At 37.9% G+C, this 144,179-nt stretch overlaps 5 protein-coding genes and 1 long non-coding RNA gene across 11 annotated transcripts in view; 3 read left to right on the top strand and 3 right to left on the bottom strand.

Moving 5' to 3' along the window:
* The window catches only part of RAD4 (DNA repair protein Rad4 family), a 46,901-nt gene extending 497 nt beyond the window's left edge, over nucleotides 1–46,404 (top strand). Inside the window, exons 2-14 of one of the 4 annotated variants that reach the window (XM_088977541.1) lie at nucleotides 977–1,131; nucleotides 1,615–1,938; nucleotides 2,057–2,149; nucleotides 7,633–7,725; nucleotides 7,833–7,940; nucleotides 9,645–9,694; nucleotides 12,363–12,580; nucleotides 12,731–13,142; nucleotides 17,148–17,478; nucleotides 17,593–17,787; nucleotides 17,890–18,042; nucleotides 45,395–45,604; nucleotides 45,719–46,404. In XM_088977541.1, coding sequence (XP_088833667.1) covers nucleotides 977–1,131; nucleotides 1,615–1,938; nucleotides 2,057–2,149; nucleotides 7,633–7,725; nucleotides 7,833–7,940; nucleotides 9,645–9,694; nucleotides 12,363–12,580; nucleotides 12,731–13,142; nucleotides 17,148–17,478; nucleotides 17,593–17,787; nucleotides 17,890–18,042; nucleotides 45,395–45,604; nucleotides 45,719–46,111 — 2,735 coding nt within the window. In that variant the 3' untranslated portion in view covers nucleotides 46,112–46,404. Of the gene's footprint in view, nucleotides 1–976; nucleotides 1,132–1,614; nucleotides 1,939–2,056; nucleotides 2,150–7,632; nucleotides 7,726–7,832; nucleotides 7,941–9,644; nucleotides 9,695–12,362; nucleotides 12,581–12,679; nucleotides 13,143–17,147; nucleotides 17,479–17,592; nucleotides 17,788–17,868; nucleotides 18,043–45,394; nucleotides 45,605–45,718 lie in introns of all 4 variants that reach the window. The other 3 variants (XM_088977540.1, XM_088977539.1, XM_088977538.1) reach the window with 3 other exon arrangements.
* A 7,440-nt stretch (nucleotides 46,405–53,844) lies between these two features.
* Nucleotides 53,845–56,699, top strand: LOC148863896 (pectinesterase-like). The gene is made up of 2 exons (XM_088977542.1): nucleotides 53,845–54,919; nucleotides 55,747–56,699. The coding sequence occupies exons 1-2, from the start codon at nucleotides 54,019–54,021 to the stop codon at nucleotides 56,433–56,435; spliced, it is 1,590 nt and encodes a 529-aa protein (XP_088833668.1). The 5' UTR covers nucleotides 53,845–54,018; the 3' UTR covers nucleotides 56,436–56,699.
* Nucleotides 56,700–63,254: 6,555 nt separating this feature from the next.
* LOC148863895 (uncharacterized) lies at nucleotides 63,255–66,002 on the top strand. Of its 2 annotated transcripts, none has more exons than XR_016110406.1 (2): nucleotides 63,255–64,182; nucleotides 64,492–64,773. It is a non-coding gene; the product is annotated as an uncharacterized LOC148863895 (long non-coding RNA). The 2 variants fall into 2 exon arrangements; XR_016110407.1 differs by lacking the exon at nucleotides 64,492–64,773 and adding an exon at nucleotides 65,585–66,002 and having other exon boundaries at nucleotides 63,597–64,182.
* A 5,191-nt stretch (nucleotides 66,003–71,193) lies between these two features.
* Nucleotides 71,194–91,424, bottom strand: LOC148863894 (phosphoglucomutase, cytoplasmic). Its single transcript, XM_088977537.1, has 19 exons — nucleotides 90,979–91,424; nucleotides 90,764–90,856; nucleotides 89,087–89,168; nucleotides 86,361–86,416; nucleotides 83,021–83,134; nucleotides 82,826–82,888; nucleotides 79,009–79,128; nucleotides 78,812–78,912; nucleotides 75,694–75,753; nucleotides 75,484–75,583; nucleotides 75,209–75,366; nucleotides 75,044–75,139; nucleotides 74,709–74,772; nucleotides 74,518–74,599; nucleotides 74,241–74,416; nucleotides 74,075–74,151; nucleotides 72,220–72,352; nucleotides 71,541–71,657; nucleotides 71,194–71,449 (listed from the first exon to the last, which is right to left on the bottom strand). The coding sequence occupies exons 2-19, from the start codon at nucleotides 90,839–90,841 to the stop codon at nucleotides 71,378–71,380; spliced, it is 1,749 nt and encodes a 582-aa protein (XP_088833663.1). The 5' UTR covers nucleotides 90,842–90,856; nucleotides 90,979–91,424; the 3' UTR covers nucleotides 71,194–71,377.
* A 24,885-nt stretch (nucleotides 91,425–116,309) lies between these two features.
* On the bottom strand, nucleotides 116,310–117,378 carry LOC148863893 (HMG-Y-related protein A-like). Its single transcript, XM_088980097.1, has 2 exons — nucleotides 117,175–117,378; nucleotides 116,310–117,022 (listed from the first exon to the last, which is right to left on the bottom strand). Exons 1-2 carry the CDS (start codon nucleotides 117,223–117,225, stop codon nucleotides 116,549–116,551), a joined length of 525 nt encoding a protein of 174 aa, XP_088836223.1. The 5' UTR covers nucleotides 117,226–117,378; the 3' UTR covers nucleotides 116,310–116,548.
* A 13,874-nt stretch (nucleotides 117,379–131,252) lies between these two features.
* Nucleotides 131,253–138,343, bottom strand: LOC148863892 (cysteine-rich receptor-like protein kinase 43). 2 transcript variants are annotated; one of them, XM_088975321.1, is made up of 6 exons: nucleotides 137,999–138,343; nucleotides 137,770–137,915; nucleotides 137,440–137,650; nucleotides 133,545–133,779; nucleotides 133,290–133,440; nucleotides 131,253–132,209 (listed from the first exon to the last, which is right to left on the bottom strand). In XM_088975321.1, exons 1-6 carry the CDS (start codon nucleotides 138,069–138,071, stop codon nucleotides 131,796–131,798), a joined length of 1,230 nt encoding a protein of 409 aa, XP_088831447.1. In that variant the 5' UTR covers nucleotides 138,072–138,343; the 3' UTR covers nucleotides 131,253–131,795. The 2 variants fall into 2 exon arrangements, with proteins under 2 accessions (XP_088831447.1, XP_088831448.1); XM_088975322.1 differs by having other exon boundaries at nucleotides 138,005–138,343.
* Between the last annotated feature and the right edge of the window lie 5,836 nt (nucleotides 138,344–144,179).

Raw genomic sequence — 144,179 nt, 5'->3', positions numbered from 1 at the left:
GCTTTTGTTATGCTTTATATCAGTGGTAGGTAAATTTAGGGAGTGGGGACGTGAACTTGTTTACGAAAAGAAGATGATAGTGGCACGTTCTCTGCTAGGGTTTAGATTCTTATGAACTCGGAAGTAACTCTGTTATTGCACTTGCTTCCATCGTATCGTCTAGTTCTGTTTAGGCAAGAAACAAGATGGTGGCTATTGAAATTTGTTTTCGTTTTAGGTTCATTGCGCTAGGGGTGGGCTGTGGGTCGATTAGCTCAATATGGTTGTGGTGGCAACTCGGTTGAGTTGGCACTGAATTGTTCCACTTGTGGAGTTGGTGTAATTGATTATGAGAGCTGGGATTTAATTATTTTCAATTACATTAATATCTCAACGTGTAGAATGGTAAGTGTCATTCATACATAGGAGAAGAGAATGAGAAATGAGTTAATATTGACACTTTTTGTTTCTGCTTCGTGGGCTATACTCTGTTAACTTTAACTAGAAAAAAACTAAAGTGGGGCTGAGTGTCAAGAAGATCGTACTTACTCTTCTGCTTGGCCTGCTTTGGATTAGGACCCATCTTGAACAATGGTGAACTCGTAGAATCAGAAGAGAGGACACAATAGAGATAGAGGGAGAGAGAAACAAATGAAAGAGATTCGTTCTTCAAGGAGATGGGTCTCTAATGGATTGATATTTCATAGATAAGATAATTTAACTTGCATGTTTTCTCTCATTTATAGAGAGACTTAAGAGAGACTAGGAGATTAACAATAGATTTCTCACTAGTGGGCTGTTAAGCCAAAGAAAATTCTTTTTTATTCTCAAGTATCTAAACCAAAAAGACATTTAAACATAAGTTGAAATTGAAATTTAAATATTAAATAATTCCCCTCCATGAAGATAACCGAACTCTGAACCATTGCATGCAAGTACATGGACATGTTTATTGATGTAGCATCAAGCACGTAACGGCCAGTTTTCCTTTTGGCAGGAAAGAAGGATGCAACGAAGGCTAAAGATGTTATGGAATGCAACAGTTTGTCGAGAGGGGATGAAGGCAGCCTTCTGAAACAAGCAAGTTTTTGCAACTCACTAGGGAAGAAGAAAAAAGGGAGCTCCATTAGTAATTCTGAGTCTGATGCAATGGTTAGTCTCAGTGGTTCCCCTTTTCCACTTTTTTGTACAGACAATGTAAGGATATTTGTAGTTTAGAAGGTGAAGCATCATACTACTTCTTTCAATTGAATTTCTTTTTCTGAAAGTCAACAGAATTAAATTCTATTCATTATCAGAAAAAACCTTGCTTTCCAACTGATAGATATCGAGGACAATTACAAGCAGCTTACAGTTTTTAACTATGTTTGTGCATATATATATATGTATGTATATATAGATATAGATATATATATTCAATTTCTCTCTAGAATAAATGTATCCTAGTGGCACTTTTATTCATGTGTTATTACTGAGGTCCACCCATTTTACTTGATTTCAAGTTCCATGTGCTAGCTGGTATTTGTTCTATTCTCTGTGAAGTATTAAGAAAAGGTCTGACTACAGCAACAGTCAATTATGCTTTCATTTCCCACTTCCTACCTATTGATGACTTTTAATTGTTTACGTATCCAGCCAGAAGATGGACAGAATGGGAGTGATAAACAAGATATAAACATGAAAGCTACATTTGGTGCAAAGGTAGTTGGAGCTAGAGGTCAAGATCCAAATAAAAGCTCTCAGCTGGAAAGAAAAGTTGAGGAGCCAATTATTTCCTGTACTTATCCTGATCAGGAAGAAGATATGGATGAGTCAGACTGGGAGGATGGTTCTATACCCGTCTCAAATTCTAGATCCTATCATCTTAATAATCTCACAGGGGAGGTGACTGTTGAATTCAGTGAGTCACTGTCTCCTGCTAAGCGGAAGTCTATTCGAAGAGCTTCTGTTGAAGACAAGGTAACTCAAAAAGCATTATGTAACATTTTTGAAAGTTTTGTTGGGGATTTTATTCTTCTGATTGCGACTTTTCTTTTATGAACAGTTTTAAGATTTTTCCCCTTTGCCATCCTTCCAGGAATTGGCTGAGCTTGTGCATAAGGTGCATTTGCTATGCTTAATAGCACGAGGAAGATTAGTTGACAAAGCTTGCAATGATCCTCTTATTCAGGTACTTCCTTGCATTGTGCAATATAGAGGCATGGAATGCTTGTGTACACTTTCAATTCCTTGTTATTTTGTTTTCTCTTGTTTAGTCTATTGTTACTGTTAGGTAACTGCCTAACTCGGGAATTTTTTGAGGAAGCCTGCCAACTGAACGAGAGAGAGAGAGAGAGAGAGAGAGAGAGAGAGAGAGAGAGAGAGAGAGAGAGAGAGAGAGAGAGAGAGATTGTATTCCCAAAATCAATAATTCCTCTTCTGGCTTCCTTTTGTTATTTATAACACTTCCGATACAATTTTGTTATATCAGCCTCTCCACTTGTCCAATTTGTTGTTTAGTTTGTTCTAGTGGTTGGCTGTTAGTTACATTACTTAAAGGCTGACGTGGCATTTTCTTGTACACTTGTTTCTCTATTCCCTTTATTTGTGTCTCAACAGTCCCTCCTCCCTTGAAAGCGACCTTGCCCTCAAGATCAAGATGTGGAAATCTATTCTGTAAGTCCAAGTAAGGTTCCCAAGTTGCATCTTTAAGTGGGAGACCTGACCATACCACCAATGCCTCTGGTTCGATGTGATTCCCTTTGTGTATCCACTTGAAATCCGTTATCTAGGTGGGCTCAGTTTGGACTTGGCCATCTTCTGAGAATGGTGGGAGGGTGGTTGTTGTTATTGCTCCTGTTTTTGGCCATTTTTTTAATAGAGATACATGAAATACAGGGTGCAATTTTGATGTTGCTGGAAGGTCAAGCTTGTATGCCACAGACCCAATGCGTTCTACAATTCGAAATGGGCCGAAGTACCTTGGGCTCAGTTTGTTCCACCTGTGGCCTGCTATTGAAACTTGCATGTATGGTTGTAGTTTAAGGAAGACTTGCTCCCCAATCTGGTGTTGGACAGGCCTATGCTTTCTGTTGTAAGAGTCTGCCATCCATTGTTGGGCTCGACGGAGGTGGGATTTGAGATCTCGTAACACCCTATCCCGCTAGAGGAGTTGGTCTTCCATTGCTGCTACTGCTGTGGACCCTTTCTCATATGGGAGTAGGGGAGGTGGGTCCCGTCCATATAGAGCCCAGAAGGGAGTCATTCTTGCTGCAGTGTGATACGTGGTATTGTACCACCATTCTGCCCAATGAAGCCACTTGAGCCACTGACATGGCCTATCCCCTACATAGCACCTTAGATAGGTTTCCAAACTCCGGTTGACCACCCCAGCTTGCCCATCTGTTTGAGGATGGTAGCTGGTAGATTTGAAGAGTTTCACTCCCTGTAGTCGAAAAAGTTCTGCCCAGAAACGATTCATAAAAATTGGGTCGTTGTCTGAGACAATAGAGTTAGGGGTACCATGTAGTCGTGCCACCTCCTTAGTAAAAATCTCAGCCACCATTGAAGTTATAAAGGGGTGGGAAAGAGGGAGAAAATGACAGTATTTGGTGAATCTATCAACAACTATGAGAATGACGGACTTGCCATAGGAAATGGGAAGCCCCGTTATGAAGTCCATGGATATATCTGCCTACACTTGTGTAGGAATTGGGAGTGGTTGTAGTAGACCTGCTGGAGACTGGGTATCAGCCTTATTTTTCTGGCAAATGACGCATTCGACTATGAATTTTTGGATCAAATTTTGTATGCCTTTTCAGTGGAATTGGGTGGCTAGTCTCTTGTAAGTGCGCAAAATCCCTGGGTGTCCTCTTGCTGGTGATGAGTGAAACACTTCAAGAAGTTGTTGAATATGGGCTGAATCTTGTGGTATCACCATTCAACGTTTATACAATAGCAAGTTATTCTCCACTGTGTACCCTGGGTGGCTAGTAGGGTTCTCTTGGACCTGTGAACGCAGCTTGTTCAGTTGTGGGTGTCTTTCAGCTTCTTCCCTTAACTGATTCATGATGGAACCCGTTGGACCCGTGAGAAGTAATGGAAATAGTTGTGGTTGGCGCGACAACGCATCCGCCACCTTGTTACTATGCCTTGCCTTGTATTTAATGGCATAATCGTAGCCGAGTAATTTGGCTATCCATCGCTGTTGTTCCAGGGATAGTACGGATTGCTCCAACAGAAATTTCAGGCTATGGTGGTCAGTTCGTATGATGAACCTCCTCCCTAGAAGGTAGGGTCGCCACCTCTGAACTACGAGAACAATTGCTATCAGTTCACGTTCGTATACTGACTTGGCCCATTTTTGTGCTGTCATTGCTTTGCTGAAAAATGCTAGTGGCCTTTCTTCTTGCATGAGGACCACACCTACTCCTTGGCTTGATGCATCGCATTCAATGATGAAGTCCTTTGAGAAGTCTGGAAGTGCGAGTGTCGGTGGGGACAAGACAGTTGTTTTGAGCATCTCGAAGGCCTGTTGGGCCTCCCTAGTCCAGTAGAAACCATTCTTCTTAAGTAAACTTGTCAAGGGGGCAGCAATCATTCCATACCCTCTGATGAATCGCCGGTAGTACCCTGTTAGACCCAAGAAGCCCCGTAACTCCTTAACATTTTGAGGTTGGGGCCAATTTATCATACTTGAGATCTTTTCCGGGTTTGTTGCTACAATGCCGTTTTCAACTACGTCTTTTAAGTAGTGTACTTGAGTCTGTCCCAATGCGCACTTTGACTCCTTTGCAAAGAGTTTATGAGTCCTTAGTAGTTCCGAGGTGATTTGTAGATGTATTAGGTGTTCGTCCCATGTAGCGCTATATACAAGTATATCATAAAAAAATGAGTATAAATTTGCGCAAATGAAGTCGAAATATGTCATTCATAAGTGCTTGGAACGTAGTTGGCGCATTGGTCAACCCAAACGGCATGACCAAAAACTCATAATGCCCCTCGTGTGTACGAAAGGCGGTCTTGTGGATGTCACCCTCATGGACCCGAATTAGATGATATCCCAATCTCAGGTCTAGTTTAGAGAATATTGTGGCTCGGACGAGTTCATCTAGTAGTTCATCGATTACCGGTATGGGAAATCGATTCTTCACAGTAATGTTTGTTCAGGGCCCTATAGTCTATACAAAACCGCCATGTCCCATCCTTCTTTTTTACAAGTTATACCGGCGAGGAGAATGGGCTTTGGCTGGGTTGTATAATTTTTCCATCAAGCATATCTTGCACTTGTCTCTCAATCTCTTGTTTTTGAAAATTGGGGTAACGATAGGGCCTTACATTTGTGGGTGCCGTTCTGGGCAGCAATGGAATGCAATGATCATGGGCATGTCTCGGTGGTAGTTCCTTAGGCTCTTGGAAGATCATTGAAAACTTTTGAAGTAGCTGCTGTAGTTGTATGTGGGCTTCTTCGGATCTGCTGGAGTTACTTCCTTGGGCTAGAATTGGACCGTCCCTGTGGGAGTCTATCTGCATTAAAATGATGTGGGCTGGGTCTGCTGCCTGTTTTTTCAGGGTGGCGAAACTAATGGGTCTTGGATCCTTGGACAACTGTCCTTGAATATGCACCTATGAGCTGCTCACTTGAAAGTCCATTGTGAGACGGGCCCATTCACATATCACCGGCCCTAGTTGCCTTAACCATTGGACTCCGAGAACTACATATGCTCCACTGATTTCCAGGGGATGTAGATCTACCTTGAACTCGTGTCCTTGTATCTTCACTTTTAATCCTGTGCACGTACTGTCGCACACCAGGTTGCTCCCATTAGCTATGTGCACCCGGAATGCTGTACATGGTTGGACCGGAATCCCTAGTTGTTTGACCAATGTTTGGGTAATGAAGTTGAGAGTGCTGCCACTGTCTATAAGAACCGACACATGGCGCCCTTGTACTAGTCTGGTTACTCTCATAGTTTGAGAGGAGGCAAGACTGGTCAAGGCTTGTAGGGATACTTCCGGGTATTCCTTTGTCCATTGCCCCCATTCTTGGTTGTCCACTGGCTCATCAATGTCTGTTGATTGCTCGACGTTTTCGGTTTCGGGTTGAAGGAAGAATACTTGCGGGATCTTACAGCGATGGCCCGGTCCAAATTTGTCTCCACATGCATAACAAAGGCCCTTTTCTCGTTGGGCTTGCATCTTAGCTCATGTTAACCTCTTGGCTAAGTTGGGGCCTGAACTAGAGTTGGCTTCCTTGCTTGTGATTCCTACTCCTGGTCTGGACTCCGGTACACCCAAGATACCCGGTTATGGATTCGGTATACCTGATCTAACCGCAGCTCCCAAAGGTCGATTAATCCTTCTTGCCCGATTCAGTTTGTCTTCATGGAGTCGAGCTAAGGCTGTGCGTCAAGAACGGTGGTGGGTTGCATGGCTTTAACCTCCAGCCATAATTCTTCCCCGAGTCCACCAACAAAACTGCCGACAAGTGCGTTTTTTGGCCACCCTTGCACGCACACAACTAACCTTTCGAATGCCATATGATAATCTTGGACGGAGCCGGTCTGTCGTAGCTTAGCGAGGATTTCATCATAGTTTTCAAAAGCCGAGGCTCCAAATCTCATGGTTAAGGCATCAGTGAAGTCCACCCATGTGGCTCTTGGGTGCTGTCGCCGGTACCACTAATACCAGGCGATTGCCTCCCCTTCCAGGTGTGCGGAAGCTAATGGAACACGATCAGGTCCCTGCGTATCATGGTAATCGAAGTACCTTTCAGTTTGCAGAAGCCAGGACGTGGGATCTCCCCCTGCGAAGACGGGAAACTCGATTCTTGCCGTTCTTGATCCGCTTCGATGACTGATGTGACTGCGTTCTTCCTGCCCTTCCCGATTTGGCACTGCGAGAGAGAGAGAGAGAGAGAGAGAGAGAGAGAGAGAGAGAGAGAGAGAGAGAGAGATTGTATTCCCAAAATCAATAATTCCTCTTCTGGCTTTCTTTCCTTATTTAAATTCTGTTATATCAGCCTCTCCACTTGTCCAGTTTGTTATTTAGTTTGTTCTAGTGGTTGGTTGTCAATTACATTACTTAAAGGCTGACGTGGCCTTTTCTTGTACACTTGTCTCTCTACTCCCTTTATTTGTGTCTCAACAGTTACTTCTTTTGTTAATATTGATGCGACTTAGGCGTTTTCTTCTTCTAATCTACTATTGTCAGTCATATCTAGTTCACATGAACTCAGTCACATCTGTTTTTTTTCTTGTACATGTGCATGTCTTTTACTTTTTGGAAGTCGATCATGTTTTTTCATTTCAACCAAGGAGACATCATCTGCAACTCCTCATGCAAGATTCTTCATAATTCCATTAATCTCTTTTAAGGATTTTGCAGCTTTATGGATACTTTGTTTTTACAGTTCGCAATCTACATTAAGCACTTTTGTATATAGTTTACCAAATGAGGAAAAATGTCTTTAGTTGGCAATCCATATCTGACTGGTTGACTTTGTCCTTTGGTGGCAGTGGCACAAACTCTTTTTGGGTTCATAAACAATGACTATTCCTCTGAAAATTTTATTATAATTTGTTTTCTTTTTTAAATTTTATCTCTTGTATCCACCAAGTAATACAGGGTTTGCATGATATGTTAGTTCTAAGGAGATTCACTTTCTTATGTCAGGCTTCATTACTTTCACTTCTTCCAAAACACCTAATGAGGATAGCAGAAGTCCCAAAACTGACTGTTAATGTATTGGCACCTCTTGTCAGTTGGGTATGTGCTATTTCCATTTGAAAATCTAGTTAATTTCACTTTCAGTTTGTTGATGTTATTCCTATAGATTATTTTGATTCCTTATGGATGCTTATGTATATCTGCAGTTCCATGATAATTTCCATCTTAAAGGCCCAAGCAGTTCAGATTCAGATAGATCCTTTAAGGCTGCCCTTGCCCATGCTCTTGAAACACGTGCAGGGACAGCAGAGGAGGTATGTTGATCTTGTTTCTAATATCATGCAACTGAAAGTACATATTAAATTACTGAATTTTATAGTTTATCTACTTCTGAAGAATATCGGCCTGGCAAACACTCGACATTGTCTCCTGAAGCAATGATGGTCTTGTTAGGGCATAATTCATGTGATGTGTGTGCTGATTTTACTAGCATTCTTGTCCATTCTCTACTTTCTTTTATACAATAATTGTATGGAACATTTGAAGTGTGTTATTGATAAAAAAAAATTGTGTGGAACATTGAAGATGACCAATGATCAATTGGGAATAAAGGTCAATAAACTATTTCAAATTAGAAATGAATGTATTCAGAGAACTTAGGGTGAGCTGCAAAAGGTGATAAATTTTGAGAAAGTTGGTTAAGATGGTTGGGTCAACTGGTCAAGTGTCATTATGTGCAAATTGACATTAGAAACAATGAACTGTGAAACATAACAACCTAATGGATCAAATGCAGGTCACCTGAATAGAGCACCATGCAGCCTAATGTAACGAATAATTAATCATAATCATGTAATTCTACACAAACTATGTATTGATGAGCTATGAAACTTTGATTTTGTTTAAAACAAATAAGGTCAATTTAAGCTGGAGTTGACTAATTACATTATTACATTTTCTCAAGAAGGCCCATTTTTACTACAAACTGGAGCTGCTTGTGTTACTCATTTACTCATGATAACCATTGATGATATCTTATTTTCAAATTATGTTTCATAATGATTGTCACATTAGTCTTTGATATTAAGCACCTTTTAGACTTAGCCAGATGCCTTGCTTAGTCTCAAATACACATTTAATAAATTTACATTAATCTCATTGAGTTGAAGGTTCCTTAGCCAGAATGTGCATTTCTGTTCTATTGTATTTCTTAAACTGGCCAAGAATCCACATGCTGCTTTACTTGGACGTTTTTACTCATTATTCACCCCAAGTAGGATTGGAATACCTAATCATAGGGCTGTCAATGGGTTGGATCTACCTGACAGATCCGAATTGACTGAACCAGTTATGTTTGTTCTGGTTCTGTGATTTTGTACCGATTAGTCATTGGATCAGGACCGGTTCTTGCTGTTCCGAACTGATTCAGACCTGAATTGGTTATATAGTTAATAATATATAAAGGTCTCTTGTTTTTTTTGTAGTTTTTGTTATATTTTATATCTAAAAGAGTAAATTTCATAAACATAACAACACATTTTATCAACATATAAACAGTTTACTATTTTAGTTTCAGTTTTATTAAGGTTATGTTATCAAGATGAAGTTCTAAATTGTTATTATCATTGGTAATTATAGGTGCAATGTATAATTGGGTCTAATCAGGCCAGACCTGATTGTCCCAATTAATAATTGGTTCGGTTTTGCATCTTTCATATTTGTCCGATTAGTAATTGGAATGGGACTGATGCATCATGTCCCGAACCAGATTCCGACCTATTGACATCGATACCTTATACTAATAAGGTTCTGATGACAATGGTGTTTCCACATACACACACACACGCACGTGCATATGTTTTGATCAGGGATGGTATTTCTGTGCATATATCTCTGCTAGGGGTGACTGCTATGTCTCTGTAGGAAGGTTAGAGATTGAGAATGTTTTATTGTGGAAGAAGTTAAAAAATTTGTTTTTTTTCATTTTTTGGGAAGTTACAGGTTTATCCATTTTGCAGGTTGCTGCATTGTCTGTGGCACTATTCAGAGCTCTTGATCTTACAACCCGGTATGACACTGTTGCTTTTTTGGCAATGAACACAGCATGGGACCCTTGCAAATAGTGATTTTTATGACCATTTCTTTTGATGTGAATCTGAAAAATTATAGAATATGGTTGTTGATTATGTAGGCAATCTTCCACAGGATAAATATGCAAAACCTGTTACAATGAATGGAGCATGAATGAGCTTACTATGGTTTTTTTGGTAGGTATTTTAGGTGTGAGCTAGGGTATAAGGAATTAAGGATTATGGAATAGGGGAAAAGATTCAAAAAAAAGTTGAAAAATGTTTTAGTTCTATACAATTAGGAATAATTTTAGGATAGATTTCTTGATAGAATTAGGGTCTAGTTTAAAGTTGATTGTTTTGTACGAGGGATGTTCACTGATGAAATTAGGATGTTGGATGGACTCCTGATGGAGTGCTCCATTAACTAGAGTTTGTGAAGAAAACTAGGGCTATCATCTATCAATTATGGTGTAGGAATGTCAATTCATACTCTTCGTAATTCTCATATAATCATAATAATTGAAACATGCCCCCATTGTCTGGGGTAGGGGTAGGTAGATAGCCTGCTTTTTTCTGTTGAGATGCTTGGCACTATGTTTCTGATGTACTAGTATTTTTCTTTATGTCACTAACAGACTTGCTTGATTAGTTATCTATATATTATTTATCAAAAAAAGAGTTATATTTTTTTGATGAATAACTGAAGCATTTCATTAAAACTGAAATACCTAACTGCTCACCAAGATGGGCAGCAGGCCCAATTGTACGGGGCTAGCCCCTAAAATGAAGGAGCCAAAACTACCATAAAAAATACAGATTACAACCTGGCCCTGGGTAACCTCATTAAAGCTGTTTTCTTACCTCCTCTGCCCTAGCTAAAGAATCTGCCAATGTATTAGCACTTCTAGGAACCGAATTGAATGAGCTATACAAAAGCTAGAGGATGTGCCAATCTCACCATCAACCTGAAATTTCAAGGGGTCATGCTTGACTTCTCATCCAGCTGATTATTGTTTCACAGTCTTCCTCTATTTGCACATCCTTCATTCCTTTTTTTTTTTTTTTATCAGTAACCAACCATTTTATTAACTAACTAAAAGAGAACTGTGCAACAATACATTCACCCACTAGGTGATGAAAGAAAGAGTTTATCCTTCATTCCTTTCAACGTCATCGGTTTTAACCTTGAACCAAGGCCTGCAATTCAGCTCTTAAAGAGTTACCAATGTAAATTGGCCCATAGCAATTCAGTAAAATATTACCATTGTTGTCCGTAATTGCACATTTGCACCCCCAACTTCTGACTCACCAAAGCAATTCAGCCCTAGTTGCTTGATCAGTTATTGATAAGAAAAGAAAAAAAGGAATCACTTTCTTTCAGCACTGGGTATTAGCTGGGTCATGCCAAGCACTGTGAAGGAGCTGCTGAATAGCTGGGAGCTGCAGGGACTGTTAAAGCTCGCAAGAAACATCTGGGAGACCATTCTGGCTACTGTTATTAGCTTTATATGGACAGAGACAAACAAAAGGATTTTCTGTAACACACGCAAAGATTCAGAAGATCTTATTGCTTTTGTCTTTGGAAAACTCCTGTCTTGGGTCTCGGCTGTCAAGGGGTTTCAGACCACCCAACTGGGGGCTAGGTTGGGTTCTGGGAATTTCTGGAATTTGTAATGGCTTGAAATCCATGCTGTCTTGACCTAAAAGATAATTTCGAGGGGACCCTCTTGTATTATTATCTCTGATTTAACAAATTTTTACCTTACCTTTAGTCAAAAAAAGAAAATCAGAAGACTTGTTTAAAATGAATCTTACTTGTTTTTAACACCTTATAAACAAAATTTTTCACCATAAAGATAAAGAAGAAGTTAATAAAGACTGAAACTACTAAAAATATAGAAATGAGGCAAGTGGTGAAGTTCTGGAATTGTACAACCAAACTGTGGGCAACCCAATTTCAGATTTTTAATCTTTTTGATGAAGGTAAACTGTGTGTGTTTGTCTACATATACACACTGGTTTTATCTCTTTTTGGTTTTCATGTACATAGAGGTTCTGTATTGTCAGGCTTTACAAAAAGAACAAGTACCGGGACATTCCTTGAAAAGCTGCTACATTGAAAGCCATGATATAAGTACTGCTTTACTTATAAACAAACACAAGAGTACCTACTGCTTTTCTAAGGATCAGATCTTCAGAGGAAATGTTGTGTTCAAAAAATGTCAGTTCCACCCCAACCATATTGTCCATATAATCACAAAAGGCAGCATAGACCATAAGATGCTACTGCATTTGCTGAGCCCCTTTAATGCTGGACCAAAAAGAGAAGATGTAGTTTTCTGGGAAGCACCGATTCAACCTAAAAATCAGAAGTGATACCAAAGAGTCTCCCTAACTCTGCAAATCTGTATTATTATAGTTTCCTGAATAATCCATGTATTCTTTCTGTGTTTTTAAAAAAGTTCAAAATTTGGTTTGCTTTGTTAAAGATGTCAATATGTGTATGATACCTGAATACTATGCTTAGTAGTAATAAGAACTTGGGAATCTAGAATATTGTCTGCTGATTTTCTTTTTAACTTATAAATAAATAAAGGTAATCTGAAGTACATATTGCAATTTAGCAAAAGCAGTACAACAATCGCAATTGTGAATATATTTCAGGTTCGTGTCTGTGCTGGATGTGGCCTCTCTTAAACCAGAAGTTGACATGCCTGGCTGTTCAAACCAAGATGCAACTAGGAAGGAGATGGGGATTTTTAATTCTTCCACATTGATGGTTTCCAGGCTGAATCAGGCTGCATTGTCTCCCTCTCCCATTCAGTTATCATTAGACAAAACAACGCCCAAAGGAGACATTGCCTATGAATCTTCTCATAAAGGTAAATGTGAAATCACAGAAAGAAACTAAACATTCAAGACCAATGGATATAGTGATATTGCACTTCCTGATTAGTTGAATGACATAACTGGGTTTTTAGATTCGAAGGCAAGCAATGATAATACTGAATCATGTCTTACCAAAAAAGCAGAAGGTTCAAAGAGGAAAGGCGATCTAGAGTTTGAGCTACAATTGGAAATGGCTCTTTCTGCCACTGCAGCAGGTATTTGTGAGAGTGATGCAGGCCCAGATTTAAAAGAGCTGCATACTACATCAGGTTTTCCTTCATTGAGAAGGTTGAAAAGAATTAAAACTGAAGATTCCATAGTTTCTTCCCAAGGAGTCTCTACTGCACTTGGATCAAGAAAAGTAGGACCTCCACTGCATTGGGCAGAAGTCTATTGTAATGGAGAAAACTTGACAGGGAAGTGGGTGCATATTGATGCTGCCAATGCATTTCTTGATGGTGAGCACAAAGTAGAAGCTGCAGTAACCGCCTGCAGAACGTCTCTGAGATATGCAGTTGCTTTTGCTGGGCATGGGGCCAAAGATGTGACTCGCAGGTTTTGCCTCCTAATTTTCTATGTAAATTTCATTCATTTTTATAACTTTATGGTAAATTAAATGACAATATCAATTCCAATAGATTTTTGAGATGAAAGATCGTACAGGTGTTATTTTATTTTCAATGTTGTGTTATGAACCTCTGAGATTGGGCAAGTATCTCATCTGTTGACAAGTGCTACTTAATTGGAAAATTTGTCTTTTTCTACTTTATACAAATGGAGGGCTTATTTGTAATTTACTTTTATTAGTATAAAGATCGATGAGAGGCTATGCTCAATGACTTAGGCTCTCTAACTGTGCAAAATCTGTATATGGTACACAGATAATAAAGAAAGAAAGAATAGAGCAGAAGAGAGAAGAGAAAGAACATTGCAAGAATGTGAAGAGAGTACCTTCCGACTGAGAGAAAACTCAAATCTCCCAGTTGGCCAGGTAATAACTGAAAGCAAATATGTATATATATACTGTTTAAGAACTTATTGTGTTTCCTAAACTACCCCATTTAAGTAATAATGAAAATACATGTATATCCCTGATCTAAATGAGAATAGAACACCATAAATAACATATTAGCTATTCTCTCAATACTCCCCATCAAGTTGGTTTGTATATATGTTATATAGGCTCAGTAAAGAATTTCAAGGTTAGCAATAAACTCCAATCCTTCATTTATCAAAAAAAAAAAAAAAACTCGAACCATTCCATCATTGAGACTAAGTCTTGACCATCCCAGCCTGACTCTATATCATTAGTTTGGGTTGGTTGAGAGCATTTCTGGGCTTGGGTTAGAAAATTTAAATCTGATGTATGCTTGAGTTGGACTTGGATTAGGGTGGGTTGACCTGATCCCAGCCCAACATCGTACTATGGGATTATATTTTTGTATGCTTTCATAAAGATGTTTAATGGCCTGGAGAGTTTGTTTTAGGCTGGTTGGTTTTGAGTCTTTCCAAACTTTAATTAATGTGTTCTTTTAGGATAAAGCACTACAACCTGAGCAAATATGCCCCCACTTAACCTGATTTATGCTTGGATTTAACAGTTTATAGCTTGGGTTAGGGCGAAACCTTAAGGTAGCTGTTTAACTCTTGGGGCTGTGCTTGAATTCACCCTTGGTCCAACTAATCAGATAGGAGCCTTAAGACAAAGAAATTAAGGAAAATGAGAGGATAGAGATAACTTCTGATTGTTACTATCATGGCAATCCTGGAACTGGAAGGCTGGTTGTAGCACATTCCTATGGGACTCTAATGTGGTGGAGGTTGAAGTTGCCCTTGAAGAATTATAAAAGTTCTCCTTTAGTCCTCCTTCACCTTGGACCGGTAATTGTTGGAGAAGATTTAACAAATTTTATAGCACGGGGATTTAGGAGATAAAGAGGCCTTTGGTAAATGGTGAATTTCATTAAACATAGGTAGATTTATAAAGGTGGTTACTATTTTGTATAGACACAAACAAAGAAGTTTTAGACATTACCATTTTCTAATCACATTTCTGAACTTGCATGAGTGCGTAATGTCCCAGGTCTGAATTTGAGCCTGTTAATCGACCAATTTTTTAAATCTTTTCCTTTTTCGTAAATTACAAAGACCCCCCTGTACTATGGGGTCTGTGACAAAGACCCCCCTGTACTTTGTTTTGTGACAAAGACCCTCCTGTACTATGACCGTGAGACAAAACCCCCTTCCATTAGCTTTCCGTTGAAATCCGCCGTTACAATATTTTTTAATTCCCATACTACCCTTGTAATAAAAAAAACACTGCTCAACTTCCCTGACCTCACGATACACGAACAGCAGTGTGATAAGGGGAGAGAGGGAGATTGGGGATTACCGCCACTGCTGTTCTCTACCTCTGCAAATGGGGTTCCACCAGGGTGTCGTACAAGACAATCCTCTGCAAATCCTTGGGCCGCTTCCATTTTCCTTTCTTCAACACATCCTGGAAGAAGCTCTTCTTCATCATCTCCTGGAAGAGAATTTTACTAAATGAATCAGAAGAGAGACTCACCAATGCTTTGTAATTTTCCATGGGTTTCTGGTTTACTGTTTACTTCTGAAGCTTCATCCATGAAAGGCCAACAAATTTGAAGAAGTGAGATACAAAACCAAAAGAAAAATAGTACCTGAAACCAGGAACTAATATCAGCAAACTTTAATTGGAGATGACTTACTTGGAGGTGATTTTCTAAGATCTTGATCAATCACAGGACGAACAAAAACAGAGTGTCGCTGCTTATTCACATTTGACGAGATGGGTGCCGGTTTATCATGGCCCCGTTGAAGCTTGCTTTCCTCATCCATGGCTCTTTTCAGTTTTGCAAATTTATGGGCAATTAGGGAGTGGTCTGCAATAGGTGATGGCTTTTTATTCAGAATTGGGGAGATGGGTTTCGGTGTTTGATTGACCTGTGCAATCTTCTTCTCTTCGTTCACAACCTTTTGGGGTTGTACGGGACTTGGGGAAATTACAGGCTGATTTGGAACAGAGGGTGGCTGTTTATTCACAATTGGAGAGAGGGGCTTTCGTGCTTCATCAGTCAGTCGAATCTTCTTCTCTTCATCCAAAACCTTCTGAGGTTTTACGGGACTGTCAACAATTGCAGGTCGGTCTGCTACTGGGGTGGGTTGTTCATTGAAGTTGGAAGAGGTGGAAATTGAGGTTTCATGGACCTGATCAACCTTCTTCTCTTCATTAATGGCATTTTGGGGTTTCCGTTCTTCCATGTTAATTTCCTTAACATCAAAGCTCTTCTTCTCTATCTCAATCTCTGCAACATCGTCCTCATTATCCCAATCACTTTCTTCAACACCATCAACCCCATCACTGTCCAAACCTTGTTTTTCAGGAGATCCAATCTCACCCACATTACTATAACTGGTTGAAATTGTCTTCTCCTTGCAAACGCCGAACTCATTGCAATTCTCTTCAGGAACCTTGGGGGACTCAGATCTAATCTTCTTCATCTGAATTGGGCTTCTTTCAATCCCATCAGTCAGCATTCCAAGCTCCTAACAAGACTCGTCAGAAGATCGAACCGACTTGGATCTCGTCTTCCTTAACTGAATTGGGCTCTTCTCTCCTCCCCAATAGCAGCCGGAAGAGCAACCCCTCCTCCTCCACTTCCACTGCCGCCTCCGCCTTTGAACCCGTCACCGACTTCCACCACTGCAACTGATTGCAGTGGCGGCGAATCCACCACCGGCCTCTCTCTCTCTCTCTCCATCTTTTATTATTCATGTTCTTTTTCTATTTCTGATCCTTCCCACAGTTGTTGCGCCCTCTGTCACTGCCGAATCAGTCGCTACCCCCAGCCCAGTTTGTCTCCATCATCTTCTCCCATTCTTCCATCAGTCCAATGGACAATAAGAAGCCTCCAGGGAGGGATTTGAAGGAATAATTGTTAAAACTTGGGGAAAGGAAGAGAACAGGACTCTGTAGAATCTGCTGCATTTGGGTTTTGGAGCACTCCCTATATGGGAGGAAGAGAGATCTGGGGAGAGAGAGAGAAATGTGGGTTACCGCCACTGCTGTTTGTGTATCGTGAGGTCGGGGAAGATGAAGTGTTTTTCTCCCAATTGTCTACAAGGGTAGTATGGGGATTAAAAAATATTGCAACGGCAGATTTCAACAGAAAGATAACGGAAGGGGTTTTTGTCTCACGGTCATAGTACAGGGGGGGTCTTTGTTGCAAAACAAAGTACAGGGGGGTCTTTATCACAGACCCCATAGTACAGGGGGGTGGTTGTAATTTACCTTTTTTTTGGATAATGAGAGAAATGGTGGCTTGTCTCTAGGTGGGGTGTTGTGATGAACTTTATACCACAGATGATTGGATTTTTCTGAAAAGATTGTAAATCCTTGTTTACTGTGGTTTTCTTTTGATATTTGCTGCAAATAATTGTAAATAGGCTGGTATAGCTTGCGCTAGACATTCATAACTTATATGTTGTGTTTCTGATTATAATGAGAATCAATAAAATGTTCTTCGTACATTTCAGGTATTGTATGAAGTGGTACAAGATTGCATCACAACGTATAAATTCACATTGGTGGGATACAGTTTTGGCACCATTGAGGGAGCTGGAGTCACATGCAACTGATGGTGTAGTCCAGTTGGAAGTGCACCAGGAGAGTGCTTCAACTCAAAAAGATCTTCAAAGCAATGAAAGCATGGCTGAAATGTCCAGTAGGGAAGTGTCTAAAGAGCATGGTGCAAATATCAATGTGGAAATTTCCACACAGAATTCTACAATTGCTACCAGGAACGTTCTTGAGGATATGGAGCTGGAAACTAGGGCATTAACAGAGCCTCTTCCAACTAACCAACAGGTATGAACTAATAAAGTTGGATTTATGGTGTACAACTAGATCATAATCACATTATGGGTTTTGCATCCTGGCCCTGGTTGGTTGTTTCAGTACTTTTCTTTTTGTTAAATTCAGGCATATAAAAATCATCACCTTTATGCCATTGAAAGATGGCTTACCAAGTATCAGATACTTCATCCAAAGGGCCCTATACTTGGTTTTTGTTCTGGTCATCCAGTCTATCCTCGATCATCTGTCCAGATGCTACAAACAAAACAGAGGTGGCTGCGAGAGGGGTTGCAAGTTAAAGAAAATGAGCTTCCTGCAAAGGTCTGGGACATGGGACTACTTTTGTGGTAATTAATATGTGGATTCATATGGTATTTCACTGTTACAGTTCATGAATGCCAGTTTGTTGGTGCTTTTCTTCAGGTGGTTAGACGTTCTCTAAAACTTGTCAAAACTCAAGATTTGGAGTTTGGTAATTGTAATGAAGATAATAGTGAAGGAACTCTTGAACTTTATGGAAAATGGCAAATGGAACCATTATGCCTTCCTCAGGCTGTTAATGGGGTTGTACCAAAGGTGCAAGCTTTTCTATTTCTCATAGATGTTATTAACTTTTAGTAAAATGACCTTATCACATAAATGATCAGTAAGTGTTGTCTTTTTTTTTGCAATGAATATTGTAGTCTTTTGTTTACTATTTTACGGCTGTTATCTCTCTATGGTAGGAACTTAAATGCAAGTGGAAAGTTGGAAAATTTGTCCAGTTACGTAGGACAGATGGAGGGAACTAAATGGATGCTTGAAAGGGGGGGGGGTAGAGAATAATGGATGATCGATATGGGAAGGACATGAATTACAAGAAGAAAATAAGATAGAGTTGTTGATCCAAACACACTTCAGTCATGATTATTTTAGCTTTCTATGTATTTGAATCAGAAAAGAAACAGTTGCAGCACCAAAAACTAAGTAGAAAGAAGAGGAGAAGAGAGATAGGGAAGAAGAGATGGTGGGCTTGATAGAGACCCCTATTAGTCTATATTATACTTTATGTAATAAAAAAATAGAACTACATGTCTGCCCCTTCTTAGGCGGTAGCAGTTACAATGTCTTAAAAGTAACAGGCCCATTAGGGCCAATAAAGAAACGTAACAGCCCACTAATGCCCAACAAATATAAACATAAAAGCTCACTCCTTTCTACAGATAGGAAGCGATCCTTGAGTTTGCCATGCCAAACAATCTTTGTATATCAAATACACACTTGAAAAGAGGGAAAGAAGACCTAATGAATTTAAAAGATAAATCAACTAGGAGCCAGCAGATAGACTTTTCCCCAGCCTAGGGAGGAAGGAGCGGGTGTGCTTTTTTTTTTTTTTTATCAATGATGGGATATACACATTTTTTTGAGAAGAGGTAAAGTATTAATTCATTAAGAAAAAGCAACATGATCCATGTGCAACCAAAGGCTATACAGTGGGAGATACAACAAACATTAGATCACTATCCCATTTGTCATTACAAAAAGGTTTTCAAATTGAAAGAGAGAACTAAGGGGAATACTATTCCTTGATAGATGTGCAGATGGCAAGGATAGAAGCATAGTTTTCAAGGCGTCTAGGTGACACTGGGGTGCCTAGTCGCCTAGGCGTCGCCTTGGCGATAAAAATATGACTTTTGGCTAGTTTCCTAGTTTTATATACCATTCAGCATGTATGTTAATTGAAAAAATAGCAATTTTCTTTATTAAGAACATTAAATTTCCTCTAAAAATGTGCAAATCATCACATCAAAAAGATAAAAATATTTTACATATATTAATTTCATTATTTTAAAAAATAATACTACTATAATAAGTATTTAATAGAGAAAATTCATATTAATTAGCAGCTAAAGATGGTTATCAACTTTATATGATAAATATTCAAGATGGAAAGTAAAATAGAAAAAAAAACAAGGATGGAGTTTCTGTTTTATTTAATTAGAGAGAGAGAGAGTAGAAAAAATAACTTTATTATTCTATTCTGTCTTTCCTCTTTCTTTTCTTTCTTTCTTTCTTTCTTTTTCTCTTCTCAAAACCCTTTGATCTTTTAAATATCAATAGTAAAACATTAAAACAAAGTATAATTGATATATATATATATATATAGCATATAATAAAATGTATTAACACATACATTAATAAGATATAGCAATATAAATGATATTATAAAAGGTGCCCGCCTTGTCATTTTTGTTGCCTAGGCGGGCGCCTAGTTGCTAAAAGTCAAGGTGTTTGGGCGAGGCGCCCATTAGTCGCCTAGGTGACGCCTTGACATAGAAGTTTCCCAACTATTTTCTGCCACACTTCCTCTTCTTGACAGCCTTTACTTTGAAAGGGCCTTGAGTTTCTTTCCTGCCAAATTGACCAGAAAACAGATCCTGTGACCATTTTCCATAGACTTTTCCCTCTCTTACTCAGACCTTGTATCCACCAGCCTTTTACAAAAACTTCTACTGTTGCATGGCAGCAACTTTTAATGGCAAATATGCCAAAGATTTTCACCCATATGTTGTATGTAAAACTGCAATATAGCAACAGGTGGTCAGCTTATTCTTCTACTCCATTACATAACATGTAAACAGGTGAGTCAATTGCCATTATCCTCCTGATCAGGTTATCTTTTGTAAGAATCTTGTTGAGATAGGCAGACCAAACAAAGAAAGGCACCTTTGAAGGGATATGCTTGCTCCAGATTATATGCCAAGGGAAATCCTGCATGTCCTCTTGAGTCAATTTATTATAAAAAGACTTTACTGTGAACTGACCCCTTTTATCTGCTGACCACAATCTTCTGTCCTCTGAGTTGAAATCAATTTGCATGCTATACAAGTTCTGAAGTAGCTGCCCAAAAGGTTCAATCTCCCAATCATTCAGAACTCTTCTAAACTGCAGGCTCCAAACCTGATCACCATTTTAAAAATGCACATAATCAGCCACTTTTGTCTCCTTGTCCACTGCAATTGCAAACAGATCTGGAAAATCCTCCTTTCACAAGCTGTTTCCACACCAGCAATCCATCCAGAACCGAACCCTGCATCCTCTTCCTACTTTAAACTTGTTTTCCTTGCTAAAAGAACTGTAGCTCTTTTCAACCCCTTTTCAAATCGAGCAACCAAACAACTGATTTGCCCCTCCTGGATCCTACCCCTCATTTCTTGTCCTGTACTTTGCTTGAATTACTCTTTTCCATAGACAGCTCCCTTGTTGTCCGAACCTCCAAAACCACTTGCCATGTAATGCTAGGTTTAGTTCTTGAAATCTTCTAATACCCAATCCCCCATTCTTCTTTGATTTGCACACCTTTCCCCAATTGACTGTATGAACTTTTTTTACCATCCTTCCAGCCTCTCCATAAGAATTCTCTCATTTGTCTCTCAATCTAAGAGGCTATCCTTGCTGGAATTGAGTATAGCGATAATAGATGAACAGGTAAAGAAGACGGAACACTCTTTGTTAGAGTAATCTTACCCCCTTTTGATAGGTACCTCACTTTCCATCCAGCCAGATTTTTCTCAATCCTTTCCACAATTGGTTCCCAAATAGATTTAGCATTGCATTTGGCACCCAAGAGCACTCCCAGATATTTTAAAGGGAACTTGTCCACTTTGAAACCCTAGGAATCAGCCCAGAGTTGCAAATCTTGTACCTCACCTACTGCTACCAGCTTACTTTTGTGCACATTCAAACGTAGTCCCGAGACTACTTCAAACCACCATAGCATTGCCATCAAAAAATTAAGTTGCTCCTGAGAAGCATTGTACAGGAAAACCAAGTCATCTGCAAACTGTAGCAAGGGAATGTATAAATTGTTCTCTCCCACCGTAAAACCCTCAAAAGACCACTCGATACTGCTCCCAGAGCCAATTTTCCCAAAACTCCCATCACATAAAGAAATAGTAGGGGAGACAAGGGGTCACCTTGTCTTAGACTCCTTGAACTCCTGAAATGACCAAAACTGAGGATGAAGGAGTTGTAACAAACGCCTTCTTCCAATTCTTCCACTTGGAGGTGAAATTCTTCCTCAGTATATTATCCAAGAAACCCCAATTTATGTGATCGTAGGTGTTGAGCAGGAAGGAAGAGGAAGAAGAAGAAGAAGAAGAGGCAACTGAGTTGAGGCCTCAAAAGTTCTACTTTAGTTGAGTGAAGCATTGTATTTATACTATACTGGCCGTACAACACAATAGGACTGCAAAATTACAAGAATACCCCTGTGGGCACTAAACTTGTGTACAGTACATATAATACACCTGTCAACACTCCCCCTCAAGTTGGGGCATAGATATCAATCATGCCCAACTTGTCACAGAGACCTTAGTGTCTGGAATGGTTTAGCCCTTTTGTAAAGATGTCTGCTAGTTGGTCTTCAGAGCTGATGTATGGAGTGCATACTTCGCCTGTGATGATTTTCTCTCTGATAAAGTGCTTGTCAACTTCAATGTGCTTTGTTCTATCATGTAGTACCGAGTTGGCAGCAATACTTATAGCTGCCTTGTTGTCACAGAGTAGAGTCATGGGTTTACCAACTGGAAAACCCAACTCTCCCAATAAATTCTTTATCCACATACCTTCGGCTACTCCGTGTGCCATTGCACGATACTCAGCTTTAGCACTGGATCTAGCTACCATGGTTTGCTTCTTACTCCTCCAAGTAACAAGGTTCCCTCCTACAAAGGTGCAGTAACCACTAGTAGACCTTCTGTCACTTTGAGATCCAGCCCAATCCGCATCTGTGTAAATTTCAACTCTCAAATGTCCATGTTTCTGGAATAATAAGCCAGCACCCGAGAACTTCTTAAGATACCGTAGTATTCTCTCCGCTGCTTCAAGATGAGTGGACCTAGGTGCATGCATGAACTGGCTGAGGACACCAACAACATATGCTATGTCTGGACGAGTCATAGAGAGATACCATAGTCTCCCTACAAGCCTCTGAAATTGCTTCACATCCTTAAGAGGTTCACCTTGGCTGTCACTTAACTTGTGGTTGGGGTCAATGGGAGAGTCAGCTAGTTTAGCCCCAATCTTTCCAGTGTCCTTAAGCAAATCTAGGACATATTTCCTTTGGGAGATGAAGATACCATTTTTTGATCGGGTAACCTCAAGTCCAAGGAAGTATTTTGCGGGTCCTGGATCTTTCACTTCGAACTGAGTGGCAAGGAAGTCCTTCAAACTTTGAATTTCATCCTTCTAGTCACCAGTAACAATTATGTCATCCACGTATACTATTAGGGCAACCATTTTACCTTCTACTCTTTTTACAAACAGTGTGTGATCTGACTGACATTGCTTGTATCCCCTTTGCTGAACTGCAGTATGAAATCTGCTAAACCAAGCTCTTGGAGATTGCTTCAGCCCATATAAAAACTTCTTCAACTTGCACACCTTTTGTTCACTTCCTTGAGCCAAAAAACCGGGGGGTTGAACCATATAAACTTCCTCTTCAAGGTCACCATTCAAGAAGGCATTCTTGATGTCAAGCTGATGTAGCCAATTCAGATTGGCAGCAAGAGAAAAATGGACTCTAATAGAGTTCATTTTGGCAACAGGGGCAAAGGTTTCAGCATAATCAACCCCATACACTTGAGTAAAACCCTTTGCCTCTAAACGATCTTTATACCTCTCCACGGTTCCATCAGCCCCATGCTTAACAGTGAACACCCATTTACATCCAATTGGATCCTTTCCCTTAGGGAGATCAACTAGTTCCCACGTGCCATTCTTATGAAGAGCATCAATTTCTTCCTTCATGGCCTTCGTCCATTCTGGTACTGAGAGAGCTTCTGCCATATTCTTGGGAATAGGGATACTGTCAATGGAGGTAAGAAAAACACGAAATGAAGGTGAGATTTTCTCATAGGAAACAGAATTGGAAATTGGGTGTTTAGTGGTGCACGACCTAACACCTTTCCTGTGGGCAATGGGAAGGTCAAGATCATTAGCAACAGGGAGGTTGGGAATTAAGTTACCTGAGTGAGTATGATCTTCCCCCAAGGAATTTGATGGCATTTGAGGTATGACTTCTAGATTCTCCACAACACTTGAACTTTCAAGGACTCAAAAGACAAATGACCCAGACGACAATGCCACAAATACATTTTACTCTTTCTGAACTGACTCATAGACTCTGTAACATGAAGGCCAGCCGTATTCTCCAGCATATAGAGTCCATCAACCATACATCCCCTACCAATCGTCCTCCCCGAGGCCAGATCCTGAACCACACAATAGGAAGAGAAAAAGGTCACAGAACAGTTTAAGGAATTTGTAACACTACTGACTGAAAACAAATTCATAGGGAATTTTGGAACATGAAGAACATTAGAAAGAGTAAGGCCGAGGGGAAGAGAGAGAGTTCCTTGACTAGCTATGGAAGTGTATGATTCATCAGCTAGTCTCACTTTATCTCTTCCAGAAAGAGGGTGATAAGTTTGAAAGTAAGAAGACATACTAGTCATGTGTCTTGACGCTCTAGAATCAATGATCCATGGAGAGTCAAGGTCGTGAGAAGCAACATGGAAAGCTGTGGCAGGATTACTTGATGTGGATGCAAAAGAGGTGGTGGGAGGAGCATCCATTTGGCGAATAGCTCTACCATAAAGATCCAAATGGTCACGGAAGGAGTTACAATATTCTCCCTTGGGTCAGATCCAGAGTAGCTATGTTGGCCATGTGGTGTTTGAGTCACAGTAGAAGTGGAGGGCTGATTCTCCCGAGTAACCATATTGGCCATGTGGTGTTTCTTTGTACCTTGTTGCCCGGGTCTTCTAATTACATCTGAGCCTAGCTTCTTAGGTAGATCTTGAGCCCACTTTGGTTTTCCATGGAGATCCCAACAAGTATCCTTGGTGTGCCGGGGCTTCTAACAATTAGTGCACCACAAATTTTCCTTATCTTCTGCTTTCTTCTGGAGATCCCCTCTCTTGGAAGAAGGGCCACCACTAGTAGATGAACCCCCCTTTGCCGCCAACACAATTGCATCTCCTCCGGTGCTGTTCATCAAGTTTCTTCTGCTCTCTTTAGACTGGACAAGAGCATAGACCTCCTGAATTGAAGGAAGATCCTTAGAACCTAGAATTTGTACTCTAATGGATTCATAGATAGGATTGAGACCATGTAAAAAGGCAAACACCCTTTGCTGTGAGACAAGTTTCTTGTACAGTTTTGCATCTTCATCACACTTCCAATCAATATTCTGGTAATGGTCCAATTCCTTCCAAACAGTTGTCAAGTCAGAGTAATAAACTAATAAACTCCTCTCCCTCTGTTTACAAGTAGATGAAGCTGCTTGCAGTTGATAAATCTTGGCATAGTGTCGAAGTTCAGAATATGTGGATTTTGCCTGTTCCCAAATCTCATTTGCAGTTTCAGCCCACATGAAGTTCCTCCTTATTTGCGGTTGCATGGAGGTCAAAAGCCAAGACATAACCATGCTGTTCTCCTGATCCCATCTATCATGTTCTGCCTTTCCAGAAGTTGGTTCTTTGATTCTTCCATTTATGTAGCCTATTTTTCCCCTTGCAGTTATGTATAGCTTGATCCCCCTTGACCACTCTAGGTAGTTTAACCCATCAAGAGGAACAACAGCCATAGGGAAGGATAGGTCACTGTTCCCACTCATTCTATTCAGCATTGTGGAGATTCCGGATGTAGCTGAATCTTCACTATTCATGATTCTAGGTTTCGAAGTACACAAAACCAAAGGCACACTGCCTTACAGAGCTGCTACAGTCCACAACTAGGCACTTGCAGATTTTCGGTTTCACAGGGAACCAAGCACAAACACTGCAGCAGCAGTACTAGGTTGTACGACCTACACTGTGTAGGAGTCCACAGAACAATATACGAATTGCACTTGCAGTGTAACCAGGTCTGAATGACCTACAGTTTTACAACTTTAATACAGCTTCTCAGCTGAAAAAAAAAACAGTAGGAACAACAATATGAGTGGTGGTTCACTACACCTAATCGGCTGATATCCACTGGCAGCTGTACAATCACTTAGGGTCTAGGGTTCATCAACAGTCCCTTAGAGAGCAGAATAGAGCAGCACACAATCGGAGGAAGGGGGACAGTCCCTACTCAGATTTTGGGACATTAACAGTCGTACAAGAAGAGAACCATAAACAGAAAAAAAATCAGTTCAGTACCTAGGTCACTCGAACTGTGAATAGGCAGTACAGTCATGGACTTAAACTTCTCTTCAAATCAGAACCTTCCTTCGTACATCTGGGATGGTTTTCTACAGTCTTCTTAGCCGAGCAACTCCAATTACCAGCACCTAAGGCTGAAGGATGAAGGAAGAAGAAGAAAAAACTTGTAGCATAACCCTTTTTTTGCGCTAGGAAGTTGAACAATCAGCTTTCTTGTAGCAGAACCCTACTCGGCAGTGGAGACTAGCAGCAGTACTAGAGAATGCTTCCTCTTCCTTGCCTTCGAGCATCAGGACTAAGCTTCTACGCAGTAGTGGAGAGAGACCTCGGCTGGTTGTTTTCCAGGCCTGGACAGTTCTGCTCTAATACCATGCTGAGCAGGAGAAGAAGAAAGGAGGAAGGAAGAGGAAGAAGAAGAAGAAGAAGAAGAAGCGGCAATTGAGTTGAGGCCTCAAAAGTTTTACTTCAGTTGAGTGAAGCATTGTATTTATACTATACTGGCCGTACAACACAATAGGACTGCAAAATTATAAGAATACCCCTGCGGGTACTAAACCTATGCACAGTACATATAATACACCTGTCAACAGTAGGCTTTTTCAAGATCCATTTTACACAACGGTCCAGCTCTTTCACTCCTAATTCAGGAGTCAATTAGTTCGTTTGCTATTAGAACCCCATCTACCAGCTGCCTTCCCTCAATAAAATCCCCCTGGAACTCCGGAATAACATAATCCATGAAGGTGTGTGTCACAACTCCAAATAAATAGTGCAGAAGGGGAATGAATAAGGAGATCCATGAATAATACAAAAGGGCAAGAAAAAACTCCAAACAAAAAGTTAACAAACAAACCATAAAAGGAGAACCATAAACTGGGGAAAGAGTTGTATTGCAGGTGTTAACATGCAGGAGGTTATTGGTGGATTAGCTGAGGTGCTTGGTTGTGAAGTTAAAAACTGGCCCATAAAGTACTTGGGTCTCCCGGTGGGTGGGAATCCAAGGACTAAGGGGTTTTAGAAAAAAATGGCCTCTTGGAAAAAGGAATTATATCTCATTGGAAGGAAACCTTGTTCAGAGCCACTCTAGCAAATCTCCTGGTATACTTTCTCTCTATTTTTCGGGTCCCTATTAAGATTTCTAGGCAGCTAAAAAGATTATGAGAGATTTTTATGGGAACCAAGGGTTGAAAAGAAGGATCATTTGGTTAACTGGGTACAGGTTAGTAGGCTGAAGGAAAAGGGGGGACTTGGGATAGGTAACTTGGTTCAGAAGGATCTAGCTCTTTTAGGGAAATGGTTGTGGAGATTCCCACTTGAAAGCAAAAGGCTCTGACATAGGGTTATTAAAAGTATACATGGGCAATCGGACAATGGCTGGGAGGCAAAGGTAGCCTTTAATGCAACTTCAACCTCTCCTTGGAAAGCAATCTATGAGGTATATCCCATCTTTCTCAATCTTATTCGGTATGATGTGGGTAATGGTCTAAAAGCCTTGTTTTGGAAGGATATTTGGCTGGGGGACAATCCTCTGAGAATCCAATTCCCTTTGCTCTATGCACTCTCCACTTACAAACTTGAACCTATATCAAAATTTGTGTTTTCTCTGAATTGGGTTTAAGTTGGGAATTTGGCTTTAGAAGAGGGCTTAGGGATTTAGAGTGTGACTCTTTTATGCTTTTATTAGCTAAACATGGGTCAGTTTATTTGGATCAAACTTTGGAGGACAATAGGGTGCGGTTAATTTCATCGAATGAATTCTTCACTTGTGCCTCTTTTTTCAATTTCTTAACACAATCGAATGATTTGGGGGTGAACTTCTCGGTGAAAGAAATTTGGAGCAAGCCTATCCCTCCTAATACTCAGGCCCTTTGTTGGGAGATCTTTCTTGGAAAATCAGCACCTGTGATGTGCTACAGAAAAGAAGGCCAAATAGATGCCTATCCCCTCACATGTGTTCTCTCTGCTTGAATAGTGGTGAAGCTATTTCCTATATCTTTACTTCCTGTTCCTTTGTGCGTTATGTTTGGGAGCAACTATGTTACTAGTTGGGTTCAGATGAATTCCTCCTTAGGATGCGGCAGGCCTTTTTGATTGTCATTTCTTGAGACAGCCAACAAAATGACGAAGATTACTTTGGAAAGCAACAAGAGCAGTGATGGTTTGGACCATTTGGGAAGAAAAAAATGGGAGGATTTTCAATGATAAGAGTAGGACCTAGGCAGAAATCCTTGAGTTAGTTAAGCTGAAAGCTGCACATTTGGGTGAAAACTTTGGATGATTTCAAAGTCTTTTTACTGAATAATATCTTGAGAACCTTGAAAGAGGTGGCACTATCAACTATAGACAAGGCAAGAGCAGTGATGGTTTGGACCATTTGGGAAGAAAGAAATTGGAGAATTTTCAATGACAAGAGTAGGACCCAGACAGAAATCCTTGAGTTAGTTAAGCTTAAAGCTGCACATTGGGTGAAAACTTTGGATGATTTCAAAATCTTTTTACTGAATGATATCTTGATAACCTTGAAAGAGGTGGCACTATCAGCTATAGACAAGGCAAGGACAGTGATGGAATGGAAGCCCCCTGTCTCCAGTTTTATAATGATGGGAGCTTCACTGGTAATAGGGGATTGGCAGGGGTAGGGGGTGTCTTCGGAGATGAAGAGGGTACAGTGGTGGCTCTATAGTCAGGACCCTTGGAGCATAGCGATTCATTGACAGCTGAACTGGTTAGTCTACTGCAGGGGTTAAGGCTTGTGTAAAAACTGGGCCTCCACAATCTAGAGGTGGAAGGGGATTCCCAAGTAGTAATCTCATGGACCAGAAATGGTTCCCAGCTTCCTTGGGTATTCAAGTATAAATTCAGGGAAATTGTAAACTAACAAGGGAACTGATTACTGAGTGTTTCCTTGAAGTGGGTAAGAACAGAAAATGGAATGGCAGATTCTCTGGCCAAACAAGGGGCTGTGAGACAGCAAATATTTTGGGCAAATCTGTAATCTTTGTTGATTTGGGTGGAACTTACACCCCAGATCTTGTAATTCCTGATCTTTCATTAATAAAATTCCTTTTCTGCTGATAAAAAAAAACCAGGCATAAGCAATGGAACAAAAACTCCTACATCATTCAAATCTTCTGCTAGTCTTCAGCATTATCACCCCTTAACATAACCTACAACTCCTTTCCTAGCATTAGGGTGTGTTATGAAGCGAATGGGATCTAATATCTGATCTGCTTCATACTCTTATTTAGCAATTTTGGTCACTACTAGGGGTCCACACAAAAATGAAGAGAACATGGATTCATTGTCCCAACAAGTCATCCTTCTTGGGGGTCTGCAGGGGGCATAATAACATTATGGAAGAATGAGGTTTGCATAGCAAGGGAGGAGTTGATAGGCCAATTTTCAGTTTCATTGAAGTTTGGGCAGGTGGAGGATGGTTTCGAGTGGGTGTTAACAAATGTTTACGGGCCTAATGATTATAGAGAGGAGGAATCTATGGGAAGAGTTGGGGGATATAAGGGGATTGTGGGATGGACCTTGGTGTTTAGGAGGTGATTTTAATGTAATTAGGTTTACAGAAGAAACAAATAATCCTAAACAGAGAGTGACTACATGCATGAGAAAATTTAATCAATTTGTGGAGGTTCTTGAGCTCAAAGAGATTTTGTTAGCGCATAGTAATTATACATGGTCCAACCTACAAGTGAATCCCATCTGTTCTAAGCTGGATAGATTTCTTTTCTGAGTAGATTGGGAGGAACATTGGGGTAGTTTGACTTCTAGGGCACTTCCAAGGGTACTTCAGACCATTGGCCTATTATGATTGGTGAGGAAGAGTTGGGAAATGCAGGGCCTGCCCCGTTCAGATTTGAAAATATGTGGCTACATCACCCGGGTTTTATTAATAAAGTCAAGGATTGGTGGATGGAGAGTGATCCTATTGTAGATTGGAATGGGATGAGGTTCCATAAGAAGCTACAATTCTTGAAGGGTAAAATTAAGGAATGGGATAATTTAGAATTTGAGAGATAGAAGAAAGGAAGCAAGCTGTGATTGCATAACTGGAAGATTTGGATGTGAGGGAGGGGAGGGGTTGTATTACACATGAGGACAAAGAACAAAGGTGGAAATTGCGAAAACATTTGGAGGATGGCTTGTTCAAGGAGGAAATTAGTTGGAAACAAAAGTCAAGGTGTAAATGGTTGAAGGAGGGGGATAGGAATCCTAAATTCTTTCATGTTTTGGCAAGTGGGAGAAGAAGGAAAAACTTTATCTCAAGTTTGGAAGTGGAGGGGATCACTTTATCTAATCAGGGTGAGATTGCTAGGGCGTTTGCAAACCATTTCAGATCTATCTATAGAAAACCTTTAAGTAATAGGGTGTGGATTGAGGGGATGGAACGGCCAAACCTAAGTTTAGAAGATAGGGAATGGTTGGAGAGAAAGTTTGAGGTGGAGGAAGTAAAGGAGGCAGTATTTTATGGATGGGTCAAAGGCTCCAAGCCCAGATGGTTTTGCGATGGCATTTAATCAGGACTGCTGGGAGATTTTGAAAGAAGATTAAATGCTAGTCTTTGATGAGTTCCATAGAAGAGGAGTGATTAATTCGGGGTTGAATTCCACATTCATTGCTTTGGTTCCCAAGAAGAGAGAAGCAACACATCCAAGGGATTATAGACCAATCAGTCTAGTAAATAGTCTGTATAAGATCATTACGAAGGTTTTGCCCCTTAGGATTAGATAGGTGCTTGTAGAGAACATTGATGTGGACCCCACGGCTGTGGTCCCCACTGTGTTTGTATGGCAGCACAACATGTATTCTTTGTTAGTTATGTCAGTGTTAGTTGGTAGTTATTTCAGTTTTGTTGTTATTTCAGCTTTATTATTAGTTTATTTGCCATGTAAGCAATAAGGGTGATTCAGCCTTTTTTTTACAATTAGTAAACATATAAATACTAAGAGTGGGTCGGCAGATCAACTCATTCGACCCTCTCTCTCCTTTTCTAAAACCCTTCGTGTGCTTCTGCTTTTCTCCCTCTTTTCTTCTTCTTTTCTCCTTCTGAAATCTTGTCTTTTACTTTCGGATTCAAGACTGATTGTAGTCTTGATCGACTACTTGGTATCAGAGCAAGGATTAGGGTTTCTCATGTGAGTCTGATCCAGCCAACCACATGAGAGTTGTCTAGGGCTGGGAGATGGGAGAGTGCAAGTAGTCAGGAAGAACTAGAAAAGGCTTCGGATCCCCAAGATTAGGGTTTTGCATCAGACAGTAGGAGGCGGCCAGAGTTCTTCTTTCACAAAGTAAGTTTTTTGCTTGAGAACAACCTTGAAAGAACCATCTTGGTCTATTCTGAGAGGTGCGGCTGAAACTTTTTTCTCTTTAGGGTTTTGAGAGAAAACCCTAAAATTCAGACCTGTTGATTGGTTTCAGATCAGATCTGAACTGGGTTCACCCTAAACATTCAGAACTGTCGATTGGTTTCAGATCAGTTCTGCACTGAGTTCATACAGAATTCTGTTTTCCTTTGTTTGTGGAAGACCTAGGCCGGCTGTTACCTGTTGCTTAGGTGCTGTTTCCTATTACAATAGCTTTAAAAGGTTTTGATTGCTAATTCTTAACCAAGAATGGAGTTCAAGAATCAAGGGGAAAGTGCTTTTGGGACTAGCAATTCTGGTAATATGTCTGAGAATGCATTTGAGATTACAATTGTGAGGTTTGATGGATCCAATTACTTAGAATGGACTCAATTGGCCATGATGGCTATTGGGGGTAGAGGAAAACTTAGCTACCTATTGGGAGATGTGAAAGAACCATCTAAAGAGGACCAAATGTATACCAAATGGGTTTAGGAGAACTACTTGGTTATGACTTGGCTGTGCAAATCTATGCAGCCAAATATCAGCCGAAACTATTTGTGGGCAAAAACAGCTAAGGAAATCTGGGATGTCATGAAAGAAACCCACTTCTAATACCATTATTTCAAATAACCAAGGAGCTTTTGTGAGGGGAAGACAAATAAACAATCAAATACTTATAGCAAATGAGAGTGTGGAGGACTTCAAGAAATCAAGGAAAAATGGTGTGGTTTGTAAGCTAGATTTGGGAAAAGCTTATGATTTGGTAGATTTGTCCTTTTTGCTAGAGGTAATGATCAACTTTGGGTTCAGAGATAGATGGTGCAGGTGGGTTTTGGGGTGTATTAGGACTTTCCACTACTCTATTTTGGTGAATGGAACGGTGGTGGACTTCTTCCCAGCTTTGAGGGGAATAAGACAGGGAGACCCCCTTTCTCCTTTCTTGTTCGCTTTGGTTGCTGAAGTCTTAGGGAGATTGATCTGTAGGGCAGATTCTATAAGTCTAATCAAAGGGTGGAGAGTTGGCAGGGAGTACATACAACTCACACATTTGCAGTTTGCAGATGATACGATTCTCTTCCGTGAGGGAGGGGACATGAATTGGATTAGGAATTTGAAACTTACAATACAACTCTTTGAGCAAATGCGGAATCTGAAAGTAAACTTTGATAAAAGTTGTGTTGTAGGTGTGAATATGGGGGGAAGTGAGATCCTTGCGTGTGCAAACATTTTGGATTGTGAAGTGTCGAATTGGCCTCTAATTTACCTTGGTCTTCCTCTAGGAGATAATCCTCAAAAAGGACGTTTTAGGACTAGTTGTGGAGGGGCTTGAAAAGAGACTTGCATCTTGGAAGAAAAACTATCCACCTCTTGGAGGAAGAATCACCTTAATTAGGTCTACTTTAGCTAACTTGCCCATTTATTACCTTTCAGTTTTTAAGGTGCCTGCAGGAGTGGCTAGCAAGTTGGAAAAGCTAATGAGAGATTTCCTGTGGGAGCCAGGGGAGGGGAAAAAGGACCATAGGGTTAGATGGGAGATGGTGTGTAGGAGTAAGCAAGATGGAGGGCTAGGCATTGGGAACATAAGGAATAGGAACTTGGCTTTACTAGGGAAATGGCTATGGAGATTTTCATTGGAGGAGTAGAAGATCAAGATTGTAATCAGTCTTGAATCCTAAAAGGTTTTAGATTTGCAAAACAGAAGAGAAAGTGAGAGAAATGAGAGAAGCAAGAGTACACAAGTTGTTGAAAGGAGGGACAGATTCTAATAGATCTGCCGCCGCCACTCTCTTAATATTTATAGGTTATGTTTAGTACATAATGGAAAGGACACATTTGCCCTTGGTACTTACATAATAAATAAAGTAAATAAAAACTGAATTGACAAACTGACTCAAACTGACACTACTATAACTGAAACAAATAACTACACTGCTGTCCTACGAACACAGTGGGGGCCACTGCAGTGGGGCCCACATCAGTGTTCTCTACACCCCCTGAAGTTGGGAGTAGATATCTATCATGCCCAACTTGGATAGGTCTGTCTCTAACTTCTTCCTTGGTACAACCTTGGTGAGGATATCCGTGAGCTGCATATTAGATGTGATGTACGGAAGACACACTTCTTGTGATGTGACCCTTTCTCGCACAAAATGTCAATCAACTTCGATATGTTTAGTTCTGTCATGCTGCACTGGGTTGTGGGCTATATTAATAGCTGCCTGATTATCACAATACAACATTAAGGGCTTTTCATAGTCAATACCCGATTCTTCAAGTAGTGACCTCAGCCATAAGATTTCAGCCACTCCATTAGCCATTGACTTGTATTCCGCTTCAGCACTGGAGCGGGAAACAACACTCTGCTTCTTACTCCTCCAAGAGACAAGGTTACCTCCCACCAGGGCACAATATCCAGAGGTAGACTTTTTGTCATCAACACTTCCAGCCCAATCGGCATCTGTATAGACTTCCACCCTCATGTGATTATTGTTCTTGAGCAATATACCTCTACCCGGGCATCTCTTCAAGTATGCTAATATTCTCTCTGCCGCAAGAAGATGAGAAGTTCTAGGGGAGTGCATGTACTGGCTAACAACATTAACTGTATAGCTGATATCCGTCCGAGTGAGGCAGAGATATAGAAGCTTTCCAACCAACCGTTTGAACATAACTTTGTCTTCAAGAGGCTCCCCACCCTCTGCACTAATCTTGTGATTTTGTTTGATGGGTGTATCGGCCGACTTAACACCCAACTTTCCAATTTCTGCCAATAGATCTAGAACATATTTTCTCTGAGAGATAAAAATCCCCTGCTTGGATTTAGCAACCTCAATACCTAAAAAGTACCGTAGTGCACCAAGATCTTTCACCTCAAACTCTTGATGAAGGAGCTGTTTGAGGGACTCAATCTCATGACTGTCATTTCCTGTCACCACAATATCATCAACATATACTGCTAGTAGTGTTAGAGAGGACTCCACCCTCTTGATGAATAGTGTATGATCTGACTGGGCCTGTACATAACCAAACCTTCCAAGGGCTAATCTGAACCTATCAAACCGGGCTCTAGGTGACTGCTTTAAACCATACAATGCTTTGTTCAGTCGGCAAATCTTCTTACCTGTTTTTGTATCATAGAATCCAGGAGGCAACTGCATGTAAACCTCTTCTTGTAAGTTTCCATTCAGAAAGGCATTTTTAACATCCATCTGAAACAGGGGCCAAGAATGATTTGCTGCAAGGGATAACAAAACTCGAATGGTGGTCATCTTGGCTACTGGGGCAAAGGTCTCCAAGTAGTCTATACCATAAGTTTGAGTGAACCCCTTTGCAACCAGCCAGGCTTTGTACCTTTCAATAGAGCCATCAGCATTATGCTTCACAGTGAACACCCATCTGCATCCCACCAGTTTCTTTCCTTTTGGTGGGTCAACCAGTGCCTAAGTATTATTCTTCAACAGGGCATCCATTTCGACTTGCATTGCATCTTTCCATTCTGGAACTGATAAGGCTTCTTGCACTGTTCTTGGAATAGGGACATCGGCAATGGAAGTGAGATAGGACCGGTAATATGGTGATAGACGATCATAGGATAAGAATTGTGAGATGCTGTGAGCTGTAGAAGTGGTGCAATGTCGTTTCCCTTTGTGAATGGCAATAGGGAGATCAAGGTCATCCACAGGAGGGGAAGTGGCAACAGTGAGAGGTATCTCAGTAGACTCTGGATCTAGAGGCACAGAAGGAACTGGAGCTGGCCGGGACTGCCGAAGACTAGGATCAACCTGCCTGCATCGCCTATGATAGACTCTCAACTCCGGCTCCCTCTGACCACCCTCACCACTACAACCTTCATTACCCAGTGGAATAGTTTAAGGAACAGCCCCACTTCTACCAGTCCCACTTCCACTCTCACTGCTCTCCCCTTGAGGAAAGAAACTCAAAATAGCCCCACTCTCACTGCTCTCCCCTTGAGGAAAGAAACTCAAAACAGCCCCACTCTCACTGCTCTCCCCCTGAGGAGAAACCCTAGGATAATAGGGTGTCTCCTCAAAGAAGGTGACATCCATGGAGACAAACCGTTTCTCTGAAACCGGATCATAGCAGCAATAATCCTTTTGAGTTTGTGCATAACCAAGGAAAATGCATTTGGAGGCCTTAGGTTCAAATTTGGAATGATGAGGCCCGAGAAGCTGAACGAAACAGGTACAACCAAAGGTTCTAAGGGGAACAATGAACAACTCTTCGTCTGGGTATAGAAGGGAAAAGGGGGTTCTCATATCAAGGACCCGGGAAGGAACTCGATTAATGAGATAAACTGCCATGAGGATAGCATCACCTAGAAGCGAATAGGTACATTGGAGGTAAACATAATGCTTCTAGCCACCTCCAAGATATGCCTATTCTTCCTTTCGACAACGCCGTTCTGCTGTGGTGTATAAGGGCAAGTGCTCTGGTGAATAACTCCATGGCTAAGAAGGTAGGAGGTCAATGGCTGAGCAAAGTATTCCTTTGCATTATCAAATCTAAGGACTTTGATTTTGGTCCCAGACTGAGTGAGAACCATCTGATGGAAGTTTTGGGTCAGAGCAGGAACCTCATCCCGAGAACGCATAAGATAGACCCAAGAAAACCGGGTATGGTCATCAATAAACAGTAGAAAATATCTGTACCCACCCATAGAAGAGATATGATATGGCCCCCAAACATCAGTATGCACATTATCAAAGGAGGAATTACTCCTTTTATTACTTAAAGAATAAGAGGTTCTACAATGTTTGGCAAACTCACAACTCTCACACCTCAACTTTGATAACTCAACAGACTCAAATAAAGCAGGAAACAGACTCTTCAAAGACTTAAAAGACAAATGACCTAATCGGTTATGCCAAACCATAACCAAACTCACAGACTGGGAAACAAAAGACTTCTTATCCACTGACTCCTCCTGACGAGAACTCTCTCCAAGCAGATAGATCCCGTTTGTCTCATGGCCAGTCCCAATCACCTTCCTCGTCTCCAAATCCTGAAAAACACATCGGTCAGGGAAAAAGGTTACTGAACAGTTCATGTGTTTTGTAATACTACTAACTGAAAGCAGGTTAGTATCAAGCTTAGGAACATGTAAGACAGAAGATAAAGAGATAGTTTCCGATAGCTTGATGTCCCCCTTGCCCGAAATGGGAACAAGAGAGCCATCAGCAATGGATACTCTATCTTGGCCAGAGGACAAGTGATAAGAAGTGAACAAAGATGGCAAGCTAGTCATATGGTCAGATGCACCTGAATCTATTACCCAACAGTGATCAGTATTACCTGGAGCTGAAGCATGGTAAGCTGAGGCTCGAGTACCTGAATGTGCAAATGCAGATGTGGCAGGAGCTGATGGTGACTGAGATGGCTGAGCTGAACTCCCAACTTCCTTTTCCAACTGTATGAGGGCAGCCCGAACAACAGCTAAAGTCTCCAGGGATGTGCCTAATGAGGATGTTGAATCAGTGTTCACTGCGATATGAGCATTACCCTTCTTATTTCTTAGTTTTGTTGGGACCAAGTGAGGATGTAGCCTCCAACAAGTATCTTTTGTGTGCTTGGGTTTCTTGCAATGTTCACATACCAGATCCCGTTTATCTTCCTTCTTCCGGTCCCTTTTTGAGTCACCCCCTGGCTTGGGTTTAATAGCTGTCAAGGCTGGGAAAGAGGGCTGAGGCTGCATCATAACTTTCCTCATGGTCTCTTCACTGTGCACCAGGGAGTATGCTTGAGAAAGGGTCACACTATCTCTTGTCAATATCTGTTGTCGCACAATGTCATATTTTGAATTCAAACCAGCCAGAAATTCAAATACCCTATTCGTCTCGACTTGCTTTCTGTGAGTCTGTGCATCTTTGGGACTCTCCCACTCAAGGGTCTCTAGATGGTCAATCTCATTCCACAAGGATTTCAAGGTAGAGAAGTAGACTGAAACTGGCTTCTCTCCTTGTTTAAGGCTGTTCACCTCACACTTCAGTTCATAGGCTCTGGCAACATTAAGGGGTTGGGAATAGGTTTCTTTCACAACATCCCATATCTCTTTAGCTATCTTTGCCCACAAGTAATTTCGGCTAATATGTGGCTGCATAGAATTACACAGCCATGCCATAACTAAATAGTTCTCTTGAACCCACTTGGTGTATGTTGGGTCCTCCTTGGAAGGTTCTTTCACATCTCCCAAGAGGTAACCCTGTTTTCCCCTTCCTCCAATAGCCATCATGGCTGATTGCGCCCACTCCAAATTATTTGACCCATCAAATCTCATAATTGTAATCTGAAACCCGGTTTCAGATACATTACCATAACTGTGGTTTCCAAAACTGCTTTCTCCCTGACCCTTAAACTCCATCTTTGATCAAGATTCAGTGGCTACAAACTGCTAGAGCAATTATACCAGAAAACAGAGTCAAGCGAGTAAGTCTGAAATCTGATCTGAAACCAACACAAATCTGATCTGATCCGATCTGAAACCAACCCAAATCTGATCTGAAATCAATCGCCTATCACAGTATATGCAAGAAATCAACTCAAATCTGATCTGAAATCAATTGGCATGCACATTACCGGGCAGCCTATCAATCTGAGATGCTATTCTCTGAAATCACTTATGTGGGGCCCACTGCTGTGAGAGCAAAAATAGGGTTTCAACTGTAGGTTTGAAGTAAGTGCTCAGTTGCACTCTCCAAGCAGTCCGCACAAGTGGGACTTGTCGTAGGGCAATATGAAACCCTAAAAACTAATCACCTTTGAAGAGGAGGGTTCGGCCCAACAGTCAAACCCTAGAAACAAACTTAACCACAGTTCGGCAAGCCAAACCCTAGAACAAACTTGAACACAGTTCAACCTATCTCGGCTGGTTGCAGTCTCTGAAACTCAGTAAAAAAAAAACTTACTAATTACCTGTCTTCGGTTTACTGTCTTCTAGGGTTACCTGAACCCTAACCTTCGCTGCCTTTTCCTGATTACCAACTCTTTGCAAGTCGTGGCAAGTCTTCAACTGCTGCGAACCTCTCCTGGTAATCTCTGAGATTCAGCCACCGAAAAACTTTTTCAAAGCTTCCAGCCCTAGCTAGTCCTCATGTGGTCGGCTGGACTAGACACACATGAGAAGCCCTAGATAGGCTCTGATACCAAGTAGAAGATCAAGACTGTAATCAGTCTTGAATCCTAAAAGGTTTTAGGTTTGCAAAACAGAAGAGAAAGTGAGAGAAAGGAGAGAGAATAGAAGAGAAGCAAGAGAACACAAGTTATTGAAAGGAGGGACAGATTCTAACAGATTTGCCGCCGCCACTCTCTTAATATTTATAGGTTATGTTTAGTACATAATGGAAAGGACACATCTGCCCTTGGTACTTACATAATAAATAAAGTAAATAAAAACTGAAATAAGTAACAACTGAATTAACAAACTGACTCAAACTGACACTACTATAACTGAAACAAATAACTACACTGCTGTCCTACGAACACAGTGGGGCCCACATCAGTGTTCTCTACAGAAGGAAAATTGTGGGCTAAGATAATTTGTAGTATTCACGGGCTTGGAGAGAATGGTTGGGACTCTGGGATTCTGGCTATGTCTACAAGAGCATCACCTTGGAAATCAATCCAAGCTATTTTGCCTCTATTTTCTCCTTGGATCAGGTATGACTTGCACTCAGGTAACCTCATAAAGTTTTGGGAACATGTTTGGGTTGGGGAGTCTCCTTTGAAAGACCAATTTTCGTCTCTTTTTGCAATCTCCACTTTCAAAAATGAACCAATTGCCACATTCCTTGTTTCCTCAATTTCAAATTCTGGGTTTGGTTGGAACTTGGGCTTGAGAAGAGCACTCAGAGATATCGAATTGGATAGTACCTCAACTCTCTTGTCCATTCTTAATGGGATTTTCTTGGAGCCTACAAAAACATATAGTAGGATTTGGACTTTGTCTCCTTCCGGATCCTTTACTTGTGCCTCCTTCTTTAAAGCCCTAATACAATCGGAAATTCCTATTGGTTTGTCATTCCCTGTCAAGGAAGTGTGGTGTCAACCTATACCTCCGAGGATTGGGAGTTTCTATTGGGAAACTTTCCTAGAAAGTGTTAGCACAGGTGATTTACTTCAAAGAAAAAGACCCAATGGCTGTTTATCTCCACACTGGTGTGTTCTTTGCAAAGCCGCTGGTGAGTCTGGTTACCACTTACTAATATCCTATATTTTGGAAAAAAATATTTGGGAATGGTTTGCTTCTTTGTTTGGGTGCAGGTGGATCTCCCCAACAAACGTGCAAAGCTTGTTTTCCTCTTCCTCTCTTGACTGCTCAACAAAAAGATCAAGAATCATGTGGAGATGTGTGAGAGCTGCTGTTTGTTGGACAATATGGAAAGAAAGAAATTCAAGGATCTTTTCAGAAAAGGAGAGAGGTTTGGAAACTATGCTAGAAGTGATTCATATAAGGGTAATACACTGGCTGAAAACAATGGATGAATTCACAGATTTTTCAACAGATGATATGTTAAGAAAATGGAAAGAAATTGCTAGTTCAGTCTCAAGTAAGAAGACATCGAATCTCATATGGAACCCTCCACCTCCTGGTTTTGTCAAACTAAATTTTGATGGCAGTAGCATGGGGAATCCAGGGCCCTCGGGTATTGGGGGGGTGTTAAGAGAGAAAGGTAATGTAATAGTTATCTGGCCCAATTGGAGTGGGAGACTCTTTGAGGGCTGAGGTGTTAGCAGCTTTGGAAGGGGCACAAAGGGCCAATGACCTTAATGTCAAGAAATTGACTATAGAGGGAGATTCTGTGATTGTAGTGGTCTGGCTAAAAGAAGACACCTCTAAGATGTGGAGCTACAGTAATGAAAGAGAGTTCAAATGGATGATTAAGAATATGGAAGTTCAGTGTACTTGGGTAAAGAGAAATGCCAACTCCTTTGCTGATGGATTAGCTAGGCAAGGGGTTAATAGGGTTTCTGGGTTCTGGGCTCAGTTGTAATTGTTGTTTTTATCAGTTTGGGTGCATTCCCAACTTCTGGAGAGTTAAGATACCTTAGCTCCTATTCTTTGCAAGTTTACTACCATTTAATGAAATCTGTGGTTATTGATCAAAAAAAAAAGTTGCAATAAAAAAAAGATATATTCTGCTAGATCTAAGCTGGTCAACTTAACTCAGCTTGACAAAGCCTTGTCTCAACTATATGGGGTTGGCTACATGAATCATGTTTTTCTGTTCCACAGTTCTGCTCTGCTTATTGCTATGTCCATTGGCAAGTATGGGCCTTCAAATTATTTCTCACTATTATAATCCAATCTGCCTTTGAATTCTGTTAGAATGTGACTGTAGAAGTAAGAGAAAGATGAGAAGAAGAAGAAGAAGAAGAAGAAGAAGAAGAAGCGAAGAAAATAGAGAGGGAAAGAAATCTGGTTCGAACAAGAGAGAAATCTGTCTCTCTCTAGTCGGCCAGATCAATTTATATGTTTCTATTAAATCATAAAAAGACTCCTTTGCCCCTACTTAAGTGAGGGACACAACTACTAATAGAACATTACACATCAGCAACTTAAACATAAACATAAAGACTAAAATGCCTCTACACAGTCGACATTAACATTCACTACTTCAACACATGTTTGTTTTGGCCTGCTCCTGGTTCTTCTAGACCTTTCAACTTGCAATAGGTTAGTTATCCTTGCTACTGCTGTAGATGGTCTTCTCTGTACATAAACAAGCATCTTAATCTACTTTACCTGATTTTATCACTTGTCAAGGCTACAACATTCTAATAAATCTGCTTATTTCTGGTTCTATCGTTTCTAATTTTCTCACTCATTCATCTCAAAATTTGTATCTCTATTGCGTTCATCTTTTGGACATGTTTCTTGAATGCCCAACACTTTGCTTTATATAACATTGCTAGCCTTATAGCCACTTTAAAAAACTTTTGTTTTAGTTCAAGTGGTATTCCCCTATCTTATAGGACTCTGGATACACACCCCTTCTGCACATCCTGCTCTAATTCTATTGGATGATATCCTCTTCGATCTCTCTCTCTCTCTCTCTCTCTCATTATCAAATCAAGGTAATATTAAATTCTACTGAATTGTGCTCCTATATTATTAAATTTACATAGCATTTGTTTCATTTTAGTCCTACTTATCTTAATACTTTGTTTTTAATTTTTTGAAGCATCTCTTGCCAAATCTAATTTTGTATGATCCCTCTTTAGTTTCGTGAATTAATAACATTGTTTTCAAGGCACTAAGAAAAAGCTAGGTGACATGGAGACACCTTGACGCGTAGGCACCTAGGTGCTGGGTTTTTTAAAATAAACAATATAAATCTGTAGAGAAGATGGGCCGAATGGCCCATAGACAGTCATTTCATGTTATGTTATGTTTCTCTCTATTGTGGGCCCTATTCTAGACCCATACTCTGTAATATTTTGTTTTTTGTATTTTCCTGCCCACTCAAGGGCCTCTCTGTAATTTGTCAAAGATTAACTTATTAATAAGATGTTTAGAGTGTTAGAGAGTGAAATGTTCGAACCTCTTACTCTCTAACACTCATTGCCGCCAGCTCTCTCTTCTCTTCCTTTCTTGTTTGTTTATTTTCTGGTTTGCATCTAATCTCAAACAGTTCCATACATCAAGTGGGCTGTTTTTCAACTTGGTATCAAAGCGGGCCATTGCTTGGCGTGTCCCTCATGTGGTTCTAGTTCAGCCAACTACATGAGGAGGTTCTAGGGCTGAAAGTTTACAGTCATCCGCCTGGTTCTTGGAGGTCATTGGAGGGTGCCCAAGTTTCTATACACTTGGAGAAGGGTTCGGTGACCAGGAAGAATCAGATAGCAAATTGTTTAGCCTGATTTGAAATCAGAGAAAAGGAATTTCGAAGTTATCTCAGAGAACAAGTGTTCGGCCTGGTTTATAGTTCAAACCAGAGACTCTCTTACTGTAAGTCTTTTCTCAGTCCTTTGCTGGGTTATTTTTTGTTGTTTGGGAGGACTGCTAAAGCATTCAAAGCCCACCTCCATTCGGCCCACTGTTGCTGGACTGATTCTACTCAGAAATTTATGGGTTGTTTTGGAAGTGCTATTCGACTGATTATTGGACTGCCAAGCTGCTGAAACTGATCTAAAACTAAGTGGTACTAGTCTCATCTTCATCCCAGTCTCTTCTTGGACCTATACTGAACACTTTGAAGTGGTTTCTTCTAGTTAACAGTAGGTTGTTAACTACTACACATTGAGTGTTCGACAAAAGGTCTCTTAAGGGCTGTGGCCCTTTTTTCTTCTCTTTGGGACAACGACTGTTGGGAACCTGAAATACCTTGTGATTGGAGGTTTGCTGGGTGTCCTTTGAAGGCTGAAACAGTAAAGAAAGAACTACCACCGAACTGGTCTGTCACAGTTATCAAGATTGAACTAATTCTGTGAGCTAGTTGTTGTTGCCTATTCAAATCAAATTAAACTCATCAAGACCCCAGTACCTTGGGAAACCTATTGAAAATCCTAATTGGAGCCTTTACATGATGGATTTTTCAAGCCTTGAAAACAAGAATGCTGCTGAATATGGACAGATTTTGGGAACCCCAACCGATTCTATGCTGGCTGTAAATACAGTTAAGCTTGATGGGACCAACTACTTGGCTTGGTCACAATCAATGAAAATCCATATTTGTAGCAAAGGAAAATGGGGTTTTATTTCTGGGAGCAAGAAAGCTCCTCCAGAGGATGATCCATCTTATGAGAGATGGGTGCAAGAAAACTACACAGTGATTGGGTGGCTTGTGAACTCGATGCAGCCACAGATTAGTCAGCATTATCTGTGGATGAACTCGGCTAAAGAAATCTGGGATAGTGTTGCAGAAACTTACTCCCAAAAGTTGAATGCTGCCAGAGCTTACAAACTGAGAAGTGATGTGAAGAATCTAAGACAGAGGGAGAAGTCACTTGCAGCATACTTCTCAACCCTAAAATCTATATGGCAAGAGATTGATTTGATAGAGGCTGTGACATGGGATACCACTAAGGATGCTGAAACATACAGGAAAATACAAAAAACAGAACATTACAGAGTATGGGCCTAGAATAAGGCCCACAACAGAGAGAAACATAACATAACATGAAATGACAGTCTATGGGCCATTCGGCCCATCTTCTCTACAAAATCCTAGGGTACTCTAATGTCTCCGCTCTGGGTGTTTTGACATTAGTCATTGCACCATCAAATATGTTCTTAATTAGGTTCACATACCAGAAAGGGCATGCCTCAAAGTAGTAATAAATGATTAAAATGCTAATAACTTAACAATGGATACGGCACCATCAAATGGAATGGTGAAACAAAGTGAAGATCTCTTTTATCATGGAACTTTTCCATCTTGTGAGCCTCTCCCATTTATACATTGTTTACACAATTATACTTTGCCATTTCTCAAGATCCTTTATTATGGAACTTCTCCATCTTGGAAGTCTCTCATTTATACATCATTAATACAATAATACTTTTCCATTCTCCAAAAAAAAAAAAAAAAGAACTCAATAAAAAGATAGCTTCTATGTCTCCCTAGCTTAAAACCAAATTGGTTTTCTAATGTATATGTTCCATGTAATGATCTTTTATCAATGACTCAATCACTTTCTCCCAAAATTTGATAGTGTAGCTCACAAGTCTAATCCTGCAATAATTATTATAACATTGTACATTGCCTTTGTTTTTAATAATAGGCACCATGATGTTCTTTCTCCATTCATCTAACATTTATTTTATTTTCATTATCTTATTAAATTGTTTGGTTAACCTTTTTGCTTTGTGAGACTACACAATGGGGGGTAGTCCATCCCCTTGTGATGATGGACTTTGATCCCAAGTCTCCACTTCAACCAGCCAGACACTGTTAACCATGATAACCCTACCTCTCCCATACCTTTCGAGATTGTTATTTGAGATACTTCTAATTCCTTCCCCTTGTTCATCTTATTTAAATCGTCTCTTGCCTCTAAAGATCTAATTTTATGAAAGTACTATAGCTTCTAGTTATTATTGGGGCTATGAACCCTTTCCTAGCTCGCAGTCTCTATATTTTCTTTATTTAGTAATTAAAAAAAAACTATTCCATTTTCCAAGATTTCCTTACCCTACCCTTCGATAAGGCTCTTTGATTTTTTTCTTTGATGTTACTAACTTGATTGAAAATTTTTGTTTCTTTTTTCTCATCTTTCCAAGTTTATAAATTTCATTTTTTCTCTCTTTGGTGCCTACCTCATAGTAAAGTTAATCATATGCCTTAAACTTTGGTATTCTCTTTAGCTAACTTGACCAACTTGACCAAAATCATCTTATACATGGTATGGTTGTGTTCCAGTTTCAGGTCCATTTTCAGTTGGCATGATATTATGATGAGCTATGGTTATCTGAATACTTGTACATGCCTAGCATAATGGTGTCTGATGTGATCCACACTCAATATGATGGCAGACACAGCATGGGCACTTATATATATACTCTATTAACACTTTTAAAATATGTAAATTGGTGTATTTGAACTAATCATACTATAAATAATTTTAAAGGGTATTGCCCTATGTTGGTCCCATCTATCTAGGGTCTTGGGAGGGGAGGTCTGGATAAGGATCTGACCTTTGACCTTTTTTTCTTTTGCACAAAGTGGTCATTCTCATACTCAAACCTGCCTCTTCATGCTTCTCACCTTGGGAATTGACTATTACACCAAGTAATAGTAAAAAATTATATATGTTGGCAATTAATTAAGTTTGGCAAGACATAAGCCTTGAGAAATAGCATTTAACTTCAAAAGTGGATATAGAAGCATGAATAAACAAATGATATGGGGTGCTGTACCCGTATATGTGTGTGCAGTTTTAGGAAATGGGGAGTCGTATCTGTCTGTGTCAGTCAGGGTATAATAGATGATGAGTGTTTTGGAGGATCCCATTATGTTATGAGAAGTGATAAATAAGACCAAGGGTTCTGTTAGTAAATGCCAGTAACAACTAATCGATTCAAGTTGTTGGAATACATCTTGATCTTCTAACTCAAGCTGGATGAGAAGATTATCTCTTCCCGATTTTCCAAATTTCTAGACAGTATGGTAAAATAACAACCGACACTGGTGAATGAGCTACTAATCATGTAGTGCCTGACTTGCAATCCATTCTTGGGGGGATATACTCCTATTTTAGCGCTTAACATTACCCCAAGGGCACCACTCTGGTATGATATATCTTGAGGCATTGCTACCATGATGTCATGCTCTATACTACTTGAGGATATTGAAATGGAAAAATCTGTATTCTGTTATATGGATGTCCTCAAGTTAATTCTTGATTTGAATTTTCTTATAGAACGTGCGTGGTCAAGTGGATGTGTGGTCCGAGAAGTGTCTCCCACCTGGCACTGTGCACCTGAGGTTACCTAGGGTGGTCCCTGTTGTAAAGAGGCTGGAGATTGATTTTGCCCCTGCAATGGTTGGGTTTGAATTTCGGAATGGCCGATCCATTCCCATCTTTGAAGGGATTGTAGTGTGCAAAGAATTTAAAGGTGCAATATTGGAGGTAAAGTCCTTGACCATTTTTTGTTTATCCTTTAGGTTAATGAGAGATCTTTGGAACTGCAAGTTTCTAGAGGTAATGAATACTGTTTTTTATGTGATCTTTTCTGTTCTTCAGGCATATGCAGAAGAAGAAGATAGAAGAGATGCTGAAGAGAAGAGACGGATTGAAGCCCAATCTATTTCTAGATGGTATCAGCTTCTTTCATCAATTATAACACGACAACGGTTGAATAACTGCTATGGGGGTGATTCATTTTCACAGGCATCTGAACGCATCCTCCCAAAGGATGAAAAATATGGACCTAAGACTTCTACTAGCAAGGATGATGTGCAATCTCTTGGATGCCATGGCCATGTACGAGGTGCCAATTCTGATACTCAATCAGCTGTGCTTGGTGATGACCATGAACATGTATTTCCAGTAGAAGACCAGAGTTTTGATGAAGAAATTTCAGTGCGAACCAAACGCTGCCCTTGTGGGTTTTCAGTTCAAGTGGAGGAACTTTAGCACCTTAATCAGATACAACCTTCCTGTGACTCAACGGAGAGAGCTGTCATGAGCAACTGAAGTGCTGCGACGCAAGAGTACAATTTGTTTTGTCATTGTAGAAAACACGTGCATACTTAGCAGCTTGGAGATTTTGTTTCTCACTTTCTCGTTGTAGATCTCGGTTAGAAATGGAGCAAAGGGAATGTACATAGCTTGGTGGCAATATGTAAAATATGGTCCTGAGTCAAATCTGAAGAAAATTTTAAGGATGTTCTTGTTTCCCTTAAAAGCAAGAAAAAGAATTAAAGCCATTCATCTTTGTGACATATTTGTATGATGAAGCCTCGTTTATCTCAAGCACGTATGCTCAGCTGAGGCATCCAGGAGTTATACGTATTCTTTTTTCATTTTATCTTGCAGTATAAATGATAATACACTGGTCCGGGTCCAGTACATATTGAATAATCCTGCAGCCACCTGTCTCATCGTCTCAATGCTAATGCTAGAGGTGAGACTTAAAAAGAGGTCTAAGATCAAGTTGAAATGCATTACAGGTAACATGTATTCATTGTGCACATTCAGCTCCAGAGATTTAAAAAAGCCATTATCCAATGTTGTGTTGTGTTGGTTCCAATGATAAAAGTCTGGCTATCCGCGTTTGACAGCCTGGGCTCTACCTGCAGGACATGGTAGTTCATGCAGCCATTCATCTGGAAACATTACTGTTACACTGAGTCTGTGAACTAACATGTCATGCATGGACCGTCCTGTCTATAGCCCAGGCTGTCGAGCATAGACAACCAAACCTTTTCTAGTCCCAACTATCTGGGGTCTTTGGATTGAAGGGTGGATTGGTCCGATTGGATATAGGCCTATACTTTTTTTTTTTTAAATGGACTGCTCTGAGACTCTAATACCCGATCTCACAATTTTATCATTAAACCAAACAATGGTCCCTACATTCAGTTCCACAGATCTAATTTTAAACAAGTGTTTTGCGGTATCACTCTTTGAAGGAACCAACGAGGGAGAAAAAAATGTGTAATAGCCCTACCCAAGGTTCAAAATACTGATACGTTGGTAGGGGCGTATTGGGCAAATACATTTTTATTGTTTTTTTATTTTTATTTATTTTTACATCCGGTTTAAGGGGTCGGTTTAGGTCTCTTCAACCCCTCTGAACCGATCAGACCTCAGATACATCCACTGTATAACCATAGGGTTTAGTGGCTCCCGTCACTTATAGACACGTCGTTCTATTTTAAACATAATTGTGTTTATAGCTCTTCAATGGTACTTACATGCTCAATCTCCTCAATAATCTTTTATTGTTTCTTTTGATGAATTATCTGCTCAGATAATCTAAACTAGTCATTCCTGAGCTGAGAGAAAACTAGCTTAATTTTATTATTTTAATGGGCAACTTGGGCCGTTTGGGAATATTGAAAACAGTCAAAGTTTTTCCTATATTTATAGCCCATTTATTCTGCATATATATATATATATATATATCTCATCCATAAAAGAAGATTATTTTCTCATTTTCACTAAAAGACAAGTTTTTCTCGTTGACTACCAAACCAACTTGTTGCTTGTTTATTGGTCTTTATTTATGCAACGCCAGCTTTGGTTCCAATGTTCTTTATTTGACACAAACAGCTGCAAGATACAAAGTCCTTGGCGGCTCTTTGTTTGCAATGTGGACTCTACGTTCTGATGACTTAATTAATCTTAATTGAGTTGTATTATAAAGCCCCTGGTAGGGCCATGTTTTTTGGTCTAATATTAACAATCTTGGGCTGGGAAGAGTAACTTTAAATTGTATTGAGGCCTTGTTCGAGTTTTATGAAATCATTTACCTTCGTAAATGCATTTACCCAGATAAGTGTATTTGTCATTTATCAATGTTCTTTTATTTTCTGAGTTCTACAATAATTGTTTTATCCAAAAAATAAAAATTGACATTATTATTTTCCCATCATATATTAGCAATTCTCGATGTGAATGGATAAATGATTCACTCAAGCCTTAAGAGGATAAAAATTGGCCAGGTAAATAAGCCACTAGGGAATTATTGTTTTCCATCCTACTAAAACTGAAATACAAATACAGATTTATTTCTTTTCCATGAAACCCACCAACTAGGAATATACAAAGAAACAGAACAAAAGGGGCAGCACCAAACCAAAAAATCAGGGTAAGAAACAAGTGACATCTCTTTGCCTTTTCTCACAAAACATGTTTGAATGACTTTGTGCCTACGGATAAGGATGTCTTTCCCTCCTCCTAAGCTAACCCAAAAGACTTTGAGACCTTCAACATAGAGGTGTACGGTGTCGGCCAACGGGCCGTCCCGAGCCATGCCACCCCCTCGGATAACTTGGGGGGTTGGCTTGGCTCGGCTCGGCCCACGGCCTAGGCCCGTGCCATGCCGCGGGCCGATCTGGTCTGTGGGCTGAGCCTTGGGCCAGATCGGGTTATGCATCGGACCAAAGCTATTTATTTAAAAAAATATCAAATTTTAATTTTATATGAATTTTGATTTATAAAATTTCTTATATATATAATAATTAAATAAATTAGTATAATAAAATAAAAAAAATATTTATTTTATTAATATATTATATGCTATGTATTATTATATAATTATAATTTATATAATATATATGGGCCATGCCGAGCTGTACCAGTACGTGGGCCATAGACAGCATGGCCCGCACAGTCGTTCCGTGCTGATCCGGCCCATAGACCTAAAACCCCAAGCCCAACACAGCCTGCACGGTGATTCTGGGTTTGGCACGGTCTGTGGACTGTCGTGCCGGGCCACGGGCAGCACGGCCCGTCTTATAGCTCAAAAAATTATATTTTCAGACCTCATATCCACCCTCTAATAACTCACCATTGACAAACTTTCACGAGAAAGGAAAAAGAAGTCTTGCACCCAGAAAAGAAAAGAAAAAAAGTCTAATTCAACTATCTTCGTTTAATTAATAGCTTAGCCTCTGAAAACCGGCCAACTAATCTAGTCCAATCTGATATTAGGACCACCTTCAGGCTTCAGTTACTAGTTTCTCTGAACATGCATGGCTTTAATTAAGAACAAAAACAATGGGCAAGAGCCACAAGACTCACCATTTTTGTGTTACTTCTCACACGCATTTAGATTTAGTATCTAAACGAGAAACACATTAATTAATTAGTTGTGAAAAGGGGCTGGTAACCAAGAAAAAAGAACACATTTAGACCAGAGAAAACGTATTAATATGAAGAAATTTAAATTTAGAGTGGTTGAAACCAACACATCAAGAAAGTGACACATGGACTTTGTTGAAGTTGGATTCTTCTTGGCAACTTGTGTGTTGCAGAGTGGAGACAAGGGGTTCGTTGTTCTCCTCTTAAAGATATGATTCTCTCTTCCATGTACAACCTTATACCAACTTAGTTGCTTGTCAATTATATGTGATACTTGACAGAAAGAGAAGCCATGGATGGACCTCTAATTGGCTTGGTCTTCTGTTACTAGAGATTGCACAAGAGCCATTGCTTTGGAATCTCTCATCATGGAATTGATATCAGCCACGTGAAACTTTCACTCTATAGATATATAATAGTTCTTTAGCAAAAACTTGGCTCCCAAGCCGACCATAATATCCACATCAGATGATAGGACCCACCATTGATGGGTAACATTTTCAGCTTTAAAGTATATATGATCAGGATATATCAGTTCGTGCTGCAAATATTTCAAGGATGCAACAAAAATATTAAAACGCTTTGAAAGCTTTGACGATAATGCAAACCCATCAGATTGGTGGATTAATTAAAGTCGTATAATTGTTTTGACTTTTCTTTATGTCCTATCTTAGGTAGGAGTAGGACCCATTTAATGGTTGGTTCTGATCTTCCAAGTAACCAATACGTGGCAAGTTATGAGGGAACTAGCTGCCGGTCTTGTGGTTCCAATTAAACCCAAGCCAGTCTTAAAATCCTTTAGCTAGGTAACCAACCTTCCTATTGACAATAACCTCCCTATTGGCAATATTTGTTATTCTTTTCAAACTGAGCTAAGTTACAAATACAAGATGGTATATCAATTGCAGAACTACTTCCGAAATGAGAAACTGGGCTTCTCCGTGATGAATCATGAACTTTATGCCATTGATCATCAGAAAAAAAAAAATGCAAAAATTAAGCTCATGAAGAGAGGAGATTTCTTAGTGGAAATTTATAAACTGGATTTTAATATTTCAGATAACAATATCAATTCAATAGCCATACATCATGTAAAAACAAGGCCCCATTTGATCAAAACTTATTAGGTAATGTTGGAATAAGGACAATTAAAGGGTGTTTCGTGCAAGTTATGCCATTGTAAATGGTCCCCCCTCTAATATTAAGAAATTGCTTTTTTTTTCTTCTTTTTCTTGAGGAAAAATTATTAAGAAATTGTTTAATAAGCTATAAGTTGGGAAAAGAAATAAAAAATACAATGAAATGTAACCAATAACCATGACTAGCTATCTGACATAAACTACAAGCAGCTTACATATTAATATATCCATTATTATTTCACTATTTAGTATTGGCTTTTAATTCGAAATTATAATTCCCACACCAGATTTTTAGTTCCCCCACAGCCCCCTATATGTTTTGTGTCTTACTATATATTGCCTGCTTACCCTACATAATGGTCTAAATGAGACATTATTTGTGGAGACTTAGTATATAGGGCTTAAATGATATATTTGTTTACATGCAAAGAATCCCCATCATCAGGAAGATATTGGCTCTTTGAATAAATGCTAAACAAAATCAAGATGCATTCGTTTCTTTGATCATTATATCCTATTCATGGTAAGAAAAAATGATAAAAAGATACTTGCCTAATTGCTAAACAAACACGCCAGAAGTACTGTTTGGCAGATGAAAATTGAAATGGGTCCTTGTCCATGAACAGACACTTATTACTAAGTACCAGATTTTAGAACTGTACTATTTGGAAAGATAAAATGGGTCTTTGTCCTTGAACAGATTTAATACAAATAATGAGAATTTAAATGGGTCTTTGTCCTTGAAACAGAATGCTTGATACAAGTATACAACAAATTAATAATCAGATTTTCAGCATCTTAATTAATTCGATCTACATTACTAATCGTCCAAGTCTCACAACTTAGATCCATAAATCAGTACACGGCACCCTTGGTGCCAAGTCACTGTATTCCAGCCATCCATTTCCATTTCTATACCGGTCGTATCAATCAGCTGATCCTGACCACCTAACAACAGCCTTTTTGATGGACGCTGTTTACAGTAATCTAATTGACAATTCAGATATATATATATATATATATATATATAAGCACAAATTAAAACTTAATTAGCTAAATAATTAGGCACGTCTACTTGTAGGAAACATTTAAGCATTTCCGCACTAATAATCCAATCCAAACAATAGGCTGATAAAGCTCGAATCGTTATTATATCATTATATTTGATTCATTAATTAGTTTCCGATCACTGATTATATATGTCAATGACATTTAGATCTACAGCATCGATTGATGGCGATCATGTGTGTGTATGGTTTATTACACAAATCGTTTTATAACTACTCTAGTTGGTATATATGAACATCTAGAATTAATCATCTGGTAAAACATTCCATCAGTTCTCTATCGTCTCAATGAATGATATCTAAATATACTGGTGGTAACATATTATAACCACTGTAGTTACATATATTTGTGCTACACCAGTTTTCCATAAGGTCAAGCCATTTTCCCTCAATGATTCCAACCATTTCCACCGGGCAAATCTATCTATCTATATAATTTGTGCGAGTAAAAAAAATAATAAAGATATAAACTGACATTATATATTTAAAATTAATTTTTATGACCTGTACCAAAATCAAGACAAATATTCATTTTACAATAGCATGGATATATATATATATATATATACCATAGCAGTAGTCATATGCATGTATTAAACTCTTGAGTCCTGACTAGGACTAGTTAATATAATACTATTCTAAGGGATAAAGTCGGAGTGCTAAACCTCATCTTAATCTTTTTATCCCCCAGAAAATATGAATTTTGAAAACATACATCGAAATTATCACTAAACATAATCTATTAATTAAGGATTGAAGTAGTCAGAAATTATTTTAGAGTACTAATTTAACAATGGATATGGTACTGAATTGAATAGCAGATACATGTAGTTGACCTGATCATGTATATAGTTCGAACAAGCCTTAGATGCTGTTGAACTTGGTAGATTAATCTTACAAGTTATTATGATTGGGAGATATCAAAAAAAGGTAATTTAATTAGTTATTGAAATACTATCCACATCATTGTTTGGTAAGTTCTTAATTAATTCTTCAATATATGATAGGATTTCTGTATTGACATCATTGTTGTATGGATTTTTTAGACGGATATAAGATACGTCCACTGCTCAAAGGATTAAAAGAATGTTAATATAATGGGGACCCATCAATACTTAATTCCCTAATATTAACTCTTATATCAAAGATTTACTATTAATTGCATCAAGTTCTACATACAAACATACATAATATATATATATATATACACACATATAGGGGTGAGCAAGAAAAACAAAAAATTGAATTGACAAAAAAAAATGACTGAGTTCAGTATTTTAAAAAACCGAGGGTATCGGTTCGGTTTTAGTTAACCAAAATAGAAAACTGGCAGTTAACCAAACCAACTGGTATACATATATTTATATATTTTATGTATTTTTATGTATATTATATATATTATAGATATTTTATATTTTCTATACATTATAAATTAATAGATATGCAATACACACACACATATTGTTATATATGTGTGTGTGTGTTTATAAATATTATATTTATAATATATAATATATTATTTATTATTTAAAATATAATATTTTGTATATATTTCTTGTATTTATTATATATTTATATATGTTTTTTATAATATATTGCAAATATATTTAAAATATATTGTGAATAATTAAAAACCAATAAGCTTAACCAATGATTAACAAAACTGGTCGACTGGTTAATTGATTGATTTTTATTTGATTTTAGTTACCGATTTTCCAAAAACCGATAATCCTAGTTCTATACATATATACTTAAAAATCAGAAACAATCAAACGTTATGTACGGAGTCCCGAAACCTGAGCAAATAAACCCCAACAGCCACACATAGGATAGGATGGCTTTTGTTGACCAAAATATCTTCTCCCCAACAAACCACGCTTAGGTATCTTCACCAAACCATGCATGAAGCTGTCTGGCATCCATGCCCACAAATCAGAATACGCTCTCAGGGCCACAAAAATGGGATAAGGGAAAAAAAGAATATAATTAATATAAGAAGACAAAGGACGAAGATTAAAATCATTATAAAATAATATTTTCTATTGACATATATAATATACCTCTTTATTTATTATGTAATTGTATTCTCATCAAGGGATTTCATTGAAGCCTAATAGATTGGAATCGAAAGATTAAAGTAATTATTAAAGGATATTGGCTGGTCATCAATATTATATCGACTTTGACGTGGGTGTCCACGGAAATTGATCAGTTTTGACTTGGGCTGCATGCATTAATCCATTGGCGCGTATATTAATTTGAAATATTCAAAAACTACGTTACACCATGATTCTCTTCACGTAAACATCATGCAGACCAGACCCAACAGATTTTCAAAATCCCATACGCGTTCAAACAATTCTATTACTAACAGTAGTTCCCCGTTGAGCCAAAATTTTGCCTATAAAAGGAGCTCAATCTTGCATTTGTGAATCATTGAAAATACAAGAGTCAGGGGATCAATAATATATATATATATATATATATATATTAGTTATTAGTAGCAAACTAATTGGGCCGGGGATCCATGGATAAGCTTGTATTATTAGGTTTTGTGATGAGTGTTTCTCTTGCTTATTTTGCTATTATTGGGGTGGTGAATGCTGATGCAATATCATCATGCAGCCAAACCCCATATCCTGAAATATGTGAGTCCTTCATTACTTCTAAACCTCTAGTCACCTTAGACGAAACCCAATTCAATTTCCGTGAGACTGCCCTTACTGTCACCCTGGACCAAGCTCAACGAGCCCATGGGCTCATTTCCGCCATGGACTTCGGCTCCTTTGATGACAAGTCCAAGATGGCATGGGCTGATTGTGTGGAGCTTTATGCTGACACAGTTAGCCAGCTAAACCGCTCCATGGCGTCCAAGAATCCTTTGAGCTGGTCTGATGCGCAAACATGGTTGAGTGCTGCTATCACCAATGAGCAGACGTGCCGAAATGGGTTCATCGAACTAAGCTTGTCTTCTCAACTGTCGTCCTTTCCCTTCATGTTGACTAACTTATCCAAGATGGTTAGCAACTCGCTTGCTATAAACAAGGCTGCAGCCTCTACGTCGTCGGCGTCGCTGTTTGGCAAGCAAGGTGGTAATAATCGCCGCTTGCTTTCCGATGGATTCCCGACATGGGTCTCCGCCGCTGACAGGAAGCTTCTCCAGTCATCTGGTGCAGCTTCGCAAGCTGATGTCGTGGTGGCCGCCGATGGGTCTGGGAATTACAAGACCATCTCGGAGGCGGTCGCTGCTTCATCCAAGAGAAGTGGGTCGAGATTTGTTATATACGTGAAGAGAGGTGTTTACAAAGAAAACGTTGAAATTAAGGCATCGAACATCATGTTGATTGGAGACGGCATCGACGCTACCATTGTTACAGGCAGTAGGAATGTCCAAGATGGTTCCACCACCTTTCGATCAGCAACAGTTGGTAAGTTCTATTCATGGACTATCGAATTGTGTCCCTGTTAATGGATGATAATATTGATCGTTAGTGCTTTATCATCAGTCCAGTTTCTAAACAGATAAATATTTTATATAAAAATTGTTTTCTTTGGTGGATATATAACTGGCGGGCCAATCCAGCTGAGACTTTGTTGCAATATTGGTCAGTAAGAATCGAGCTACCTAGCTAGAGAACTTGTCCAATCTTTATATAAGTAACTAAAAACATCTCTGAATCTTTAGCTTTCAATATTTAACTACTGATGACGTTTTCAATTCTAAGGCCTCATGCTCTGGTCATAACGACATAAGTTTTCCCGTGTCTCTTATGCTGTTCTTGGCTGTACTGTTCTATATAAACATTTTGTTTTCATCTTTGTCAAACTAATCAAAGAAAGACTAAAAGGCATTTTTATTGCAACAAACCGGCAGGCCGGCGCCCACCAACCAAGCTGCTGTCGTGGTTATTGTCTTATTACCTTTTTATTATGTTGCCATAGGCCCATAGTATTATGATGATAGAGATGCCTTGCCCTAATTCTCTCTGTGAATTTTGCGTAGTCAAAAGGAGAAAAAAGAAGCAAAATATTACCTAAGTTGGGACCGCCCCCACAACGTCCCACAGCACATCTCCGCCGTGTACTGGAAACATCTCCCATAGTACCAGAACCAATGATATCATCATCGGGAGATGCTCCCAATACCCGGCGGGGATGTGCTGTTGGACGTTGTGGGGCGGAGATGTGAACTCGAATAAAATTGAAGCTAGCAGCTATATATCAATCACTTACATAGTCTATTTCATATACTCAGCGGTCACCGGTGGTGGTTTTATTGCTCGAGATATGACATTTGAAAACACAGCGGGGCCCCAGAAACACCAAGCAGTTGCTCTCCGCTCGGGTTCGGATCTCTCAGTGTTCTACCGTTGTAGCCTTAAGGGTTACCAGGACACCTTATACGTCTACTCTCAACGCCAATTCTACCGCGACTGTGACATCTACGGCACAGTTGATTTCATTTTTGGGGATGCTGTTGCTGTCATCCAGAACTGCAACATCTATGTTAGGAAGCCCATGAGCGGGCAGAAGAACACCGTGACGGCTCAGGGACGGACAGACCCCAATGAAAACACAGGCATCTCCATCCACAACTCCCGTGTCACTGCCGCTTCCGACCTGAGAGCTGTCCAGGGCTCATTCAAGACATACCTGGGTCGCCCATGGCAGAAGTACTCAAGGACTGTCTTCATGAAGACATCTCTCGATAGCTTGATCGACCCAGCAGGGTGGCTTGAGTGGAGTGGCAGCTTTGCATTAAGCACTTTGTACTACGGGGAGTACATGAACACGGGTGCCGGTGCAAGCACCGGTGGGCGAGTAAAGTGGGCAGGGTACCATGTCATGAGTGCTGCAGATGCCGGAAAGTTTACAGTCGGAAGTTTCTTGGGCGGAGGCTCTTGGATTGGGTCTGCCGGAGTCCCCTTCACTTCCGGGCTGTGAATTCACAAAGATGCTGCATGCAGCTGGCTTATCTTTCAACTGTCATATATATATATAGGTATTGGGTTTAGGATCATAGATCTCATGGCAGATGAGATATGCAGCTAAAGAAGTTGTAATATATTTAACTTGTGTGTGTTCAGTTCTCTTCCTTATATAAATTATGTAAAGCATAGGTTACAGATGGTTCCCTTGTTTGTATTGAATGGGGAAGATGTAATAAATCATTCTCAAGTCAATAAATTTTAGGGTATTATTCACATATATCTTTTCTTTCCTCATTAGAGGTTTGAATCACCATACCACTTTTGTGAGTGCACGTGGAATAACAAAGGTAAAGGTGGGACCCATTAGTGGATCTCCAAAGTCAAAAGTCTATCAATTAATGGAATAACACCCATTTATATTCATCAATCAAAGGATTTCTTTCCAACAAACAACTCACCTTACTCATACCAATTCCTTCCTATTGTGGGACCAGAGAGTGCATGAACGTAGCACAATTCCTTCCATGTCATCATTTGGTAGGGTCAAGAGATACTTATAAATAATTAAATAAATACGAATTAGAGAACGAAGTAGTAGGTTATTCAACGAGCTAAAATGACTGGTTATGAAGTAACGTGCATGAAGAGGGTGACCAAGTACTTAACCTTTAGTTAATACATTTAAGTATAAAATCAAAATAGAAAATAAAACAAGTAAACGAGGACCACTGCTGCTAAGCGTATACATATATACAAACCTGTTGGTCCTGTTCTTTTGTATGAACACACAACAACCACACATTTGCAGCATTAATAATTTGACATTTTAAGCGGGTCCCCCCAAATTAATTTCAGTAGATATGTAATATCGTCTTGTATGTGTCATGTATGGTGCATTTTTAAGCACATAAACACTAAATAAATAAGAATTAGATCTAAGGAAATGATCATGTGGTTAAATTTACAAACAACTCTGCTGATACCTGTTTTGATCTAGTATAAGTGAATTGATTGAGTGGGCTTTAGTTTTTTATTGATATATGCTTAATACGAATGAAATTATCTTGTCTCATTGTGATTTTTTCTATAGATCAGATATACAATCCGGTGAAACAGGAGAGGGTCTAACATTCAAATAGAAAGCGCCCCAAGTTGCCAAATAGCAATCAGGGTTCAGTAATAGAAGGATGACGGGTCACCAAAGCAGTACGACCGCACTTAATAAGTGGTTAACGATTTGCTACTGATTTGGCGTACTTGTCTGTGATTGGATTCCAGCTGGCAATAGCAACTTGCCATCTTGACATAACTGTCTAACATATAGAAGATTCTGGAAGGATTCTCCAGGTCAGGTTTGGGGTTAGTCAACGCAAATTTGTGAAATGATATGCTTTTTTTTTTTTCTACCACAAATGCTTTGAAATAATCAATATAACATTTCATATATACCATTGATTTTTCTTCATAAACAATTTAAGCATCCACAGTAATTCCAACTCCGGTTGTTAAAACTTGAAAGAAGATTTCATTTGATCAAGAAGTTTCTACAAAGGTTTCTAATAGACCCTTTTTGTGTTTTGAAAATACACAACCTTAACAACTAGAAATGACACTTGTATGAATTGGGTACGTCGGTCTTGTACTTGTTCTTCCAAGTGATTAATGGTGTTGTGGCTAGCCAAGTTTAGTATGAGATATGTCAAGATTTTCATAAAAAAAGTATAAATTAAGATTTGGGTTTATTTGAATGGTGTCAACTGAAAGCCCAAGTCCAAAGCAATGTAAAATGATGGTTGGGAGTTGGGACCAACCCAAGTTGCAAACCAAACTCCAAGGGGGGCCCGGCGCAGAAGATAAAAGAAAAGAAAGAGACCCTTTGTAATATCAGGAAGATTCCATAATGTAATGAAAGCAACAAAGGAAACTTCACACGGACTTCCTTAGGGCCATTACATGTTCTCTATAAACATGCAAGTGAAGAAGTTAGCTTCATCATATGCATGAATGTGACCTGCACAAGTCTTATCATGTTGGAGTTAACATTCTTATTGAAGGCAGAACGGGATGAACATGAACTACACACAGAATCAAGACCAGATGGGCTGGAGAAAGTATCTGGGCTACCGATATCATGCATTAATGAACAGGCCAATGTTTCTTAACCATAGGGCCCATCCATATTGGTCCCACTTTATGCACAGGGATGGTATATTCACTTGTTATAGTTAGGTTTGCCTAGCCTGTTTATCATTTTGTCTCTAGCCTATTTGAACTCCACAAAGTCGTGCACACCGGGCAAAAGGACCAAATCAAGAGTGAATATATATGCCAGTGTTTTGTACACATCACACTATATGGGACAGAACCATAGAACGTTGATGTGTCTACTCTTGATAGGTGGTATAGCTGGGTGCGCACGACTTTGTGTGTAGTTCATCTGGATTTTAGAAGGCTATGCAAAAAAGGGGAATATAATTGCTTCAGTGAATTAAATAAATAAATAATTGAATGAGAAAAAATAAAAAAAAATTAAGTCTATTATTTTAGAATATCTTGCTAGTTTCCTGTAGCACTGTTATGATTGCCATCATGCTAATGGTTTGGGTTTGGCCTTAAAATTGGCATACTGTGACAACATTAAATTATATATATTCTTAGTCATGTCATTAGACTGTAAGGTTGAATGTGACTAATACTGTAGGGCCAATTGATAACGCTACAATGGTTGAACTGAACGACTTGTTGCTTTCTCTTTTAGTGAATAAATTATTGAGGTTGTGAGCTCCTAACTAGAGCTGATGTTGTTACCCGAATATTTTATTATCAACTAAAATACGAAGCAATTAAGTCATTCGATTAGTTGAGCCACCCCATCTATTACTAAAATATTTCTTACCTTTTCTTTTTTTTTATTTTTCCTTCAAACCAAACATAGCCTAGTTAATACCAAGTTTTGCTAATAATTCCTGCTGCAACGATTTCTACTAATACTTGCAAGAATGTAACATAATATGGTTAGGTAGTAGACGCATGAATGAATGATAGGAAATGTTTCTTTTTCACTGGGCCAATGGGCTAAGACAAATGGGTTAATATCTAGATTACAACCAACCACAACCAGCCAGTTGAGACTTAACCGGTATGCTTTTCTTTTCATTTTCTGTTTCTACTAATACTTGCAAGTATGTTTAATACGCTACTCTGTGAAGAGATTTCAATAATATTGTAAGAATTTTGATTAATTGTCAAGAGATTTATCTATTTATTTTTTATACTAGACTAAAGAACTGAATACATTTTGCAATTAAGCATGACAACTCCAGAAGACCTAGGTGCTGGCGTGAAAAGTTGGTCACTGCATGGGGTGGGGCCACGAGGTGCATAGATAGATGGGTCAGGGGCTCTTATCACTCAGCACATTCTCTATCTGATTTAGACCCATTACCAAATGCATCTCAGGCAAGAGATTGCTTATATGAAAAATTTGCTTTTTAATATCTATATATATATATATATATATATATATATTGACTTTTAAGTTTTATCAATCTCATAAAGCTTGCGTAAACATTTAATTAATATGAGATTTAACAGGCTACAGGGGATTGATCGATCAAGATAATTACTCGTTCCGGAACTCCTGCCACTCACTTTATTGCATTTGTTCATACCGCAAGCTTTTGAAAATTGATAAACTATGTACCTCTGGTTAATTTCTTTTCTTTTTCTGATGAGATAAGCTACTGCTGTGTTGCCAAGTTCTAGATGGATTATCCAGGAATTTCAACACAGTTGCAGATTCGTTGGCAAAATTGGGTGTATTTAGAGAATTTTTGTACATCAACATTAATATGCCTTTAAGTTTTTTTTTTTTTTTTTGACGGGCTCGGATCTCTGTCTGGGGTGTTCCTTGTTCATATATTTTTACTTTTGATTGGTTCCATAGTCCATTAATTGTACGTACACACCTTTGTTTGTAGTTCATATATACTGTTCGAAAGATCCATGACCGTTTTCGGCAAGGGATGGAACATAGAACTGTTTTGGTAACTTGAAAAATTTTATTAAAAACAAACAAAAAAAAAACTGGAAATATACACATGGTTTTTAAAACGGGATTGGATCAGATGGTTGGATCGGAAAACCAGAAATTGATCAGGTAATTAGTTTCATTTCATCCTAAATTTGCTTTTTGGCAAAAAACTATTGATTTAGTCAGTGACTCGCTGACCCATATCGTCGAATCGTTGACTCAGACAGCAGTTTTTGACCATTTATTATTATTAATTTTTTATTTTTTAAGTCAAAACAGACCATCAGTTCAAACTGGACGATATATCAGCCCATTCAACCTAGGAACCACCCCATAATGGTTCCTTCTCTGATTTGGCTTTAAAAACCTTGGATATACAAGCCTTTTATTATACAAAGCTTGTCTCAAAGAAAAAAACCAATTCAACCAGCCCCAACAAAACTAGGCCATCAAACATATAATACAATACACCTACACTTGTCAAACCACCTAAATACCACATATAACACAACACAAGTCAACTGCCAACCTAACCTTGTAAATCCAAGAGAATTACATGCAAGAGAATGAGAGAGATGCCAACCTAACAAAACAATTAATAGAATTTTTTAGAGAACAAAAACCTATTCAGAGACCTCACCTAATATCTAGCTAACTCAATTAATACTTTTATTTTGAACAGATTATATTGAGATGGTATCAGAGCATATTGAGATGGGTGTGCTTGTCCATGCTTCAAGCCCAATAAACTTTCACATGAGGGGGGCATGAACTTTTAGGTTGAACTTTTCCTTGCATAATGACTTGTATATTTGCTTATGATTCAATTAAATATACAAATCATGTAAAACAAGGAAAAAAACAAATTTCTTTTTATAGAAAATAATATTTTAATTGTAATAATATAAAAATCTTGCAAGTATGCATAACATTCACGTTTAGATATCTTTCAAGGTTGAGATTATAACATTTGCCATGTGGACATACACATATTATCTTAGATTAAGAAAGGCCTAATAGCCATAATTAATTATAGACCATCCGGTTCCTGAGTCGAACAGTCTAACCATCCAATGTGAATGGATGAGCCATTCTGACAAAAAAAATAAAAAAAAAATTATAAAAAAAAAGATCAAAAACCATTGTTTGGGTTGATGGTTCTACCCCCTGGTTAGTGAACTGTCAACTAAATCAACAGTTTTTGGCTAAAACGTAGTTTTGAGGTGAAACAGAATTGGTCAGATGACCGGTTCCCAGTTTTTCTGGTCCGATTATCCAGTCCGGTCTGATTTTGAAAACACTGGATAAAACCAATGACAGATTAACTACACCAACCGCATGGTGGCTCTATAGGAATTTGGTAGTTGTAGCAGAGACTTGGAACAAAAAAATGCATGGTTCTGAAGCATCACTATTAGTTTTTGATGAATCATTTGTGCCAATACACCTAGAGATGTTTATTATCAAATATATTCCAAAGATGCCACTTTAGTCAATCACGACATTTCATCCCTTTGAAGTTTCAGCAGAAAATTTGTTGTTCAAAATTTCCTCTCAGTGCGTGTTTTGGTTTTTTGGATTTTGAGAAGGGAAAAATTGGTCAATAGGATTTTGGTTCTAACTAAGATATAGATGTTCCTTTTTTCAGATTATGAGGGGTCTATGGAAGATTTATTTTTCCTAGGTGGGTAAGTAACTTTCCCACTTGGAGGGAAAAATTACTAACACTTGAATGGGATAAATTGTCTTATTTACCTGGGAAATAAAAAAACATGGATAAATACACTTATGTCAATAAATATTTCTCAAGAATCACTTACCCAGGAACAAACATTTACCCAGATAAATAACTTCCTAAAAAGCAAACATGGCCTCAAATCCTTATACTCAAGCTAGAAATTTGGCTTAGAACCTTCGATATGGCTGAATTAAGCCCCTTTTGATCATATTTTAAGTTACGTAAAAATTTACAACCCTTGGTAGATTATGATCTTCCAATTAATTATATATAACTGACATTCAATTAGGCTGTAGAACTATTTTCTAGAGTTATATAGCCTATGAAAAGTTCAACTTTTTAAATATTTTGAAAAGAAAAAGGATTTCTTTCGTAATATGAAAACATCAATTCTATGGTACAGAAAACACGTTTTATACTTATAGTACCGTTATCATGAAATGCACCTCAGGCTATAGCGTATAAGGCTAGATTAATCTTGCACTCATGACTTTAAAGCAATGACAATAGATTAATCTTGAACGCAGCCAAACAAAAAAGGCTAGGAGTACAACATTACAAAGCTGGGAATACAATATTCACAGCCCAAGGTGCAATTTCTCTATACCATGCATTAGAGATCTCGTTTAGTAATTGATGCCAAAACAGGGATTTATTTGAAAACATGAGATTTGGCATTTCAAACCGAAAAAAAAAAATGTACATGAATACATGATGACATCCCTTAGGGTCCCCAATAACCATATTACCACTTGGAAGATTTATGGGTCTTAATTAAACCACTTCATTGACTAACCTATCTCTTATAATAAGGTGAAATAGAGAAACTACATGGTTCGTTTGGCTGATTTGGCAGTTGTTTTTGTTTCACACCCCCTTATTTAATTTGTTTTGGTCATATTTATTTTCACTTTCAATCTTCTACCACATTACATTGTAGATTATAGTTTCCCCTATCCGTGTTCAAATATCTATACTGCATTTGGTTTTTCATTGGGCCAAAGTTTTGCCTATATATATATATATATATATATATATATATATATGCAGCTCTTTCTTGCATTCTTGAATCGCTGAAAGTTGAGGCTTAGCAAGTTTAGATCCCCATTGATAAGCTAGTCTTAGTTGTTCTGAGTGCTTTCTTTCTGTCTTTCATGTTGGTGGGGGAATGGTGACACTTAAGGGCGGCATCATGGAAATTGATTTGGATTTCATCTAAGGTGACAAGGGTATTTCTAATGAAAGACTCACATATTTCAGTACGTATATATGTGGTTTGCCTACAGGATCGGATGATACTGTATGACCACTATTCACCAATCAATACACAATTAATCCTCATATATATAGCCTGGAATATGTCTGTCTTTCATTACTTTTATCCCTCTTGTTACCTCAGACGAGACTCAGTTCAGTTTCAGTGGTGCTGCCCCCATCAGCATGGACCAAGCTCAACAAACCATTGGGTTAATCCATTTCTGCTGTGTGCTTCAGTTTGTTTAACAGAAGGCCATGGGCTGACGGTTTGGTGTTTTGTTCTGCATGTTGGCCATTGTTGATAATACACTCGTACGTTTCTCTTATTGGTTACTTTTTGTTCATATTTTAAAATTTGAAACTAGTTGATGGATTACTTGATTAGCGCTCACCCAAAAATTTGCCATGCATCTATCATTTATTGCACATATTTTAGATGTTGCATTTTTCTTCCAAATTATCTTTGATCATTAGCTAGCTTATCATTAAAAAAAAACAGAAGATAAACTGTTTTGTGAAGAATAAGAAGAAGAAGAAGAAGAAGAAGAAGAAGGAGAAGGAGAGAGAGAGAGAGAGAGAGAGAGAGAGAGAGAGAGAGAGAGAGGGAGGGAGTGGGTATAAAAACGTTTCCATGGATTAAGAGTACAAGTATCTGGTTCATCCCATATCTCTCTTGGTATCTTTGTCAACTTGGCATCCTGGTCGATCTCCTAGCAACTGTACACCAAATAGGTAAGATGCTCACTTTTATTTGGTATAACATATTGTCTATGTGATCTTGTCTTTTAAAATTTTTATTTATGAGGAACTTAGTTTTACAGGTTTATAATTTTAATCTGTTTATTCACATTGCGCTTAGTGTTATAAGCCTAAAGTAGAATTTTTTATAGATTTTATACTAGTTTTATTCAATATATATCTTTGTTCTTCACAAGCTCCCTCTCACTAGTTAATAGCCCATGTTTAATTGAATGCATAAATGTACATCATGTTAGTATACAAAATTTATAGTCTGATTAATATATAGACTTTTATTTACAGAATATCAAGATGGAAATCAACAAAACATTTGTGTTGTATGGAGGGAGTGAAATTGATTTTAGCATTTCTGTTGGGTACATATTTTCTTTTTTTGTTTCTGGGAAAGTTCTTGATCATGTAGATTTCTTTAATAGAATCATTACCAGCTTTCTTCTTTTCCCAGATATGTAATACCTTAACAGTTTTACTAAAAAGTGGTCATCATCATAAGTTTGTTTAGAAACTAGTTGTTATTGTTCTTATGTTCTTTTTATCATGGTTGAAGGCATGGTTTTTGTTGTTGTAATTTTACATCTTCCTCATATTGAGAGGATTTTTCTTTATGTATTAATGAGAAAGGACATGGTTAAATCAATTGAGCTTTCAATTGAATTAGGTAGCTTATCCATAAAAAAAATGAATTAGGTATTTGTTATATTTTTGTTCAACTTAGGAAGGGAGAGATGAACTACTACTTTTATGATAAGGAACTTGCATTTGGGAAGTTGATTATATTAGGAAGTTGCTTGTTTGATAAGAGCAATTTAATTGTGTGATGTGGCATTAATTGGTTGTATCATGTCTTCTCCACATGGAAAATTTTAAAAGCTCTCTCTTTCTAAGCTATGAGGTTAGCCATATTTGAGAATTAATGGAACTAAGCTGAATTTTACAAAGAACAATTTAAATAAATGATTAATTAACTGAGTAATTTAAACAAATGAATTAACATATCTGAGCAATGGGACTAACCCTTATAATTTTGATTAAAAAATGTTTTAATTTATTTTCTTTACTTATCATTTTCTCCCTCTAAAGAGAATTTTCAGTTTTGGCCCAAATAACACCTTCAGTGATACTTATTTTTAGTTGCTTTTAATTGAAGAAAAATCTTGTTGATGCATAATGGTCGACCTCTAATGTTCCTCTAGCCATCCCTAAGGTAATGTCAGAAAGTTATGATACAAGAACTTCAATTAATCAGAACATTCTGATCGAATTAGTTACCAATTTTATGATACCAGCTGATTGGGTACAAGCTTTTTCAGTATTATTGTTAAACTCCCAAAAGTTTCTTGACTCTAAAAATGTATTTTCTTATGGTTCACTGCAGCAGGAGGGGGGTGTTCCATCATCACTCTTAGGCATGACGAACCATTGCTGCATCCCTAGTTAATACGAATACACATTCAAATGCGTATATAATATTGTATTACAGGCTAACTCGAAAGCGTGTTCCTGAGGGATCCAGCAATGAATCCTGTTAATGGGTGATCAGCAGTCAGCAGATACCAATGCTTCCAACATAGGTGTCTATAGCCAATAAGCCAAAGAAGGCAAGGTCAGGGAAAGCTAGTCACACTAGCTTTGGGATAGGATTGATGTTTGCTGCTTGCAAAGCTGTGTAAAAAAAAACTACATAATTGGCAAAGGGGAACCTTGCGTTACATAAAATTTCCCACAATCCCATATTTATATTCAATTTGTATTTTAGCCAAGGTTTAAAGTATTGATATACATTGGCCGATATGTATCATATCAGGAATTTCTCGATATGCACCCCCTACAGAGGGTGTATCAGGGTTTTGACCGGTTCAAGGGGTAGACTGACCTTAAGCTGGCTCCTCTGAATTAGATTTGACAAAAAAAAAAAAAAAAACTACTGATACAGCAGGATATGCCTCTACTGACTTATCGGGTATATCAATATTTTGAACCTTGATTTTAGCCATCCATCATTGTTTATGAAAAAATCTAGCTCTATCACTGATCACAAGACACATGAGTGCGAGTCCTATGCATACAAAACAGTGGTGTATTGTTTATAATTGGTTACGTGGATTTTACACATAGGGTGGCAAGCAGTAGATCCCAAGTATACAGAAAGAAACAAGATGTATTGATGCTTAATCCTTAATTTCTAGATCAGGTTAATATATTTGTATCCTACATATGTATTAAGGGGCCATTTGGCAAGTCTTTTTGTGAAGGCCTTGTCGTAGCTCTGATAATACTCAAAAGACGAATTGAACTTTTGCATTAAGACCTGAACAGCCTGAAGCCCGTTTAGTTAAGGTGTCTTTCTACACAAAGATGAATATAAAAATATGCAAAAGCTCCATTTGGATCTTTCCAAAAATCGTCTATTTTAGGATTCTTGCATCTTTTCGGTGCATCAACTTTTGACAGTTAGATCCATTGCAAATTAAACGGGAAAAGACTGAATAGTGGTCTGCCGGGCTTGTAAATAATTGAGAGATCGCATTAAATTAAGCTGCTGTATATAACTAGAAGAAAAGAAGAGAAGAAAACTCCACGTATATATTAAAAAATATTAGAAAAAATCAACATCTCCCCTTTGTGGAACACGCTATATGTGAAAAGTCCTTTGGCCATTATATATGCTTTTGATCAACAGCATTATTAGATTATTTTGACTTATTAGCTTATGTACAAAATTTCTTCTCAACATTAATGAAACTACCCACAAGACTTTGAGCCCTACCCCTACTAATCCTGTCATAAATACATGAATTCTTTCATTACAAGCCTTCCCTTAGTTTTTTTTTTTAATTTTTGACTTGGGAATGCAGTTTATTAATAAACTGAAGAAATAAGTAAGAAAGAAAGAGAGACGAAGAGACAAAACAAAAAGAAATAAAATAGTAATTAAGTATGACGGATATTCTTAAGAGTAGGTGAACCCAAAAGGCCAAAACAAGGTGAAGTACTGACAAAGACGTATATGAAGGATAATTATAACTGGTATAAGGAGAGTGAAAGTTGGATATCTTCAAATCCTCAGAAATAAATAGTTTATTTTTATTGATTTTTGAATAATTCCCTCTTCTAAGTAACTTAATTGCACGTCAAATACATATGACAGATGATGGAATATATCATACGATTAATTATTAATGTTATTAGCGTGCAGTAGTCTTGGCCAGAATTCCGATGGAGTAAAAGATTGCATTTTCATTTGGCTATCATCAGCCAAGAACCTATTGGTTACTGACCAAATTAAATGACATTAGGCTCGATCGACCCACTCAATAGATTGCCAAGAAATTGAGAGAAAGTGATAGAAAATAGATGGATTTTCTCATGAAAGTAACGTTGGGTGTAGGATTAGGAACGACTCAACGATCGAGAGGCTAACTTCAAAATTTTCTAAATTCCAATATTATTTCTTCGTCCGAGAATTGTGCTTTCTCTAATTACTCATGATGTTGACGCCCCCTCTTTTGATAACCAAACCTTCCACTTCCTATTTGTCAATTTAAATATACCCAAGTAGGCAAGTATAGTTCATGACTTCAATATATGGAAATAGAGATCGAGGTCCAAGAAAGCTAGCAATATTTTGAACGTTTTACAGGAAAAATTAATTTATTAGCAGATTCATGTAACTATTTCGATGATCATTTATCGAAGAGAGATCAAATTGGTGCCCCACAAACGTCATACTACACCTCTCACCCGTGTATTCAAAATATCTCCATATGTACATGTATGCATGTGGGGACTGGGCCGGGTGCCTTCATAAGAGGGAGGCCGTGCATGCATGGTTTATTGGTTTATCAGAAAAGGGGTGTTCAAATCATCATTATCATCATTCAAGCTTTATCCTATTAATATAGGGTTGGTTATTTTCGTCATACTGTTCTACTCGGTGTTATCACTTCCACCGCCTCTTTTATAGCCATCACATTTAGCTAATCTGAATTATGTTAAATTATTAGTGTCTAAATCATAACATGAAAATTATTTAATGTACAAAATTTAATGAGGGGCAAAACAGTTAGAATTATATGAATTCCAACTACTGACAGCTTTTCTGTCATTTTCACTTGTGAATTTTGATAACCAAACCGACTTTGATTTTGTAAAGTCCTAACAAATTATAGGTCAAATGAGGAACGATTTATTGGTAATAAGTTCTGAATATAGAAAAATTAATAAATTAAACTGGTTTCGTGCAAGCGTCAGATTGTGAATTCGTCCCTTCAATATTTCAGATCGAGATGACTTAACAAAGATCATTCTAGAACGCTGGGTTACAAGTGGGAAAAAGCTCGCGCGCTTATCTGTTTTAATTCTCTGTTATATCTTATATGAGACTGAGAGGAATCCCGATCTGCTCTTTAATTTACACCAAAGTCAGTAGTAGTGTATTAGGAATAGAAATCTTCCCATGAATGGCAATATACAATATAAGAGATGTTTTTGATGTATGACTGCAAGTGCTGTGAGGTTGATGCAACTTTAAGAAAAGCAGATCGGACTGAGACTGAGAAAGACCGAGAGGGTCTTGGTCTGTTGGATATGGGCTACAACATTCATATATTGGAGAAATAGACTGCCCCCCTAAAAAAAAAAAATCAGTAAGACAAACTTCAAAATTAAAACCAATTTTACAAGACTGGTTTCAGATGGATGCAACTCGGGTTGTCCCAAGTTAATATTTTATACTGTTTCGGTCTCATGCTTTGGGTGAGTTCATTCAAATTTTTACAAAATCCGAATCTTAATCCGCTCAAGTTGCACCCCTCATAACCATAGGACAAAAGCTCAGGCATAGGCTTGGAAAAAAGTGGAAGAAAAAAATATACCCAGGATTCAAAGAACTCCAGACTAATAATGTTTATATACTGATTCATCCAACTTTATTTCTTTTATTACGTACCTGAATTCTCAAGGCTGATTTATTTTAGCCTAATACTCAATAACTTCAATCTTGACATTGGCTATACAATTAAAAGGGGTTGTCATGAGAAATTCCCCCAGACAGATGCTTTTTACCACATAAACATTCAAACAATTATAATTTCTGGTGCAAATTTAAGTAACACCAAAAAGGCTGATTTATTTTTGGCGTTACTTAAATTTGCATCAGTTGCAGAGATTTCTCAAATCGTTTTTTCTCTCAGTGCTTCTGGTTATTTGTTTTTGTCTTAGCACACTTAACATGCTTTTTTTATTGTATTTTTCATTGCTGTTAATTTTTCTACTTTATAACCTAAGCATTTATGAATGAACTTAAGGCGTAAAAAAATTATGTATTAAGCTTTGCGAGTATTTTTCTTGTATTTGACATTGAACTGTTGGAGGGTGAATTTATTATTATCATCTAGTAGTCAAACCCATGTCTCTATGTCAATAATGTCATGGACCAAGCTCAACGAGCCCATGGGCTTACATATATGAACTTGTGCTCATTTTTTAGAGACGGCCAAGATGGTATGGGCTGATTGTGTGGAGCTTTATGATGGCACGGTTGGACAGCTAAGGCCTCTTTGGGGTCCAATCCCTTGAGCTGGTCAGATGCTTAAGCATTGGAAAAAGTAAATATGTACAAAATACAAGATTGTGCATTCTATTTGTACTCCTTCCAAACGGAGCTATTAGTTACCTTCTCTGTGCACATTCTGGTAGCTGATCGAAATTTATGCATCCTCCCTAATATTCGTGCATTCCTTTTGGATGATGTAACACTTCCATGCAGCTTTACTGGAACCCTTCAACACTTCAATAGCAGCCTTGGAGTCTCCTGTTATAACATGAGGATACCTTAGCGCCTTTGCCAATTTGTGGGCCTCCGAACTAACCCTCATTTCAGCTACCATGATCAAAGCTTTGCAAATCGGGCCAGCTACTATTTTTATCATTTCTCCTTTGTAGTTTCTTGCAATACACCCAAAAGCACAATATCAGTGGCTGATATGATACAATCCTTGGAGGAGCGTATCGATACTTTTAACCTTGTTTAACCTTCTCATTCCTGTCCTTCCACAGGTACGAAAGGAGATAGCCGATTTCTTCTCACAAGTAAACATATGTTTTGTCACTCTTGGAGTTTGTTAGATCTATCCACCAGCCAACTAATGACTGGTTCAGTTCAAACTTCGTCCTTGGGATTTGGTCTTCTACGAGGGACCAAACTTGGGTTTCCATTTGACAGGAGATAAATATACCACATAGTTGACAGTCTGTGTCGTACTTAATAATTCCTCTCCTGATTAAGTTTACCAGGGTTGGTAGTTTATTCCTAGATAGCAACCAAAGGAAAACCTTCATCTTCGAAGGGAAAATTACTTTGTTTAATTTCTTACTTAATTTTCTATAATTTCATTTTGCTCCCCTTCATCATTTAGGGTGGCATAAGCTGATTTAACCGAGGATAAGCCCTCCGTGCTCACTCCCCAAACCATCTCATCTTCTTTGTTCTCTGATGGAAGAACAATAGCTTTAATTTTTTGAACTATTTCTTCTCTGAACAGTAAACATAGTATTTATATTTGAGGCTGGGTTGATGACATCCTCCACTTTTTTATTTTTAATCTTTACTTCATTTAGATCCGGAACCATATTATTAAGGGTGCATCCAGCATCCAACTACCAAGCCATAATTTGCATGCTTTACCACTCCCAATTCTCCAACTTGTGCATTTTTTCAACTTTTCCTTCGATTACGTATTCCTTCCAAGCCCACGACGCATTATTTTTTCGAGATTTGAAAAAAAAAAAATCCTTTCAAATATTTTGCCTTCACGTTTAGGATATTTGTGAAGTTGGTAAGCTCCATTTTCTTAATACCCAGCGGCCAGCCCACCGTTCGATTTTAGCATGGCCATATTCATAAATCATAATTCAGGAAGACTGCGTATCCTTGAACTGCACCAAGATGATAGATAATGGATTAACTGCTGCACCAGATTAAAATTGATGACGACAAAGCTTAGTTCCTCTTTCTTTGCTTTTTGTGGAATGAAAAAGTACTTATTCAGGTTGTCTCGATTGAGTGATGGATAGTAATAGTATCATGGCTCAGAAAGTTTTAACATACGCGGACATCGCGTACTCCTGAAATTTGGAAATCAAAATCTTACTGCTGCATGCAAGCAGTTTATGTAATAACTGTGGGTGCAGATCGACCAGTGAATTCCTGCATCTTTGAAAGACTTAGAGCAACTTCCACCTGTGTTCAACATGCAAGCGTAGTCAAATTCAACGATAACTAGAATGCATAGGAAAAGGTTGACAGAGATGAAGCAAATAAAGATTCTTACAAGAGGAGCAAGTGCTTCTTGAGAATCCCTGCCAGTCTTCGAGGAATCCTTTTCATACAGCTCAATGTAAAGTCGGATAGTTGCTCCTTCAGAACCAGTTCCAGAGAGTCGGAAAACCTGGAAATACATTAAGGGATATGAGGTAGAAGAACCAGAGGGGAGAATGGAAAAGAAAATAAAGAAAGAAAAGATCTTAGAAGAAATCTCATTATCAACTGAGACAGTTGGCACCTTCTGCATCCTACAACTATATTCAATAACTAACTCGACATAAGTAGCTTATTAATACCATTTCAATGCTTCATAAACATCAAAAAGCATTAGGACTATGACATGTTAATCGCTGGAACTATAAATATAAAATAGCAGTTCCTTGAAAGATTATATGTTATAAAAAATATTACAAGTTCTTTTTGTTTCTCTATTTAATGTTGGATATCCTAAACCAGGTTAATCCACGGTCAATAAGCTTTGAATCACTTTATCCCAGTTGAGGATAAGGCTGCAAGTCTGGTTGTCTGATTTGAAGAATTTCAACCACATTGGGCTCAGGATAGGATTCAGGCCCATTGAAAAATTAAAAATTCCCAACCCGAGTTGCACCCGTTGTTCAGGAGATGGTTTTTAACTGAATATTCAATAATAAAGGACATGGAGGACATGGATGGAAATCCATTACCAATCTTGACCCATCTTCAAACAGATATCGGATACCCTGGTGCTTTGAAATGGAACCATCAACAGGATCCTTGTATTCAAATTCATCAGCTTGGACAACATCTGACACATCTGATCTTATACCCTTAATAATCCTGAAAAGAGAAACATCAAACCACTCAGAAAAGAAAGCCACAAACTTGTAAATTACACTGCTACTGGAATTCCATGATGGCATAAAATGAGATTGGTTGGACAGTTTCAAGAAATCAACTTTATGTGGCCTGTGAAATACACTACACTACAATTGCAAAAAAAAAATAGAAAAGAAAATAGAGGGGGAGAGAGAGAGAAAGAGAGAGAAGAAGAAGAAGATCAAACGCTTTTTGGTACATTTCCCAATGTTTTCATATCATGTCTTTTTTTTTTTTTTGATAGATTTTCATATCATATCATTTTAGCCAAACATTGCATTCTTATCACAAAAACATTGGTACAGGACCAAAATGATAACAACATCATACTACTCAAGTTCAAAAGACAAAAAAAAAAAAATGTGTGAGAACATGGGTTTGGTTCTGAGCAAGGTTCAAAGTATTGATACTCTTGATACGCAGAATATAGAGTATTCTTCTCATCTCTTGTCAGTAGACAAGTATTATCATGTAAAACAAATAAAATATGCAAACTATTATCATGTAGACAAGTATTATCATATAAAACAAATAAAATATGCAAACTACTAAAATAATAGCTTTTCTGTCACCAAGATATTTGATATGATACACCTGATACAAGGTATATCGTATCAATATTTTGAATCCTGGAAGAAAAGTATTTGAGAATGGTTTACTTCTTTGTTTGGGTGCAGATGGAATTTCCCTCTGAATGTGCAAAGCTTATTTTACCTCTTTTTCCTTCAGCTGGCCAACGAAAAGAGAAGCCTAGAAAGTGTATGCTGGTCTATTTGGGAGGAAAGGAACTCAAGAATATTTTCTGACAAGGAGAGAAGCCTAGAAAGTGTGATGGAAGTGATCCACATACCGGTAGTACATTGGCTGAAATCATTGGAGTTGTTTGCAGACTGCTCAGTGGATGATTTGCTAAGAAACTGGAAGGAAATTGCGAAGTCAGTCCCAACTAAGATGACTTCAAGTCCATTATGGAATCCTTCTCCTCATGGCTTCATCAAGCTGAATTTCGAAGGTAGCACTTTGGGAAATCCAGAGCCTTTTGGCATTGGGGGAGTTCTAAGGAATGAACTAGGGACCTGAATATTAATAAGCTGGTCATAGAAGGAGATTCTGAGGTAGTGGGTTGGTTAAAGGAAGATAAGATTGGGCTCTGGAACTACAGAAATGAGAAGAGGAAGTTTAAGTGGTTGACCAATGACATTGATATAAGTTGTATTAGGGTAAAGAGAAATGCCAATTCCCTCACCGATGGACTAGCTAGGCAAGGGGTGCATAGGGATTCTATTTTCTGGGCTCAATTGTAACCGTTATTCTCTTTCTTTTGAATGTTTTTCTGATCCCTTGGGGAGTTAAGATTTTTTATCTCCCCATCTTTGTATTTTAACCTCTTGTATTAATGCAATGCTTCCTGTTATTGATAAACAAAAAAAAAACAGATATTTTGAATCCTGGTTCTCAGAGCAGCTACTTTGTGGGGAAAAAAACTGAAGGTTAGGAATATATCCAGTCCACCCCTTCCAAGAGGCCAGATAGTTGGACTAGCATTAGGATAGTTTGATAGATCATTTAGATGAAAACATTATAAGACGATGTATAATGCGATAAATACAGTGCCCTGTCCTAATTTCGTAAGTTATATGTTTTACAACAAAGCATAGCCTTTAGGAACAATAAGGAGCATACTTGTTAACATCAGGAAGGGAAGACTGCAGTTTGACCAAATAGGCCATTAGCTCCTTTGCTGCACCTGCATCAACATTCTAGAAGAACAATTTGAACAGGTTAAGAAAGATGATCTGTGATTTGTACTGCTAGGAATGGCCAAAATATGGAACAGTAGAAATCATACTTCATAGTCATAGCGAGTATAATAGTGGCGGCCATAAGTAGCCCAATGTTGACGAACTATTTCTTCAACAGTTACTAGATTTCCCCCATTGAGATTTCCACTATTCCTGTATGCAAGAATAGATAACCAGGCTAAAACTGCCCAAATTCCATCTTTCTCACGTATATGATCTGAACCTGTAAGCACATGAGACAAGGAAATACAAATATACTCTTTGCTTTGCATCTTAAAATATACTAAAAAATTAAAAAGATGTTCCTACAATTGAGAAGTATACCTGTTCCAAAACTTTCTTCACCGCAAATTGAGCACAATCCAGCATCCATTAAGTTCCCAAAAAATTTCCAGCCAGTGGGTACCTGATAGAACAGAAAGGATTGACCAGATCAAATCTCTCAAACTAAGGGAAGAAGACTGACCGTCTGACACTTCTATCTAAGCCTCTTCATTGTTTGTATCAAAAGATACCTCAAAGAACTTCAGATTTAAATGTTTTGCAACAACATCCAGTGCAGCTGAAGTAGGCATGCTCCTGAAAACCACAATACCAAAACAATAATAACAAAAAATTGGTATCACAAAAGAACCATGTTATGAGCCTATGATCCTAAAAAGCAATACAAACTGCATCCAACTTGAAAAAGTGGCAGGATAGTAGGTAGTATATAGAGTAATCCATGTGAAAGGAATCTCCTCTATAAAACAGTGAAACTTGTATTCAAATAGGACAAAAATGGAAGTGTACTAAATAAGTGACAGTCAAGAAAACACAAAAAAGTGAAACACTAATTCAAAATACATACCTGGCAACACCCTTTAAACCAGAAGAAAAATAAGGGATGGCCTGAACTGCATTTGCAGCAATGATGGCAACAGAATCCGATGGAGTAACAAAAAATCTGGATTATAAGAGAATTCAGCATATTTTAAAGATGTCAATTCTCATCAAACGTCAAGAGTGATCTTACCTTTTACCAAGGATCATATTGCGATCTGCATCACCATCAGCAGCAGCACCAAATTCTGGTGGTTCACTCTCAGGGTTTGTTTTACTCAATCCCATGCGTGTGACCAACTCCTTTGCATATGTCAGGTTTGGATCTGGATGCCCTCCTCCAAAGTCTTCCTGTTAGCCCAAAAGGAAAAGTAGCCTTATATACAAATCAGAAAGAAAAAAGGTAAACTTAGAAAGCCAAAAAGCACAATCCAATACACAAGATACCTATACTAAATTCAGTAATACCTTGGGTGTGCAATTAAGCAATGAACTTTCACTTGCACCGAGCTCTTCCACAAAAATACGTTTGGCATAAGCTCCAGCTACTCCATGAAGAGCATCATAACTATATGAAAACAATCAACTGAATTTAAGCAACCCTATGAAGTTCATTTGAATAATGGCAGATCAAGTATAGTCTGCAAATATAGATCCAAGCCCATCCCATCTGCCTACCAGAACGTGAAGTTTGGAGATGCAAGCAGCTTCCGGATTGATTCAAAATCAAAAATTGACCTGGAAAATTACTACAGAAGGATTCAATGACTTCTCAAAGAAATCCCATGAAAAGAAAAAAGAAAGGAGAAAGAAATTACAAGCTTAAGGTTGTGATGTTATCCAGAATATAGAGAAAATTTTACCGTCCTAGTTGCACACAAATCCTTAACTGAATCAAACAGTTCAACGAATGAGATGCAACCAAATGCCAGAAAAGAAAAGTGTTATTTTGAAACTTCGAGGATTTATAGAAGTGTAATATATTTTTACCTTATTTGTTTAAGAAAATTAGGACATAAACCATGGAAAACAAACTTGTGAAGAAAGCATAAGATACCATTCATCAAATAGTTAGATCAATTTTGTGAAGTGAAAAAAAAAGCCCCAGTCCTGATTATTGAATAAGAATTTTACTATGCATCTAATAGAGGGCATCAGATAACCCTACAGAATGGATGATGCTATACACCTTTCCCTCAATTAGACCAACTTTTCATAAATAAGATGCCTCTAGAATATATTCGGAGCACCATATATGTCTAAGCTTATCAACTGAATAGAATCTTCCACAACCAGTACATAAGAGCTTCCAAACATGGAAGATGATATAAGCTTTGGTTTCTTCCCCACCAATCACTCCTACGTAAATAGCATAAGATGAAGTTTTTTTTTTTTTTGATAAATAAAATCATTCCATTAAAATAATGACTAGAAACAAGAAAATCCCCTTAGAGGCACGAGGTGCAGCCTCTCCAAACAGCAAATACACAAACTACAACAGGGAATACATGAATGTTGATGCTTAAAACAAGAGTTATAGTTGTGCCCAGAACAATGTTTCCCTATTTATCCCTTGTTTTGCCAAGACATCAGCAAAAGCATTAGCTGATCTCCCAACCCACTGTACTGTTATAGACATATTTCTTGTCAGCCATTTGAATTTCTTTAGCTCATTTTGTAGCCCCAAGTGACATCCTCCGGATTATTTAACCAGTCCACCACTATCTTAGAATCTCCTTCAATCAGAAGCTGCTCCACGCCCACTTATTTTGCAATAAGTATTCCTTGTATTGCAGCTAACAGTTCTGCCCGGATAGAGTTCCCAACACCTAAAGGGCCAGAGTACACCTCCCATCCCAGAGGGACCCAGGTTACCCTGGCTACTCCCATCAAAATTCAGCTTCAAAGAACCAAGAGGAGGGGGGACCCAGCTAGTCAATACCCTTACCTTGTAGAAGGAACAGCTTGCTACCAACTTCCAATCCTTCCAACAATCAGTAAAAGAGAAATGGTTAAATAATTCTAGTCTTTAACCAATGTATTGACCTGGACATAATGCAGTCCTTTAAGGCTTGACTGCTTCTTCCTTTTTCTTGGAAGATCCTGGCATTCCTTTCTTCCCATACTGTCCATAACAATGCTGCTCATGAGCATCTCCACATTTTCCTTCATCTTTTATAGGGCTAAGAGAATAAAGAAGGGTTAAAAATTGTGCTTACTTCTGCTAGCATATCCCATCTATACCCAAACAAAGATAGAAGCCAAACCCAGAGTTCTGTAGTTACACTACAAGATAAAAATAGATGAATACAATTCTCACCATGAGATCTGCAAAGAATGCACCAGTTTGGTGAAATACAAAGGACGGGCCTTCTCTTTTGTAGGTTATCCATCGTGTTTACTTTATCATGCCACACTTCCCAACACAAAGCCATAACCTTGGGGGGGACCGACCTACACCAGACTTCTTTGGAAGGGAAACTTTGTTGAGAGGAAGTTTGGCAAAGGAACTTGAAAAATGAGCCACAAGAAAAAGACCCATTGGGGTGAATGGCCCAAATCCTTTCATTAGGTTTCGAAGAATCCAGCCAAACCTTATCAAGGAGACACAAAAGAGTAGACAAACAAGCATAAGATGAAGTTCTATCCTCCAAAATAGAACAACAGAAACATGGGGGAAGCCCAAATACAAGGAAATAAACAAATAATACAATAACCCTCTAGCATCAGAAAGGGGGTGGAGCAACCTAAATGTGGAAGGTGATTGTCACATTGTGATTCGTTGGTTTCAAGGCAATGGCTGAAGGTCTGGACTCTAAGAAATCAAATAAGAAAAGCTATGACATTGGCAACCAATCTGAAATGTTCATTCAGCTGGATACCAAGGAGTGCCAATAGCCTACCCAACAGTCCTATGCAGATCACAAGTATTTATTAATCTCCTGCAGAGAAGAAGGCCTAATGTGTGCCTCTCCCTTCATATGTGCTCTCTGTGCAAGGCTAGTAGTGAATCCTTACCCCATTTATTAATCTCCTATTCTTTTGTTTCAGCAGTCATGTTTCGTGGACTTTCAGGCATGCCTTTAGTGAAGTGGAAAATATTGTCAAGATTTTAAATGCAGATTTCAAGTGAGTTAAAAGGACTGCAAATGGGATGGCTGATACTCTTGCTAGATAGGGGGTCATGAGACAGCAATTGTTTTGGTCTTCATTGTAATTGTTTTTTGTTTGGGCTGGCAGCCATTTCACCACTGTACTTTTTTCTCTCTTTAACTTAATGAATTAAATTTTCTTGCCAAACAAAAAAAAAGATCAGGCATTGTAGAGAACACTGATGTGGGCCCCACAGAAGTGGTCCCCACTGTGTTCGTAGGACAGCATGTGTAGTTATTTGTTTCAGTTATAATAGTGTCAGTTTGGGTCAGTTTGTTAATTCAGTTGTTATTTATTTCAGTTTTTTATTTACTTTATTTATCATGCAAGTACTAAGGGCAGATCTGTCCTTTCCTTTATGTACTAAACATAACCTATAAATACTAAGAGAGTGGCGGCGGCAGATGTGTTAGAATCTGTCCCTCCTTTCAACCCCTTGTTCTCCTGTTTCTCTTCCTTCTCCTTTCTCTCACTTTTCTTCTGCTTTTGTAAACCTAAAATCTATTAGGATTCAAGACTGATTACAGTCTTGATCTTCTACTGGCATTATTTGTTAATTAAAAAAACAATCAAGCATGATTATTAGGGAACAAGCAAATATAGCAAGTTCAGCATAATGAAACTTAAGGAATAGATTGCTTACTTCATCAGTTTCACATAATCACTAGCTGAATCAAAAACTTCGATGTCAAATTGTCCCTCAGGCCCCCCAAAGCTTGTAGCACCTATGCTAGAAATATCAACCTACAGTATTTGTTGAAAATAGCAGTATAAAAACATGATTAGGAAACTGCAGTGAAGAAACTTAAGGAATAGAAAAAATCTTCCTTTGGGTAATACATCTGGTAAGTCTTCTGCAATGAAGTACTCCTTTATTGTTTTTGTATTCTCATAGATCTTATCTGTGATTGCCTCAGGAGCAGGCCCACCATTCTCCATGTTGTATTTGATTCCAAAATCCTGTGATAAAGAGAAAGAATTATAAATGTCATAAGAAACCTTATAAATGTGTGACATACTAGCAAAGCTAAAGTGTTGGAATGGTAACCCACATCATTTTTAAACAGAAACCTTCTACTTGTCAAAACAATATAGGAGATTTATATATATCAGCTAAAGGACCTATTACTTAGTTTTTCAATAACATTGTAAGTAGATAAAAAATCCAATTCTATTTTGTAGGAGATTTTTTCTTGATTACAAAAACTTTATGATGTGGGAGCCAAGTGGTCAGACATGGGACTTACTAAACTTTTCATGTGTTGTTACAACAAGCCACCCCATTAACCATAACTGAAAATTGAGTGGTAGTAATAGTACACACCTTAATCAAGTTTTTCCACTTCAAACTAAAATTCGTTCTTCTTAAAATGTAGTCTAAAATGCCAGTTTACATGATCATAGACCTTTTCCAAGTCTACTTTTGCATAGTAAACCCGCCTTACCACTTCTCTTCCTTGTATCTATGAGCTCATTCGCCACCAATACACCTACCATCAGCAAAAGCACCTTGGATTTCTAAAATAGCAATAGACAACACTATTTTCAATCTTTTTAGCTAGGGCCTTTGAAACGGTTTTTTACAAGCTCCCAATAAGGCTGATTACATGGTTATTACAGACATGTATATAGTCAATTACATGGTTATTCAGTCCATTCCATCCCAGTGTGTTTTTTTTTTCTTTTTTTTGGAAGGTTACTTGCACTTTTATTAAGAAAATGCTACCTCAACTTTTCACCATGGAGAAATCTCAGAAATGTTACAAGGTAACCCCCAAAACAAATTTTCTTTCTTAACAACTTGTCTAGACTCTAGACAAAGTATCAGCCACATTGTTTGCTGCCCTATGTGTCCATAACCATGCCACTCCTAATAATCTTGCTTGAGTTAGACATGTCTAAGAGTTTATCAATGTTGCCATGTTCCTTTTGAATTTCTCCTCATCTAGCTTGTAACTACTGTAGAATCCCCTTCTACCTCCAAATTGAATATCTATATCTATACTACTATTAATGTACAAATTATGTGAAAATTTTATCCTTGACTAAGATACCCCTTTCTTTGAATTTGGTCCCCCTCTAATTTTGAGGACATTTGAACTTATACTTTTCACCTAATTCAATTCCCTCTCATTAAGTCTTACGCATTTAAGGTGATGTAATTTTATTAAGAGGAGGCGAAGATTACAAAGCGCCCTATTCAGGAGCAATAGACCCGAACCAGGGCCTAGGAACAGAATTACAATTCAAATAAACTACAAGAACCCAGTTGCAACCCAAGCACCCTACTTTGGAGACCTTTTACAGTAGCTGTCCAAGAGACTAGCCTTCCATAGGATATAGAGATTAAACTATAGACTTCCTTGGAGCAGTTCTGAAAAATTCTTTTGTTTCTTTCCTCCCCCAAATGGTATTAATTATAGCAGCCGGTATTGTCTTCCAAACATCTTTAGCCAATCTTGACATGCCTTGAATCTCCCAGCACCACAATAAGTCCTTCAAAAAAAAAGATGATGGCATGGTCCAGCTCATTCCCACAGAAGAGAGATAATGACTCCACAATTCCGCAGCAACTGGGCAATGGAGGAATAAGTGTGTTGAATATGTTAGTCTTTTCTTTAGTTTAGTGCTGCAGGGGCACATATGTAATTTCATCTTCTTTTATTATTAGAGGGGTTCACCCTAATATAAATAACAAAAAGGATCTATGTTTTTGACTCCAAAACTTTTTCCCCTCCTCTCTTTTCTCTTCTCTCTTCTCTCACTGTTCTGATATTCTGCTGTGTTTACCAAGAAAATATGGTATCAGAGCGACAGATCTGGGTTTAGGAGCAGTGAGATCAATCCTTTTCTTCCTCCAGTTTTTTCTTTTGTCTATTGTGGATCAACTCCAAAGAAAAGGTACATCTAGTTGATGTGAGGAGACTTGCTGTGTAGTTCTTCCTCTTCCCTCTTGGTCGTGGGCCCAGAAAACCCCAAAGAAAGGGAAGCCAAATGCTGTGAAGGGTGTTCCCGATTTTTTTTTTCTCAACTTTGTGGATCGATTGATCCTTCTGTACCCAGGTGAGTGGATTATGTAGGTCTAATGACCTGTGGCTGCTGTAGAAGTGTTTCCTCTCAGCCTATGTGGATCAAGTGATCTTTTTATTTTTATTTTTTTTTGAGCCCTGAAAGGTGGTCTGTTCAGGTCTGCATGTTCTGTAACTGCTGTGACAGCAGTTTTTTTCCCCTTAGTTCCTATTAAAACTACAGTGATCGTGTGGCAAAAATTGGTGAATTATTGCTTGGAGGGACTGGTCAGACCTGATACCGATATGTTTTTATCTGAACTGATTCAGTAGTGTGGAAATCTGAGAACAAGTGATGTTGTGTGATCAGATTTGACTATGCTGTGCGAGAACAAGAACTAATTTGTGCCTAGAACTGTGACTGGACTAAATTTTAATATCTTGACTGAACTGTGAGCTGTGACTGAACTGAGAACTAGTACCTTGACTGAATTGTGACTGAACTGCGAACAAGTACCATGTCCTCTGAGGATTCTGGTAGAGGTGTCAATTGGACTGAATTTGGTCCAACCCGATCCAGTCCAATGCGAGTCCACTTACAAATGGACTAGACCCAATCCAGTCCAAATCTAATACAAATGGACTGGATTGGATCCAATGGAAACCGAATGAAATATAAAAAATTATATAAAAAAAACAGGACATATAAAAAATTACAAAAATATATCAAAATGAAGAAAATCTGAAAATTACAAAAATATACCCTTTTGGCATTGAAAAGACACTTTTGTAAAAGTACTTTCATAAAAGTGCTTTCGTATAAGTACTTTCATACAAGTGTTTTTGTACTTCTATAAAACTATAAAAGTACTTTCATAGAAGTGCTAAAGTGCTTTCATAAAAGTGCTTTTGTAAAAGTGCTTTTATTAAAGTACTTCCATAAAAGTGCTTTTGTAGAAGTGCTTTTATAAAAGTACTTCCATAAAAGTGCTTTTATAAAAGTACTTCCATAAAAGTGCTTTTGTAAAAGTGACTTCATAAAAGTGCGTGTAAAAGTACTTTTATAAAAGTGCTTTCGTAAAAGTACTTTTGTAAGTGCTTTTATTAAAGTGCTTTCGTAAAATTGGTTTTACAAAACTGCTTCTATAAAAGTGCTTTCATAAAAGTACTTTTGTAAAAGTGTTTTCGTAGTACTTTTCATAAAATTACTTCTATAAAAGTGCTTTTGTAAAAGAGTTTTTGTAAAAGTGCTTTCATAAAAGTACTTTCATAAAAGTGATTTTATGCTGGCTTCAGTTTTGATCGGTTTCAAATTGGACAAGAATTTGACCTCATGATCGGATTATTGGAAATTTGGTTTAGGTCCAATTCAGACCAATAAGAATATGGACCAATTTATTTTGAATTGGCCCAATCCAATAATTATGATGGACTGCCCAAATCTGATTTGATAAGGTTTGGATCGGATTGGATCTAATCCAGGATGGTTATACTGCCTTTATTTTGCAAAATCCAGGATGCAAGATGATCCATGGTAACTTCTCATTTTGACCACAAAGCTTTCAAGAGAAAAAGGAAATATGGTGGCTTCCACTTGCTCCCTTTCAAGAGAAAAAACTCATGGTCAGTAGTGATCACCCAACACATACCTCATGTGGCCCACCAGGATTGTGACTTGCTGTCAATATAAAAGCTCCCGATGCCCTGGACCCCTGAAATTAAAAATTTATTGATGAATAGTCAAAATAATATATATTTGTTTAGAAAAATTGGCAAGATTGCAGCTCCAAAAGTCAACACCATTTACAAAACAAAACCAAATGAACACAGATAGGTCAACTTACATCTACCCCAACTCGTTCACGGATTACAGCTGATACAGCAGGAGTTGACAGTAATCCATTTTGTCCCACCCACACACGTCTTACTCCATTTGCAGCTGCCATCTTAATAATAATCTGCGAATTTCAAAAAACAGGAAAGAAAGAAAAAACAAATTCATAGTTAAAACACGGCATGGAGTTCCTATAAGCATTCTAGGATATGCATGATGCATAGAGAGACTAGATAGCATGAAAATAGATACTCAGGCCAGGCATAGCATCTGGTATAGAGGATATATTGAGTTGGTCAAACCCCAGCCATGAAGCCTGAGCAGAATACCAGGCCTGCAAACCACTGCCTGGGCCACAGATAATTATTTAGTTATAAAGTTATATGGTAGTTAATATAATTACAATTTTATATACACTGTTAAATTTTACTTATATCTATAATAACACAGTATTTGCTTGCAATTATCTCATTTGTTTCATCATAGAAGGGGCAGAAAAGTTTTTAATGTGAAATATCTCACCTATAATTTCACCCCATTTGCAGTGAAAACTAATTTTTGTTTCCCAGTATTTGTTTTCTACCATAAATTACCACAACCTCAAGAAAAAAAAAATTAAATGAATGTGGCATTGGATGGCTAAATCTGCTTCAGTGGATCCCTGAATATGCCAGCAGTCTAGTTGATTCTTTAGCAATAGAAGGTCTGAAGGGATAAGTAGAGATGAGCTGGTTTGGCGGCACCAGGCCTGGGGTTGAACATGTAATCCTGCTTTATATTATGATTTGTTTGATTTGTGTAAGTTTTGGCTGTTCATGTACTGATCCACCTCATTCCAATCTCTTTGGATGGTAGAGAGATTTCTCTCCTGCATGAACAAACTCTGATTGATGTTCCTAATAAAATAAAGTGGACTTCAACCCAAGTCAAAATTGTGAAAACCTAAAACAAAGACAAACTAGACTACAGGACAACTTTGTACAAGTATAAAAAGCAGTCTAACATATCAGTGCAACATATATAGAAGCAGGCTCATCTGGGCCCATGTGGGCCCCAACATCTCTGAAGCAACCCATCCTGGACTTCATTCAGACCTCTGGTGGATCAGGCTGGACCTGACCATGGCATAAAATGCCAAGCCCTCAGGGCTTAGTGTGCAGGGAAGACAGCCCAATATCCACCCCTACAATAAAGCACACCATCTAGAACTACAAGCATACAAGCACCTATTCTTTTCTAGTAGAAGGTGAGAAAAGATGTAGTCAAGGGACAAAAAGATACATGTTTCCAGAAATATTTTAACCAGAACAAGTAGTGGCAGAAAATGTCACCAGTTCAGTTCAACCTAGTTTGCCACTTTGCCTATGATCCAACCAAACACAAAATCGTTTAGCATTCAAGAGTAGGATATAAAATAAAACAAAATTAAACTTTGAAATCAAAATACCACTGAGTCATGCAGTTTACATTGTTATTATGTTGAAACTGATTGATGCAGCCAGTTGGCTATTGATTACTAGTCCAGGATGAACCTATAAAGAAGCCCAAGTTAAAGAATTAAATGACTTTTACTTTATATTATCCCTTTGTTTCTTTTCTGAGTGTCCCAATAGGGTCATTTGACTTTAAAATTGAGGTGTCATGTGACTTTGATGTTCTCACTCAGGGCTACGTTTGGTTTGCAGGAAGATTCTGGTTGGATTGGAAAGGATGGAATGGAATGGAATGAGAAAGGAAAACTGGGTGCACAAATTTTATATTCCATTGCTTGGTTGTACAAGGGAAAACAATTGGAACATCAGCCCCAATAATAAAAGAAAGTGTTATTCTTTTTTGTGTCTGACAAGCCTCCCCCTTTCCCAAAAGTTGAGAACTGCAATCCCAGATATTTCCTATCCCATCACATAACATCTCACAAACCAAATGGAATATTTGAGAATATTCCTCTTTATCCCTTCCCTTCCTGCAAACCAAAGGCAGCCTTAGGGGTAGCTCTGTCCAATTCCACTGCAGATACTTTAGTTTGTGGTCTATTTTATTAGAATAGATGGCTGAGATTCAAAGCTAGTTTGTTCATCATTTAAAGAACTTAATATATATATATATATATATATAGAAAGAGAGAGAGAGAGAGAGATCCCGTAAACCTATTGGCAGCAGATTTGTTGAAGATAATAGAAGACTTTATACTATACCAAAGAGATGAAAGGTCTTCAATTGCTCCTCAATACGTTTCTCTTTGCTGCTGTTATCTTCTTTTTTTTAAGTGTTTTCAACAGTATTTTTGTGGTCTTAATGCCCAGATTATGATACTTTTTTTTTTTATGAATAAACAGAAACTTCTATTAAACATTAAGATGCTACCTCTCTATAAAACGCAAAGAAAAATTATAACTGAGCCCAAAACAAATTATCCCTATTCATCCCTTGCTTAGCCAATGCGTCTGCCATCCCGTTTTCTGATCTCCTCAACCATTGTATCCTGATATTCATGTTTCTAGTGAGCCACTCAAACTACTTCATTTCATTCCTGTAGCACCAAATTACAGAGTATGGATCATTTAGCCACCCCACCACCATTTTTCAATCCCCTTCTATTACCACATTTGCCAGCTGTAGCTCATTTGCAATCTGCACTCCTTGTACTGCTGCAAGCAACTCTGCTTTCAGAGAGTCACCCAAACCCACGGGACCTGAGAATAGAGCTACAATTTGACCTTCTGAATCTCTCAATACCCCTTCAATACCTGAGGGGCCTGGATTACCTTGACTTCTCCCGTCAAAGTTCAGTTTCACAAAACCTTCAGTTGGAGGTATCCAATACAGTTCCCACACTATAATACTATTTTTCAACTTAGTTTGATCAAATAGCCAAACCAAACTCGTACACTCTGATCCACACCAACTGTCAGTGCATCTCATTTTAGAAAACCTATCTCCACAAAATTTAACAAGTTCACCATATAACAAGGAAATAAATTAAAACTGTGACAAAAACCACACCCCACCACCAACAAAGCAAGGATATTATGGTGATACCTAATGTTAACCAACAAATTTTATCTACACAAAAAATTAATCAACAAAAGAAACCTTGGGAGAAGATGCTTAAGAATACTGAAATTTTGCATGATTAAGCTACAAAATTAGATATAAGATTGATAATCAGTTCATTCTACAATAAATCGCTTGCTTCAGCTAGAGTTACCTAGCTCAAAAATGGAGGAAGAGGATAGAGGTAATAACAATAGTTGAAGGGCATGACATCAAGTCATGCAGAAAAATATTAGATAATCAACAAATAGCAAGGAAGCATATGAAAATCTGCTTCTCTTTAACGAGAAACATACCTGAATGGCATCTTTTGAGAAATAGCGACCATCACCAGAAACAACAATGGTAGCATCTGGGATGCAGAAACAAGCGGTTATGAATTATAAGAAATGAATAAGAGCCTACCACATGATGATTAAATTTCATCAAACCAAGAAAAAAAGATTAAATTTTATTAAACTCAAAAAACAACAGAACAAGAGAAAGAAAGCTTAGCTATAAAAAGCTCTAATAAAAAAAAAAGAAAAATGTCAAATGAATACATTACATTGGAGAAATCAAAAAGTTGTAAAGCCCCTAAATTTAAAACTGGTTGCAAGTTATAAGGATCAGTTCGTCCACAAAATCATAAGCTGCCCATTATATTATAAACATAAATACAATTTACAATCTTGAACCCAAGAGAAATGGGGTTTCATCTAATTGAAGCTCAGCTATATATATTCTGACCTTTAATTTATAACATCAACAGATATCTACCAAAATAGTGTATGACAAGTGTACAAACTGAAATTTTCTCCACCTACCTACCAAAATAGTTTATCACAAGTGTACAAACAAGTAAAAAACTGTATCAATGAGAAAAAAGCATATGGCATGACTGATTAAGGAACTCATTTTCTTAGGGGATTAATTCAAAGGATCAACTTCCCCAAAGGATGGGGAATTCCAAAGTATTCTCCTCTTGTTGTCAAAATTTCTAGAATCGTCTCCCTTTCATATGAATAACCATGTAAGACATCAAATTCATCTTCCACTTTGCGCAAGCTTCAAGAATAAGCAAGCGAACATCAGAAATGCACAAAGGATTTAAAGAACTAATTCTGTATATTGCTGAGAAAGGGAAGATATGGTAGAAGGTGATATACTGTTCGCAACTTTGCACTGCTAAGAATATTGTAGATGCCCATCACCAATAAAAATCAAGAAAAAAATATAGACGCCCATCAACAAGTACCTCCAGTCATGGTAATCAAAAGGTGTGGTCAGAATATCATCAACGAGTACCTCCAGTCATAGGAAGTCTTCCAAAATGGGAATATCACACTGTTTGCACTGCTAAGAGCTCATAATATGTGCTTACTAATGCATATTTGTTTTCTGCCACTCAATATAAGTTATGAAATTCTTCAAAGAAAGCTTGTCAAGTCACACCATGAAATTCTAGAACTTCTCACAATTCTCAATTGTGCCTTTTCAGACAGAAATCCCTTGAACTGCCAATTACTTCTCCGCTGTCCAAGCCCAGGTGCCTGCAACCCTACCTGCTGTCCACCATCTGATGCAACTGAACATAGCCTGATAGCCAAGCCAATCAACCAAGGTGTCATTTTTCATTAGATTCCTTGCAGAAGTAGATGCAATCATTTGAACTTGGGGAAGTAAATAGAAGGTATCTCCCACTAGCCATAAAACCATCTAATATTTTGCCACCATGCACCAGTTCACCACCATCCTGCTAAGCACTTTTGTAATGGCAATCAATAAAAATGGTGAAAAAGTTCCCTTGCCTTAATTCTCTAAATATTGCAAGTAAAGCTGCCAGACATCCAATTGTCAACACTTCAAAGAAAGAGGTGAAGATTCAAATATTGATTCGTTCCATCTTTACTCCCAATTCTGTTCCTATCAGCATGTATAATATGAACTATGAAGTTCCAGTTCATGTAATCCAATGTCTTTTCCAAATCCACTTCATCCACTACACTTAGAATACCTATTGTCAATGTTGGCTTAGTGAACTCTTTTTCGACCAATGAACCATCAAAGATTTTTTTTTCCTTTACCATTCAAGCTTAAATTATATGCAATTACTACACAGCTAGAGAAAATTTGAAGAGCTAGAAGAAAATATGATATGTTACATATTTGCTTTAACAAGACACAGGTCACACACCAGCTGAAGATATTTCATTATGTAAACCTACCATAGTACCATATCTGCATTAAGAAGATATTCTTTCATATTTATGCAATAGCTGTCTTCTTTGATAGATCTGTTTTTTTTTTCAATCAATAGCTAAACATTTTATTATTGTATCTTCAATGATCTTTAATAGAACTGTTTATGCGGTAGCCATGCAGCTGAAGAAGCTCAAACCAGATAAAAACCATTTAAGCTTCTGAAGATATACATGATAAGTCAAATTGTAGGTCTATTTGTGGGAAATTCATTCTATTTCTACAGCACAAAAAAGTTCAGTAATGTTATTCACCTCAAACAGCAAACAAAAGAAACTGGTGTTATATTATATGATGCATAAAAATTATATCTTTGCCACACAAATCATTATAACACACTGAATAATCAAAATAAATTTGCAATAAAAAACAGCAATTTGAATCTTAAACCACTTTATTCAAAATAAATTGAAGGATCATTGAACTAAACACCTAAGTTGCAGAAATCAAAGTTCAAAATATCGATACAGGTCGATATGCTGATAGGGGTGTATCAGCCTGTATCAAGGCTCGCTTCTCCATTTTTTTTAGTTTTTTTTCAATCTGGTTGAGGGGGGTCGATTTAAGGCCCGTCTACCCCCCCGGACCATAGTCTGACCCAAAACACCCACTGTAGGGGCGTATCGAGAAGCCCCCAATACGGCCTAATAGGTATCGAAACTTTGAAGCCTGGCAGAAATTTGTCCCTGTTTGCTGCACAAGAAATGCAAATGTCTCCCACAACAAAATCATATTTTCAGGCTGCATGTGGAAGATATCTCAAAAGGAATAAGGTATTCACCTTTCACTTTATCTGCTGATAGTGCATTGAATGTTGATTGAACGAAATTGTGCAAGTAATTAGGTTGCATAAACACCTTCACCTGAAATATATATCACCAATGTAAGTTTACAACTATGAGACACTAAATTAGAAGAAATAGGGAAAAAGCATGTCATCACTTTTGTATTTTCTAAAGTATAAAAATGCTGTTAAGTAGTTCTAATTGAGTCAAGTAAGGATCGAAAGTTCCTTGGATGACCAAACCCCTTTTGGCCTTTTCTGACAAATGGAGGAATCTTGTGACCAATCCAAACCATTCATCAGATAGAGGACATTCTGTACCGGCCGGCCATGTATTCACTCCTGCAGTAAACATCAGTCCTATACCAGCCTTGTATTTTGTCTGACTAATAATGGCCCTTCAAATCTAAATTTAAAATACCACTTACTAAAAGAAAACTAATTTAAAATACCTATAAAAAAGGACATAGGTTGAACATGTCACAAGGTCTTTTGGACCAAAATTTGTTCCATGCATTGGGGGTGGGAAAAGGACCAAACAAAAGCCTTTTGGGCTCCAAACGAATCATGCAAACAGTATTAGTGTTCCCCACTAATGCTGCAATTGGTTTGAAGAAAATTGAAGAAATAAAATATTACAAGAAACTGCTTTTCCAAAGTTTCATTGACAAAAGGAAACCAAAATGGAAAAGAAAATAGGAAGAAAACAGAAGGTTAAATTTTCAATTTTTCGCCTTTCTATTTTCTATTCTTAAAGTTAGAGAAAACAATGGAAAAGGGAAGAAGCATGAGAGGAAGCAAAATTAGGTCCTACTCATCCGCCTGTCTGTCAGGTCCACATCAAGGTTGTTAACCTTCGCTCTGAACCTACCCCAATGAGTACAAGATACCCAATTGTGAATTGATAGCCAGGGGTCTGAGTCAGATTTCATTTATTGTAGAAGTTTTTCGACAACCATGCCATATTACAGGCAATTCCACTATAGCTTCATTAGAAAGTCAGTCTGTGCTCTCTCGGACTGGTGAAGGCGGGGGTAGCCCATCCCCCAAACTATGGACGGAAGTCAATCCCGAGTCTCCGCGATAACCAACCAGAGACCTACCTTGTCAACTGAGTCAATTGGCACCTTCAAATGAATAACAACTTATGAAGCGAAACCACACAAATTATAAACTACATCCTGTCATTGTTCATCGGAAATAAGCAGTATCTTATTGAAAGAGAATATATTTATACTGCCGGTCAGAGTATGTATCAAAACAAATCATAAAAAGAAAAGCTAATAAAGCCACCATAATTGGAAAAAAGAAACAGTACAAATGAAAATTGCAACAAGATAAGCTTCAACACTGATATGCAGCTGAGAGAACAATTAAACCGAGACCATCAGATTCCAAACAAAGTAACCATTGGATCAATAAAACATAAACATATGAATGAAATACAAAATCACGGATTTTCAAATGCAGAGGCTCGACCAGAAAGGACGAGATCAGCGTGTCTACTTCAACAAGCTGATAAAATGCACCCAAAAAAAGCATCTAAGACCAAAAATCGATGCCCATCCTAAAAGAAAAGAAGATCCAGAAGACAGATCTACCAGCAATCAAGAAAAGAATTAGAAAAACAAAAATGCTGAGAATAAGGATAGTGATTAACTCGACATAGATTACCTTCTTCCTTAAGCCAGAAGTCCCTGGTTTCTGCCCATCGAAAGGAGTAGTTTCTACACGATAAACTTTGAACACCATTTTTGCCTACCTCGCCTGTAAAATTTTGATTCAAATCAAAATTATCCATAAAAAAAACAAATGAATAAGAAAAAAAAAAAAAAAAGGATTTGGATTGGAGTGAATGAATAGAAAGAGAATAGCCGAGCATAACTCACTGTGTCACCGGTAGCGGTGGAGAGTTTGCGTTCTCAGTGTCAGTGGGCTGGCGAGAATACAAACTTACTAAGGAAGATGATTTATCGGGGTCGGGACCTGATGCACTTGTGTGGTGCACTTCCGTTCAGTCTGGAATGTTGATCTATTAGTGCTAGCCGTTGGTTTACATAGATTCCAATCTCAAAGCTTAAAGCATCCTCTCATGCTTACAAGATGATCCCTTCTTTCACCAGTCCAACGGTTAGATGATAGATCGTCCCAAAAATAAATGTACGGAATACACCACTTAGCAGACCAGAAGTATAGACGCTAAATCAGTATTGCATTTGTTGCGGTGTGCTGTCTGGTTTTGTTGTGTGTGTACTGAACTTTTACCGTGCGATGCATTTTGAGTCGGATCTACTACACTAAGTGGGTGAAAAAATCATATTTGATGATAATGAGGGATGACCTTTCCCATTAATTATAATCTGTCACATATATAATCACAGAAATGCTTTACGGCACTTCAGCAATACATGTCTAACTTTTTCAAAAAGCATATTTGGTAGCCAATTTTTTTTCCTACGGTCCTACCAATAATCAACAACCGTGTAAGTTTTCCCATGGTTTTGAAATCAGACGGTCGGACTGGGAATCGGTCATCCATTCCCCCCCCCCCAAAAACCGTTGATTTTGATCAGCGAATTGTTGAATCATGCAGTTAATAGTTTAAACTGTTTGAATGGTTTTGATCATTTATTATTTTATTTTTATTTTTTATTAAAACAGATCGAGCATTCGGTTCAAATGGTTAAACCATTCAACCCAGTAATCAAACCCCTAACCGATCTGGTCTCTGGGTTAGTTTTAAAAACCATGAGTTTTCGAAACACTGGCACAAAACTCGGATCTTGATGTAAAAATAAAACTGAATCCTCTAGGTAGATCGAAGACCTGATGACATTTTGGTTGTCTAAAATCAATAACCTGTAGGGCTGTTCATAACAAGACCCGGTCCGATCCAATCCGAATCAACCTGTTTTTCTTTAGCACCGGTCGGTTTCGAGTTACAAAAAAACATAAACTAATTGTTCGGTTTGGGTTCGGTTTCGATTTCGGTTTTTGATGAAGGGTGATTTGACTCGATCTGTGAAACAACGACACGTGGACAATGACCCAATGTAAGCGACAGCTCAGCATCGTGGTTCGATATAGCTAAGTGAACAAGCCCCTAAAGTAGCTTGCCACGACGCGAGCCCCCGATTCCCTGAGCTACCCCCAAAGGAATATTCCGAGGCAACACCAGCTCGCAAGCTGAGAAAACTAACTCGTTCGAACTCCCAAGCAGACAAGAAGTCCCGAAGAATAGTTTACTAATGGCACTCCCGAAGCATTCCTAGCTCGCTACAAAGTAGCTCATGAATGGATCACACGAGCATTCCACAGGAAGCTTCCATCTAACAGGCCATACCAGTCAGACTGCACCATATCACCTACTGACGGCGTAGTCCCTGTCCTTTCGCCAGTCTACACCCACATCTCTCAGTAGGTGGAGGCGTACCTATCACCTTGGAGACGTGTCACTCGCCCAGGTAAGGAGTATGCCCCAACGGCCACCTGCGCAGCCCTGGCAGTTAACGGCTGCAGCAGGAGATCTGGTGGCGGTTACACCCAATCCCCCAAGGAGTGCCCTTATAAAAGCCCTCAGGGCAGATGAGAAACTTCTTCTAGAAAAATAGACTAAAAAATCTCGAGTACAGGAACACTGCGCGGCCTACACTCTTAGCCCTCGTTTTTCCTGTCATTTCCCCTACATAGTACTAACTTAAGCATCGGAGTATTCCCGCCAGGGAAACCCCGGGAATCCTTCCTTTCATCTTCTCAGGTCTCGCTCGTTGCCAACAAGAAGGTAGTCAGCAGTCAGCTAGGAGTGTCTGGATCGCGCTACATCAGTTTTCATGTGTGAAAAGCGAAACCGAACCAACTTAAATATATAATATATTTTAGATATTATATATATATATATATATATATCAGCTTTATTTCGGAAATATACATATTATATATAAAATTTCAGCTTTAATCCATCAAATCATTTTTAATTTCTAGGCATCCAGCCTTTGCTTTTTAGACTTGAATCATTTATCATTCACATGAGAGAATCATTTACAAAACTGACTCAAACCAACCAAATCGATTTTAATAAACTAACCAGGTTAGATTGATTAGAAAAACATCAATAAACCAGCCCAACCCAACCCGTAAACAGCCCTAACAACCTAGGCCATGAACAAGCTGCATGATGGCTTACTTCAAACAAACTCTTTGTAACTGGTGCTGGATGCATTGCTGGGTGAATTAATACCAATCATGACAAGCCACGCGTGATCCTAATACATCAAACTAATATTGTATACAAATATGACATGCTACATTATGATTGGCCTACTACTATATATCATGAATACGTAGAATTTAAAAAAGAAAAACTAATGTCAGAATAACGGCAAGGACTTGGGCATCAATGTATCCAGACTTATTATGAAGTGGAAATTTAACATATATAAGTGCGTGCAGAAGATATTCTGGATGCTATATGGATATTAGAGCATATTCGCATGCATTTTTGCTTTTCAAGAGATGCAGCTAGTTCTAATGTATCACCAGTAGACATCATTGAGACCACAAGCACCCTTATCCCAATATGTGGAGGGAACTAGGGATGACCAGCAAACTGCCAATGCAGTCGGCATTTCTCAATTTGTTTGCGTTGTATTTGCATTCATTCTATGACAAGTGTCTATTATGCATGAATATTTATATATATATATATATATATATATAATGTGACACCTGGGCGAATACATGCCGGTATCGGTATTTAAGGAAATCTTACCTTGCCACGTGGCCCTGATAGACGCCATTTGTCTATAATCTACCTTAATTCACAAAGGGTGGTGCCCTAGACTCTACACTCGACCCAATTCCAACTCCGTCCTTTTTTGTAAGCTCCAAAAAAGAGTTTAAAAGAATGTGCCTAGTGTTTATCTAATTGTAAGAGAGGTGTGAAGTGAATCTCATCTTTCATTGGAGTCTGAGGGCTCTCTGGAGGACCTTTCTGTTTTGTTAGGGATGAAGCAATTTGGGTTTTTTTTTTTAGATACACATTACGGGAATTCAATTTATTAAATTCGTAATGGACATATGGATCCCTATATATATATATATATATATATATATATATATATATATATATATGTATATATGGTTTTTTAATGGTTTTCTTTGTTTAATTTGTTCGATAGACGCATTCCAAACCCTAATAAAGGTTGCATAATCCTGCATAGAATATTAGAATCTACTCGCTTTATCAACTGCTTTGGGACATCGTTGCAACTGGAAGACAGCACTCTCAGTTCTCTCACTTTGGTCTTCTTTCTCTATTATCGTCGTTACTTTAATTTCAGTCATTGAAATCAATCGTTTTTTCTCCACAACAATCCATGGTATACTGAATAAAGAAAATTTCAGTCACTTTGGGACGTCGCTGCAGCTGGAAGACGGCACTCCAACGGACTACCCTCACCGCAGCTACAGTGCTGACTTGTAGCTCCTCAAATATGTTAGAAACACTCCTTTAGTAGTCTCTGTGCCTGTTACGCCGGCCACCTGAAAATAGGCTTCAACCGCCGAAACCCAATGCCCTCCGGGATCACCTTATTTACTACCAAGCTGGTCAGTTCCTTTTTGACTTCTTTGCATTTCCCCAGTCACAGCCATACATTATTTTCTTTTGATTTGAAAAAGAATATCAGAGAAGTAAGCCCATTCCATGATTGCAAAGCCCACAAATTCGTGGGCCTAGAAAAGTCTTGGGCTTAAACACCTACCTCAAAGTCGGTTTGACCGAGCAAATAGGGGATGGACTTACTACAAAAGGAGGATTAACCATTAATATTGGGCAAACCACCAACGATGTGGCAGAAACCTAGGCCATAAGGACTATTACATGCATGGCACAAGAACAGACACATCATAATCGAATCGAATCAGATTCACGTACCACCATCCAAGCGATCCAACGAGCTCACTGTCTGAACTTATAAAACAAGCATGTCTAGAACAGCATCATCGAAACGCAAAGCAGGCCGTGGACAATCATCTTTCCACACTGCTACAGGTAAGTAAACCTGTATAGCTACTCTCCAGTCTACTAGATTCTTATATTTAGATAGCTGTGATAGTATGCTTAATATAGGTAGGTCTTGTGCGTTTTTTTGTTGCATTCAAGTGTTGGTAATTTTCTTCTAGATGAGAAAGTTATTTATTCACGTAGGAGATAGGTATTACTAGGAAAATAAATTATTTATTTACTCTAAAAAATAAATAATTTTATCAAATTTCCCATACCACCCCTAAATATCCCCTTTAGAGTTCATGATACCGGGAGAAGGACTGCTCATCATCTTCTTCGTCCCAACAACCAAACTAAGGGTATCCCCTTCCTTCCAACAACCGAACTAAGAATAGAAAAAGCATTTTTTACTAAATAGGAGGCATGCCAGTCATCACCATCATCATCCATGCCTTGTCCTAAGTATATGGGGTCGACTAAATGAATCTTGTTTTGCCAATCCATTCTATTCAAATCCATATCCAATACTGTTAAATTATTAGTGCTTAAGTTGTTATGGTGGGTCACTTATGGGGACCATCCAAGTAAACTCTTACCCACTTAACACTACACTTGGGTTAGGGTGTAACACATTGTTTTTTGAAGAATGCCCTAGTATGAGTGAGTACAAAAAGACAAATCAAGATCCATATAATGAAAGTGATAAAAGTGTAAGTGTCTATTGCCAAGCTGCTACTGTAGAGAAGAGGATTGGAGGTGAAAGAGGGAAAAAAGTGAGAGGAAGAAAGAAAATGTGTGTGTGTGTGTGAAAGAGAGAGAGAGAGAGTGTGTGAGTGAGTGACCATTTAGGGGTAGTTTGGTCATATAAATTACTTAAATGGTTATTTATGTGGATGAATTATATCAATAAAGCTCAATAACAAGTATGGGTGTAAATTGATCGAATTCAAATCTGATTAAAAAATTTGATATCCAAATTCGATTTGATACCCGACAGATGTTGAAAATTAATATGTGAATTCGAATCCGATTAAATATTTGAATATACGATTCGATTTGAATTTGACTAGTTAATTATTTTAGGTAATTAATAAATATATAAAATAAATATTTTATTTATATAAAGTATATAAATTATTTATATAATTTAATTATTATATATATAAATTATATAAAACATTTAAAAATTTTATATATTATATATAAGAATTAAATAATTGATCGAATTTGAATATTTATCGAATCGAATCAAGTCATACCCCAATTCGAATCTGATTAGCTATTCGGTTTGAATAGGATATCCAAATTCGACCGGTTAGATATTCGAATTATTTGAATTCGATTCGGTTATGTTGAATCTCGAATTTGAAATCGGATTTTTGAATACCATTGACACCCCTAATAACAAGGGGCTCTCTAAGGGTTTTGGAGGTTTTGAAAAATCATGGTGAGTTTAAGAAAAATGTAAAAAAAATCATGGTAAGTTGTAAATGGAATTTAAATGTAACTTTACATTTCAAATATTATTTTATTGTTGAGTGAAGCAAATAGTATTTTTTTCAAATGCAATTAACTTGATTAATTAGCTTAAAAAATAATTATCTTTTAAATGGAAGTTGAGTATTTAGCATATAATAATGTACCATTAAATATTAAATGGGTTATAAGTAACAATTAAAAAGAAATTACTTTTTATTATGAAGTAAATAATAATTATGTTGAGGTATTTTAATTTAATATAAATTAATTTAATTATATTTTTATTGAATTAATTTTAATAATAACTATATTTAATTATAAATATATCTAATGGATATAAAATTATAATTGAATAGAAATTGAAATAGATATAGATAGAGTTAATGAATTTTAGGCATGTAATAGAGTAATTAATAGGTGAGATAATTAATGGCATGAATTATTGGGGGGGAGAGTTAATTGCATTATTAATGAGTGATAATTAGAGGAGTTAATGAGAAAGAGGAGCTCTCTCTCTCACATGAAATAAAAAAATCAAAAATTCAAAAAAAAAAAGAGGAAAAGGGAGACCCTTCCTTGCTTTGATTCTTATCCCCTTGAGGGCTTAAACTTTATTTTCTTGATTGTTATGAACCATTTTGCCCGTTCACTTATATATTTGTATAAACAATTAGTCCCTTTTTATTTCTTTCTCATAGCTGAGCAAGCAAGGCACAGAGAAAAGAGTTTACACTTGCACAAAGGCAAGAGGTGTAGAAGATGAGCGGGCTGGCGTTCTGAGCGGGCTGAAGTCTGAGGAGGTGAGCATAACTCACTCGGGTCATCGTGGCCTGATGATGCAATTGTAGTGCACCTCCGTTCAGTCTGTGATGTTGATTATTTTAGTGTCAGCTGTAGGTTTATGTAGATTCCAATCTCAGAACGTAAAGCATATTTTCATGCTTACAAGATGATCCCTTCTTACACCAGTCGAACGGTTAGATCGTTTGTACTGTATGGGACATATCACTAGCATCTCTTGAACTGGTAGAATCTACATAGCTGACAATCTAACCATTGCAACAAGTTAAAAGTGGAAATGAGCAGGGACGTGTAGAGTGTTTTTTTGGTTAACTAAGGCTGCGTTTGAATGTGGTGTAAATGTACATTTACACCATTAGAGTTATACACTGTTCGATTTAAAAATTATGTTCAATGTAAATGAAAACCAAGATTATTGATGTAGGTGTATACATCATTTTTATCAAAGTTTATGTTTATATTGATTATGGGAGTTTTACATCAATTTTCAGTGTTTAATTACACTCCATCCAAATGGCTACAAAATCGGACTGGAGTGTAATATAACACTGGTCCAGTAGATCTCTTGCATGTGGGTCCCACGTATTTTCTGATTGGTATGGGCATTCTCATTAGTTCCACAGCCCCCCTGAACAGAACTGATATCTCCTGCCCACATGAATCTTATCCACGCCTACCCACATGATATTACAATTATATATTGGGAGTATTTCCCTGTGAATGATAACATGCAAATATGGGAGATGTTCTTAATGGCATGAACAGGATTCTTGTGGGTAAGAGAGCCGCACTCCCCTGAACAGCTATTATGTTCAGCCAATTTTATTTTCATATGAACAGTTATAAACTCTTTGGTGAAAAATCCGAAGAGCCTAAATGAATGCTAGTACTTAGTAGTTCATATCCCAACTCCCATGCTTATAACCCGCAAGCAGCGGGAATTGATCGCAACTCTTTCTTACAACAAGCCAAAAATCCTACCGAGTCACCATCAGTTGAAGGTAGGGAAAAATAAAAAATTATTTTAAAACCAAAGTGCTTTTTGAAAGCACCAACACGCAACACCAACTGATTTTACTCCGTTATATATAACTCCTTGAAAAGAAGAGATTAAAAAAAAAAAAAGGAAGAAAATGCTTTTGAAAGCGTATTAACCATACTTCAAATCTGTACAGATGGCACAATATGGCTCAAGAGTAGCCAATGGAACGGCGACTTCACACGGGAATGCAGAAAGGTTTGGATGGAGAAAGGATATCCAAGTGAATGCAGAAAACCTGCTTCGCTTTTCCATGTCTCTGGTCTATAATTCGGATAGATTTGAATGGAAAGGAGTCTATTCTCATCCTATTCTTGATGCTTTTACTTCTCCGTTTGCTGAATATGGTGAGGCATCGCCAAGAGGGAAGGTGATGTTGTAGCTCACAACCTGCCAGCAGAGAGAGGGGATGGGGAGTGGAGTTTTCTTCATTGTTTGCCCGCTGGACAAACTTGTAGCTTTGTTGTGTTTGTTTGCATCTCAAAATGTCATTTGTGGTAAATAAGGGCAGACATCACTTTGGTAAGGTAAATTTATGTCTCAACAAATAATATATTAAAGGATGGTGTGAATGTATGTATTACTGATGGGAATGGCCTTGTGTTGGTTTTTAATATATAAGGACTTGCCTTTGTCGACTTTGACTTTGGGTTTATTTATTCAATTCTTAGAATATATATTGTTACATACTTAAAAGGGGTTGCATCTCATTGAAATTTTACCCTTGAAGGGACAGTCCGTTTTTCAGATTTTGAGAAAGGGAAAATTGGTCAATAGGATTTTGATTCTTATTGATTGAGATACCCATGCTCTTTTTTTATAGGAAAAATTCTCGATCATTATCATGTATTTTGGCTTGAGTGACAATATGGTCCCCGAACTTTAAAATGCGACAATCCAGTACTGGAACTTTCGAAACGCGACAATCTAATACCTACCATTAACAAACCATCAACCAACACATAAAAAACATAATTACCCATTGCATTTTCGATAGTTGAGTTTGATTCATTTTCAAAATGATGAAAATGAGCTCCACTATAATAACTTTTCCCTACAAGTGGGAACCACTGTTCATTGCTCTAACATTCCGAAGAGATCAGATCTCTCCATCGGTGCTAATAAGCGAAATACGCAATTGGAAAAGCTGAATCAATGGGAAAACACTGGAAGCATCATACGAAGATATTCACCATTCTATTGGGAAAATATCGCTAGAATAGAGTGCATTTGCTGCAACTAGAAATGTTTTTAATCCCACCATTGTCGAAGAAGACAAACGCTTGTTGCAGTGGTGGTGAAGACTGTTGGAAAATGGGGTCACTATAACTTTGGAGGAGAAGCTTTGAGGCACGTCTGAAGACACTGTTTTTAGAATGTTATTTTTCCCCACTCAGTTTCACCAAGTTTGTTGTTGAGTTACAGTCAAATCTGTTCCAAGGATACAACAGAGCCTTGGGCGAAAATCTACAACCAGCAAAGTTGAAGAATCTCCGAAGAAACCTTCTGTGAGACTGTAGCAGACCGGACTGAGAAAGAGAAAGAAAGTGGATTTCAAAAATGTGTGTTTTTGAAGTCTGATTCATGCTCCTTAAATAGTTTATGAAGAGGTATGAAGAAAATGTAGGTTATAGTTCAAAGAATGTACATTGAACAATCACAATTTCAAACATGTGACTATTTAAAAAGTGATTAACAGTTAATGACTGTTAACTTTGAATTATGCCTCTTGATCACACCCGATCGACTCGTGACCGTTGATCTCATCAATGGTGATCAACGGTTAGCATCGCACTAAAACCAAAGCCGCCCTTCGCGAGCCACGTGAAGTACGAGCAAAGTGTGCCTCTAAAGCGCCACATTGCGCCGCACACACGTGTGTGCACTTGTTGCGCGATATCAAATCCCCATACTCTCTTCCACTATTTCTAAGGAGTGTAAATCATCTCCTATTAAAATACTGAAAACAAAGCTTATAATTTTTCAATGTGGGACAAATTCAAAACTGAGTTTTGTAAGAGAAAAACTAATTTTTCAATCAAGTGTGCAGGTGCAATTTCTCATGTAATTGACCAATCAAACCCATTAAATTTAATCTCTTATGAGATTAAAATCCAACAAAGACAAACAAGGTTTTTTTTTTTTTGCTATTTTGTTTCTATTCATTTTCTATGTAACTTATTACATGGGTTAGCCTTTACTAGGGGTGGAGGAGATGTGTAGGATACCCCTCTAATAGGTGGGAGGGGGTGTATTGTCATGGTTGTGGTAATGTTAGAGGTGGAGGAGATGAATGTGTGTAGTGATTTGGTGGTGATGGATAGCTTTGATGATGCAATGGTAGGGTTGCCGCGAATGTTGTGTTAGGGGGCTGGTGGAGGCAACTAGTGGTGGTGATGGTGGTTGGGAAGCATGACTTGGTGGTGGAGGAGGTGATTCTATGATGCGCCTAGATGGGGGTAGGGGTGAGCATTGTTCGATTAAAACCAAAAAACCAAACCAAATTTTTTTGTTTCAGTTTGTTCAGTTTGTTTTTTTTGGTTCAATTAATTCAATTTTAAAAATTACGGTTTTGGATTTGGCTTTCGAGATTAAAAATTCGGTTAACCGAATTAATCAAAATTTATTATATACATAATATAATATATATTATTAATATGTAAAACATAATATATTATATTATGTAAATAATATATATTATATACAATATACATTAACATATACATATATTATAATATACATAAATATATTAATATATAATATGTATAATATTATAAAAATCTAGTTTCACTTTTTTGTTTTTTTAATAATTTGGTTTCAGTTTGGTATTATATTTTGTAAGTTCGTTTTTTAAAATTCTATTTATTTGGTTTGGTTATTAACCTAATAAACCAAATGCTCACCTCTAGATGGAATGAGGGAGAGACTGGGGTGGGGAGTTGTATAATGATGGATTGGTGGCGGTACCCTAATATGTGGTGGAGGTAGCGACAGTGGTGTATAGAGGTGATGGGTTGGAGAAGGGAGATGGAGAGGAGGTGAGGCATAACCAGAATGATGAGTTGGTGGTGGTGGTGATGCATAAGGATAATGATGGGTTGGTGGTGATGGCGGGGCAGGTAATGTCTAATAGGAGGCTTATGCTTAGTCTGGTTAGCTGGATGCCGAGGTGGAGGTTGTGGTATAATAGGCTGCTTTGTCTTTGTGGTGCTCCTTTTGACATAGTTGACTAGGGCGGAAGAGGTATGAAGAATCTAGGTGAGTGGGTCAAATTCAGCGGTGAGGGTTGTGACATGGGCTTTATTGTTCCCAGTGCAGGGAAAGGAGTAGCACCACCCTTGCTGCTGCTATTGTTGCATTTCAACTTGTTGTAGTCGATAGGTCATGAAGCATTGGAAGAGCACTCCCTCTAATTTCATTGATTTGTTTTACCAAGAATGTAGTCGATCATCCAACGAAATCCTTCCAACATCGCCAGAGATCAGTGCAGCTTCATCAGTGGAGTAGTTTAACGAGTACGTAAAGTTCTCCAATCTCAGTAGTTGACACACCACCGCCAGTACAGCCCTAATAAACATATTGTGAGCCACATCGAGCTGCTCCAAGAAGCTGATGTTGAACACCATGACATTCTTAAGCAGGGCGATCTCTGAGGGCAGACAGTCGGTGAGGTACCCAGCAATGTCAATGTAGCAAAGATTGATGCCAAAGGCTTATGGTTTATGGTGTAAGTTGCTAAGGCAACAGGCAGCCATTCGTGTGCTCAACAATGGAGATCGGGCATCCTCCTTCGTCAGTCTTCCAACCCAGGATTGAAGGTGAAAGAGCCTTTTTCCCTTCTTTTATTTGTTTGAAGAGAAAGGATAAAATGGTCCAAAAATTATCAACAAGGGTAATTTTGGCATTTTTAACTATTTAATCAGCATATGGTGTCGCGTGATGGCGGATGATTGATGGTTCGTTAATGGCAAGTACCAGATTGTCACATTTCAAAAGTTCAGGTACTGGATTGTCGCATTTTATAGTTTAGGGACTAAATTGTCACTCGAACCAAAGTATAGGGTACTAATTAGGAATTTTCCCTTTTTTTATATTTATGCAGGGTCTATGGAAAATTCATTTTCCCAATGTATCACTTATAGGTTCGGATGTAGTAGGCACGTTAGATAAGCACAATGAATGAGCACGTAATAGCTGTGTAACACATGTCCCAGTTAATATGCCTTTCATCCAAACATTTTTGCTCCGTTAGACAGAAATTATTCATTATTTTATTATCTTTGTCAAAATAGTTAAAAATAAAAAACAATAAAAAAAAACTTAAATGAGTCCAAACTCCCAAAACGTTTAGGTTTTCATTTTTCATTGTTTTTATTTTTAATTATTTTGACAGAGATAATAAAATAATAGATAATTTCTGTTTAATTTAACAAAAACATTTGGATGAAGGCACATTAACTGGGACATGTGTCACACAACTATTACATGCTCACTCATTATGCTTACCTAACGTGCCTACTACATCTATACTACATCGCTTACTTGGGTACATGAGTAAATGATACCCATATCCCAAGTGGGTAAATAAATTCTTCACCATTAAGATGGGGTGGGTGGGGGGAGTTATCAACATTTTGATGTGATAAAATTGCCTCTTATTGTAAGTGCTTATTTCAATAACCACTTAATGTTGTTTGGTGACCCATTTGTCAAATCACTTATTGGGTATTTTAAGCATTTAATGGGGTGGGGATATTTGGGGATCTATTTTTTCCACAAACGTTTATTTGAGCACAAATGACAATTTTAGCCCCCATTTTATCCATACATATAAAAAATGGTTTTCAATATTTATAACTAAACATTTGAAGGCAGTTAATTACATCACCAAGCCTTGACACATGAGAATCCATGTGGGCCTATGCATTGACTTTCATGTAAACCCACAAAATGCCATTAATAGAAAAAGGAAACAATTATAATGATGACAATAACAATAATAGTGATAAAATTAATAAATAATAATAATAATAATAATAATAATAATATAAATGAATATTAGTGATTAATAAAAAATGAGTTACATAACAAATATTGAAAAAATACTTTTGAAAAGTACTTTCAAAGAACAATTTTCACAAATTGCTTTCAAAAAGTATTTCCAATGAGTAGTTTTCACAAAATACTTTCAGAGTACTTTCAAAGAGAGTTTTTAAAAATTGCTTTTAAAAAGTATTTTTCGATAGCGATTTTCACAAAATACTTCTACAAGTACTTTCAAAGAGAAATTTAAAACATAGTAGGATAATAATTTTAATTCATATTAATAACAAAAATTAAATGAAGTTTGGGTTTAATAAAAAAAATGTAAAAACACATCACAGAAATGCAAAGAGAAATTAAAAAAAAAAGTAGGATAATAATTATTCTTCATGTTAATAATAAATAAAATAAATGAATTTTCAGTTTAATAAAAAACATGTAAAACACATCACAAAATTGCAATGAGAAATTTAAAAACAAGTAGGATAATAATTTGTATTCATATTAATAATAAAACACAAATGAAATTTTGGTTTAATAAAAAAATGTAGAAAACATCACAAATATGCAAAGAGATGAATACAAAAAAAAAAAAAAAAATCAACAAGAATGTAATCACAAATATTCATATTAAAAATCATCAAACACCAAAATGTAATCACATATCCAGCATATTATCATTCATGCTAAAAATCAAGAAAAAATTCAACATTCAGCATATTACTAACATAAACTACAAAAATGCAATATGGATTTAAAAAAAAAAAAAAGATAACACCAATTATTCACATTAAAGTTCCAGAAAAAATGAATCAAACTTCGGAATATGCAAGAACATAACAAAATATATTCAAATAATTGCCTATTATTTGTGTAATATTCAACAAGAATGAGAAAAAAAATCGTAGTTGTTCATACAAACTGTTGTAAAACCAAACACTCGTACAACGTTGCATCATTTTTTAATTCATATTACTGAAAAATCAAAAAGAAAATTTGACTTTCACTAAAATATACAAGAAAAAAAGGTAAAAACTCGAAACGACCAAAGTAGAAGGATTAGGGAACCTTAGCTTTTGTCTCAGCGAGTTTCAGGTAAGGTTTCCATCCAAAATTTCAGATATGAGACAAATCACGCAAGCAATAATTCAGAAAACAAAGAAAATTCGAACTGGGAATGAAAATGAATGCCTAGAAATACAAAACGACCCACCCACTGGTTGATTTTATGCTGGTAAAGTCGTCGTCGGTCGCCTTCTACACTCTGGCCGTTGTTGCCCTATTCGAAATAGGTGAATGGAGAAGACAAGGGTTTTATCCATTCATGGGGTACTTTGGGCATTACGAAAAAAATTAAGGGACTGGACCGTCCCAGAATTTTTGAATATATAAGTGCTTAAAAAAGCCACCTTGAACATACTTATTTGTTAAGTGCTTTTTTGTTTAATATAACCACTCATACCTAATTTATTTACCAAACAGGTGTAAGTGCTTTTTTCTGTTAATGTGTGGTTCCAATACTTCTTTTAAGAAATTATAAAAATAAGTATTTCTTAGAAATGAAATCAAATAAGACCTAAAATTCCAACTTATTTTCAAGTGCTAATAGCACTTATTCAATTTATTTTCTCCCAGAATTGTCGCCAGTTAATTTTTAGAATACTGGCTATATTTTTTCAATGTAAAAAACGTTGTGCAACAAATGCAATAAATATAATCCATCATTGGCAACCACCTCCCACATCTGACGAAGCAAGAATAACACAGTTACAGGCTTTTTTGTAGTAACTACTTCTACATTCCCTCCAGGCATGATCGATTGAAGAAACTATATGACATTCTCTTTGGCTTTAGTAAAACCAGACCAGTCAAGCGTCGTCGTTGAGTTAATAGCTAGTGGTAGCAAGTGAGACCCAAAGCTTCAACGGAGGCCAAGATGAGGAAGGAGTAGTTGGCTTACCACCACTCTTGGCTACAGAGCGATGAAATGGTCAATTAGGGCTGATCAAGATTCGATAGGAGGAAGAAAATGAATAAAAATCAAAATAAGTGGGAAGTAGAAGAAACCTAGTGAAGAGAGAGAGTGAGTGAGTGAGTGACTGAGAGAGAGCAGCGCCCACCACCCACCTAAGTTTTAAAAACTTAAGAGTATATTTTGAAAATTTGAAAGAAAATGAAGGATAAAAGAGTCACAAATGTTTATTGGAGAAAAAAACCACCAAAACCCAATATGAAATAAGTGCTTATTTTTTGGGATAAAAGACTTAAACCTCCTTTCAGATTTCTCTTAAGGGGTGTTCTTTTTTCTGGATTTTGAGAGGGGGATAAAATCCCATTGACCAAGAAACCTAGGTTTATTTTTAGATTTATGTGAGGACCAATGGAAGTTTATTTTCCTGATATCCATCTCCTAGGTGAGTAAATTAACTTTCTCATATAGGAGAAAGTTGCCAATACTTTGATGGGACAAAAATGCCCCTTTTAATAATAGAATTTTTATGATTAAAATGGTCATTACCTTATTTACCTAAGAAATAAAAGAACATGGATAAATGCACTTACTCGGATAATTTTTTCTTGAGAAACACTTACCCGAATAAATGACTTACCAAAAACAAACAGAGCATAAATACCGATACCTCCTCTCATTTTTTAATAGGCTAGAAATTCCCTGGTAAGATCACGTTATCAGACAAAAACCTCCCCTTTGTAAGCAATTTGTGAAGAACCGTTTGCACGACATCATCTGTGGGTGAAAGATTTTTAAAATCCCCAATTTGCCCCGTCAGGTTATATTGGTTTTTATCTCTTGAGTTTCTTCCTTCTGAAATACTATTTGGTTTCTCATTTGCCTTCTCTACTAAAATTCCAATACGAGAGAAATTTTCATTCACGTTTTTTGTAGTTGGAGTTACCTCTCTTGAAAGTAGGAGAACCAGTGTTCTTACTGGTCAATTTGGTAGCAGGGTCGAAGAGGTTCTCACCCCAGAGTCTCTCCATCATCTTTGCCTCATATTCACCAAACTTGGAAGCATACATCTTGGCAAAGTTGGTAAGTGTAACTGTGTAAAAGCCCAACCGTGCAGACCAGCAGAAAATGCAATTGCTCCTTTCTCTGGATAAAGCTAAACATCGCCAAGCAGAGGATCTTCATATGTAGCCATAATCACATTGGCATTCTCAATCACTCTTTGAAAAGTCTGATAAGCCTCTTCCACATCAACCTGGAGCTCAAGGAAGCACCTGTCCATCTTGTTTACCTGTCGGAGGACAGTTTCGGTCGAGTTCGGATGAGCTGGAGACAAAATCATACACACTCAGCTGAATTACCAATTACAGTTGAACACGCCAATACTTACTGTGAGCCCCATGCGTGATTCAGTTATACTGAACACTGGAATGATCAAGTTCAGCTAATCCGCTCCCGTTTCGGTCTGGACACATACCCTCAACACAATTAACCACCACCACCATCAGTAATACGGAGAGCAGCCGTGACCTCAAATGAGAAATCAACATGCCCAAGGGAATCAATCAGGCTTATAAGGTACTCATTCCCTTGTCTTTCACCCTTGCAGTTCTTCAGAGATTCATTAGTCATCTCATAATACAGAGAAATGCCAATAGATTTAATAGTAATGATACGCTCTGCTTCATCTTTGTGTGTATCTCTCATCCGAACAACTCCTACAACTTCTTGAGCAATGATACTGGCTGTAGCCAGTCAGCCACAAGTGAATCGGTAAGTATAGATTTCCCATGATCAACATAACAATCACAGACATATTACGGATGTTGTGTTTCAGGTTCATAATCCTGTAAAGCTCCTCTACTGTAAACGTCACCATCTTGATGGATTTTTGTTGTCACCTTTTGAAGAACCTCGAAGGAGGAGGAGGGGAGCGAAAAGCAGACGAGGAGCTCTTGTGGTTGGAGTTACCTAACGTCCCTATTTGGATCATTTGAATTGGGGTTTTCGGAATTTTCATGGAAAACACGGAGACGGTAATTGAAGTGCGGCTTGGGAATTTCCATAGAAAATAGGATGAAAAACCAGAGCTTCTCTGGTTTCTACTATCCTATCTTATTCACTAACAATACCCAAATATATACATTCGAGTCTCCTACGTATAAAAGGATCAGAGACTCCTGATTCAATTACAATTACAATAGAGACTTTCAATCCTAATTGTAATTCTAACACCTCCCCTCAAGTTGGAGCATGCAAATTGTGAATGCCCAACTTGCGAAGAAAGTATTCAAATTCTTTGCGACCCAGTACATTTGTAAAAATGTCTGCCAATTGAACGGTAGTCGACACACAAACAGGACGAATGCAACTATTTTGAATCTCATCATATACAAAATGGCAATCAACTTCAATATGTTTCGTACCTCATGAAACACTGGGTTTGCTGCAATATGCAAGGCTACCTAATTATCACAATATCACATTGGGTTTGAATGCGTAACTCCAAGAGACAATAGCAATCCCTTCAGTCATTTTAATTCACACGTAGTCGTGGGCATAGAATGATACTCTGCTTCCGTTGAAGAACGAGCCACAATGTTTTGCTTCTTAGTTTTCCAGGAAATAGGCGATTTCCCAAGTAGAATAAACCATCCAGACAGAGAACGTCGGGACAAAGGACAACTCGCCCAGTCTGAATCAACAATGCATATAACTGCAAGTCACAATCTGAGCACAAAAGAATTCCTTGACTAGGATTTCCTTTCAAGTAGCGCACCACTCGCAATGCAACCTCCCAATGTCTTTCTTGCGGTTGCTGCATGAATTGGAACAGAACGTGCACACAATAAGACAACTCAGGATGAGTTGCTGAGAGATAAATAAGCATGCCCACCAAGCGCATGTATCGCTCAGGATCTCAGATAAGAGAGGCCCATTTGTTAAGGCCAGATTGTGATTTTGCTCCATAGGAAAATGAGCAGGTTTTGCACCAAGTAATCAAACTTCAACGAAAATATCCTGAGCATACTTTCGTTGAAACAGAAAAATTCTTGTTGAGTTTCGGGCAACTTCAATGCCCAAAAAATATTTCAATGGTCCCAAGTCTTTCATATGGAAGCAGTCACTCAAATATTTCTTGAAGACTTGAATTGCCATATGATCATTATCTGACACGATAATGTCGTCCACATACACGAGGACAAGCACATGTACCATGTCTCGATGAAAGGTGAATAGGGAGTAATTTGAACCTGATTGTTGAAACCCATATGTCTTTAAGGCTGCAGTTAATTTAGCAAACCAACATCTCGATGCTTGTTTTAAGCCATACAGAGATTTTCGCAACCGATACACCATACCTGGTTTATCTGACTGAAAACCAGGAGGCATTCGCATGTAGACTTCCTCATGAAGGTCACCGTGCAATAATGCATTATGTACGTCCATTTGATGAAGCTCCCAATTTCTAGTTGTTGCGACTGCAAGAAAGGTACGGACAATAACCATTTTTGCAAATGGGGTAAAAGTTTCATTATAATCAATTCCTTCAACCTGCTTGTTCCCAAAGATCATGAGACAAGCTTTGTATCTTTCCACTATCCCATCAGTGTTGTACTTGATTCGATATACCCATTTGCATCCTATGGCTCGTTTTCTGGATGGCAAAGGCTCTACGGTCCATGTCTGATTATTCTCAAGTGCATGTATTTCTTTCTACATTGCATCCCTCCATTTTTCATCATTTATGGTCTTAGCAAAAGAAGTAGGTTCAACTCCTACAGTAATAGCTGCCAAGAAAGCACGATGTCGACAAAAGAAATTGTTACAACTCACATAGTTATCTATGGGATAAGGTCTACCTGCAGGATGTGATTGGCTGAGTGAGCTTGCAAAGGGACGCGGAGTGGGACTCAAGTGTTGTGTGGTGTGAAACACATAGTCTCTTAATCTTGTGGACTACTGTTTCTGTCGATGCCCACGCCCTAAATGAGAATCAGAGTGCCGTTGTTGCTCAACATTGCCACCCCCCTGATGTCAGGACTGTTTTCGCTTGTATTTTCTATGGTGACGTTAGAATAATGCATGGGTTCACTAGTATTGGCATTTGGGTCTACATGGGTTCCTTCTTCTACACTGACTCCTTCTTCTGCAAGTTCACCTCGCTGGTTAGTCTTCATCTCGCCATTTGCTTGTCCTGATAAATAAGTGGACGGCACCAACACCTCATCTGTCTCACCTATTCCACAATGAAATTGGCCTTGTGCTTTGTTTGGTTGTTTATCCTCCTTGCGTGCATAAGGGAATTCATGCTCTAAAAATGTAACATCTCTTGATGCAAAGAACATGCCGGACTCTAAACCATATAGGTTCCATCCTTTCTTTCCAAAAGGATACCCAATAAAAACACATCGTCTGTTTCGACTAACAAATTTATCCCCTCCATGTCCATGATTGTGCGCATATGCTAAGCAACAAAAAACTCACACATTATCATAAGAAGGAGGTTGCCCAAATAACATTTCATAGGGAGTCTTTCCCTTCAACAGAATGGACGGTGTCTGATTGATCAAATAGCATGCAGTCAGGACACATTCCCCCCAAAAATCAATAGGCAAGCTAGCTTGAAAGCGCAAAGCTCGAGCAACATTGAGTATGTGGCGGTGCTTGCGTTTAACCCTCCTGTTTTTGTTGAGAGGTCCCGACACAAGTGGTTTGATGAATAATAGCACTTTTAGCAAAATAACTAGCCAAGCATACAAACTCAGTCCCATTATCAGTACAGATCACCTTTACAGGTTTGTTAAATTGCCTTTGAACCATAGCAAAAAAATTTCAAAGAACTCGTCCCACTTCTGTCTTATCAACCAGAAGATAAATTCAAACGCCTCTAGAAAAATTGTCTACTATGGTCAAGAAATAATGAGCACCACAAGAAGCTGCAGTTCTATAAGGACCCAACAAATCACAATGAATTAACTCAAAAATGTTAGATGCTTTATTATTACTAGAAACAAACTCTTCTCGACATCGTTTAGCTCGGAAGCATGCATCACAACCCTTAATACTGTCATTATTACTATTCTTAGTACTAATAAAAGGCAGCAACTTAACAATTCTATAAGAAAGATGCCCTAACTTTTGATGCCAAATATCGCCATTCGTCTTGCTTTCTGTAGTCTTCATTGCTCTTGTTGATGCAGTGCTCCGGAAATAATAGTCCCTCTCATTGCTCACCCACTCCAATCAACATCCTCGTAGTGCGGTTCTGTATCATACAAAATTTATTAGTGAACTAGACAATGTAATTCGATTCCTCAATCAATTGCAATACAGAAAGTAAATTGCAATTCAAACTAGGCACATATAAAACACTAGTCAGTTTCAGATGATCATCCAGTGCAACTGTGCCTTCTTTCTCTACTATTGTCGCTTTCCCGTCTGGTAGCCTGAAAGAGCATGGAATGACATTTTTTATGTCTCTCATCAACTCAAGGCCCCTTTGTCTATTATCCATTCTGTCGATTTTGCTTACCACTTAGTCGTTGACTCCTCTTTTTTCTGTGTTTAAAAGTTTGAGTAACATATTCCACTAGTCACTATTCAATCCATTTAACTCAGTCTTGGCTACATCAATTGATTCTGAGACGCATGGCTTTGGCTGTATGGGCCTTGACTTGGCCGCCATGACCTTTTCCTCCTGCCCCTACTCCTTGTTTTTGTTCATCCTGTTCTTTTTCTTTGTTTTCAGCCATACCGACTACTGTGTCTGAAAATCCACAATCGATGGCAGAATCACCACAAATGAAAAAGAGCCGATCTCCGCTGCCGCAGAACGTTGACTTGCCGGAGACTTGAGCCCTTATAGTTGTCCAATCAATAGTCTCGGCCAAACGGAACTTCTGCAAAAGGAGAAGAATTTCCTCTTCTATTCTTCTGTACGAATGGCCTCCCGTCTTCTCATCGCCTCTCTTCTTGCCTTTGCGTTCTGCTTATTAGTGGAGTATGAAACCGTTCTCTTCTCTTCTATTCAACGAACTCTCATTGTTACTGCTTCACCCATCAGCCAAAAAGACCATGGGTGGAGGAAGACCCAAGACGAGCTTAGCAAAGATAGGACCTGTCAAGACGACTAGAGCCCATCGACGAAGTTCAGAACCCCAGATAGACTAACAGTGCTCCGAAGCTCTTACTTCTTCTGCCGTTGTGACTCCTCTGTCTCTAAGCTTTCCTTCTTCTTCCGATCTGAAATATCAAGCGAACAGTCGACGTCTTCCATGACGATCACCGATTTGCTGAAAGTTCGAGATCCGGAGCTTCCTCAGCTGTGAATTACTCGACACAGTCGTTAATTCGAGGTCATAAATGAGGAAATTCGCAATGGCAGCGAACAGGCTTGTCTTTCTAGTTTCCGGCGGGCTGTATTGTAAAACCAGAGCTTACGACTCCAACCAGCAGAGCTTCGATACCAGAAGAAGTGCAGCCGCTGTTCAGCGAAGGAGACGATGATCACCGAAGTTCCGTCGCTTGTCCGAAAACACAATGCCGGACTGAAAACCACAGCACAGAACGTTGTTGCCGCTGATCACTGGTCCGAAGTCGCCGCTGATCATTGGTTCGAAGTCGCCGCTGATCACTGGTCCGAAGTGCCGCCGCTGAATGATCATTGCTGCCGCCGTTGATCTCCAGAGTGCCCTGGATACCATGAAAAACCAGAGCTTCTCTGGTTTCTAATATCGTATCTTATTCACTAACAATACCCAAATATATACATTCGAGTCTCGTACGATCGGAGACTCCTAATTCAATTACAATTACAACAGAGACTTTCAATCCTAATTGTAATCCATAGGAACATGGTAATTGAAGTGGAGTTTCCTGAACAACCAAAAGCTGGGTTTACCTAATACTCAGGACTCAACTTCTTTTTTATGGGGGTTTTGATGGTTTTCTTACATTTATTCTTGTCTTTTCTATGGAAGACAGATTCTATTGTTTTGTTTTTTTAGAAGTGGGAGGTCTGAACTTTGAATGGAGTCTTCAGTCTGAAGCGAACACTTGACGTACGTCTGGTTTTCCCAAGTGGTTAACTGCAGTTGAATTTGATTCAATATGGGTGGTTCTCTTTGAAAATTTGAAGGGTGTAGAAGGGTAAAATAGTCTTTGTATTAATTCTGTCAAGCATAACAGAATATTATTATTCTACCTAGCAGGTTTTAGTCCTCTGAGGGGAGGTGTAATTATTTATCCGGGAGGTTTAAGTCTTTTATCCAAATTTTTAAAATAAATATTTAAATACTTAAAAAAACCAAGTGTCAAATATAAATAATTACTTATTTTTAATATAAACACTCCAACAAGCTGCTGGGCCCATTTAGGCCTAAATCAACCTAGACATGTAACCGTGTAAAAGATTCCTTGATCATTTAGGCTTCCTAGCTGAACCACATAGAGAGCAGTATTCATCAAGCTTCTCTAAAGATATAATTCTACACGTGGCAAACCACTTTAAAGCTCGACAGGAATCTGAGTTCCATTCCCATCCTCCATTTTAAACACTACCACATGTGCAAAATAAGCCCACTTTTATAAGAAAAATTTATGTTAAGAATTGAATATTTTGTTCGAACTTTTAAGGAAAAAGCAACCAATACAAGGTGAGGCATATGGCTGATATTAAATGTGGGATTGAATTATGTGGGCAATCCAGTTGATCCACTGTCTAATGGACGCCCCCTAATGTTAATGGACAGAACTTTCCCACGTGGCAAAAATAGTTACACCTTTTCAACCAAGCCATATAGCAAAATAACTGCTTTTTGGCTCTCAACCACTCTGACCATCGACTTATTCAACAATTGGGCAATCCTTTAACCCGTCGGAAACATTTTCTTTCAAATTTCGAGATCGCACCGAATGCGTGAATCTACAAATAAAAATTGAACATGTTAGTTTAATAAATTTGGAGAAATACGGATAGATATAATGCAGATTTTTAATTTTCACTACAAAATTATAAACATTAAAAGGATTATGTAACTATATTCATCTGTGAATTAGCATTTAATTGGTACCTATCCAAAATGTACTTTAAACCTATAAATTCTGACTCTGGACTGAACCATCATTCTCCCTAATAAATCAGATCAACCGGCCACTAAAAGACAAAACAATAAAAAGATAAGGTAAAAAACAGGTAGAAGAAAAGTGATGAAATAGGAGGAAATAAAGTGAGACGACACCGGAGAAACTGAGAAAGTAAGGTATGACAGCTTTTATCTATAAATGCACCACTGAATGTGAGGCAGACGAGAGATTGAGGAAACAAATTGGTATCAAAACGTAGATCAACAAGTGATCTAACAACTTAAATAGAAAAACTTCAAAATAAAGAACTAGATCTAGGTTAAACTAATCAATAACCATTGATTGAAGAATAGATTTGGGAACGAGAGGGCATTGACAAATACAAGAAAATCAAATAATTGAAATTACAGAACGAACACAAATGACAGAGTGGTGAATTGGCTGTCCCCATTGCTTGAAATTGTGGGGAGGCCAACACGTGGGCGAGGCTGGATGTGGGCAGAGCTGTGTTCGATGTTACTCAGATTGAAAGAAAGATCGGTGTTAACTAAACAAGCAGAGCTCAATTTGAGGCTATTCGTGGTATCAATAAGGGGTGGAGCAGCAAGGTCTAAGGTGTTGGAAATATTTCGGAGTTGAGACAGATTTCAATCTAGGTCTGCAAATTGCAGAGTATATGTTTAGACAAGGGGAAAATCTGATTCCACGTCAGCAATGGCACAGCTGAGGCCTCGATTTGCTCCGGGCTATTTCACGCAAGAGAAGGCGCAACAGCTCCAGATGATGACAATGGAGACCGCCAACTTCCAAGACATCATGTACCACTTGGCGATCAAGTCCCGGCTGGCTTCGGATGTTGGATGCTTATGGGTGAGGGAGATCGAACATCCAGGTTAATTAAAAATGTGTTTTAAGTTTTTTTGTCCAGAGACGAACGATACCTTCAACTAACGGGTAAAGGACTATTAACGTTAAGCATTTTTTAATAAACCTTCAATTAGCGGGTAAAGAACCGTTAACGTTAAGCATTTTATAATACGCTGGCGTGGTCGCCTGTGATTGGCAGATTCACGCGTCTGTTGCACAGAACGCCACTCTCAAATTTCAAAGGGCGACATTGCTCTTCCGGCACCCACTACAGAAGTCAGAAGGATAAATAAAGCAACTTATAAAGTAAAAGAAATAGTAAACTGCCCATTCATATAATCTCCCCCTTGATCAAATGAGATATCCACTTAAAAGTAGATTTATATTAGGATAAAGCGAAGTCAATTGATTCTGCCCCAAACCAAAGTATGGAGCTTTTGAATTCTTATGTAAAATTTGAAGCAAGTCTGTTCTTTTTTTTAAATTTAAAGGGTGAATTTTTTAAATTATTCTTACTGTTTGAAAATTGATTAATGCTATTCTTATTGTTTTTGACAATTGACCAATTCTACCCTTATATTGATATCCGTTAACATTATGTCAAAACGCATAAGCACATGATACCACATGACGATTAAATTTTTTTTAAAATCCAATGCTACCCTTATCCCCTCCCTCTACTTGAACACCCTTCCTCCTTCAACCTCTCTCTCTTTCTTCCCTCTATCTTCCTTCCAGTCTCCATCAAAACCAGATCACCTTTCTCCTCTGACCTCACTCTCTTCCCTCTATCTTCCTCTGGGCGAGCGGCATGAAAGAGGTAGAGTAAAATTTACCCATTCTAATTCCACCAGCGACAAAAGCATCTAAACTTCGAAGAATAGTTTAGACATTTTGCATTGTTTTTATACGGAAGTATACGATAAGAATAGAATTAGTGAATTGTTACAAAAATAGGAATGGTATTAGTCAATTTTCAAATAGTAAGATTACACTTAATAAATTAGCTAAGCCATAAAGGTAATTTAACCAAATTTAAATTGGTATAATAGAGAAGGCAAAGATTTCAAAAGACAACCTAATAAATTCAAGGCCAATTAGTCAAGCCTTTTTGAGAAGATCTTGTTGTAACTCTCAGAATGAACTTTTGACATAAGATCTAAACAACTCAAAAACCATTTGGCAAAGCACGCCTCTTTCCATGCATCACTTCGTCCACACAAGATTAAAACCCAATAGAAGCTTCATTTGAAGCTTCCCAAAATAGGCTTCCCATATCTTTTCTGTGTGCCCCATCTTTTGATGGCAAGATCTTCCACATGCCAATGAGGAAGAGACCGATTTTCAGTCTTCCCAACGAAAGACCACGCAAAAAGACACACCAAACCGAGCCTCAATCTTTTATAGCGTTTTTTTCTTAAATCATTCTCATTCCCTTGCACATTCAGATGAGATTTTTTTTGGTTTCAGTAACATGTCACATGCCTATAGACCTGGATCTCAGACAGTAAAATTAATTAAATAAGACAGGAGAAACCCTCCAAACCCATTAAATTGCATAGCAGACTCAATAGTAAGAGGGCTTCACCAATTGCTCAATTACACGCAAATCCTTAATTATCCTAGCTCTTAAATCGTCCATCAAACCCCAAGTCTGGCTATCCTGAAGGTGGCGACCAAGAAACAAACATGTTGTGGGGGCCAAAGAGGACTCCCACAAAGACCAAATATAGCTGTCATCAGATATCTATCGTACAAATGTTTGCCAATTTGTCGCACACAGGAGATGACTTGTTCATAGGACTCTCTGTTTAACCGGTACACTGAACCCGTATCTGTTTGGAACTGGACAGAACTCAACAACCAGCCTCGGTGATGTATGGAAAGAGAACTCATTTCCTCACATAATTAACCTAAGCTCAAGAAATGAAACAACAATAGACCCTAGATCATATTAGACTTCTCTTTGTTAAGGAAATACAACAAGCTTCAACAGCTGTGCTGCATAATGTACATGGAATTACAGATACACTCAAACATGCTGGGAACACTCAACAAAGAAAGAAAGAAAAAGAAAAGAAAAAAAAAAAACCAAAAAAGAAAAATGGGAAGAGAGTGTGAAAGAACAAGTAATAATTAGATGAATTCTCACTACAGCTCTGTTAATCAAACAGATACCGCCGCAAATGGAGGCTTCGCCTTAGGTGGTCTACCGCGTGGCCTTGGAGGTCCACTAGCCGCCGTTGCTGCTCCTGCAGGTCTTACCTTCTTGGGAGGGCGTCCACGGGGCCTCCCTGTACCTGAAGACACCTTAGGCACTACTGGTGCGGAAGGGTCTTTGGGCTTGGGGGGACGACCTCTCGGCCTTGGTGGTGCAACAACAGTGCCGGGCGGAAGAGGAATCTTCGGCTTGGGTGGACGGCCACGGCCTCGCTTCGGTGGGTCATTGGGGTTAGGCTTTATGTAGTTGTTCTTCACCATGATGAGCTCTCCACTTTCTTTCAACCTGTTCAGGTGGTGGGACAGCAACTGTGAGTGCCCAGCCGGCAGATTTCCATACTGTGACTCGATGTACTTGGATATGGCGGACTTGCTAGAGCCATTCTTGTCGTTCAAAGCTGCGATCGCAGCAAATATCATCTGAAACAAGAAAAAATCAAACAAGCCCAGGTGAAATTAAGACCGATATTTTCCAACTCGACACCCAAATGTAAAGTGAAAGACGGAGAGAAGGAAAGAAGAAACAAAAATGTAGGTAGGTGGGTAGTTGGATTCTGGGAAAACTCATTTACCTCTGAGTACTGAGGAAGCGAGGGAGGCTTATTAACCTCTTCGATCGCCATGAAAGTTACAGAGAAAACCCAATAAGCAGCTGCAATTACCAGAACAACAACGAAAGTAGAGAGAGACAGATGATGCCCGATAGGGATTACAAAGAGAGAGAGAGAGAAAGAACAGTTGCTGGAAAAATGAGGAAAGGTTCGAGTGGATTTAAAAAGGTGGTCTAGTATCGCATCGAGTAAAAAAGATGGTGGGTTAAGCCGAAGATCGACGGATGAAAATGGCTTCCGGGGTTGGCATCGGAGGGCTGGAACTGAGCAATAGGAGGTTCACACAGATCGCTGGCGTGGACGGTGAAAACATATTTTACTTTTACTATAATTACCAAATTACCCTTAAAATTGAGGTAAATACCGTCGTGTGTCCAGAAGGTTTGTCTTTTCGGGTTCAGCCGTTCCTTCAGGTAGGCCTTGGCAGTGTGTGCCGTTCTATCATTGATGGGACCCATTTTTTCGTCTTGGGTCCCACTTAAAAGGACATCTGATCCCACGAAGCTCCTATCTACCACTCATTTGGCTGACTCCCTAATCCAAGGTCAATCCAAATGACTAGATCCAATCAGGTGGATTTCTGACCACGGCCTCTTTGTTGGTGAACGTGGGAACCGGAATCCACGATGGTGGATCCTACCTAAATCTGCGTGTGCCACCTCTGTCCCCCCATGTCCTTTCAAACGAATTACGAACGTCCTCGTACTTCTTCATATGACCAAAATGCCCTCAACATAGAATTGATCATGGCTGTTCTCCGATCTCCAGACTCCAGTCCAGTGCCCCGACAGGCCAGACTCCTAAGTCCTAACTCTGTCTCTGCATCCAAGATATTCGTACACGGTCATTATAGTTACTAGAACTCCAAGGGCATATTGGTCATTAAGGTTCTGTTTTCTTAATGCAATTTGGTGGAATGATTGGAGTTATCTTGCGAGGGAATACCGAATGAGGGAAGGTGCAACTTTTGTTTGGTTGGTGGGTTTTCAAAAGCTGGATTAGATATAGCCCGGCCTGCCCCTTTGGGTGTAAGTTTGGCCGAGCCCGATCTGCAGTAAAGGCCAGCAGGGACAATCAGGCCCATCGGTTTCAACCAGTTAAGCAACTTAACCAATCAAGGAGCTATAACCCGATCAGCCTTTTAGGTAACCAGTTCACCATCCCCACCAAGAACGGTTTGAGAATAATGGTATGTTTGAAAGTAGACCAAATCTGCTCAGCCCCCGTCTCCCCGAAGCAAAAACTCAAGAGCATGGCAGCCAAGAGCACATATGGAAAATCTCGATGGAGAGATATTCCCAACGTATGACCGCAGTAGACCTGTTCATGGGCAGCCCATTGGACTCAGCTTTGCACTGCTTCGGGCTTGGGCTTTGGGTCAGGCCCATTTAAATAGTGAAAAAAACTTAGAAACTAAGCCTGATTCTTGAATAGTTTTAGACTCGAGGGTTATACTTTCAGAGTGTTGCAAAGGTTTACTTTCAATACATAAATTCTGTCTATGTTTGGTTACATGGGCGTTTATTAGAAAAATGCTGTCACATAGACATTGGCATTTATTGTGCATGAAACTACTATTTGGTCTCAACGTTTATCAAATAAACACTAAATAACAATTGCTTACACATGTATTTTGGGAAATTTTGAAAAAGCCAACATTCTGAAAAAAAAAAAAAAACCATTTGGGGCAAATGAGTACTTAATCAAATCCATAAATGGAGACCGAATCACCTGCCAAGAAAACACATTCCAACCCTCTACCAACAGCATCTCACACCACACATCTCATACATGGTGGGTCCCAGTCTCAAGTAAAAATGTGCGGTGTGAGACGATGTTGGTAGAGGGTTGGAACGTGTTGTGTTGGCAAAAGATCCCAATTATTCATAAATGTATAAAATTACAAATTTATACTACTTTAAAAAGTACTAATAGCCCCAATAATATTTTTGAAATTTTTTGAGAACAAAATTTATCCCTCCATATTTAAATCTATCGATAAAAAAAGAAAAGGCAAATAGGGTAATTGGTTATTAGTATTAAATACCTTCAAAAGAGGTAATTTTAAGATATCCAATGCATTCACCTTCATTGAATCATATATTTAATGCATTTTTGTTTCTTCTCATCATTAAATTCTATTGATGAAATCCATGTATGATAAATTAATAATTACAATAGCACAAAAACTTATACTTTTAAAATATATATTAAAAAAAGTGTTTTCGTCTAGGTGGTGGTAAGAAATTAACATTTTGGGTCAAATGAGACAATCCATGTTGTCTAAATTAAATAATAAAATTCAAAAATAGATAAAATACAAAAAAAATGGGAACATTTTTAACATCATATATTCAGCACATTAAACAAGAATAAGTATGATAAATAAGAAATGATTTTGTTAATGATGGAAATGGAATATAAAATTTAAAACTAATTGGAAATAAAAGTATTTTCCTATTTTCACTCATTAAATCTCATATCTAAGGTATATTTTCTCATTAAATCCTATATTTAAGATACATTATTCTTATCATTAAATTATACTAATTAAATCCATAACATTAATTTTAATAGTATAAAAATAAAATATTTTAAAACAGAAATTTAAAAACAAAATCATTTTCTTCCATCCCAATGGTGGGTAAGCAATTCTACCATATGGGGTCAAATGGGTTAATAAATAATGTTATAATTAAGTAATAAAATAAATTAAATATATAATACAAATAAAGTAAAAAGAATTAGCCACATCTCTAATATTGTATATTCATTATACTAAAAAAATAAGTATGAAATGTAAGAAGTATTCTTATTAATGTTAAAAATGGAATGCCGAATTTAAAATCAACTTAAAAATGAAGTGATGCCGCAGTCAAATAATAAAATTTTTAAAAATAAAAAATACAAAGAATCACAAAAATAAAAAAAAATAGAGAAACATTTGGGCACATATCTAATGTTATATATTTGTAAAAATAAAATATTGACTACATATCTAATATTATACATTCATTATATTGAACGAAAATAAGTATTATACATAAGAAATAATTTTATCAATGATGGAAATGTAATACAAAACTTAATGTTAATATAGAAATAAAACTATTTTTCTTTTTAGGTGGTGGGTAAGTGGTTTGGGTCAAAAGGATTAATCGATGATATGATAGCTAATAGTAAATCTTTAAAAAATAAAAAACTTATAAGTAATAAAAAGAATATATAAAAAAATTATATATTAATTATGTCAAACAAAAATTAAGTATGATAAGCAGAAATTGTTTATATAAGGTAGATGAAATATATAACAACTTAAAACTAATCTGAAAGCAAAGCTATTTTCTTATTTAAATGGTGGGTCAATGGTCCAACTTTTCAAAGAAACTCATGACGTCATAATTGAAATATAAATATTAAAAAAAGATAAAACACAAAAAATGAAAAAGTACAGAATTTTGTGGAAAACATTTGGAAACAATCTATGCCCTTGGTCACACTACTAATCCAATAAAGTGATTCAATCAGTCAATCTTGAACTTTTCAGTCTTAGCCTATCCGTGTTTGACTAAGCAGTGGACTATACGAAGAAATAAATTGGTATGCTTATTGAAAGATGAGATCAAGGACCATGGATGATAGATCTGCAAAAATCAACCTCTTTCATAAATCAAACAATATCTGTACTCCAAATTTTGTCTTGAAAATATGATTTTTTTTTTTATTTTTTGGCTGACATAAAAATAAAGGTACGTAAAATATAAAAACTTTCCCTAAAATTTCTACATATAATGGATGTGCTCATTTATAACAAGCATTTAAGTTTAGTTTTAATCATATGGTTACTTTTGTTACTTTTGAATTTCTATCTTCACTATGGTGTATCTAAAATTCAAATAATTAATATGAAGAAAAAAAAATCTCACATTGCATGCTTAATTACTAGTTATTTAAAGTAACAAAAACAGCCCTTACATATACAGAAGGTGAAGTTTGTAGAGGATTCTTCAGTCTTCTTCCTCAACTCATATCACCCATGCAAAATGCCTTTACACTAGGAAAACAAATCTGAACCGTGTGATTGCAGAAGAAGTGGTTCATTTCCTGGGGAAAAAGCAAGTTAAGTTCGGCGGCTTTCTACTCAAATTAGAATAGGTAGAAAGCCAAGTTTGGTGTCTACCACTTCTTTCCTTTTATTGGTTAACAACAAGCTTTCTATCTAATGTTTTAAAATGGTATCGGTTTGAATGGACGGCCCATTCTGATGGAAAAATTAAAAATAATTAAAAAATTAAAAATAATTAAAAACCGTTGAACGGATTGATGGGTCAACGGTTCAACCATCTGAGTCAATGATTTGTTAACTTTTTCAACGGTTTTTGACCAGATTCTAAGTTTTGGGTAAAATGGTATCAGTTGCTTGGACAGTTCCCAGGCTGAACGGTCTGACTGTCCGGATCAATGGCGGTTCGAAAACGTTGCTTCTATACCTTTTAAACCACAGCAGGGTCTTAATCATGGTTGCGTGCTTTCACCATATCCCTTTAATTATAATGAATATTGATATTGTATCTCGTAAGGTTTTTGAAACCGGACAGGATAGAGAACCATTATAGGGATCGGTTCCTAGGTCAAACGGTCTGAACGAGCAAATTCTGCTGACTAAATCAACAGTTTTTTATTAAAAAGCGATTTTAAAGTAAAAAACGGAACTTGTCAGATGATTAATTCCTGACTTTTCCGATTCGGTCCAGTTTTGAAAACACTGGTATCCCGTATGTTTATGCAACAATTAGATTATCACTATATTTTTGGTGTGGGAATAGACAGGCTAAATCACCTCTTTTCCGGTTGGGACAAGAAGTTAATTTTGATAAGTCATTTATTGTTTTAAGCCACACCACTAATAAAAGAATTCAAAATAACATTGTTTCTTATTTTGGGAAGAGTGCAACTACAAACATGTTGTAAACCCTTGTACACGGCTGGAAAGCCATCTGTTTTTCTCATGCTGGCTGAATGACTCTAATTAACACTACACTTTTCTTTATTCCTACCTACTACGTACATGGCGCTGGAACCCAATTTTCTAAACAAGTTTGCAATGAAATTGATGCAATTGCTATGCTGTTGACCAGATCGGCACCAACTCGGCACAGCTTCTGGGTTGAGGATTGCAATTTGACTCTCATCGAAATTTGGAAATTTTGTATAGTGGATCGAGCTTTAATGAGACCCAGGAGGCCAAGAGTTCAGTGGAGGAAACCTGAAGCAATGGTTTGTTGGAAATCCTGGAGTTGGGTTTATGTTGAATTATCATAGCGAGAGGGAGAGAGATGATCTTAATGTTGTGAAGACCCTGTTTGAGGAGAGTTTTATACTCCCCTTCGGCCATGGCGTATAAAACAAATCATAACCGATTACAGGATTTTAGTTGGTTAGATGCTCAGTTGGTCATGTGTTTGTCTCTCAAAATGTTGGAAGAGTGGTCACAGGCCTTTACTTACTAATTCTCAACATATTTGGAAAATCCAATGGCTATGGCTATGAGATAAGCCACATGTTTATAGAGAACAAATAATGATCTCTATGCTGTTGACCAGATCCACTCCAGTTCTTACTCGGTCAATAGTAGACCATTTAGCCTAGTATAGACTAAATGATGACACTTGTCTTCTTCTGTAATGTTCCCAGCATTGAATGCGTAAAAGAATATTAGAGGCTGAACCTGTTATAAGGGGCACACTCCAGTTCTTACTAATTCTCAACCTATCCCTTGCTGTATTTTAGCTGCTCCAAGGGCTTGCGTCTCGGATCAGTTCCTTTGCTGAACCTGTTATAAGGGGCACACTCCAGTTCTTAAGGTTTGGGTTCAATGATTAGGGTTGGGCTTGGGTTGAGTTATTCTAAATTTATTATAATAAGTAATTGTAATACATGTTACATCTTTTAGTAATGCATTCTGAATATTCTCAATTACTTAGCATTAATTGGTTAATTATATGTCGTAAGTATTATTCATTAATAATTTACCATTTTATTGTTTCAAAAATTAATAATTTTTAAATGTCTTTTTTATTATATTATAATTATTTTATATGTATTACTTTTTAGTAATATTATTTACACATTTAGTAATTTATATGTATTACACATTTAATTAATATATTTTTATATTATTATTTAATAAATTATAAATTCATTAATAATTTTAATAAAAATTATTTAAGTGCCCAATAAAATCATGCTAACACATTAACAAAATCTAGATTTCTGTGCTATCCCAATGTATGTGTTTAGTATATATGTGTTTGGGAGTTATCCCAATGTATGCACAATGCTATATGTGTAGAGTTATTGCTTTTAAGAGATTCAAGTTCTTATTCCAGGATTCCTTACAAGTAAAAACTTTGTACACACTCACTCTAACATAGAAATCCAGTCACATATTGGAAATTTCTCTCCATGAATTTAATATATATGTACAGAAAGGGGGCGTTCTTTTTTCGGATTCTGAGAGGGGGGAAAGTTGATCAATGGGATTTTGGTTTCCATTGACCAAGAATCCCATATTCTTTTTTCAGATTTATGTGGGGACCAATACAAGTTTATTTTCGTAAGTATCACTTTCCCACCTAGGGAAAAAGCTGCCAACACTTGAATGAGACAAAAATGCCATTTTTAATAATGGATTTTTATGGTTAAAATGGTCATTATCTTATTTACATGAGAAATAAAAGAACATGGGTAAATACACTTACCCGTGTAAGTGTTTCCCAGAAAAAACTTACCCAGGTAACTGCATTTACCCGGGTAAGTAACTTACCAAAAAGCGAACAAGGCCTAAATATTGCTACAAATAGGAATCCCAGCTACGATAGGAAGCTTTGTGCATAGAGTCTTGGATTACAGGAGATCTAGGCTTTCATTTTGCATGAGCAAAGAGAATCCTAGACTATTTGACTGAAAGTCTTTTTTTTTTTTTTTTGAATTTTGGCGATATTGCTGGAATACTCCATGTGGGCCGTTTGAATAGTTCAACACCACACTAGTAACCCCCCTCCCCAAAGCTAGTGGTTGCAGAATTCACATTTGCACCCCACAACACATCCCAATCGTGTATTGGTAACATCTTCCAATGACAACTTTAGGGAGATATCCAATGCACGTTGAGATGTGCATGTGGGGCGTCAATGTGAACCCACATAAACCAGCTAAAGTACCAACTAGAGGTGTCAATTGGATGGATTTGGTCCAGCCTGGTCCAATCCAATGTGAGTCCACTTGTAAATGGATTGGACCCAATCCAATCCATTAAAATGTCAATGGATTGGATTGGATCCAATCCAAACCGAATGAAATATCAAAAAATTATATAAAAGCACTTTTAGCATTGAAAAAGCACTTTTGTAAAAGTATTTTGATAAAAATATTTTCATAAAAGTGCTTTTACAAAAGCACTTTACTGAAAGTAGTTCAGAAAAGTGTTTTTATAAAAGTACTTTTATAAATTTTCATAATGTGCTTTTACAAAAGCACTTTATTGAAAGTACATCAAAAAAATGGTTTTATAAAAGTGCTTTTGTAAAATTACTTTTACAAAAATACTTTTATAAAATCACTTTTCAAAACGTACTTCCTTAGACTTTTATAAAAGTGCTTTTGTAAATGTACTTTTATAAAAAGTAATTTCGTAGAAGTGTTTTTATAAAAGTACTTCCGTAGAAGTGTTTTATAAAGGTACTTTTCAAAATAACTTCGGAAAAGTGCTTTTATAAAAGTACTTTTGTAAAATCACTTTTCGAAAAGTACTTCCATAGACTTTTATAAAAGTACTTTCATAAAACTGTTTTCCTAAAAGTACTTTTGTAAGTGTTTTTATAAAAGTACTTTCATAAAAATACATTTTATAAAAGTGCTTTTGCAAAAGTTCTTTCATAAAAGTGATTTTTTAAAAGTGCTTTTGTAAAAGTGCTTTTATAAAAGTACTTCTATAAAAGTGCTTTCATAAAAGTACTTTCGTAAGTTTTTTTTGTAAAAGTGCTTTCGTAAAAGTGCTTTTATTAAAGTGATTTTGTATAAGTGCTTTTATAAAATTACTTTTGTAAAAAGTGTTTTCATAAAAGTATTTTTGTAAAAATGCTTCTGTAAAAGTATTTTTATAAAAGTGATTTCATAAAAGTGATTTTGTGTTGTCTTTAGTTTTGATTGATTTCAAATTGGACAAGGGTTTGGCCTCATGATCGGATTATTGAAATTTTGGTTTATGTCTAATTCAAACCAATAAGATTATGGACCAATTTATTTTGGGTTGGCCTAATCCAATAATTATAATAGACCCTCCAAATCTAATTTGATAAGGTTTGGATCGGATTGGATCCAAACCAAAACTGGTCCATTGACACCCCTAGTACCAACTAAGCTAACTTTTAGCTGACAATTGAAAACCTATTTGTTGATAGACTCATTGATTGATTGAGAGATTCAAATTTTCAAGAATCTCCTCTCTCTCTCCTTTTGTTTTAGTTTTGTCTTTTCTCTCTTCCCTCCTCTTGCATGTAAGAGACTCTTGTCTCACATTGCTTGGAAAAAGAATTGGCTTGGAGTATATTACTAGGATTGCTCTCCCTATGGGTAAGGACCCATAGGAGGAGAACAATATATATCTCTACATGCATGTGAGGGGGTTTGGGGGTGCTTCTCACACATTCACACACCAAGCTAGGTTGAGACGCGGGTAAATGCACTATACACTGAAACGGTTTTTTTCCTTTAACTAGTTTAAACTACTTTGACTTTTGAATTTCAAAGTTCTGTTTAAAATGTTTATGTCTTCTTCTACTTGTTCGTTTTGTATTTTTGTGTCTCTTCGAGCAAGTGCCTTGTTGCATTGTTTTGGAGAGGCACTTCTCTTTGAAAGGATACATCTGTGTCCATTCGGGTAAGCGAGTGGACAAATGTATTTTTAAGGAGAGGGACCAAGTGGCACGACTTAGCCCTCCCTTTCTCCGTAATTCTCAATCTCGTCTTCATAGTTCTGCAACACTGTTGAATTTGGTTTGGAAAGGGTTCACAGATATGTTCTATTTTGCCTTATTTATTATTATTTTTCAACAATTTTAAAATTGCATTTATGGAACCTATCTCTGCTAACCCCATCATGAGATACTGAATACTAACAATAGAATGTGTTGGTTCCTCCATGTTTTGCAACAACATTCTATTGTTGCAGAACACTAGATTACAACTGACCACCTCTACAAGAACCATATACTGAATTGCCTGTCCAATGAATTGTACAATGTTTACTCATCCTACAACTTTACCTATAAAATTTGGAATGCTTTGGACAACAAATATGCTCTGGAAAATGTTGAAAATAAAAAATATGTGATTGTCAATTTTTTGCATTTTACCATGAAAGAAGACATTGATGTGTCTTTCCAAATAAATGGGTTTCAATTGCTTGTGGGGGAGCTAGTAAATGAATGCATGATACTGTCAAATGAATTTGTTGTCAATTCTCTCATAGAAAAATTGCCACATACATGGAATGATTTCAAAACAAGTATGAAGCACAAGAGAAATGACATTACTTTGGACCAAATAGTGGTCCAAATCAAAATAGAATAACAAAATAAAAAGAAAAATGAAAGTGAGAAAAAAAAATTAGATTTCTAAAACCAATCTGGTGGTGAAAATGACTACAAAATTCAGAAAGAATTTGAATGTAAAAAATGACCAGGAATTCAAGAAGCATCAAAACAAAGGAAAATGTTGTATGTGGCAAACCTAGCCACTACAAGAAGGATTCCCATTACCAAAACAAGAAAGACTTTGGGAAACCAAATGTCAACTTATCTAAATATGTCATTGCAACAATGATTACCGAAGAAAACTTGGTTGATAAATCAAATGAGTGGGTTGGATACGGGTGCTACCAAGTACATATGTAGAACATGTTATTCATTTTTTGAGTACACAACTTAAATCGAAGGAGAGCAATTTTTCATGGGAAACTTACAAATTTTAAAGGTCATTAACAAAGGAAAAGTACTCCTAAAGCTGACTTTAGGAAAGATCCTAATGCTAAATGATGTGTTGCATGTGCCAAAAATCAAGAAAAGCTTAGTATTAGGTGCATTCATCAACAAAGTAATACTGAAACTCACATTTGAAACAAACAAAGCCATGCTAACTAAAAATAATTTATTTATTGGAAAATGATATAATGTTGGTGGATTATTTGTGTTGAATATTTCTAATATTATTATGAATAAGAATGATTCTTCTTCTACTTGTATTATTGAATCATTTGATATTTAGTATGTTAGATTAGGGCATCGTAGTGCTTCTTATTTAAAATGATTATGCAAATTAAGAGTGTTGAATGTTCCTATAAATTTTACAAGTAAAAAATGCCAAATATGTGTAGAAGCAAAATTTACTAAAAAACCTTATAAAAGTGTAGAAAAAGAATCCGAATTACTACAATTTGTACACAGTAATTTAGGGAATCTTAAGTTTCATGAAGCTAAAAGAGGAAAATGATATTATATAATTTTCAAAGATGACTTCTCTAGATATGCAAAAGTTGTTTTATTTAGATCAAAAGATGAGGTTGAACAAGCTTTTATAACAAACAAGATTAGAGTAAAAATTTAGTTGGAAAATAAAATAAAAAAGACTTGGAACAAATAGAGGGACTGAGTATGATAAAGAAATCATCAAGAAATTCTTTGAAGAAAATGAAATTATAAATGAAACCACAACCCTTACCAACTTGAATTTAATTGAGTTGCAGAAAGACTCAATAGAACATTAAAAAAAATAATGAATCCTATATTAATTAGTTTAGGTGCATTTTTGAACTTGTGGGGGGAAGCAATCCTAACAGCTTGTGACCTATATAATAGAATACCTCCGAAGAAGAAAGGACAAATACCATTTGAAATTTGGTATAACAAGAAACTTAGTTTGAACTACTTAAAAGTTTGGGGTGGCTTAGCAAAGACTAGAATACATGAACCTAAAAGAAAGAAATTGAGACAAAAAACCTATGACTGTCTATTCATTGGATATGTACAAAACAATGTAGATTATCAATTCCTTGTAGTTAAAACTATTGATAATGTTGTATAATACAACATAATAGTTGAGTCCTAAGATGCATAATTCTTTGAGCATATCTTTCCATGGAGAAAAAAAAACAATAAATAGGGAACTTCCCCAAGTTTATAACAGAAACCAAGAACAAGAGTTAAATGCTCAAGGAGTCAGTATTTTACTTAGTCAAGGAAACACCTATTTTACGAATCAAGAATCAAACTTAAGGAGAGATAAAAGACAAAGAAAAGATACAAACTTGGGTGATGGAGTGTTCACATTTCTGATAGACAAAGACCTAGTAACTTATCAGGAAGCCATAACTTTCTTTGATACATTATTCTATAAAAAAGACATAAAAAGTGAAATAGACTCTTTAGTCACTAATCACACATGGAAACTTTTAGATATCCCACATGGAACTAAGGCACTAAACTATAAGATGATATTTGAGAAACTAAAATCAGATGGTACCATAGATAAATGCAAAGCTAGATTAATTGCTAAAAGCTTCAGACAAAAGAAAGATGTAGATTTCTTTGACACATATTCCCTTGTTGCAAAGTTAACTACCATTAGAGTCTTATTTGTCATAGCATCAATTTACAAATTGGTAGTCTATCAAATGAATGTAAAAATAACTTTCTTAAATGAAGAACTAGAGGAATAAAATATGTATTAAGCAATTTAAAGGCTTCATAGTACTAGGACAAAAGAACAAAGTATGTAAGCTGATTAAGTCTTTGTATGGCTTAAAACAAGCTCCCAAACAATGGCACAAAAAGTTTGATAATGTGTTAATGATGAATGGATATAGTAGAAATGATTCTGACAGAAGCATCTATAACAAATTTGTAAATGATAAAAAAGTCATGATCTACCTATATGTTGGTGATATGCTAATAATGAGTACAAGTGTAGAAATAGTAAAAGAAATAAAACAATTTTTAATGTCCAAATTTGACATTAAAGACATGGGTGAATCAGATATAATGCTAGGGATTAAAGTTCATAAACAACAACAAAACTTTATTCTCTCTTAGTCACTCTATGTGGAAGCTATATTTAATAAGTTTGGACATTATGATTGTAAAGTAGTTAAGACACCACTTGACTGTAGTATTCACTTAAGAAAACATGTAGGAGAACATGTTTCACAAAAGGAATATGCAAGTATAATTGGATCTATTCCATATTTAATGAATTGCACAAGATTTGATATAACAATAGTAGTTGGAAAACTAAATCAACATATTCATAATCTTAAGAATGAACATTGGGAAGCCGTAATAAGATTATTAAAATACATAAAAAGAACTATAAACTTTGATTTGCATTATTTAGGTTTTCCTCCTATTTTAGAAGGTTTTACTGATGCAAATTAGATTTTATATTCAAAGGACAATACTTCCACTAGTAGGTATGTCTTTATTCTAGGAGGTGGTGTTGTTTCTTGAAAATCAATAAAGTTGTCCTATAATACAAGTTCGACAGTGGAGGCCGAATTCATTGCATTAGAATTGGTAGGGTTTGAGGCAGAATGACTAAGGAACTTACTGGCAAATATACCACTTTGGCCATGGCTAGTTCCATCTATATCTCTACATTGTGATAGTCTAGCAGTAATAGATAGAGCCAAGAATAAAGTGTATAACGGTAAAAGAAGACACATCAGCCTAAGGCACAACTTGGTAAAACGATACCTCAATGAAGGTATAATTGTGTTAGACTTTGTAAGGTCTTAAAAAAACCTTACAAATTCGTTAACAAACCTCAGATTTCTAAAGTGGTTTATGAGTCATCAGTAGGAATAGGGTTAAGGCCTGTTACATAAGTCGTTAGTGATGGAAACCTAACGTATGTGAAAGGAGATCCTTGGAATTATGTTGAATGGGTAAAAATGAATCGCTAGATGACTTAAGAAAGCACTATCAATTCATGCCCCATTATAGATTCCAAAGTAAGATTGTGCACACTACAGAATGAGGAGAGTGAGTGTAAGACTCTTAATCGGTCAAGAAGAGTGTCTATAGTGCATACTAAATAATCGATTTAAGTGAGTGTGAAGTGTGGCTACTTCTATTAGAACTCTAAGGGTCAACTCTTTAAAACACTCATAATTCCAAAAGGGGACCAATGCTCAAATGTTCCAAAACAATAGAACCACTAAGGAAATGTGACTTGAGTTGGTTGGAAGATTAACTAGTTACAACAAAGGGAAAGGTTGAAGGAGTTTCACTCTACCCATACTCTATAACATAATTTGTCATGCCCAAGTGTTGATTGAAGTCCAAAAGACACCACCATGAATACTTCTCTCACCACGATGTTTAGGTGTCCGATCTTCTTATAATTTTGAATTTTATGGGGGATTATTGGAGGGAGATTCAAAATTTTAAAATCCTCTCTCTCTCTTTCTCTGCCTATCTTCTTTCTTATGCATTCTCTTTGTGGTTCGTGGAGGTCTAGTAAGCGAGTGCATGTTTGCCAGTGGCCTATGAGCTATTTTTATCTTGGTAACCAATTTGCAATCACCCGGTTGCACCGTAAGGGGTAAAAGAGGTTTTAAGGAGAGTGACCAAGTGGCACGATTCAACTATCCATTCCTTTGCAAATCTCAATCTCATCTTCATAGTTTTGCAACACTGCCAAATTTGGTTTGAAAAGTATTCACAAATAAATTCTATTCTGCCCTAACACCTATCAACTTGCAAGGTTCCAACCAGCGGGTTTCTAAGGTCTCCTTAGGCTCAGTTTGGAAATAGTACAAATGCAAATATGTATAATGCAAAATACATATAAAATAATACAAAATATAAAGTCTTGCACTCAACATATTTGCATTTGTACTCCTTCCAAACTGAACCTTACGGTCGTAGCAAAGACTTGGGATCAAATTCCGCCTGCACGTGGGTGTTGCCTTTCAACAAAAATAAAGAAAAAACCACCTATCAACTTTGATTTAATTAGGTGTTGAGTCAAATTTACATGACAAAAACAAAGAAGAAAATTCAAATACATCCTCATCTGTATATTTTGCAAAAAGAATGAGGGGGCTGTTTGATGACAATTGAAGTGGCTAGACTGAATGAATAATTACTTTGTCCTGATCCTAACAAAATAGTCAAACAATAAAAAATTCAAAAATATCAATCTAACAAGCCATTCAACCATTAAGGAGTTCATGACCTGTATAATGACTTATTGATCACTAAGGCTGCATTTGACATTCCTTACTTTAAGGACTTATATCATTTTTGCTGTTGAAAACTCAATGTCCATGGGGACATTTTAACAGCAAAAAGGAGACAAATCCTTAAAATAAGAAATGCCAAATGCAGCCCAAATGAAAAAGCAATGAATCATTCAGTATAACCCCTTCAGCTGTAATAAAATGCCCTCCAAGCAAAACTTGAAAAAGGAAGAAAAGAGCAAAACAATATATCCACAAACGAAAATGCGAAAAGGCAGCCTAGTTAACCTTGAATAGGACGTTTGCCTTTGCCCTGAGAATGTGAAGCAGAGGTGCTAAGAGTAGATGTGGAAGCACTACTAGAATAATTGAAGGTGGAGGGAAAGGATGATTCGGTGGTGAAACCAGAATCAGAAGCGACGGCAAAAGTAGAAGACCCATCGGGCTTTAGAGTTCTTCTATATCTAGAACCGGGGCAACCCGGTTTGGTAGGCTCTTCTAGGGTGGTACCGGGATTCTTCGACAGCATCACCACCACACGACGCATGGTAGGCCGTTTGGCTGGATCGGCTTGAGTGCATAATAACCCTATTTGTATGCACATGGAAATTTGTTCTATGGATGATGATGATGAAGAGGATGCTAATGCCGAATCCATGATCTCCAACCTCCTTTTTTTCTTGTAAAGCTTGTATGCCTATAACAATAAAAAGAAAAGAAAAAACATTTTCATTATTCACTGTTGAATACGATTTTTTTTATAAATTGAAGAGTTCAGAAGAGCCGGGGATAGACAATAATTTGGGTAGAACCTGGAAGTAATAACAAAATAAATTAGATGTCCACAATTTAAGAATGAATATGACTCAGAACAGAGGCAAAACAGGTTTCCCCTTCGCTATTGAATGGGTTGCAGCTTGGGCTGCTTGAACCGACCCAGCCTGCAATTCTATGCTGGGCTTTAATTTTCAGTCTCGAGTTGGGACTAATAAGCCCAAAAATTTGAACTTTCGTAATTTTTGGGTCAGGCCTAAACTTAACCTTTGGGCAACTTGAACCTGGTCTGGGTCCAAACCCAACCCAAATGTATTAAATTTTAGTACAGATTAGGCTCAAGTTGGACAATCAGATTTGGGCTTGAAACCCAACTTGCACCCCCTACTATTGAATTGAATGTGATCCACTTTCAAACATGAAGCAATCAAATTGGATCTTACATCAAGTATCATACTTTGAAACTTTGATGATGGTCTAATGTTTTTTACCATCACTAGTTTGTTTGAACAAGTGAAAGTTAATTTCAAAGAATAAGAAAAAGAAAGCAATATTCAAGTCTGTAGTATTGTTCACATTCAAGGAAGTTGACTAGTAGGACCCGTTTTTCGCCCTATCTTAAAATTTTTGGAGGCAACTTATTCAGAATCCTGAATCCAAAACCCATTTTTCAAAGAGGCTGCACTTGAAGGGTTACGAGTCGGGGATGGGCTCCCCAGATCCCGACCCGAAACCCGACCCTGACCCAACCAAGAAAGGGATCAATGCAATGCAGCAATGCGAAAGGGGCAAGTTTTTCCTAAAAACAGGAGGGGGACGGAAGGTTCAGTGCAACTTCACCTCAACATAAAACCGTTAAGGCTGACCCGATCCTAAGTGATTGGGTCTGGTAATGTGGATTTACCATCTAACCCGATCCACTGATATCCTTGGCCCCATGGAAAGGGTTCAACTCTAATACCGAAAACAGAAACAACTACTTCAATAAGAAATGAAGACTCACCCAATCCAGTAGATTCTGCGAATCGAGATCGAGGGAGAAGGTGTAGTTCCTTTGACCGCTGATCAATTCAAGCACCAAAACTCCGAGGCTGAATACGTCCGCCTTCACCGACAGCCTTCCATGCATCACATACTCAGGAGCCATGTATCCACTGCATTCAAATTTATCCAAATCATCATCCACACCGTCCAACTTGATGACCAACACAAAACCAGTGAAAACAAAGGCAGCTGATGCTGAGCTAACTTTACGTACTTGGTGCCCGCGACGCGCGTGTTTACGTGCGTCTGATCTTCAGGAAAAAGACGGGCCATCCCGAAGTCAGCGATCTTGGGGGCCCACTTCTGATCCAATAGGATATTGCTGGCCTTGATGTCACGGTGGATGACGGGACTATGGGAGTCTTCGTGTAGGTAAAGCAGGCCGCGGGCCACCCCCGAGATTATACGGAACCTCCTCTCCCAATCCAGCACCTTTTTCCTCTCTGAATCTGCAATACCATTACCACCCATTCGTCAAATATCACCGTTATCAGTCACATCCATCCGTTCATCAATTAATATCTTTTAATTTTAGCGTGCGATGCACAACACTCCAACTACGTATCCTTTGGTGTATGGTTTCAACGAATTGGGATCTCTACACCAATCTCACACAGCCATATCCCACTCTGAATTGGGAACATCTACTCGTAAGGGCATAAATAATAAATAATAAATACAAGTAGGGGAGATGTTCGATGTGTGCGGCTAGGACATGTTGTGAGATCGGCGTGAGGCAAACACTGTATGAATTCAACTTTCAAGGGATTGTGTTCTCAACTTCTCATGTACTAATATATCAATTTATCATGAAGTGGGTAGGAATAGCAATAGGGCGGGTTCGGGGTGAGAATCATATTCCTTCCCGATCCCGATTCTGAAATTAATCTTATTCCTATCCCTGATCTTTGATGGAGATAAAAGTTATCCTCCATCCCCAATCTCCGACAGGTTTTGATTGATCAAAAATCATGAATGAGTTTTGATTGGTCAAAACTCTTTTCATACCATAACTTTTTCGTATCATAGATTTTCCCTTCCTATTAATCCCTGTCTTGGTTTCACACGGCAAAAACAATCCCATTCCTAACACGGGTTGGAGAAATTGGGTCCCCGTTGGGATGGCCATAGGCCCAATCCAGAAGGAAAAACAAAAAAACAAAAGATCTATATTCCAATATTTGTGGAAAAACATATGATACTAGAAAAACTTGAAATTAAAAGTCAAAATAGAAACACCGGTCAATGCCGTTTAACATAGTGGAATTTATATATATTTGGATTTAACATTTTTCTATTAAATAAAAGGGTAAATGACAAAGACCCCTGTACTATGGGGTCTGTGACAAAGACCCCCTGTATTTTGTTTTGTAATAAATACCCCCTTATTTATACTATGACCGAGAGACAAAGACCCCCTTCTGTATTCTGTAAGCCTTTTGTTCAAAAAACCCGTTACAATATTTTTAATTCCCATATTACCCTCGGACGAAAAAACACTGTTTGTCTTCTCCGACCTCATACACTAACGGTAGTAGCTCTAATCTCATCTACCTCAGATTATTTCAAATTTCTCTCTCCCTCTCTGTCTCCCAGATTTTTTCAAATCCAGCGTGCTATGTTCATGATACACTAACAGGAGGATAAAAATCCAGAGTGCACTGGTGTGAATCCTACGGGGATCGCATTCTATAACACTATAATAGACAAGCTGCACCTTCTTCATAAATGATAAATCCCATTTAACTAAGCTGCTAGTATGCTGTAGGAGGGAGGTTTGGAGACGTTAATCCTACGAGGATTGCGTTCTATAACAGTATCATAGACAATCTCCCACTAAGAGGTGAATTAGAGGCTTGGAATTTAATTCTAACCAAATCTGCTCTGATAGACCTCAAGACTAGAATTCTAACAGTATGATAGACAATCTCCTAGACTCCTGTGTTTCTCTTATCGTCTTTAACAAATTTAGGCTTGTGTCAGGCAGGGATCGAACCGTTTGTGACCTTGTATCATCACAACCGGCCACAAGAGCTGGAGGACAGATATGGGGGATGGCTGAACCCTCTAATACAGTAAGCCCATGAATATTTGTTTCTCTAATTATCTGAATCTCGTTTAGATTTTATGAATTATAAAACACAAATTTCTGGGGAAGTATGTATTTGTGTCTCTGTCAAAAATCTTGTGATGAAATCGTGAAGAGAGCTTGACTGGAAATAAAAAAATGGGATTTTGATTTTGTTGGTGCTTATTGTTGCAGGGAAGATTTTGTATATTTTGCGGAAATCTGTTTTAGAAGCTTCGGGGTCGGGTGAAGTTGTGGAGTAACTTGAATGAGCCCAAACAGTAGCGGATTTTTATCCTCCAGATCTGTTGGTGTATCATGAATAATGCACTTTGGATTTGATAAAATCTGGGAGAGAGAAATTTGAAAAAATCCGAGGTAGATGAGATTAGTGCCGCTACTGTTTGTGTATAAGGTGGGAGAAGATGAATAGTGGTAATATAGTGAGTAAAAAATATTGTAACTGTCTTTTTTGTCTCACGGTCATCGTATAAGAAAGGTATTTATTGCAAAATAAAGTATAGGGGGTCTTTGTCACAGCCCCAACAGAAGTACGAAGGGGTCTTTGTAATTTACCCCAAATAGAATTTATATTTTATTTCACCAAGGACCACTATGCGATAATTTATTCGTGAGTTAGTATCACGCGTGGTTTATTTTAAAACCAACTAAAAAAAGAAATCGTTTTTTATATAAGTGATAGGATAATTGTTTAATTGTCTAAATCAGATGGATCAATTTATAATGTTTTATAAGAAAATTTAAAAAATGCAAAAAAATTGTATAACAATGGATATATCTTTCATACAATATATATCATATTAAATAAAATAAGCATGAATTATTTTTGTTGATATTAGAAATGACTAAAAATACAAAAATTCATATTTAAGTATTTAACCTATCAACAATTAATTCAAACAAATAATTTAACAATCTATGTAGTTAGCTTATCAGGCTGTTGACCAAGTCTACTATTCTTTGTACGCAAAGAATTTGACCGTACAAGGGACCTACAATTTTGTCTGAGTGAAAAGTTAACCGATCCGACCATCCGGTTTGACCGTAAATTTCAACACTGTTGAGATGAAATGCCCCATCAACAGTCATGATGAGTGTCTAGATTAAAACTAAAAGGTAAAAACTGGAAAAAAAAAGCATATCCTATAATTGTCTATGATAATAACAGAACTTCAATTTTTTTTTTCATTTTTAATAATATATAACCTTAACAAAAAATAATAAAAATAAGAATAAATACTAAACTGTTTTTATACGTTGATAGAACAATAGTTTTTAACCAAAATTATCTTATGTTCAACCTATAAAATTTATTTTTTTAACATAAAAATATTACAAAAGTAATAACAAAACAAGAAGACCTTTATATTTCTCTTATACAATTGGTCTGGGTTTCAATAAGAACCAGTTCTTGTTGTCAAGATGAGGTAGGAGCTCTATTTGCATTCATTACAAAGCAAAAATAGGAGGGGCAATGCTTCCATATGAATGAGAATTAAATCCCGAAACACTTGGTAGGGGCTCAGTCTGAATTCATTGTGAAATCGCATTGAGTAATCTAAAATTCACTGTGTAAAATTGAGTAATCTAAAATTGTGAAATCGCAAAAATAGGAGACCAACATGCTTTAACCATTACACTAATGAGTCTCTTTTGTATCTGGACTCTTATGTTTGAAAATATCCTTGAAACTTTATGTTTGAAAGGATAAGAGAGAGAGAGAGAGAGACGAGTGGTTGAAATAAGCTTGTATGAACCATGGCAAGGATAGAATAGATGGGAGGAGATATTTCAACTTTCAAATAGAAATTTCTGTACATAACGAAATTGGGACATCTGTCACTATGTCATCGGTTTAATAGGAAGGGCAGAAGGATGTGGGTAGCAGGAGATCCGTACCGCCCAAATAAGTGTTAGGTGTACCATTCTTCTACCAAGTAGATTATGCGGTAGATTGGAATTGGATGGCATTTTGGTCATTTTAATTTTCAGGGGGTGAAGGAAGTGTTTGGTTGCTTACCGAAAATGAATTTGTCGAGGCTCTCACGGGGAAGGTACTCGTAGACGAGGATCTTCTCTGCGCCGTGGGTGCAGTATCCCAGGAGGTTCACAACGTTCCTGTGCTGCACTCGGGCCAGCAGCTTCGCCTCGTTCATGAATTCCCTCGTCCCTTGCCTGGAGCTCTGCGACAGCTTCTTCACTGCGATCTCCCTCCCATTCCCCAACTTCCCCTATTAATTAATTGATTTCCTCCTTTTAATCCTTTAATTGTAAACAAATCAAAACCACCACTAAACAAACTCACAGTTTCGCTTTCGTCAACAGTTTCTGCTTTCATTAATTTAATTACCTTGTAGACGGGACCGAATCCGCCTTCGCCGAGCTTGTTATCAACGTGAAAGTCTCTGGTTGCAGCGACAAGGGTCTCGAAAGAGAAGAGCTTTTGCTCCTGCACTGCGATTTGCTCCAAGTTCTCTTCCTTCTGACCATCTGAACCTGAACCGTCAAACAAACAGATATGAATTTTGCTCTCATTGAGTAGTATTTTGTTTTGGGGGGGTTTCTGAATTTTGAGTTACCTCTACCTGAGTGGAATAATTTGAAGGTTTTCATTAGATTCTCTATGCATTTGGATTTCAGGATGACCTTCATGTTCAGGGGTTTTCTGTAAGCGATCGCGTTGGCAGAGGAACACCATCAATGAATCAAAGAAATGACGACGATGCTGGGTTGGTTCATTGGATTTGGATGGCAAGAGCCAAGAGAGGGGTGTGGGTGTTTCCCAGAAACAACCAATACCTGTGCCTACCACTAAATGCCCAGTAGAAAACGTTGGAAATTGGTTATTGCTTCAATTCGTTCCAAAGTCCGAACTCGAGTTTCGATTCCTCCTTTCTTTTCACAATTTACAATCACAAATGAGCGATTAATGTCATGTTTGGTGTTGACTTTTATTATTATTTTTTTCACATTCTTATCATCTTAATTCTTATGAGTTATGACGAGGAGGTTTACGCCACTCTGGTCTCCGCTCCACACACTTTTCTCACATCCTAATTACCCACAATACACTACCAATGGGCGACTGTAGTGTCCTTACTCCTTAGAATACTTTTGTGCCTTTGTGGGTAACAAATCCGGCTGAACGTTGGTGGTCACTGAGGATGGTGACAGCGTACACAGGGGTTCACTTGCGCAATGTAGAGAGCGATATTATTGTAAGAGCTAAGAGGGGTCGTTTGATTGCAATCAGTGGTAATTTTTTATGATGATGATAATAATAAATAATATGTTTTTATAAAATTTATATATTTTTATATTTATAAAAGTTATTTTTATTTGTCATATTTATTTTTATTTAGGTTCAGTTTGAAAAGAGTACAAATGCTGTATAAATATATACAAAATATAAGGTTTGGCACTCTACATATTTGCATTTGTACTCCTTCTAAACTGAGCCTTACTATAATGAATATATAATATTAGGGATTATTCAAATATTTTCTATATATATATATTTTTTGTATTTGTATACTTTTGGTCATTTTCATATTTTTTTAATTTTTATTTTACTATGTATATATTATTAGGGACACATTTTGACCCAAATAGGTTGAATTATTGATTGGCCATCTTCTATAGTTAAAATTTCTTTTAGGGTCATCTACTTAAATATTCCTTATGGTTTTGATGTTTTTACTAAAACTTAACCTCCAGTTTGTGTTTTACTAAAACATCCCTTATAGTTAGGAATGGCAATTGGGTGGATTTGGGCCGGGGTCATACTCCCTGTCCTTGACCCTGATCCTTGCTCGAGATAAAAATGACCATCTATCCCCAGTCCTTGATGGAGGCAGGTTCCCCATTGGGGGCCTACATCCCCAAAAATTTTAAATTAAAATTATTTCTAGAAAATAGATTTACTTCAAATAAAGGATTTTTTAAACATAAAAAACTTTTAAGTATATTTTGATATAAATAATATATATATATATATATATATATATATATATATGAAAGGAGATGGGCCCAAGAATTTTTATTCCAAAAGTACCCCTAAAAGTTTTTAGGTCACATGTACTCCACCCCTTTTCCAAACAAAGTTATAATGTGGGGAGACGTTTTTTTTTTCCTAAAAGGTTGATAAGAGAATTATGACCATTATTTTCGGAATAAAAACCTTACACCCATGCCTCTTCATATTTTTAGCACGCCTTAAGGGGTCATGTAAAACCATTGCTAGCATACTAATAGTTCGTGATGGAGGATCAATTAAGGGCCCTTTGGTCAATAGGAGTAGGGGTCTAGAATCGAAAATATAATAGACCATTCTAATTCTAATAGTTTGGTTAGGTGGAACCAGAATCTCATTCCCATTCTCGGTGGAATAACATTCTCAAATCTGAGGGAATGTCTATTCCCTCCCTTTTTCTTGGGAATGAAATCCCATTCCAAATGATTCTAATTTTCCATTCTGATTCTTGTATGAACCAAACAGACCATGGGAATAAACTATTTTGATTCAAATTCCAATGGATTTCAATTTTGATTCTGATTGTGAACTGAACGGACCCAAGTAAAACATATGCAAACTATAGGTGTTGTCTTAGTAAAATACAAAATAAAAGGTAGGTGATGATGGTAGATTTGGCCCTCCAGTGAAATTGTGACACGTGGCACCTCGTGACAACTAGGAAAACACCCAGCCAACAAACTTACGAAGTGACCCACCCGGGCACCAGTCTGGCCGGCCTGGCGCGACCTGCGCGGCACGCGCGACTTGCGCGGAGCGCACGCGGCCTGCGCGAGCTGCGTGCGGCCTGCGCGACCTGGCCGACCTGGACCAGCCTAGTGCATGATCCGGCCAAGCCGCCCATAAGGCGCCCACCGACAAACCTGGCCTAGACACTGTCCCGCCGACTGACACAGGCGCCAGCTTGATGACCTGGTCTAGACACTAACCCGCCGACTGACACAGGCACCGACCTGACGACCTGGCCTAGACACAGGCAGTTCGCCACCAGATAGTTCGCCACCGGGCAGTTCGCCACCAGGCAGTTCGCCCCCAGGAAGTTCTCCACCGAGCAGTTCGCCAGTAGGCGGTTCACCACCAAGTAGCTCATCACTAAGGCATGCCACCACCGGGTCAAATAACGAGGTACTTAGCCAAAAAATTTTACATCACAAAACATTGGTATGTGGCCGAAAACGGTTACACCAATTAGCGCTGTCTGTGGGAACACGCTACAAAAAGCTAAGTTCTCATCCTACAAAAGCTAAGTTCTCATCTTGCTAAAGCTAAGTCCTCAGGTTTTAGAAATTGAAGCTATCGCTTTATAGTTTACATTTTTTATGAACTCAAAGACTATGCAGGGAGCTAACGGACTAAGTAGCTCTACCAACCTTACTTTCAATTCAGATAATGCCACATCAGTCCTCTCCGCAAGGTCCCCCCTACAAATATGAGCTCTTCGTGGCTTCCATGGGAGTTGGCGGCCAACTGACTACATAGGCGCCCTTACCGGTCGAGCCTTCCAAGGCTCCCGTGTGAGCTGGCAACCTAAAGTTAGTAGTGCTGCCCCTGAAGGTCGAGCCCCTAGTAGCTTTTTGTAGGAATAGGTGACCGGCATTATGAAGCTGATGCAGGCCAAGCCTACGGGCCACATTACTACTTAAGAACCGGTTGCCTCTCCAGCACGGGCAAAGTCAGAAAAGAGTAGACCACTAGTCACTCCAAAGCCTACGGGCCACATTACTACTTAAGACCCGGTCGCCTATCTGGCACGGGAAAAGTAAAAAAAGAGTAGACCACTAGTCACTCCAAAGCCTATGGGCCACATTACTACTTAAGACCCGGTCGCCTCTCCGGCACGGGCAAAGTTAGAAAAGAGTAGACCACTAGTCACTCCCAAAGCCTACGGGCCACATTACTAATAAAGTCCCGGTTGCCTCTCCGGCACGGGCAAAAGTCAAAGAATAGTAGACTATGAGTCGCTCCCAAAGCCTACGGGCCACACTAGTAATTGGATCAGCACTTACTAGCTCATCGACTTACGGGCCAAAAGAAATCTACTCCCTTTGCTGAGTTACTATTAGCTCGGGAGTGGGGGGCTATTGATGAGGGCAGATTTGGCCCTCTAGTGAAATTGTGACACGTGGCACATCGTGACAACTAGGAAAACACCCAACCAACAAACTTACAAAGTTGGTGACCCACCCTGGCACTAGTCTGGCCGGCCTGGCGCGACCTGCGCAGCTCGCGCGCGCGGTCTGTGCGAACTGCGTGCGGCCGGTGCGACCTGCGTGCGGCCTGCGCGACCTGGCCAACCTGGACCAGCCTAGCGCATGATTCGGCCAAGCCGCCCATAAGGCGCCCACCGACAAACCTGGCCTAGACACTGACCCGCCGGCTGACACAGGCGCCAGCTTGACGACCTGGTCTAGACACTAACCCGCCGACTAACACAAGCGCCGACCTGACGACCTGGCCTAGACACTGACCCGCTGACTGACGCAGGCGCCCCCTGACAACCCGGCCCAGGCGCCAACATGGCCGCTTGACACAAGCGCCAGCCTGACGACCTCGAGGAGTTCACCACCGTACCCCGGTTCTGACAGGATGCGACGAGCCTTACCGTTTGGAGGCTTTTCACCCACCTAACCCGCGAGGACTCCGGTATATAAAGACCTCACCCCCCAAAGGGGAGGGGGATGAAAAAAGGGAAGTAACCCCTGCTCTCTAGCTCTCTCATATTATCTTCAAAGCTCTCTACAATAAGAGTGCTAACTTAAGCGTCGGAGAGCCCCCGTCGGGAAAATACCCCAGGGACCTCTGATTCAGTTCTCGCAGGTCCTTCAGCTCCCGCCGCCTACAAAGAGGAGGAAAAGATGGAGTTCTTGGAGGTCCCTCAGCTCCCGCCACCTACAAAGAGGAGGAAAAGATGGAGTTCTCGCAGGTCCCTCAGCTCCCGCCACCTACAAAGAGGAGGAAAAGATGAAGTTCTCGCAGGTCCCTCAGCTCCCGTTGCCTACAAAGGAAAGAAGACCACCTCATGCTGAGGGCAGTCGGATTGCGCCGCACTAGGGAGATCCAGCATTCTCTAAGTCCCCGACCGCCTAGTAGGCAGTTCGCCACCGAGCAGTTTGCCACCATGCAGTTCGCCACCAGGCAGTTCACCACCGAGCAGCTCGCCACCGGGCAGTTCGCCACCATGCAGTTCACCACCAAGCAGTTCGCCACCAAATAGTTCACCACCAGGCAGTTCGCCACCAAGCAGTTTGCCACCAGGCAGTTCGCCACCAAGCTGTTCGCCACCAGGGAGCTCGCCACCAGACAGTTCACCACCGGGCAGTTCGCCCCCAGGAAGTTCTCCACCGAGCAGTTCGCCAGAGGCGGTTCACCACCAAGTAGTTCATCACTAAGGCACGCCACCACCGGGTCAAATAACGAGTTACTTAGCCAAAAAATTTTACATCACAAAACATTGGTACGTGCCCGAAAACGGTTACATCAGTAGGTTTTAGTAAATGACCCTTATTTTATCATCAATAAAAATGAATTATTCTTTGTCATACTTATTTTTCTTTAACATAGTTAATTAGTATATGATTAATGAAAGAATGAGAGTTAATACCATAAATATACAACTTAATGAGAGTAAATTGAATGAGGATAAATGTGTAATTCAAATTACATTTTGTGCCCTCATAATTAGGGAGGAACAAACTAAAAATAAAGGGCATTCTAATAAAAAGAAGATTTAATAAGTGCTAATGAGTTAATAATTTAAATATAAGACTAAATGAGATTGATTTAAATGAAAAGAAAAGTGGTTGTTTAAATTATATTTGTATTCTTGTAATTAAGAAATGACCAAATTCAAATTACATTTCTTAGGGGGTGTTCTACTCCTCACACCCACATCCTATTATGCATTGAGAACATCTCCCATACATATTAATAAATATTCATGAGAGATGTTTCCAACGGTGGATGTGCATGTGGGGCGCCCATTTGTGAGGAACAACATGGTTGGTTAGTTTTGTTTTTGAAAACAAAAATAACAACTGCCGCATAGCTTACCATAACCAAGACCTAGAGTATTTTATTATTTAGTTATTTTGTCCATTGAAAAACAAAGCAATAATTCATTTAGACAAACAACTTCATCTGGTATATCAAAGGGCCCCTCAGCCCCTTAGACTGCATACAAAAATTGGAATGTTCATTGAGTCAAAATTTTACCAGTAACTGGTTATTTGGGAGATTAGACTTTCAAATCATGAGTCCAAATCAGGTCCCAACTGTCCCACCATAACATAATTGTGCCACTTGTCCTTTAACACAATCAGGAACACACACGTCTGAATTTGAAGATCAGGAATCATATATGTCCTTTAGGCCCCGTTTGTTAGCCGGTATTTAATTAGGGGTAAGTTGGTAAAATTCCCATGTATGTATATGATCTGGGTACTTGATACCCTCTTAGTGGGCATTTGGGATTTCCTACTCACTTTTCCTACCCACTTTTTACCTATCATGAATTAGAGTCACACATCTCTATTATCAATTGAGGGATGGTGTGACTGCAATTGAGAATGGGTAGGAAATCTGAGCTCGTGCGTGAGTAACCAATTTACCTGTGTTAAAATAGCGCTCCCTTCCTCTTGTCTCTCCCTTTACCCAAGCAACCTGTATTGCACAAGAATGTGCTAGAATTGAACTTATTTGAACGAGTTTTACTTGATCAGGCAAATTCA

The sequence above is a fragment of the Nelumbo lutea genome, chromosome 3 (genome assembly GCF_056320005.1).
Source record: "Nelumbo lutea isolate HS-2025 chromosome 3, American lotus-T2T, whole genome shotgun sequence".
In the NCBI taxonomy this organism is placed as follows: domain Eukaryota; kingdom Viridiplantae; phylum Streptophyta; class Magnoliopsida; order Proteales; family Nelumbonaceae; genus Nelumbo; species Nelumbo lutea.
Note: the sequence above shows the minus strand (reverse complement) of the source record. Positions and strands in the feature narration are given on the sequence as shown.

Bases quoted from the DNA above. Each gene is read 5' to 3' on its own strand.
- LOC148863894 (XM_088977537.1), bottom strand. From the start codon at position 90,841: ATGGTGTTCAAAGTTTATCGTGTAGAAACTACTCCTTTCGATGGGCAG. The intron at 75,584-75,693 runs GTAGGCAGATGG...GTTTTCATATAG, and splicing joins TCTCCAAACTTCACGTTCTG to TTATGATGCTCTTCATGGAG. The intron at 75,367-75,483 runs GTATTACTGAAT...TTGGGCTAACAG, and splicing joins TGCTTAATTGCACACCCAAG to GAAGACTTTGGAGGAGGGCA.
- LOC148863896 (XM_088977542.1), top strand. From the start codon at position 54,019: ATGGATAAGCTTGTATTATTAGGTTTTGTGATGAGTGTTTCTCTTGCT. The intron at 54,920-55,746 runs GTAAGTTCTATT...TCATATACTCAG, and splicing joins CTTTCGATCAGCAACAGTTG to CGGTCACCGGTGGTGGTTTT.
- LOC148863892 (XM_088975321.1), bottom strand. From the start codon at position 138,071: ATGAAGGTCATCCTGAAATCCAAATGCATAGAGAATCTAATGAAAACC. The intron at 137,916-137,998 runs GTAACTCAAAAT...TTGACGGTTCAG, and splicing joins ATTATTCCACTCAGGTAGAG to GTTCAGATGGTCAGAAGGAA. The intron at 133,441-133,544 runs GTACGTAAAGTT...ATTTGAATGCAG, and splicing joins ACGCGCGTCGCGGGCACCAA to TGGATACATGGCTCCTGAGT.
- LOC148863893 (XM_088980097.1), bottom strand. From the start codon at position 117,225: ATGGCGATCGAAGAGGTTAATAAGCCTCCCTCGCTTCCTCAGTACTCA. The intron at 117,023-117,174 runs GTAAATGAGTTT...TTCTTGTTTCAG, and splicing joins CGCTTCCTCAGTACTCAGAG to ATGATATTTGCTGCGATCGC.